Source organism: Caloenas nicobarica, chromosome 1 (assembly GCF_036013445.1).
Source record: "Caloenas nicobarica isolate bCalNic1 chromosome 1, bCalNic1.hap1, whole genome shotgun sequence".
Lineage (NCBI taxonomy): Eukaryota > Metazoa > Chordata > Aves > Columbiformes > Columbidae > Caloenas > Caloenas nicobarica.
The window spans coordinates 85,921,813-86,046,528 of NC_088245.1; the positions used below are offsets into that span (position 1 = coordinate 85,921,813).

The 124,716-nt window shown below is 45.2% G+C and overlaps 4 protein-coding genes and 1 pseudogene across 6 annotated transcripts; 3 read left to right on the forward strand and 2 right to left on the reverse strand.

The window, feature by feature from the left end:
- The first annotated feature begins 4,717 nt into the window (after nucleotides 1-4,717).
- On the forward strand, nucleotides 4,718-28,126 carry NRIP2 (nuclear receptor interacting protein 2). Its single transcript, XM_065626921.1, has 6 exons — nucleotides 4,718-5,361; nucleotides 10,325-10,501; nucleotides 16,319-16,401; nucleotides 16,859-16,986; nucleotides 19,773-19,825; nucleotides 20,639-28,126. Exons 1-6 carry the CDS (start codon nucleotides 5,131-5,133, stop codon nucleotides 20,729-20,731), a joined length of 765 nt encoding a protein of 254 aa, XP_065482993.1. The 5' UTR covers nucleotides 4,718-5,130; the 3' UTR covers nucleotides 20,732-28,126.
- Nucleotides 28,127-29,188: 1,062 nt separating this feature from the next.
- Nucleotides 29,189-44,362, reverse strand: ITFG2 (integrin alpha FG-GAP repeat containing 2). Of its 3 annotated transcripts, none has more exons than XM_065626920.1 (12): nucleotides 44,179-44,362; nucleotides 42,555-42,650; nucleotides 42,074-42,115; nucleotides 41,042-41,219; nucleotides 40,584-40,723; nucleotides 39,985-40,133; nucleotides 38,781-38,875; nucleotides 36,206-36,259; nucleotides 35,166-35,257; nucleotides 34,510-34,627; nucleotides 33,599-33,772; nucleotides 29,189-29,428 (listed from the first exon to the last, which is right to left on the reverse strand). In XM_065626920.1, the coding sequence occupies exons 1-12, from the start codon at nucleotides 44,272-44,274 to the stop codon at nucleotides 29,367-29,369; spliced, it is 1,296 nt and encodes a 431-aa protein (XP_065482992.1). In that variant the 5' UTR covers nucleotides 44,275-44,362; the 3' UTR covers nucleotides 29,189-29,366. The 3 variants fall into 3 exon arrangements, with proteins under 3 accessions (XP_065482992.1, XP_065482990.1, XP_065482991.1); XM_065626918.1 differs by lacking the exon at nucleotides 29,189-29,428 and adding an exon at nucleotides 30,396-33,447; XM_065626919.1 differs by lacking the exons at nucleotides 29,189-29,428; nucleotides 42,074-42,115 and adding an exon at nucleotides 30,396-33,447.
- A 2,771-nt stretch (nucleotides 44,363-47,133) lies between these two features.
- On the reverse strand, nucleotides 47,134-64,677 carry FKBP4 (FKBP prolyl isomerase 4). Its single transcript, XM_065658249.1, has 10 exons — nucleotides 64,429-64,677; nucleotides 60,856-61,000; nucleotides 59,446-59,588; nucleotides 55,027-55,147; nucleotides 54,346-54,502; nucleotides 52,913-53,003; nucleotides 52,493-52,576; nucleotides 51,600-51,785; nucleotides 50,869-51,108; nucleotides 47,134-47,776 (listed from the first exon to the last, which is right to left on the reverse strand). The coding sequence occupies exons 1-10, from the start codon at nucleotides 64,510-64,512 to the stop codon at nucleotides 47,678-47,680; spliced, it is 1,350 nt and encodes a 449-aa protein (XP_065514321.1). The 5' UTR covers nucleotides 64,513-64,677; the 3' UTR covers nucleotides 47,134-47,677.
- Nucleotides 64,678-82,402: 17,725 nt separating this feature from the next.
- TCAF2 (TRPM8 channel associated factor 2) lies at nucleotides 82,403-98,558 on the forward strand. Its single transcript, XM_065636572.1, is given in 13 exon segments — nucleotides 82,403-82,526; nucleotides 82,529-82,951; nucleotides 82,954-83,008; nucleotides 85,271-86,132; nucleotides 86,165-86,273; nucleotides 87,873-87,898; nucleotides 88,308-88,364; nucleotides 88,366-88,390; nucleotides 89,403-89,618; nucleotides 90,426-90,665; nucleotides 92,477-92,805; nucleotides 96,294-96,347; nucleotides 98,544-98,558. Coding segments are annotated over 13 exon segments (2,535 nt in total).
- Nucleotides 98,559-99,491: 933 nt separating this feature from the next.
- Nucleotides 99,492-103,066, forward strand: LOC135986481 (trypsin I-P1-like; annotated as a pseudogene).
- The last annotated feature ends 21,650 nt before the right edge of the window (nucleotides 103,067-124,716 follow it).

The following is a 124,716-nucleotide window of genomic DNA, read 5'->3' on the forward strand; positions in this document are numbered from 1 at the left end:
GCAGGATCTAGAGAGTTCAAAAAATTGTCTGTGCTAGGGATAAGTGCATTCTTAGCCTCCTGCTAAGTGAATAATGGAAATACTGTTCTCCCTATGGATATGAAGTGGAGGAACAGTGAAATGAAAGCAACTATGCAGAGACACACACAGGAAACACCTTTGAGACTTCACATTTCCAAGTACTGTGCCACTCGCTTTAAATACACAACTAGCCTTCACCTCGGACTCTTGCATAGTTCTATTGGTAAGCATATTCCTACCAGAAATTATTCTCTACTTTAAACATCTTCTCATGAGCACAGAGAAGCTCTAGTATGAGTAAGGTAGTTGCCATTGCTACATGCATTAGCACTCTGTAATAAAAGTTGGTATTCTTTTACCTTGTGAAAACAAAGCCAAGTCATCTAGTGTAATTAATGAAGCCATGTAATGGAAGAGGGAATTCTGTGTTGCCTGCTGCATGATAAACAACTGTTTTATGGCAATGCTAACTATTCTAATGAAACAGAAAAGATCCCTTTGTATGCGGCTTAATTCAAGCAGTGAAATTGATACAGAGAGAACACAAATCATTATAAGCAATATTTATACAGCAGAGGGAATTAATATTGGACAATATTGTTCCAAGTTTGCCACAGTGTTTTCATAAGTCTAGCCCCTATGGCAGATGACAACAGAGACTTAACCCTACATTACCTAATTAAGCAAAGTATTCTACTTTCTGACTGACCTTACTGGCAGGACACACTTTGCTGTCCAGCGGCTGTCCATTTTAATGTTATGTACATCTGAGATGACATCTATCTCAAGGAAACTTGCTAGACATATTATTATTAGACAGATATAAATGCTGTAACTTGTTACTTACTATTTGAATAATAGGAATATATGTTATTATCCAAATAGACAAGCTGGAGGCAATTCAAAGCAGAAGCATTGCCTGAGTAAGGTTTGTCCTCTCATCCCTCCTGTACACCATCTGTGCATCCACAGACCATGCACAGGCTGTGAGAATGTAAGAGGATGAGCAGAAAATTGTCTCATAGTGATCCTGCACTGGGCCACCACAAGCAATCTCCTGGTCTTGACAGTGGATACACTGAAGGGCACTTATACAGCACTTGAAGCTTGCTCTACCAAACTGAGACAATGCTTTGGAAACCAGTGCATGTAGAAACAACCTCTGGCCTGGTTACATTACGTGGAGGCTATTGTTGAGCTCTGTAACAGTCCAGCTTGATGCAAAAGAAATGTAAAGTTCTTCATCTACAATCCACCCTTCTACCTCCACTGTGTTGGCTCTTCAAGAGGACAAAATAATAGTTTCCCAGCTGTTGAAAGAGAGAAAAATTCAAAGCTGAAGAGAATGCTCTAACAAGGGAACAGTTATTAGAAATTGCAAAAGTAGGAGGAGAATATTTTAAAGATGAATTATTAGGTTAGGTAAAGCTTCCCAGAAGTGTGATACAAGGAAAATCTGTGGTGAAATAACCTCAGCTTGTGAATTTAAAATCAAATCAGTGAAAGTCTTCAACAGAGGAACTCCTGGAACTGCTGGGATACTCCCCAATGCTCCTGGCAGAGGGAGGTAAAATCTTTACTTTGTCTCATGTTCTTTAATCTGGGAGTTACTTCTTACAGCAAAGGAGTACATCCCTCCCCTTCACTACTTCAGGTACTGTTCGTTAATTTCTTCAACAAAAGAATAGCTGGCTGGAATTTTTACCTTCTGGGCAAACTGATTACTGGGAAATCCTACTTTTCAGTGCCTTTCCTCAGAAATATGGGCACTAATTCTGAATTCTTCAGCATTTCTCAGACATGGAGGAGATCAACACCAGGGACCAACAGCCATGAACACAGGTGCAGTGCTGTGGCTGTGTGGTTAGAAGCTGCAATCTTTTGCCCCAGAACTCTCACTGACCTGTAACTGCTCAAGCTAGAAGGCCAAGCTGCTAGCAGAAGGGAGAAGGGCTTTTATCTTCTATGGAGGTGGAGTGGTTCTTCTGTTGTCTAAATAGCACTGTTACACATCTTGTAAGAATTTCTGTATGAAGGTGGACAATAGTGAGGTATAACAGGTTATGATTACTGTATCAAGGAAGAAAAATAATTTCTTAGTGTATATGGGATTGTGTATGAATGTTTTTAATCTAAATCAGTTGTAGTTTTCTAACACAGTCTGTTGGTGAGTCATACTCTATTTTCCAGGGCCTACAAAAGATGACTGGGAAAGGCGTAGCTACTGGGAATAAACTTAAATTTGCTGCACTGTGGTCTGGTGGCTCTCCATCAGAAAACTTTTCAGAATGTCCATACTGAAAAAAAAAAAAAAAAAAGAAAACTGAGAGGACCTAACGTACTTAGCAAATGGTCTCTGCTTTAGAAGAACAGGATGGAAAAATAATAGCTGAATAGAAAAAAACAGTGACTTAGAACCCAGCATGCCTCTAAAGGGAGAAGATATCTTAGCTGATTTCACCTCCATCAAAACGGTAGAGGTTTTCTGCCAGATTGGGGAACTAACACGTCACAGGATATAAAGACTGATATAACTGACCTGCTCTTTACAGCAGAACGGATGAAGGAGGGGAGAAAGCTTTAAATAAGATTTGAAGAATTCTCCTCTTTGAGGCACTAGGAGAGAAATACTTTGTGAGTTAGGGGCCAGGATTAGCCGGTCAGACCCTAAAGCAGGACTAGTCAAGCAATGGCTTCAGCACAGCTGCCAGGCAAATAAATTTTGATTGACCTTTGCCAAAGTGTGGGGCAAGAACAAACAACAAAGAGTGGCTAGCTGCAAGAAGGAACTGGCACTGGGAACCATGAGTGCTCTCTCCTCTTCATGCCAACATGCACACCCAAGGTGGGAGATGATCTCATCAGAAATTGTGTCACTTTTGCCCGTGGGTTTCAAGACAGGGACTGTAGGGGATCTGGTCCCAAGATGTTCTGTTCTACTTTACAGTTTTAAGGTTTGTTCTGAGGCTTTAAGGAAATTGGCACTGCCATTGCTGCCAGCAGAAGCAGAGCTGCCTTGTCAAGCTGGCCTGATGAAGTATTCACAGTCTGCAGGAGGGGAAACAGGGCCCTGTGTAAGAGTAGAGGTGCATGATTCAGCACTCATTTATGGGGATGGTTAGAGGACTCGATAACAGGACTTAGAGGATGTTCAGTGAGGCCACAAGAGGTCAAAAGTATGTGTAAATCAGGAATCATGCCAACCTAGAGGCAAGAAAACAAGACTGTGGGAACACAGCTTCCCTGGGAATATCCATTATTTAAACTCTCTTCTTAATTGGGCTTGCAGAGAGACAAGGATAGTTGAAAGCAGCTCTGCTGAGCTCTTGATGGGACTCTGTCTGCATTATGATGTTGGAGATTACCCTTGCAGTGCAAAAGCAGTTAGAATATATTTCTAGTCCATTCCTGCCAAATCTGGTTCTACAAGTTGGTGCTGGAAGCATGGTGCCTTGTGTAAAGAAGTTAGCATACTGGGAACAAAAAGGTTAACCTCTTCAAATTTCAGAATGACTCTAAAAATGACCAGCTTCTCTTCTAACATTTGAGGATGAAGAGAAATGCTAACATTGTGATGATTAGCAGGGAGTGAAAGGTAAACAACATGGTTTGCTTTACACTGAGGCCAACATTATTGTAGCTTCTGTGACCACACTGAGGTCCCACAGTGGCTGACTGGACTCATCTTTGTACATGGACCATGGGATTTACTTCCTAACATTGCAAACTCAATGTTATATTTTTATATACAATCTAGAACATAGAAATAATTGGTATCAGTAATGCTGGAATGTTACATACTACTAATCCGGAAAAAAAGGGAGCATCAGAAAGCCTCCTTTTGCTGTAACTTCCATAGTCTGTTGCTGCTATTCCTTCTATGTCATACAAGAAAGCTGTTTCACACTCAGCTGACATTCATGGAAAGATGATGCTGTTCTCAGCTTCATAGCTGAGTAAAACTGACTTTTCTCCTCTGTATATGACATCAGAACTGCTGCTTGCTGGAGCAGTGCATTGACCAGTGAAAAGGGAGCAAACTAAAGCAGGTTCAGTTCAAGTTGAAACTTATAGTTTCAAACAGGACAATGGAGACAGAAAGGTGAAAAAGTGAGCTCTGTCATGTCCTCGCTCTCCTGAGAGATGGGATGTCTGCCCTAGTCTGAACATCCCACACTGCTGCAATGTCAGCATACTCTTACTGTAAACAGTATTGGTATTGACAAGACAGCGATTTTAGGCTCCTGCAACTTCAGCTCTAGATGGAGAGGGGTGAAAATGAGGGTAGAGACAGGCCAAATAAATTTGCCCTGACCGGAAGCCGAAACCAGGCCTGCAACTTCAGGCTACACAGTAAAATCCTTCAGTGCAGCCAATTCCAAATGCGTGCAGAAATGAGACTGGGCACGTCTGGCGGGAGCCTTGAGGCAGATGCTCTCTCCCATTTACTAAGGCACTGCATCGTCTCCTAGACTGAACCATGTTGTTGCCAGTATTTATAGAATCACTGAGATGCGTCAAAGCCCTCCCCACTGAACTGCATAGCCAGCCGCTGACAGATTTACTGTCTCTTCAGCGTATCGGGCCGGGGCCGGGGGGCGGGGGGGAAGGCAGGTTACACACACGCGTGCCTGAGCGTGTGTGCATGCGCACAGCCTGAGGGAGGTAAGTCCAGCCCCCAGCCCCAGGGCCATCCTTCTGCTGCTGGATTTTTCCAGCCGGACCATCTTGCCTGCTTTGCTGCAATTTATGGAAACTGGTTTCTGATGTGGGGCTTTTTCTGTTACCACAGGGACCCACCAACTGGAGGAGGCAAAGCTGCAGTGAGGGCAGGAGAAGTGACAGAGAGGAAGAGGTGAGGAGCAAGGGACACCGAGGGTTTGGAGAGGACAGAAGGAGAAAAAAGCATAGAGACAGTTCAGAGATGGGTAAGTTATAACTAAGAGAGCAGGAAGAGAAGCAGAGAAAGGGAGAGAAGGAGACCTGTGAGGAAAGGAAAAGGAAAGGAGCTCAGAGACTGAGTCAGCCTCAGGAGGGCAAACACCAGGAGGTAAGTGCAGGGAACACCCCAGCATACCGAGAAGGACCTGTTCTGTCTGAATCTTCACCATGAGCACAAGGAAGAGCTTCCCACTGCCACTGGGACAAGGAGACCAGGAAGAAAAGCACAGTGAGGGTACTCCTGACCTGGAGCAACAGGAGTGTGAGGTGGAGCTGAGGAGCAAAGCTAATTTGCATCAGAAGAGGCGCCTTAAACAGGCCACCCAGTTTGTGCACAAGGACTCTGCTGACCTGCTCCCCCTGGATGGCTTGACAAGGCTTGGCACCTCCAAGGATCTGGTGAGTCCAGTGGGACCCCATTTGGGAGGGGCGCTCCTAATAGCCTTCATCCCAGATGGGAACTGCTGCCAGGCTTTGTGAAAGGGTCATGGGTTCAGCAGAAATGAAACTTCCTTTCAGCATCATCTATGAACAGGTGAGGGTGAGGGTAAATAATGAATTGCCCATTTTTTTGCATCCATCTTCCTATGCATCCTCATAGGGATCAAACTCTTCAAAGAGTTAGGCAGACATGGAGTAGAAGCACTCACCAGGATCCAACTTTCCACTCACCCCGACACATAAATATGTTCACCTGACATGTATGTTTCCATGTGGGACATCTCTGAAAGCCCCCATGTAGTCCTGCATGATCCAGGTTAAAAGTAGACTCCTTCCTGGACTAGCAGTGAGGGAAGCACAGTTCATGAAACTCCAAGAGGCTTATGTTTGACCTTGTCACCTTTTTGCATTATTGTCTTTCATCCCACTCTTGGGATTTCTGGAGGAGCAAACACAGGGCAGGACTGCTAGCCAGGCATGCAGGCAGCTGCAGTGGCCAGCACCCTTGGATAACACCTTTGGGGAGGAGGAACAGGAGTCTGTGGGCATCTTCTGGTGGAGACATGGAGCAGGAGGCATCAGGGAGGGCATATTTTCCAGGAGCCTGGGCAGTCTGTCGTCTGGAGGGACTTCCCTAAGGCAGGGAGCAGTTTCCCACGGGACCTCTTGCTGGCTTAACTGCAGACATCTCCCCCTTGCTCTGGTTGATTTGCTGTCTAACTCCTCCTCTCCATTGTGGAGTTTAACTGCTCAAGGATGCAGAGATCTAAACCATTTTCCCAAAAGAAGGCCTGGGTCTGTCCAGTGATGGGAGTACAACCACTTATTTCAGCTGTGCCAGTGGGTGTTATAAAAGGTCTTCCACCTCCATGCATCCTGTGCTTCCCTCTGCATCCTCAGATCATTGCAGCAACACCACAGATGCTCATGCATCTCCTCCATGCATCATGTATCTCCTCCAATCATTTCCTGGCTCCCATGGCAGGCCCCACAGCTGCTGGCAGCCAGGGCTGCTGTGCACAGGGACAGAGATGTGCGGGACAGGCAAGGGCCCAGGCACTGGACCCGAACCCAAGCTATTCCCTTTGCTGAAACATTCGGGTGCAGCGCCGCTGCACAGAAGAGGGGTCAGTGCCATGTTCTTGTGCTTGTGCAGCCTCCTGCTTCCACCTCAGCTGCTGATGAGAGTCCCTGGCTCAGCAGGGTCAAGGGTGGCTCCTCGAAGTCACTCTGAGCTATCGCCTCATGCTTTGCCAGCCCTTTGCAGCTGCACACATGGCTTTCAGCAGGGACAGGTCTTGAGCATCCCACCGGCCCTGAATACAGTTTCTGTCTGAAGTACAAGAGAGAAGTCATGTAAGTGTCATGCTAGCTAGGAATGTGGTCTCTTCTCCCTGCAGGGAAGGAGGTCTGGCCACACCGGTGCCTGGAAGGCATTGTTCAGACTGGCAGGCTAACACTGGTGCTTCATGCCCTGGTAGCATTGCATCTCAGGAGAGGATAGCCAGAGGTACCCCTGGGCTCTTCCTTGTACAGCTTTTGGCAGGGAAAGGGGAGGAGCGACTTTTGAGTCTTTCAGTGCATTTTTGCTGAGCCCAGCTACAAAGGCAGAGAGAAACACATCTATCTACCTGCTTTGCTTTGGAATTTACTAGTGTCACACCATGCCCCAAAATGACAACCAAACAGAGGCCTCTGTGAGAGTCCTGCTCAGTACAGGTGGCAGCCTTTGCCTCCAGAAGCTGACATTTTGAAGCCCCTTGCTCTAATGAGACAGGCCTCATCCAAATTGCTTGCCATAAGTAGCTCTTCTGGTCAAATTAGCCATTCTAGGTAGGAGACTTCCTTGCACGCAGACAGCATTTGGTCACTCAAAACCACAGAAACAGTTCATGTTTGGTCTGTAGCAGAATGACTGAAACATTTTTATCACAGAGCAGTGAATAAAGCATAACATATTTTCTGCCACGGAAATTTTGCACTGGTTTTAGAAGGCACAAAATTAAGTGTGGCACCTATGCAAAGTTCGCACACATAGTGCCATACCTGGGGTCAATGTGGTAGCTGGAGTATCTAATTTCTGGTTTACCTTGGAGCGAGAGAAGAACCAGGCCTTAGATTTCCATGAGCAATTCAGAAGTCCCTGCAACTTGATGGGCCACTGTGAAATTGCTGTAATGTTTTGGGGGCTGCAAATTAGAGTCCAAAATATGCTCTCAGGCACTCCTCCATCCCCATGCAAGACTCCATCTGTTTCCTAAATTGATCTGCCCCTCTCCTGAAGGACAGGAATGCAAGGCTGCAATCAAAGCAGCAGCAGGTAGTGCTGGAACGGTTGATTGTTTGAAAGAGTGCAAGACACCCCAGAGTCCTATAGCACTTATATTGGGAGGAAAGTTTAATTAATTCCTCAAGGCATGTCTCCATTGACAGTGTCAGAGACTCCAGCTGTGGCAGCCCCACATTTCCTAGAATTAGACCAAGGCCTCGTGTAATTAAAAAAACCAAGTTTTCTTATACAGTCAAAGTCAGGCTGTTACTTTTTTGCTACTCTTTTCTGTGTATTGTGGGTGTGCATTCAGCTTATGCAATGTATCCAGCAGTGTCTAGGATTTGATGGGCCCAACACATTTCTAACAATGAGTAATTATACATTTCATTGGAGACCTCACATTTACAGCTCTATAACAACTACAAATATGACACTTTTAAATGTTTTTAATGAAAAAAGAAAAAGTAGCTGCATGAGCTAAAATATTCTGAAAGTACCAAGAAGATCTGAAGATCTGTCTTCTCCTCTCCCAAAAATCAAGATGTCCAGCTCATACCACTTCACTAATCATAGCAAGGCCTTGAGATTTCACACTGAAGGGTCCAAATGTGATGAGTTGCACTGGAAACCTGCTCCGACCCTTCTAAGAGCCCTGAGAAGGCCTCCCTCCCAGCTGCTGGCCAAAACTCCCTTCAGGTCCTCCCTCACCATCCTCTTAATCTCATTGTTTCTTACCAGCCCAACAGAGAAAATGGTGTCCACTTCTCTGTCTCACTGGTGAGACAGAAGAACAGGGAGGGCCCCAGAAGCCTGCTGTTGAATCAGATGCCTCCACAGTCCAAAGCTCAGCTACTCCCCACCAGTGCTTGGCCTCTTCTCAGCCTGAGTGACAAGAAAGGGACAGAGGTGGAAGCTGCAAAGGGCCTGCTCTTTCCATGGGAAAGGTTGCAGGCAGAGGGAAAGGTCCTTTGCATGCCAGATTCTGAGAGGAGACAGGAGAGAGGATGGGAATTTGGAGACCTGCTGTCAGTTCCCTGCCCTTTTCCCATGGCCTAGCTGTTAGCTGGCAGCGAAACAGGCACTGTGCTCAGAGTATTTAGGGAGTGAAATACAGCAGCCAGCTCTGCTGTGAGCCTGCAGAGTAGGCTGGGAAAAGACTTGGAACAGAGGGATATTTTTACCTCACTTTTTCAGCTACTGCAGTGCCTCTCATGCAGCATGTGAATGTTTGACTCTCATCCCTGTGCAACACGGAAATAGAGGCAAAATGGAATTGGTACCAAGAACCAATAGCTGCTCTCCTGCTCCAGCTGTTTGGCAAAACTGACAAGTCAGTGTGCTTTCAGTTGTGATTTAAACACTTCCTCAGCCTCAGCCCTCTGATCAAGCATAAAGCTAGTCTGAAGCACACACCCCCTGTACAGTTAATAACAGCCCAGCTAACTGGCACACCTGGTCTAGTTCAGATGTTTGGCCTGCACATTGATAAGATCCTACATCAAAATGCTGCACTATCTGGAAGCTGATTTTTAATTTTGTTTTGGAAAAGATAAAAGTAACAGTTTATGCTGTAGCACATTAGCCCCTGTAGATTCATTGCCTATCTTCACATAGGCAGTTGCTATTGAAAATGCTATTGGCAGCTCTGAGCACCCGCTCTCCTGGAGAAGGGCCATGGGGCCAAGTACACGGAGAAAGGACAAAGCTACCTCCAGCAGACCTACTTCATTGCTGCTGCCCATTGTTGACTCAGTAGCTGTGCAGGGACTGGAGGTACTGGATGAACATTGGGCAAAAACTAGAGCATCAAGGCGATAACAAAGGGAGCTTTCTTTCCAAAGGAACACTTTCCTGTGTGTGTATGCAATGTCAGGACAAGAAGCTTTCCATAGATTTTCATCCCTTTCGGTGCTCCTCCCCTTCTGCCCAGAAGAAAGGAGATAGCAATGAGATTGGAATACAAAATACATGAGATATGAATGAGATACATGAGACAGGAATAAAGTTCCTTCAGCCATTGGTCTGACTGATGGTGTTCCCTTCTAGCTGTGAACAGCATAGGGCTTCATAGATGCTCCTCCAACTAGGAAGGGAGTCAAAATAGTATCTCTTCTGATGGAGGGAAGCAGAGACAGACTCAAAAGAACATTAGAAGCTAGCTTTAGTTTCCTATGCAGGGGAAGCTTCCTGCTTCACTACAAATAATTGCTTTTACACCTAAAATTTCTGGAGTCCTGCCTTCTTATCCAAATGTACATCACACAAATGCTGCATTCCCTGTCACCTCTCCCATTAGAAGGTGTGAGTGTGCCTGGTTGGATGTCAGCACACACCCATCAGGCAGGTATTGCAGTACCTGAACAGATATGAGACTGCCAATTGCATGTTTAGCTGAAGGAAGCTGTGTGAGGAGGGCATGCATCAGGCATGTTTTTCTCTTCCAACATTTGCATCCCAGAGACCTGTCTGTTATAGCATCTCAACACTTCAACATCACCTTAGTGGCTACAGAAAAAGTCTTGGTATTTAAAGAAAGTTTTTTGGGATAAGCCTGTCTTTCATCAAGATGATCATTTGGGTCAAGCATCTGCTTCCTTGTTCTTAGCTCCATACTTAGTTGGAATTTCTCTTTCTTTGTGATGGAGACAGCAGCCACATAGTGTGGTCCAGCGGCGCCTCTTGGAAGGCAATCTGAACAAGCTGCGGGTTGAGACCAGGGTTCAGTCTGCGTGGGTTCAATCTCCGCTGGCAAAAGACCAGGATGAAGAGATGGAAAAGGGAGAGGATAGGAGAAAAGAGACTTCACCCCTGCTAATACAGTGCCAGGTAAGGCAAACAACACAGTGCTGCTGATTTGATAGTGATAGGAAATGCTCAGTGAGTTCTAGCTGCCCCACTCCCAAGGCCCATGCAAAGACAGCTGCAGACAGAAAGAGCAGATTTCCTGCATGGCCTATCCTAGAGTTTGGATTCAGTTCCTCCAACAGAGGAAAGCCTTTCTGCCATGTGCATTCTAATTGTCCATATTGGAAGATAAATTACCTTAATCATATCTCCTTACTTTGGAGGCCAGCTTTCGTATGACATGAGGTATTTCATAAATGCGTAAAGAAGCAAGGAATCTCTCTGTATCACTTTAAGACAGGTGCCAGTAGTTGATTTACACTTAGTGGATCCAGTCTGGTCTGATTCTCTCAGGTGTCAAAGGACCTCCTAAGAAAGTGGCTAGCTGTGCTCTGAATTAGTGGTTCTTGATGGAAGCAGTATTTTTAGCTGCTTTTTCTTCTTATAGCCTCCTATACAGCAGGACACATTTCTCCCTGGCCACTGTAGGTAAGAAAGCACATCCAAAAGCTGTGCCATGTGAAAGACAGGTTCATGGTTAGAGCATGTAATATGCAGATATGAGGCTCGCCAAGCTATAGACCTGGTATACAATATCAATTTTAAAGCTGTATTTATTTCAGTTACTTGTCCCAAAGAACATCTGACACATTAGTGTAAAGTCTACACTTCTAGGAAAAATACATATACCTTTAAAAATTCAGTTAGTACAATTAATTATCTTATGAACACAGCCTGGTAGCAAGTTTCTGAAATGTTCAGATCAGGTGCCTCAGTACTACACAAAGCCACCGTCTGGCTTGTTCTCCAAGCTTTACTGTTGCAGTTAGGTATTGCTTGCCCTGGGTTTTAGACTGTGATGTAGCTAGATTAACTTAACTATACTTGGGAAAACAGACTAGTAGGATGAATGGCTCTCAGTGTAATTTCTCCAAATAGCTGGAGTCTTTTTTTTTTGAGCAAATGAAGGTGTTTCCTTTTCTTTAATCACCACTCTGTGTTGTTGTGTAAGAGGAAACTCAGTGACCAAGGGTGGTTTTTTGCCAGGTATGTACATCCAACAAGGACAGGTATGCACAGTTATCATATCCCAGGGGCAGTAGCTAACTCAGCCTTTTCCCCGTTTGTGTTTCTAATGGACTGTAGCCCAGCTGTCACACACATTATATTTTCTGTCATGGAGGAAGGTTAATGAACATCACAGTCAAGGAAATAGGTCTAACACTTAACTCTCCCTGAACTCAGTACCTTCTGCGCAGGCATTTTCTTTTTCTGCCTTTAAGAGCCAGTCACTGTTTGCCACACTTAATCTTTTTACACTGAAGGAAGGGAAGCTCTCTCCCCCTTCTTTTTAGTCTTGCTGCTTTTCATGTTCACATTTGTGAAATTCGAAAAGCGTCATCTGTAAGTAACAGATCTATGGCAGGAAATAGCACTCAGGCTGCCAGTTCATTTTAACCAGAGAGGTGAGCTGCTACCTTTTGGAGAACTGCTTGACTATGATATAGTTTTTATTAGAAATGGAACAGGACCCCAGTGAAGTCTCTTCTCTCTGACAGCAGCTCCCAAGAAAAGATCATCCACCAGCATAAAACTTCCATTTATACTCAGGCAAGTATGCTGAAAATTTCGAAGTGATAATAAATGCATCATCTCACTAGTAACTGAACTTAACTAGGAAATAAAGCTGAATCTATGTAGACTTCAGTGATACAGGGCAATTTAGGCCATAAGTTTTTTTCGCTCTGACAGGTTATAGTTTCCCTGTGTTTAAGGCCTTCATAAGTTTCAGAGATCACAGACAGACCCAGTATGTAATAGTTGTACTGCAGAGGCACTCACCCTGCTATTTACTTAAGTGGGTTGCTCACATGGCACTTTAGCAGAATTGCCTGGTTTTGTGGCTGGTTTTGGAAGCTTGTCGTGGCTGGCATCTGCATCATAAAATCAAGCTGTTATTTGGAGGGGGGGGCTTGTCTCTTACTGACTTGGAAACAGATGCTGAAAGATTCCACTGCTGTCCAAAGCTGCTTTTCCTCTGTACCAAAGCAACCTGGGATTAATCGACTTTGGTCAGTTAAAGCAGCTTCTTGACTCTTGAAATGACACTATATCAGAAAATAAAGCTCTTTATAAAAGGTGACCCTTACTGATTACCCTCCCCTCTTTCTCTTTCTTGGAACTCCCCATAATTGACATTTAGATAAATACTAATGGTGACGGGTAGTAACAGACTGAAAATTCTGCGGCAGAGATGAGAGTGGGTAACATGACGAAAAGTCCTCTTGGTCCAAGAAGGCTTGCAAGTGCTCATCAGGTGCCTGTGTACTCCTCACCTAATCTGCATTGTATTTGTGGTATGCTGGACTCTTCTGAGGCTCCTGGTGAGTTCTCTGGACAAATGATTAGTGATATAACTGGAAAGTGGATAGCTTTTGTGAGGCTGCTGGAGCTCATAACTGTGCAGGGCTGTTTAGTACTGAATGAAATTAAATATTTTCTACAGAATAATCACTGTTTCTAACCTGCAACTTTCCCAGACTGCTCTGAAACAAAACTCAATAATCTGCCTAGTGATACAGTTTAGGTTTATGATCAAAACAATGCTAAGGGCTCATGCATCTCAGGTCTGCCTGCTCCCAAAGTGATTCCTTAGCAATTGCTGTATGTAGTCCAGGTCTTCTGTTTCTGAAGAGCTGATATAATGCCTTTTCTATAGCTAGGCAATGAACAGCTGGCTTCTGTGAGCCACAGGGATGGTTAACTCTTTCCCAGTAGAATCCATGTCTGTTAACGAGGAAGAGCTGATTCAGCTGGACATTGTTGTCAGGTTGCAGTCTGGGCAGATGTGGTAGCATACCTGACCTGACACTCGTGACTAATATACCTGCTTAGGTAGTGAGGAGGCACAAGGAAGCCTCTTCTATGAAGCACAGTACAGATGATGAGGAGGTAGATGCTTAGCATGTATCTGCACTATGTGCTTTATCTTGCCTCTGTCTGGCCACAGTCCTTCTAGGCAAGGTTGATTTATCAGTGAGGACCAGACAGCACAGATATTACAGAGCTCTAAAAGCATAAGGGGAGGCATTTTGTCTTAGAATTGTAAAATTATTTGGGTTGGAAGGGACCTTAAAGAAGTATTACCAAAGTCAGGAGCTTCTAAATAGAATGCTTTGTAGCTCTTCCCATTCTGTGAGGCTCTAGCATGCTCCCTCACTTGCTTGAAGTAGATTTGTGCCAAGAGGAAGGAGGCATGCATGAACAAAGGGCAAGAGAATGGGTGTGCATTCTGGGAACAGGCAGCAGCTTAGCTGAGTCTCCTACGAGCTCTACCATGTGTGATCTGCATTACCATGGGACAACAGTTCAACCTGCTCTGCAGTGAAAGGGGACTGTTCATTTGTCAAGGAGGTGGGGGAATATTCTTGTATGAACGTGCAAAGAACAGCAGAGAGAGCTTCTAGGGGCTGGTTTGTCTGTGGTCTCTCATGAATCTTCCATCTGATATCAGGTCAGTTAAATTTTGTGTTCTCCCAACCCTGTAGTTCTGTGGCAATTTCCGTATATGTACCAAAGAGCAGCCTTGGATTGAATGTAGAAGCCAGCACGACTGAGACTGTAAGAAACACATGATATAATGGGGAAGGCACAGTGCTGGCAGCCAAAAGTTTGTGATATCTGTCTTGGCTTTGGCTTTCCTGAAGTATTCAGCAATATATGCCTCACTTGGGTGTTGTAAGTAGTCAGAAGTGTTTGCAGTCACATGGGACTGTTAATTAACTAGACGTAATTCTACATGAATAAGACTTTAAAGAAGAAAAAGTATAATAACCAAATCACGAGCCATTGAAAATAGGCATCTGTGCATATTTTCTGTGTAGATACTGCTTCAGCACCGCTCTTTTTCTCCTGGATGAGGCCACACATGGTGAATGCTTATCCTTCTAAAACCACTGATGTTACTTAAATATACATGATATATGCATATATGAATCTTACATGATTCTTGGTGAACTCTGTAAAACAATATAGCTGGAGATCTCCAGTGGTCTTGCAGTTCTTGAGAAGTAGCCATTCTAGGAACATGGTGTATCTAAATGCTCAGAATGATAAAATTTTCTATACTGATGTACCGCAGATGCAGTTTAGACCACAGGAAGAGCTCCAAGACAAATCAGATTTGAAGTTTCCAGGATGTGCTCTCTGAGGTTGCCTTGAGTGCAATTGGCACTCAAGCTACAACTGGTCTGTTTGCAGCATTCCAGTATTTCTCACAGGAGGTGTTTTCTCCTTTCTCTTTATAATAACTCACGAATAGCGTGTTTTCAAAAACAAAATATTGGAAATACAGGATGTAGCTCTCTGCGATTATAAACACATGTAATAATCATAAACAGATTTTGTTAAGAAATCAGGAAAGTGAGATATTTTCCTTGACCCTACTGGTGCTGTACTGAGTCCCTGATGGTCATGCTTAAGGTGTTCAAAGCATTGAAGCTCATCAGGAATGAGCATAAGGATAGAGAAGCTATGGGAAGTCAGTTGCTTCTTCTGAGTGGCTTGTGGCACTGAGTGCCATAGTGGATGGAAGAGAAGGAATAATAGGAAAAATACAAATGATAGCAGGAGGAAAATGAGCCTCCCAAGCAGGAAGCTCTGTGATTGGGGATTTTTAGGTGTCGGTGCAAGACAGAGCCTTGAAGAACTAGGCCATCAAGAAGGGGTATGGTTAGGCACTACAGGCAGGTGCAAGTCATATTTTCTAGATGACAGTTACTCCATTGTTTCCAGTTCCTTTACCAAGTCCTGCTCCTCATTTTTTTTCTGAATATAACTCATTGATGTCCTTGATGACTCATTTTTTCAGACCTATACCACATATAAGACCTGTCGTTACCTCAGCACCTCTGGCCTGCCATTAACGACATCTCTGCAGAGGGGACAGAAAACAGGTGGTGACCACATCTCCTGTTCCCTTTCAAGTGCAAAGGGGTGAAGAAATGAAATGGTCAAAGCACTGGGGATTATTCAGTAAGATCATGTAGAGGTGACTTCAGTGCATGGCATCTAGTCTCTCCCTTTGCTAGATGACACCACCTGTGAATATTGTAGTGTTCATGTCATCATATTTCCTTAAAGAGTTGTTTAGGAACTTAATGTAAGCTCCATACAAAACAGACACCTCTTGATTAGGTTGTTTTTTGGATTCAGGACACTTGGATGTGTCAGTTATCTTGGGAATTGCCTTAAATTCAAGCTCTTCTCAGGGATGCGTGTCCTGGTGCTCCTGCTTCTCCCACAAACTCCTCCCTCTGGATGCTGCTTAACTGAGAACAGACATCTAGCCCTGGAACATTGTTGCCTGTGACACCAGAAGAAATGGAGAGAGGAAACCTACAAAGGCTGTAGCACATGCTTATATTCCTTTAGAAGCTTTTGTCACATCAATTATTGCTCTGCTAATGAAGTCCATGTGGCTTTTCTGAACAAATTCATTCATTATGCATCTCTTGACTGGAATACTGCTAAGTTAAAGTTGCTAATGACAGATAAGTGTCTAGGTAATCAAATACAAATTAAAGAAGATGAATTCAAAAAGAAGCCTTTGGCAGAGGTCTGCAGAGCACTGGGGAGACCACCATTGTCTTGGATGACTCTCCTGCCTTCTGACTACTGCCTAAAACACCACATCTTTGGCTGTGTGTCTAAGAAAGGTCTAGCAGATTGTCACACTGTTGGAGGAGTGGGTATGCCAATTTTGAGCCCACAGTAATGATCTGTTGTTGTTTTTTCTAGTGCCAAGGTCAGGTGTTGAAAGCGACTGTTAACACTGGGTGTCTACCCAATCTCATCTCCAAGAGCTGCTTAAACCAGCTGGGGTAAGTCTTTGCAGAGCAGAAAAGGAGGGGTGGCTAAAAAGAAAGCCTATAGCAAAAACCTAGGCATTCTTCATTCCCAGCTCCAGTGATAATTACTAGCAGCTTTGCACGTGCACATGGCTATTTAGAAGACGATGCAGAGGGTGGGCTACAGGGCAAGCCATCAGAAGCACTGACAGAGTTGTGTGCAGATCCCAGACTAGGAGGCAGAGCTATGTCATTCTGTCTGTGTGTACTGTGGGGCAAAGCTGCCCAGCTGATGTTTAGCCTCAGCAGTGAGGAACCCAAATTAACAGTACCTTATGGTTTTGCTTGTGGAATCTGCCTCCAGACATGCTGTATGAAATAGATTCCTCCTCTTGTGGGTGTGTTCCCAATGAGACCAAGAAGTGCTGCCATCAGTTAGAAGTCCTGTTTTCCCTCCTCTTGAGGCAATAACACCTCTTGTGTCCCACAGGCTGGAAGAAGTGCCTGCCATGGACAGTGGAGACCTCTCTCTTCCCATCCCCAGCATTGTTGGCCGAGTAGAACATATGGAGTTGCAATTTGGCCAGGAGACAGTGCTGTGTTCAGCACTGGTTGTAGGTGAGAGTGCCAGTCCCTCCTCTCCCCCAGTTTTTCTGTGTCCCTCTTGCCCTGCCAAGGGCATTTAAAAGGACCTCTGGGAAAAGCGTGACATGGTGGGAGGTTGGTGATGTGGTCGCCCACACTGCCGGCCAAGGTCATTATGCTCTGTGAACACCCTCAACCAAAAGCACAGGCTATAGGAAGAGTACAGAGAAGACAGAAGATGTTGAAAGTGGGGAGAAATTAGGTGCTTTTTGGTCTTAACAAAGGATGTGGAAAATTCTCTTTTCCTTCTGAAATGGACCTTTCTTAAAATTATCCAGACTGCTTGATTAGTCCTCTGGTGCCCCATGTTCTCCTATTGAATGGGCACTTATGTCTTGGGCTGGATGAAAGTCATCAGAGAAACCAATGGAGGGTACAGATTATTCTCCAGAGTGTTTCCCTCTGTATTCATCTACCTCTGCTGCAGGGAGAATCCTGGAAGAACCTGGTAGCCCCAGAGTACTGAGTCTCCCTTGGTGTCTTGAGGCAGGACCTTTTGAAAGAAGGAGCCATAAGAGAAAAGGTCAAGTAAAAAGGCGCTGGAGCATACCCAGAAAACAGCAGAAAGGCTGCATGTTCTGCATTTACATCAAGCTGTGCATACGCTGAAAACAATTTCATCATCCTTTTCCCCCCTGTTCTTTCTCCCTAAAGCTAATAGCTTTACCCTCTTGCCTTTATCTGTCTCTTCATCTTCCAAGGCTCCCTCTTTTCATGTCCATTCTTCCCACTTTCTTAGTAATCTAGAAAGAACTTCCTCCTCTTCCACACTCCAGCTCACTCTTCTTCCCTGCTTTCCCCTCCACTTGTTCTTGCCCGTCATGGAGAGTCTGTATTAGTACCAGCAGAGGCGAATTTAGCCCACTAGCACCTACCTGTTTTGCTGGAATGTGGAAATGGCTGTCCAGAAGGAGCAGAATTGCTACATCTGTGCCTTACAGTGCTCTTGCTTATGTGGTCATAAATAAATTATAAAATACAGCCACTGGTTACAGGGCAAGCAGGCATCCAGGAGACATTGGAAGTGTTGATGATGTTACTGGTGGCTGCTGAATCCTGCACGCTCCAGGACGTGGGGATTCCTCCTTCCCTGCCACTGGATTCCAGATGAATGACTCTAAGACCCAGAAGGTCGCTCTTGCTCAGTCCAATGCATGTTCCTAGTGGCAGGCTCAGCCAGTAGCAAGGCTGAACATATATTCCAGAGAGGCACATACAGAGAGGACGCAAACAAGGCCAGCCACACAGATTACCACACACAGAATGTCTTTACCAGCACTCACATAAACACATAGCCCAGTCCTGGTCCTCTTCTCTGGTTGACCAGGACAGAAGCTCATACTTAGTCTAGATTCACAAGCACACTAATATTCACAGTCTTCAAATAACAGCACAGCTTCTAGGTCTGTCTTATATCCATGTCTGGACCCTGGGCCTCTTACCTAGCCACTGGCCCAGACTTTGAATCTTTCCAGATGCAGGTTTCCTCCTACTCCCTGGCTAGACCAGAGTGAAGTTTACTAGCTAATTACGTATACAAACCCACAAGCATACAGGATTAAATTCACTGAGGAAATAAAAATACACTCAAGTTTTTATAATTAGTGGCATTTAGACCTCTCAAACATATGCCCTGTCCTCTTCAGTTGCTGGCTTATAAACCTAAGGCCCCTGTGACCCTGTCAGAGCTAGTACCCAGAGATCTCTTGCATGCTGACCTCTCCAGTTGCTGGCACCTAGACCTACAAGCTCTGTGACCCGTGGTCCATTAACTGGAATTTAGACCTTGCAGCACAGATTGCAGTCCCTCCAGTTGCTGGCAGCCAGGTGTAGAAGCCTGTGGTCCCTTCCCCAGTTACTGGCATCCAGACTTCTCTTGCACACTGGTCTGTCTACTTGCTGGCACCTGTGAGCTACGTCCCCTCCTCCAGTTGCTGACACAGACCTATGAGCCCTGTGGCCATTGGTCCCTTCAGTTACTGGCACCTCTTTTGCATACCAGTCCCTCTGGTTGCTGACATCTAGAGCTATTTGCCATTTAACCTGTGATATCTCCTACACTTGTGGACACTTAAGACTTGCAGCAGTCATATTTAGGATAGAAAGGTTACGCAGTAAAAAAAAACCAAACCAAACCAAACCTTAATAAAATTATTTAATAATATCAGATAGATTGCGGTCATCAGGCACAGGGCTCAATCACAAAAGTCAACAGAACAATAGCCTGATTGCATGTGACTGGCCCCTTATCCCCCCTCCTCTCCATTTTTCCATCCTTGTTGTTCCCTAATCCACCCTGCTGCTTGCCTTCTCCTACCTTTGGCCTTTCCCCTACACAGCCCATAGTAAATTTTATGTGATCCCACAAGCCCGTTCTGATATCTCATGGTAAGTTTCAAAAAATCCTACAAACACCCTCAAATATCTCATTATAATCATGGTGCCTTTCTCTCATCAGCTACAAAGTTCATTTTGACCCTCTTCAGGGCTGTGCCTAAGTAGCTCCTTCAATGACTCATCGGTCAGTAGCAGAAGAGTGCTGGTCTTTGTTATTGTCACTGTTACCATCTGTTTGTTAATGTTTGTGAGTTTAATCCACCACTTCCCTTGTTACTTGTTATTTAATTTATACTGAATAGACCATAATAGACTTTATGAAACAGATGCTCTTGTATTCCACATCCTCTCACAGGAGATATACACTTTAGAGGGGCAGTATATATAGTCTTTAGCCTGATGACTCTCTTCTCTCTTCTCAGATGATGAAATGCTGGAGTTTTGCATTGGTCTCCAGACTCTGTTGTCTCTCAAGGTAAGGAACTGCTTCTTGCTTATTGCAGGCTCCTCTGAACAATTTCTCCAAGATTCGGTTGCTGTAAGCATCAGAAATAGTTACATCCACATCTTCCAGGGTGCCACTTACAATGCTTGTTGCACAGCTGCCTGGCTGGCTGCAGTATGCTCCAAGTCACTGATTCCTTTTCAGTCCTTCTTAAAGGTTTTAAGAAAGGAATCACCCAATAGGATACTATCACATCTCCCATATAAGTTGCAAACAGGAAGAGGAAATAAGAAAAGGCAAGGCACACTGTGTCACACTGTGTCATTTTTTGAAGGCAGATGTGAACAAGCTCTGCCATTGCTTTGAGCCAAATGAAGCTGTATGATCACATTTAGTGTCCAACACTAGCTGGACATGGGTGGAAAGAGTCCTCTCCTTTCACCAGCTCAGTTCAGAGTTAGTGTTCTGTTGAGCCTGGCTCCTAGGTGGCTCAGAATATGGCTGCGGCAAGCTTGCTCCTGCCTGTCAAGTATTTGTAGCCACATGTCAGACTCATAAAGCAGGAAAAGCATTGTGCTGAATGGCTGAGTGGTATGAAGACATCAGCTCAGAGGGAGTCTTAGGAAGAAGGGAAGGGAATGGCCCTGTGAAAGGTTTGGAGAGGAATACATCAAATGGAATAGGAGCAAGGAGGCAGCATGGGGGACAGGGAGGGGAATGGTAATGCCTCTACAAATCCAAAGGGGTGTTGTTTGATAGTTATGCAGATTTTCCTCGATCAGAGACACCATGACATTTGCTGTCTGAAATGTCCAGCAAGTAACTGGCTCTCCCCTTCTTTAGTGTTGCATCGACTTGGAGGAAGGAGTCCTGAGATTTAAAGCACTGAGTCAAGAGCTGCCTTTTCTACATGCCTCTGAAGAGCCTGGTCAGTGACTGACTGCATTCCCCGTGTCTGGAGCTGAGGCGACTTACTGCTATGAGAGAGAGATGAGAGTGAGGCTCACACACCCCTAACCTTGCTGAGTTCTAGGCTGGGGCATTCACTGGGAAGCAACAAAAGGGTGCTGGAAGCTGTTGTTGGTGGGAGTGCCTCACCTTGAGAGGTATCCCTCCTTTCAGTGGACCCTCTTGCTGGTCCCCATGTGCCACATGGGCATTTTGTTCTTGCTTTTCCTATCTGTCCCAAGTCACTCCAATTTCTGCTTCTGTATTAAATTCGCCCAACCCTCATTCTTACAATACCCTCTGTTCATGAGACAAGAGAGTCTCTGTAAACAGTCTCCAGTTGTTCTGTGGATGGGAGGGAATTGCTTTCTCCAAAAGCCTCCAAAGATTTATGTGGATGTTTCCCTTCTCTTTGCCTCTATGTGACTGGACCCCACTCCCTTCTCTTCCTGGGAAGGTCTCTGTGGCCACTCCCCTCACCCGTATTCTGGGAAGCTGGATTTTGTTACTTTTTGCTGTCTCCGAGCAGAACAGAAGTATTTAATTGGAAAAACCTTGCAGCAAGAACACTCCTAGAGTTCTTAATTTTAAGAAACCTTTGCAGAAATGCAGGGTGTAGTTGCCTAGAGTACAGTGGACACACACAGGGGCTTGGGCTTTGTCGCTACATCCTTGGCCACTAAGCTATATTATATGAATGGCAATGCTTATCATGTCTTGGTGTTATACATAGTAGCCAGACTTGCACACCCTGTTCTTCTGACCAGGCCTCCCCTCTCTGCACTCTGGCTTCTAGAGCTCCATTCCTATCACCTCTGCTGCATCATCGGAGATTCTGCCACTCGCTTTAAATATTGTGAAGAATTACAGCACCCAGAGTCTTCTGCTCTGTCAGCTCCTTCCTTTCAACTTGAAATCTAGTCATTGGACACAGATACATCATCAGCCTCAAGTCCTGACATCTCAGAGGCCATTAACTTTGCTAGTCCTGCATGAAACAAGAACTAGACTTCCTTGCAGTATCAGCTCAAGTCAGAGAACTGTGAACTCATCTGGGATGACCAGGGTGTTTATTAAGTCACTAAATTGTTGGGGTTTTTTATTTTTTTATTCCATAGCAGTATGCTAAATAGATACTCTATTCTTTACTAGCTCTAGGAAAGATGCACCAGATCTGGGCTTGTTCCATGCCTCATGACTACTGATTCGCCATCCAAACTCTGCACCAGTGTCCCTTTGTCCACCCTTAGAATGTCATGACATGTCCATTTTGCCTATCTTCCTGGATTAAACACTGCTGACTCTCTTCCTTATCAAACCACTCATTGTTTCTGTTGTGCTTCTCAAATAACTTCCATATCTATTTTTGCTTCTTTCTGTTAGATCTTTCCTAAATCAGATGCTGTATGCTGTAGTTTATCACATGCTAAGGACAGCAGAGTACCAGTGTTAGTGGGTGTGACTGGCATCTGCTCCTCCTACATCAGGCTAGTGATTTTTATTGTTAGTCATCATACCTTGCAGCATCTGATCTGTTCCTTGGCTTCTTTGCCATTCTGTTTGTGCATCTGATTATTTCTGGTTGCATGAACTGCTTTCCATGAATCTCGTGAATGACATCAACAGTTCTCTCATTTATGTCAGGACCCATGTCTACTCAATGAGCCTGTCTTCCAAAGTACCAGTAATTCCTCCTGGATTTTTATCACTTGCATGTCTGCTTGGCTTCTCAAACCCCAGGGTCTTTAATGACAGTTTAGACTCCTACTAAACCATCATGTGTGTCAGCTGGAATCTACATGGTACCCAGGTCAACTCTGCTGAAAAAATTTTGTTTGCAATAGACAAAATACCTGTTCCTATGTGCAGCAACACACCTAGTTTCTAACTCTCATTGTCCTCTAAAAAAGGTATGTGAAACAATGGCAAATAATCTGCTAAAGCTGACTGATACCATGTCCAATACATCTCTTATTAGCCTTTTATGATCTATTAAAAAAAAAAGAGAAACCCTAAACATTAAAGCTAACTCTAGCACTAACTGAAACCCTAAACCCTAACCCTGATCCTAAATCTAACCCCTAAAGGTAACCCTAACCCTAAATCTTAACAGCTAAATCTAACCCAAAACCTAAACCTTAATGCTAACTCTGACCCTGACCCATAATCTTAAATACAAGCCCCTAACTATAAACCCAAACTCTAAACATAACCCCCTAAATCTAACCCCCTAGCCCTCTTACTCTAACCACCTAACCCTAACTCAATTCCAAAACATAAACCTAATCCTAAACATGCTAACTATAAACCCTAACCCGCAAACCTAACCCTAATCCCTAATCCTAACCCTAAACTCTAACCACTAACCCTATCCATAAACTCAACCCTAACACCAACCACTAAAGCTGACCTTAACCCTAAACCTTATCACAAACCCTAACCCCTCACCCTTGTATGTTAACCATAAACCTAACCACCTAAATCTAACCTACTAACCCCAAAACTCTAACCTCATAACCACAACCTTAATCTCAAATCCTAAACTTTGACAATCACTCTAACTCCTAACCCTAAACCACAATGGTAACCCTATCCCTAACCCCCTAACCCTATCACTAACACTAATCTTAACCCTAAACCAAACCTCTAAACCTACCACTTATCTTAACCCTAAATGCTAACACTAACCCTAACTCTAACCCCAAACCCTAAACATAACTCTTAACCCTAACATTAAACCTAATCACCTGACCCTAACCCTAGACCCCTAATCCCAACCCAAACCTTTAAATCTATCCCTAACCTTTAATGTAACCCCTAATGCTACCCTAAACTAAACCTAATCCTAACATAAAACCTAACAAGAACTAACATGAAACTTTAATGCTGACCCAACCCCCTACCCTGACCATAACCACTAATTCTAATCCTTGGCCCATAACCCTAAACACTAAACCCAATTCCCTGAATCTAACTACCTAACTCTATTCCACTTATTCTAACTCCCTAAAACTAATTCCAAAACCCAACCCTAATCCTAAATCTAACACTATCCCTAACCCTAATGCCCTAAATCTAACCCTAATCATAACCTTAACCCCTAAACCTAAACCGCTAAATCTAACCCCCTACCCCTAATATTAAAACTAACTCTAATCCCTAATCTCTAATTCTGACCATATTCCTAACCCACTAGTCCTAACCCCTAATGTTATTCCTAACCCTAATGATATCCCTAACCCCTAACCCTAGCCCTATCTCCAAACCTTATAATTTAACCTAATCCCTAACCCTAAACCCTGATCCCTAACTCTACACCAAAGACTAACCCTAAACCTAAGTGTAAACCCCATCACCTAACCCTAACACTATCTGATGGCTTATGCCAGTGCCCACAAAGGGTCCCGCTTTCCCTCCTGAATGCCTGAAAGCTTTATCCAGGCTTTGCGGAAGCTGGCCTGAGGCCTTCCAGCACATCCCTGCAGTTTTGCCAGGCTTTGCTGATGCGCAGGCAGTCTTTGCTGCCTTCCAGACATCTTTTGCCAGGCTTTGCTGGTACCCACAAGTGGCTGCCAAGGGAAGGTGAGGGCCACCAACAGCTTTCAGTCCTGGCTACTTCTGTGTGGGAGCCCTAGGCGTTGGGTGTGCATTTTGGAGCTGGGCTCTGGTGAGGATGAGGGAGTAGGTGAGGGTTAGGTGGTAGAGCAACCACAGAGCCCCAGTGTTGGTGAGGCTGTGAAGGGTCTGCCAATGGAACGGGATGGCCACCAAGAGCTTTCAGTCCTGGCCACTTCTGTCTGGGAGCCAGGGTGTCCATTCTGGAGCTGTGCTCTGGCTAGGGTGAAGGTGTTGGTGAGTAGGAGTCTTCACAGAATGTTAGGGATTGGAAAGGACCTCGAAAGATCATCTAGTCCAATCCCCCCGCCAGAGCAGGAACACCTACATGAGGTTACACAGGAAGGCGTCCAGGCAGGTTTTGAATGTCTCCAGAGGAGGAGACTCCACAACCTCCTTGGGCAGCCTGTTCCAGTGTTCTGTCACCTTCATTGTGAAGAAGTTTCTTCTCATATTTAAGTGGAACCTCCTGTGTTCCAGTTTGTACCCATTGCCCCTTGTCTTATCATTGGTTGTCACCGAGAAGAGCCTGGCTCCATCCTCATGACACTCACCCTTTACATATTTATAAGCATTAATGAGGTCATCCCTCAGCCTCCTCTTCTCCAAGCTAAAGTGACCCAGCTCCCTTAGCCTTTCCTCATAAGGGAGATGCTCCACTCCCTTAATCATCTTCATGGCTCTGTGCTGGACTCTCTCAAGTAGTTCCCTGTCCTTCTTGAACTGAGGGGCCCAGAACTGGACACAGTATTCCAGATGCAGTCTCACCAGGGCAGAGTAGAGGGGAAGGAGAATCTCTCTCGACCTACTAACCACCCTCCTTCTAATACATCCCAGGATGCCGTTGGCCTTCTTGGCCACAAGGGCCCAGTGCTGGCTCATGGTCATCCTGCTGTCCACCAGGATCCCCAGGTCCCTTTCCCCTATACTGCTCTCCAACAGGTTGTTCTGCAACTTCTACTGGAACCTGGGGTTGTTCTTGCCCACATGCAAGACTCCACACTTGCCCTTGTTATATTTCATTAAATTTTCCCCTGCCCAACTCTCCAGCCTGTTGAGGTCTCGCTGGATGGCAGCACAGCCCTCTGGCGCATCAGCCACTCCTCCCAGTTTTGTATCATCAGCAAACTTGCCGACAGTCACTCTATTCCCTCATCCAAGTTGTTGATGAATATATTGAATAGTACTGGTCCCAGTACTGACCCTTGAGGCACTCCACTAGATACGGGCCTCCAACTAGACTCTGCTCTATTGACCGCAACTGGCTGGCTTCTTTCCTTCAGCCAGTTCACAGTCCACCTCACTACCCGAACATCCAGACCACACTTCCTCAGTTTAGCTGCAAGGATGCTGTGGGAAACTGTGTCAAATGCTTTACTAAAGTCAAGATAGACCACATGCACTGCTTTGCCATTATCTATCCACCTGGTTATTTCTTCATAAAAGGCTATGCGGTTGGTTGAGCATGACTTCCCCATGGTGGAGGCATGTTGACTGCCCCGATGACACTCTTATCCTTGAAATGCCTTGAGATGGCACCAAGGATAAGTTGTTCCATCACCTTTCCAGAGATGGAGATGAGGCTGACCAGTCTATAGTTACCCAGGTCCTCCTTCTTGCCCTTTTTGAAGACTGGAGAGACATTTGCTTTACTCCAGTCCTCAGGCACCTCTCCTGTTTCCCATGACTTAGCAAAGATGGTGGATAGTGGCCTAGCAATGACTTCAGCCAGCTCCCTCAGCACCTGCAGATGCGTCCCATCAGGACCTATGGATTTATGGATGTCCAGATTGCTTAATTGGTCCCTAACCCAGTCCTCATCAACCAAAGCAAACTCCTCCATCGTCCTGCCTTCCTCTGGGGCCTCAGGGGTACGGGGCTCCTCAGGACAGTCTCTGGCAGTGTAGACAGAGACAAAGAAGGCATTCAGTAACTCTGCCTTCTCTGTGTCTTCTGTCACCAGGGCACCCACCCCGTTCATCAGTGGGCCTACGTTGTGCCTCTAGTGTTAGTTTTATCTGCCATGTATTTGAAGAAGCTCTTTCTGTTGTCCTTGACCCCTCTCACAAGGTTGAAACCAACAGGAATCTTTCCAATGATTTAAAGGGTGCTGGATAGGAACCTACAGAAAATTGTCACGACTTTGAGTTGGCAGTTCTATTTTGACTAGTGCCTGTCACTTGCAGCCCTGCAGATGCTTGCACACTAGCTGCTGTTGGAATTCATCAGGTGCTGTTTCTACTTGTCAGTCCTGGGATAACTGCTTTGCTTACTCTCAGAACTTCTTCCAGTCCTTCTGAAGCCTTTCTGTGATTCACACACCTCATTTCTCAAATCACCAATAGTTCAGGTTTCTTTGCAAATTAATGTGCTAGAGTAGGTGAAAATCACCAGCCCTAATCTGTCCGTCTCTGCATGATGAATCCTTCTTTGCATCCTCCGTGCCTTCCCCCAAGTGAAACGTTAATTCTTCCACACTGGTGACAAATTTGCTTCTTTCAAAAGGAATTGTTTCCTTTTTAGGTAACCCTTTTAACACTTTCCTGGTTGCTAATACTCTCTCATGTTGTGCCACTATTTTGCCGGCCTTTCCTCTTTGTTCTTAACGATTGCATGCATAAATGTAGACTGCGCCACTTGTCAGTCACAGAGGATGTTTCCAAGCAAGCACTAAATTAGCACGAGAGCGCTCTTCTTCTCAGCTGTAACATCAGCTCCAGAGCGGAAGACCTTCCTCCTGTCCATGTCAGTTGAACATGCAGGTCCACACAGTAAAGGTCCCTTCCACCTGGACATTGAGGAACCTGTTGCCAACAGTTACCCTGGAACCTCCCCATTGAACTTTTTTGCAGGCAGAGCTTACAAAAAACAATTTATAGACTAAATGAGAACTGCAGGTCATAACACCATGACTGACACCTCACTTCAATTCATTCCCTAAATCACAGTCTAACCAAATACACGGCCCGTGGGCTGAATCTGCCCCTCCACCTTGTTTTATCCGCCCGGCACTTTGTTTCTACCCAGCGGCAGTGCCAAACTTAGTCATGTGTGCAGCATGTGTGACCGTCTGCTGCAGGAAAGCTGTGAGCCTGTGTAAGAAGAGTAGTAGGTGAGACTGATGGTGGACGCTAGCAAATGCTTTGGGGCACTGAAAGACAAAGACAGACAAGAACTACACGGTGGTGGGGTGGCACTTAAAGGGGTACTTTCAACTGGGCAAACATTTAATTTCATTTTTAAATTAGCCAGATACATGAATTTTAGCAATTTCATGTTATTTTTAAAAAGTACCTGTAAAAACATATTGTGTAACCAGCAGCCAGGGTCCCACTCATGAATTCAAAAATGTCCAGTAAGAGAAAGATTGATACAGAAGGAAGGCAATTTAATGATGGGAAAGTGAATACATGTTTGTGTTTCAAGGAGAAAAAACAGTATGTCTTTTGTGTTATGAGACAGTGTTTGTGATTGAGGAGTACAATGCGCATAAGCGAGTGGCAAACACAAGGCCCGTGGGTTGAATCCTAAAATTACATTTGGCCCTTTGTGTCGCGGTTGAGACGGACAAACAACATAGACCAAGTTCTTCTGAGATGTAAATAGATCTACCATTTATTGCTACAAGTGCACTTGATACAGTCTTTACCAGTTCACATGTCTTTTTACTATTGGTTACATCAGTAACATCTCATTGGCTAATTTTGCTATCATCAATGTTACTCTTTAACTCCCTTCTTTCTCACAAATACCTTAATATCTTCAGATACTCCTTTACTCCCATCCTTCTCAGGGGTATATCCCTTCTTTCTCATGGGTACACCTTAATATCTTCAAGGCTGATCTCTGTTCCCATACTCTCTGTCAGGGAATCCACAGATCCGCCATAGTTTCCCATACCTTTGAAGGCAACTGTGAGGCTGATGTGGCCCCAGTGAAAATGAGTTTGACACCCTGGTCTAATCCTACTATGTCAATACCTGGTTTCCTCATTGTCAAACAGAACTCCTAATGGGTTTCCATCTCCCAAAGTTCCTTGGCATTAAATGACATGTTGGTACTGACCTTAACACATCTATTCTGAATTCTTGCCCAAACTGATGTTTTCTCCAAAGACCAGTGTTTTTGTGTTATTACATGGGAATCCCAGCTTCCATTGTGAAAGACAGAAATCTTGGCTTGAAAAGATATTATAAAACAGGACTTACAACATCTCAAAAAAAGCAAACTCAAGCCCTTTACAAACATGGTAATTTTTAAAAGTCTTCCTACATTACGGAGCCCATTAAGTAATTTTTAAGTGGGCTGGCAAGACTGAAGACCGTGTCAATTGTAGTCTCTTTTGGAAAAAACCTGTTATACAGATATACTTCCCTACCTGCAAGTCCAGTCATCTCTATTCCTGTTGAGGGACGAGGAGAAGGAAGGAGCCATCTAAAGGTCTTTTCCACTGGCGATCAAAAAATGCTAATACTTTCATATGGAAAGTAGAAATTTAGCACAAACTGCCACCTCAGAGTAGGACATACGCACATCCTGTATGCATTCAACAGCATCTGCCTCACAGTGAAGCCCATCCCTTCAATATAGACAATGGAATGTTATTATTTAGGGATAATTTCTCTGAACCACCCTGGTGGTCAGCTCCTACTAGGGCTACTTTCCAGTAGAGTGGACACAACACTTGTGAACCAGTCTGTGGGGAAGCATCTGTCACAGCAAGTCTTTGGATCAGAGAAGCATTACAGTCTGCAGGTGATACGTATGGCTGAACATGCCCAGGGATGGAGATTTCGACTTCTGAGGTCTCTTCCAGGGCCTATGCACAAGAGGTACAGTTATCCCAAAAACATGCACTCTGCTGAAGCCATAATCAGGACCATTTCCAGGAGGTTAGGGCCACTTGGTTTTGAATGGAATGGGAGTTCCAGCCATCTATACTCCCAGAGGCCTGCTCCTTCTTTCAGAACTAGTACGTGAGTTACATAAGTGAAGAGCACTGAGCCACCTACATACATTTGCAGTCAGTCCTCCTTTCAAGAGACTCCACTGGCAAATGCCAGGATATACCTGTAGAGTTATAGAAATAACTACATTCAGCAAAGAACAGGGACAGCCAGCAGGTTTATTACATCTCAGGAAAATAAAGGAACCCTGTCCCTTTATTTTTTCACTAGTATAATAAATTGAGCATCACTACCAAAGCCATGAATCTTTTATCTGCAAATGCCCCCAGTGTCTGAGAATGCTGTTGGACGCCTTGCTGTATGGTGGCACTGGGACATACAAATGTCTAGCAAACATAGCCCTGTTGAAAAGCTTCCTGGCATCAGTGGGTATGCTAATCTGCTGCTGAGTAGGATGCAGCAAACATTTTCTGCTGCATGGGAAGGAAAAACTTCTAATTCCAACTCTGAGGCTTATGTTGGCTGGCAAGGTCAAACAGACAATGAGGTACAACAGAAGTACAATATAACTCCATCAGTCCAGGGACAGAGCCTTTTGTGCCTCCTTCATGTACACTTCACAGAAAGTTTTTGCCAGGGGAAATAGCCTGAAGCACTGACTTCAGGAAGAATTGACTGTAGCCAGTCTGTCACTTTGGAGTTCAGGGCATGAAAAAAGGAAAGTAATCTTTTGGCCAACAAACAGTACAGAAGTTCCACTCAATTCTTCTGTAAACAGTTTTCATTTTGCTCTTGTGCATCTGCAAGTTATGTGCTATAAGCAATATAAAACTGTCAGAGGAAACCTTCAAACACTAGTATTTTTCCTCTCAAATGATTTTAGGAGCTGAAGAGTTTGGGGGAATGGCATTCCACAATGCAGCATGCTCGGGCATGCACAGCACACATTATTCTCAGACCAACAAGGGAAGAAAGCAAGGTTGCATAGGTTGCCCTGTCCAACATTTACATTGGTTTTGCCCCATTTTCTTTGAAGATGGTTCTTAGGAAAATGTCATCTCTCTCCTATTAACCCCTTCCTGTTTCTTCTCAACAATTAACAGTCCAACAGCGGATCAAGTTGACCTTCCTTCCTTGGAAATCATTTGACCTGTATGGCAAAGTTTGTTTTGCATAAAAGCTTCAGTCATAAAACTGTTTGCATCCCTCTTGCACGTGTGTGGCTAATAAAAGTTTATATTTGGCATGGACAGACAGCATTGAGTTGTTCTGTTATCAGGGTAAACAATCCTGTTTTCCTGCTAGGCCTCAAGAAGGAATTACAATATAGCAGCACTGCAAGACCCAGCTACCAGATTAGCTCAGTCTGGCCCAACTCTCAGGCAATTGTTGCAGGAACCTCTGGGGTTCCAGCAGTGGGTCAAGAGAGAGTACTTCTGTGGAGAACGCCTGCCCCACCAAAACCAAACAAGGTTGAGTGGGACCATTGCAGGCACAAGTTGTGGTAGAACTCCATCTGTTTTTGTCAAAGCACACACAGCAGAAGAGCCCATCATCTGTGCAGCAGTACACATGCCAGGTTGTGTGAGCCATGACTGAAAACTTAGGCATTACTATTTTCTGTTGCTTGAAACCATCCTGTTTGTGTCACCAGTGGAGGAGACAGAAACCACAGAATTAGGGGGGAGTGAAGAGGGAGCAGGACACAACCTTAATTAGAGGAAGAACAGCAGCCTGTGTTCAGGATGGGAGAACAGCATATGCCAAGACATGAACCTGTTCAGGTACATCATTTCTGTTGTATGCTTCTGGAAACTGCTCTGCAGAGTTCTGCTCTGTCACTGTCCCTACTTTGTGTCAGTTCCACCAATCTTGAAGTTCAATATTAAAATCATGTAGCAACAGGGCTATGTGGAAAGCATCTCAGAATACAGTGAAACTGAACTGTTCACCCCACACGCAAGGACATCTGCTTCTCTCAGCTCAGATGGGCCCCAAGGGGAAGAAATAAGAGCAGAAACTGCTACTGCTTCACCTGAAGGGAGAATCTTTACTTGTTTCAGTAATTGGAAAGAGCAGCTTTTAGGTTTTGGGAAACAGAAACCTGGAAGTAGCAGGAACCAATATACTGTGATCCTACTAACAGCCCCACTTGGATGGGTGGCTGTACATCTCAGCATGATGAAAGATGACAATTTCTTGAGGTTACAGTGCAGAGCTGACAAGCTTCAAGACAATATCTTGCTTTAGCACATCAGTAGATGGTCCCTACACTATCAGTTCTCCATAGCTGACAAACTCAAGCCCTGCTTCTCTGAACAGCACTGTTACTAAACCACTGTTATGACTTGAGAGCTCCTGTGTGAAGGGTTGTTGTACACAAGCACTTAGTAGACATGGGAACATGTAGAAATGCTTCTCAGTGAGGTCATTAAAATGGAGAGAAACTTCCACTGTACTTACAGAGTTGGAAGACAGAGTGGTCCAAGAAGTAAGAAGAGTGCTAATTGGTACAGGGCAGGTCATACCATTTCACTGCTCCATGCTTGAACTTTCACAGCTATCATAGAGGACAGGAGCTGCGCTCTATAAAGCTTATATAAATCTATGGATGGAAAATGCAAAGAAAAGCTAGGGCTTATTATCTAAAGATTTTGCCCTTCTATCACGTAGGGCTACTTCAACAACAGTCCTTTTGATCCAAGTGCAAGACACTCACTTCCTCTATACAAAGTTCCTTCTCGTGGTTAGGGCTGCCCTTGGATGTTTTGCAGAGTATAGTACAGCAGGTTTTCAACAGCCTGGAGGATCTTTAAATGTTAAAATTTGCTGAAGAGAGATCACTGAATTATATTTGCTCTAAGATGCAACCCTCTCAGGCTGCCACAAGGGTGAAGGGACAGTGCCATTAATTATGCATGTCCAATAAAACATCATGCAAGTGAGAGAAGATAATAGATGCAAAACAGCAGATGAGCCTGCTGTTCCTATCCTAATAAGCTGAATTAGGCAAGGGGAAAGCTGAAATGGTGAAAAGCAAAATACCAGCAGTACGTGGAAAGGTTCCTGCCCGGGCTTTTGCATATGAGTAGCTTGGGAGAGCAATGGCCTATTCCAGGCTCCATATACTATCAAGTGGAACATCACCTCCAGTCCCCCTCTTTCAGTTGTGCAGGACTCAAAATAGCATGGCACCCTCCACAATAAGAGGGAAGTGTGGCATTTCCACTGCTTATTATGGAATGGCCAAGCACTCACAGCACCACAGATCCATGGTTTAGACAGGTTTTTCTTATCGTCCATTTCACAGCTGCTTTGCTAAGTCTCAGTCACCTCTAGGATCACCACGCCCAAGAAGACAGAGAAATGCAATGCCTCTCAAGTCTAGATGGAACTGGTACCTCTCAACAACTTATTAGTGCAAGTTGTGGTTCTTCTCATGCATGCTTCCAGCTCCTCAGAACAGGAGGTGGCTTGTGAGGAACTGCTTGGCAGAAGACCAGCAGCAGAGCAAAGGCAAACAATGCCTGGGTCTACTTTAAAAACACACCTGAGTGGCAGAAAAGGCCCCTGTCTGCTCCCTAACTCACTTCCTCCATATGCAGCTCCTGCACTGTGATCCTGCTAAGAACTCCGAAGTTATCACCAGTGCAACTGAAAGAACATGCCAAAACAGAAACAGAGACCGAGCTCAGCTGTTCTCTGCATTTATGTCCTTAGTGCTCCTTCACAGTCACCCATAAAACACTTCAGCTAGCAGAGAACATGGAAACTGGCAATGGAAGGCAGATAAACAGGACTCCGGACTCTTGATGTTCCGGTAGCTTCCTCAGCTAAAAGCAAATCAACCCATCACTTTCACTGAAGTCTACAGTCAAGCACATCCCTCCACAGAACCTGGCCTGTATAGGCTTTGCTGTCTGGAAGCTTTAACAGGGGTGGGAAAAGAACAGTCTCATCTTCATTAGATGCTCCATTCCAGTCAGAGAAGAGTTTGTGCTGGTATTAAAGATGTCAACCTCCACGTGACTTGTTATTAAGGATGCTGGATGACAGTGCAGTGGGCAGAGGAGTCTGTTCCAGCACAGTCCTGACACTGCGAGGGGCTGCTCTGCTGCCTTTTCTCAGGAAAATACAATGTTTTGTGAATCAGATCTTTGACAGCAGAAACATCATCTCTTTCTAGAGAAAAGGGAGAAAGACAGTTGTTGGGGATTCTCAACAGGCAGTATGAAAGCCTCTCTTCCTTAAGAAGTACTTGGAACACTAGTTCCCAGCACATCATCTGCTAGCAGCCCTTTGACTTTTTTTCCTTCACTCTTACTGCACTCACCCACACCCAGCTGCTGCAGGAGGCTTCCAAACTCTGGATCACAATCCAGTATTTTCAACAGGTTGGTGGACTCCATTCTCTCCAGCTGCACATCCCAGTAGATGTAGATCTTCTGACTGAAGCTGACATAAACTAGGCAGGGGCTGTTCCTTTCTCCTTTGCACGCATAGAGGCCTGCAGAAAGCAAGTGTGGAGATCTGACTACTTTTACTGACTACTGATCTGTACAGAGAAAGCAAATTGGCAGCTTCTCATGATAAAGTACCAAAGCTGTTAGCAGAAAGCAGGGAGCACTTGGGGCGAGTGGCACAGACATTGACTTGAGCATATGAAGTCCCTTTGAGACAATCCAAGAAAGTGTCTCTAAACTGTTATTAATGAATGGAGCTTTGGGATTTACAAGCTGCTTCTGGCAGGTCTAAAAGAGGGTACTGAGCAAAGCCAAGGCTCAGGCTGGTTCCATAAGGCTCCTTATCTCCATTTGAGAACAGCTTAGAAGTCTGCAAATTACGAAAGCAGTGAGGAAGACAAGAGGTCACTGCAGCACTCTCAAAAAGGACGAGGCGAAAAAACAGAAACAGACAACCAACCACCAAACAATTAAAAACCAAATCCAACCAAAAACCAACACACAGACACAATACCCGCACCCCTAAACCCAAACAAGAAAAAAGGCAACAAAAACCAGACACAAAATAAAAACCATCACAGACAAACCTCAGCACCACCTCCTCCCACTCCTACTTTTCCCAGATGCCACTAGATGAAAGATTAGCTGGGCCTTCTGCATTATTCATACAGGGAAATTATTCCCCACTGTAGACAGACAAAAGGATTCCAGGTCTCCCTCAGGGCAGTAGCAGCTTTGAGTGAGATGCTGTGAGGGCTGTCTTTGCAGTCAGGCTCCTCACCTGCACAGAATGCACTGACATTCTCATCTGCTTGAAACCTGGCAACGGTCCGACTATGGTCAATGATGTACGTCTGACCATCCCACGCACAGGCAATCACTTCCTCATGCCCATTGCCCTGCAGGAACCATAAGATCACATATTAGCATGGATCAACTATTCCAAGAGGCAGTCAGCATCTTTCCTGCTTGCTCAGAGACAGAACACTAACATCTGAACAAGATGTCACTTTTGGATGTCTTGTCCAGCCATTTTGCACTTGTCCAGACTTTTTGCACCTTGAGACCATCTACCTTTTCTCTATCATAATCCTTATGTATCATAAGAGTTTGTAGCCAACTGGGGTATTAGTAGTGTGCAAAACCATTCAGCTTTGCAAGAAGACAAAACAGGAGCTGGGGAATGAAAAAGTCCATAGCAGGATGCTGGGCTCATTAGGTCAAACACACAGACCCACCTCAACCTCTTGCAGGTGGACAGACTGACATGAGTGCAGAATGCTCTGGCACAGGTCAGGGCACTCTGTGTGTCATCCTGAGATAACCATAGCCTTTTTCAACTGAGTCATACCCCCTCTGCTCTTACTGAATTCATATACAAAAAGTCATCTTGAGTTTCCATCTGCACCCCTCCCAGTCCTATTCACAGACACTCACAGTAACATCCAGCTTTTCCAGAGCAAACAGCTGATGATCCACCTGCACAGACCAGAGCAGCCTGTCTGCTCCCTCCATGAGTTTCAATGTCCCTGAAGGGAAAAAGAAAACAATAAAGAGTGTCTTAAAAATATTTAAAGGGAGCAGGTATTTGCTAACACGGCCCTGCACACTCCTTCAACACTTAGGGTCTGTAGACAGAGTATTTGGCCCATGGTACAGGCTGTGGTTGATACTAGAAGACACAGTCTCAGTTCTGGGAAGGACAGCTCCTCTCTACCAACAATCAGGTTCCAGCATCCATTTCCTTTATTGCTTTTGGAAACAACCCAAGTCCCTTCAAGTACAAAGACACATCTATGCTGTGGTTTAGATGCTCCTGTCTTCATGAATGGCACTGTTGAACTGCCACCTCGAACAGTTGTTTGACCACTGGGCAACTTAGGAGCCAGCAGATGAAAGCTCTAGCTCTCCAGCTCAAGCTTTCAGTGTGCTTTTGGGCCAATGACCTAGCCTCTTCATCTTCCTTGCTGCAGCATGTTTTTAATAATTCTAGTCCCATAGGCCATGGGACCATACAAGTAACTAATTTTGGAAAATACTTTGAAATCCAGAGATTAATAGACTGTACCAGGGAAGAGGGAAAGGCAGATATTAGTAACAGACAGAAAACACAACAGGTTTCCTACAGATAGCAAGCCTGTGCAATGTAATACCCAATTCAGTAAGGAAGAGAAAGACAGGTTCAGCTTTAATGTTTCATCATATCCTCAGATACAGGCATGTTATCACACACCTGGTTTATGGGGGACTTACAGTGACAACTCTTACCTTGGCTCCTGTGTGAGCTTTCATATAAGATATGCCAGCAGAAGGAATCTTTGAGTCAAATTCTCTTGCACGAACCAGAAGGATTTCTGAAACCCAGCTCCCATCTCTTTCAAAACCAAAACCTCTGAGTCCCTGGCTCCCTGTTTTGAATTAGTGATAGACCTTGGCCGTCCCACAGACCTTTCTTCCAGGATAGCAGTAGGACTTACCATCCAGAGTACAGAGAGCAAAGAGACCTGAGCCACTGTTCTCACTGGAGCAGCCTGTAAATGCAGAAGAAAATTACAGGAGTTGATGCTGGTTTATAAGTGTTGTCCCCTCCCTCTCCTGAAAAAATTATCCAAAGCAAGGTGATCCACCCCACCTCCTTTTTTGCCCAGCCTTGACACTTTGTTTAGCAGATATCTGCAGATTCTTGCAACCAATCATACTTCCTGCTGGCTTTTATTTGTAGAGCACTGGCATCTCAAAACCCAAACCCTCCAGTTTGCACTGATATAGGCATGTCTGGCTCTGCTGGCTGCTCCTAGGAGTCTCTTTGTACTACATATGCACTTGCAGGCCCATGGCAGTTCTGATTTTAGTGGACTGCATCGCATCCTCTCCAGGCTCCAGAAATGCACAAGCACAGGAAGGACCATCACAAGGGACAAAGTGAAGAACAGCTGAAGCCAAAGAAGAGTATTACAACTGTACCCTCACTGTTTCTTTCAAGGACAGGAACATGGCCTTTGGCTGTTCCAGGAAGGTGCAGGGGAAAGAAAAAAAAAAGTAACAGAGGTCCCACCAGAAGGACAAACCATCAGCACATTAGCACAAAAACACCTCTATGGCAACTCCTGAATGAGGCTGTAAGAGGTCATGCTACTAATTCTATTGTTTTCGCTACAGAAAAACTGCACAGAAGTTGTGATCTCCCAGCAAACACTTGTCAGATGCTAGAGAGCCCATGCTGTATGAGCAAATTAGACATCTGCCTCCATACTCATCTACACACTCAGCCCTGGCATTTCTAGCCTATGCTTATACAGCTGTGAATTTCCTGCAAGCAGTATCCTCTCCAAACCCTGTATATCACAGTTGTGTGCAGGACAGCACTGACAAATGCGACTAGTTAAATCTGAAGAGGGTAACTCCCCTGACCACTGGGCTGCTTCAGCCTTTCAATATACTCTCTAACTAGCTACCAGTCAGAAAAGACATGCAAGGTCAGTTTTGAAAGTGTCATCACGCCTGGTAGGGGAGGACTGGAGTTGCATTCAACTACAGCTGTATTTAAACCTTGCAGTGATGATGTAGGAGGGACACTTGCTCCCTGAGGTCTGCACGGACCCAAGAATTCTGGCAGTCAGGGACAGATCAGCAGAGCTGAAAGCAAATAGGCAGTTTCCTCAGAATGACATAATACTGAAAGCCTACCTCAGCTGCCTATAGACGGCTCCAAACTACAATACCCTGCACACTCCCAGAACACAGACTATCCAATTTCTGCAGATCAGCTTAAAGTAAACAGTCAGTGAGTGCTCTATTGCCCCTAGCTGACATTCATCCAGACAGGCTCTGACCCAAAAGATCTGCTCTGTCCCCCTTACAAACTGGTTAGCATGGCACTCTTCAGCTATTTCATTACTAATGGCCCAGCATCAGTGGGCTTTTCACCACCTTGTCTTCATCCCTTATTCTGTGTAACTTCATTTTTCACAGACACCTTTCATTAGATGCAAGGCTTTGTTTGCAGTGAAATAATTGATTTCATGCTCTGTTGACCATGTTGCTAAAAGCAGCATCCAAGATGCTGAAAACATGACAAGCTCAGGAACTGGGGAGAAAGGGTATTATGGGGAAAAGGAAAAAGAGGGTTTTCAGTGGATTGCTCTTGCCCCCCAGCTCCAATTACATCGGACAGCCTAAATCATTCTCAGAGACCACTGCAGGGGGCAATACCTAGACAGAGCAAATGCAGCTGGATTCCAGGTAGCTGCAGACAAGACAAAGTGATCTGCATCAGGAATTTTCCACCTTATTGTATTATGCTCACATGCTCCAAGGTGGAGTGAAAGCTGCATATTCTCCATAGGTACCAAAACAGAGTTCAGCAGGTGCACCAGGCGCAAGTCAGAGCACAAAGCAGTTACACAAAGGAAGCAGTGGCAGTGTGTAAGAAAAGTCTGGATGCAACAGCAGTGTGTCAGGGCTGAGAGGAGTCAGCAGCTGTGGAGAGTTTAGATACAACTGCTGAACAGAAGACACTGGAAGGAGACAGAGGACAATGAAATATGGAAGCAGCTCTGGAGGGGCTGTGACTACATAGGTGATTGAAGTGCAGGATATAGCTGCCAGGTATCAGGAATCAAATGCTGAAAAGCACAAAAGCAAGAATAAAGATGAGGCTGTGCAAAGGAAGAGATGTATCTAGGGAATAAGAAGAGGGCATAAGCTGCAGCCATGCAAAAACAAAGATCAAGGATATCTGCAGGAGCAAGGCATGGCAACCATTCAGAATGACTAAATGCAGGCTAGTGGAGGCTGCAGAGAAACTGTTGCTCTAGATGAAGAGTGAGAGTTACCTAGGGAAGGACAAAGCCTATAAAAAGTTCAAACTCGAATATCCAGCTCTCTTCCTTTGGGAGCTGGCTAATAGAAGATGAGTTCCCTCTGTTCTTGCAGCTGTCTCCCGCTGTTATTTTTCAACCATGGGAAATGTGATTTCATGCTGGACTGACATATTGAAAAACTATCAGAGGCAACTGCTGCGCCAGAGACCCCAAGCTCCTAATCTCTCACCTCGGCCAATGCTACCAATTAGATGAGTGGAAACATTCTTGTTGTGAATTCGTCCCGATGTTTGGTGTAGAATAACATCTCGAATAGGGGCCTCGCTAGGGAAAAGAGAGACAAACATCATGGAAAGGTTAGGAAACCATGCCTGTGACTCTGTCAGAACAATCTCAAGAGCAATGTACTCCAAAGCTTTACAAATCCAGAGATTATCTGATGGAGGTTGTGCATAGGTTAGTCCTTTAATGGTAAAGACCAAGGAAAAGGATGCATGCCACCTAGGTATGAAAGGAACTTACAAATGTTTAAAAAACAAAACCAGAATGATTTGCTGCACCAGAAAACAGGAAAGAGCCAAAAAAAGTCAGTAAAACATGTATTCTAATAAAGAAAAAAAAGACAATTTTTATCATTACTGTCATGTAAGCCTTGCTGCTTTTCACTCAGGAGGTGGTTCTACTTGAGGTTGAAGAGGCTCATCAGAGATCATGCCTGGGCTGGGCTTCTGGCTAGGAGGGTACCATTCCACTAAGGTCTCTAAGACACCAAGAAGACTTGCTTAGCTCCCCTCCTGCTGCAGTTTTCTGGGTCTGCCTTAAAGTGTCATAGAACACCACAGAAGCACCTGAGTTCCCCACAAGAGTCCCTCCAGCACCAAGGACAATGACCTCACTGCTCATCCAGATTGCTTTGGTTGTGATTTACAGCACTGGCTGCCAGGGGTCTCATTAGCAAAACCTCCAATTACTTCACCTAGAAGAAATGAGTGAATGAACCCAGAGTGTCATCCTAGACTTCAGACTAACTGGGCTTGGCCCAGCCTTTCAGTTGCTATCCTTCCCACCATTAGACAGGTCACCAGACTGCCCATTACCCTTCCTCTGGAGATCTAGGTCATTCATTTCCCTGCTTTAGCCCCCAGTACTGCCCCCTCAGTGAGCTGGTTTTGCCACTCTCCTTGCCCAACCCAAGAAGAAGAGAGTGAGATACAAGGAAAGCAGCAGTATTCATCTTTTGTGATACGAGACATGAACAGTGTTCATAGAAGCCTGGATGCAGGTGGGCTTAAGTCTGAACTCCCCATAGTACAGCAGGTCACTGAAACAAGGACAGATGACAGCAACGGCCCGCCCTCAGAAAGGTGGTGTCATGATGCTCCCTCATGACAGGCACCTACAGAAGAATCTCCTCATCTACCCCATCTACTCACCTGCTTGAGGCAGAGCTGTCCCTTCCCTCTGTCATGGCCTGCTGCTCGGCATCCCACGTGCACAGCAGAATGGCATAACCACAGCCTGGCTGAGACACCATCATCTCCGGCGAGCCATCAGGGCGTGGGTTCACAGAGAGACTGTCTACCTATACTCACAGAGTAAAAAAAAAAAAAACCACGGGTAGAGTTGAACCAAGAACTTTAAACACCTCAGAAGGTTTCACTGTGCTCCTTGTACCTAAATTTGAATATGGGAAATCTTCTGAAAGAGCTGAGCTGGAGTTGAACAAATTCAGCTAGAAGCAAAATGTCCAAGTTACAGAAAAAGGTTTTGCTTCCCTATCAAAAGCCACTTAAGAACACAGCAGTATTTTCCACTAATGCTCTCTAATTCGGTGAGAGCAACTGACTGTTTCTCAGACCAACCCACCAGCTGCTCTGTATATATAGGACAACCACTGGCCAAATCTCCTTTCAAGCCATCAACATGACAATTGCTTCATTCATAGGACTGAGATTTTGTGCTTCTTCCCTTGGGAGAGCCACCTCTTGAGGACTGTATGACAAATTCTGCTCTGAATATCCTGTTTCCTTACCTGACCTTCTAGCAGCCATTTCTTCAACAGGACCAGCTGCCCAGAGACATGGTCTGAATTCTCCAAAAAGTCCTCCCAGCGGAAGGCACGTACCACTCTGTCAGTGTAACCTACCACCAACTCACACTTCCCATCTCCATCTGCAACAAATACAAAGAGACAGATGGTCTGTCTCAGGCTTTCATAGCCCCAAGACCCCCAACATTCAGAAATCATTGTGCTGGTTTCCATCAGGTAGCATCCCTGAGGACCCCAATCCTGTAACGAGAACTTGCTCTTAAGGAAAATTTCTGTAGTTCTTGCTTCTCTCTCCCATGACTTGGCTGTGGTTTCTTAAAGCACCTGTTTCAGCAAGACAGTTATTTCCTTCTGTGTGTCCCAGACACTTTTCTCTTTCCCCCCAACTCATAACCACAAATGCCCTCACCCTTCACTCCCACACCAGCTTTCCAGCTCACCAATGTCACTGATCAGCATGACCTTGGTGTTGGCAGGTATATGCTGCTTGAACACTGGCTTCTGCTCTTCTGCTGCAGCCAACTCATGGTGGCCTGAAGCATCTGAGTGTTTTGAAGTTGGAGAAGACAGGTCAAAAAGATGAAACCAGCCTTCTGCACTCACCGCCACCACGAGATTCTAAGAAGGAAGAGAAAAATCTTTCCGTTTTTTCTCTTTTAGAAACTGCAGAAGCTGTCCCACAGCAGAGCAAGGGAAGATACAAGGGCAGATCCATCAAGATCAATGACTGCTACAGAGGGAACAGGAAAAGGCTTTTGGCCAGCCTACAAACTACTCAGGTACTGCAGGGTCCAAACTCTTGTCCATCCTTGTCAGACTACGACATCAAGCCAACGTGTGCATGCAATCCCCAAACATTGTATGGCCTTCTCAGTGCTCAGTTCAGCTCTGCTCCCCACTGGAGCACACATAGCTGCAGTATTTTAGGTAGGGTGCCTACACCAGGACTTTTGGACTCAGTGGTCCTGGTTTCACACCCAGAAATGGCAATCCAGCAAAAAAAGTCATATTAGACCCAGTGGAATTTGCTTGGGAGTCTAGACTATTCTGTGGCTCAGTCTTGTTTAGATGACCTTAAATGCACACAGTCAACTGGCAGAAGGGCCATGGCCCACAGTAGGGAACAGCACAGAGCAGAGCAAAAACTACTGAGGAAAAGGAGTAAAAAACCACCAAAGCCTTGTGGTGCTCACACAAGGGGACTTGCAAATCTTGCTTTCTGAAAACAGGATGGATTTCCTTGCTCAATAAAACTAAAACCTGCATCTAGCTCACAGACAGATACAGGTTATATGTAAACAGAAGAACAGTTTTAAAACGATAGTACTAACTCTATGAGCAATGGCAGATCCTGAATAAAAAGCACTTGCAACCTGTCCTCCTCCATACTCAAGATATGATATGACCCTCATCTCCTAAGCACCTCCCACATACCCCACAGACACAGCTGGGAGAAGTTTGGCTGCTCTCACCTTTCCTTTATTGCACACATCTCCCACACCAACACATGTGAGCTGCAAAAGAAAAGGCAGCCATACATGAGAGAAGGCAATCCAAAATAGCAGTTGAGAATAAGCTGCTCCTCTCTCCTAAACAGTATCTTGAAATGTAAACAGCCTTTTCAAGGACAAAGAGAGCAGATGCAGGCACAGAAACACATCTGCCACACAACTGCTCGGAGCCCTGGGGCAAAATCCACAGTGCACAGGAGCAGGGTCAAGATGGGACAGAAGCCCAGTTCCTGTGTTTGTTCAGCACTTTGCTCTTCACTTCTTGCCCATGGGGCTAGCTGTGGGCAAAAGGAGGGTCTTGCATAACTACAAGAAAGGCATCAGAACCAGTTCTGGCTGCCATTCCCCTCTGGTCTACATATTCCTAGGCAGTAGTCGACAGCTGGCTGCACATACACCTAAAAAAGGGCCCAACCATTTAAAAAATTTGTTGAGAACTGACCATTCCTTGGCAAGATCGCACAGCCCAGGGTTTGCTGTCGTCATTCTTGTAAACATAGAGTTTCCCACTGGTGTCTCCCACCACTAGCTCATTCAGCTGTACAAGAGAATCGGGTTAGTAAGAAGAAATTCACAATTACACTAACAGCATTCCCACACAGTAATAACTACAGAATTAATATCTAAAAATCACTCTGTGAGAAGAAGTAAAACAAGACTTAGAGACAGCCTCGAATCAACAGAGACGGTCTCGGAAAAAACAAAAGCCCTAATTTTACTCCCACTGATAAAAGAGCTGGAGAGTGGCTCCTCAGAGCAAAATCCCATTATCCACTGCTTCTCTAGCCATCGTTTCAGACACTGACATCCTGCTTTGCTAACCTCATCGTCATCTCGTTCTCCATCATTCAATCTAGATTGAGTTCATCTTTCTCAAATCACCTGAGGAAGATGATAACAAGGAGAAAAATGTAACCATCCAGAAAGAGACTGCAAGAACACTTGTAAGAGACTTACACTGGATGTTCAATCTCACTGATGAAGGGGTAAAGGTCTTTCAGAATGGTGATTGTATCTTTAAAGACTGCTAAAAATCACCAAGCACCGCAGCTGATGAGCCTACTCCTACTATCCCATCTTCTGCATCATGCCTCTGTGTATTTAAATTGTGTGCACTTCCTAATTCCCTGCACACATTACCCCACATAAAACAACTTCTTATGGGAAAACTTGTTTTATTATCCACTGCATTGTTAGCCATGACGCTTTTTAGGATAGCAATATAGAGCTGTAATAAACAGTGGAGAAGAAGTAACAGTTTACATACACCTGGTTAAACTAATCTCTTTCTAGTTACAGACAAATCAGACCCATCAGAAACAACCATTTGTGGGGCTGAAAGAAACATTCCCGATACACATCCATCCACTATACAGGTCAACACTGAAACTTGGCTCTACCCTGTTTGTGATCCACTGTGACCCAGCAAAGCATTTCCCCACACCTCCACATCCCCATCATTGCAACTGGAGAGTATCTCTCTTTGAAGCTAAAATTTCATCTCCCTGCTAGCTATGCATCACCCAAGTCCCATGCCAAGGGTGCCTAGCTAGTCTAACAGTGATGGAAGCACTGACCAGCTGTAGCTCAGAATCACTAAAACACTCCAGTTTGCAAAGGGCATCTGGGGGCCCTCTGATCCAACTCCTGTATCAACATTGCTCAAGCCCCTATCAAGCTGCGAGTCCCCCCAGGGGTGAAAGCCCCACTACCTCCTCCAGGAACCTGCTCCGGTGTTTTACCATCCACTCGGTGTTTCCCCCCACCCGTTTTAACTTCCTTCGCTACCTGCGACTGCTGCCCCTTGCCCGGCCGCTATTCATCTCTGACAGGGCTAGGGTGGGGGCTGCGGGCAACCCCGGGAGGCTCCTCAGACTGACCACACCGGCCTCCCGCGGAGGCTCGCTACTGGGCACGCTCCAGCTCCACACCCAAACTGGGCCTAGTACTCGGCCTGCGGAAGCACCACCTCCCGCGGCCTGCTGCCACGGGCCCGCCCGAGCCCCGCGGGCCTAGCCACCACCCGCCCGCGCAGGCCCACAGTCAGCCACCCCCCGCTTCCGGACCGCATCGTTGTCGGCATCTCCCAGGCAGATGGCGTGCGGGAAGAGGCTGCCGGCGAAGTCGAGCGCCACGCACTGCACGTAGCTGACGGACCGCATCCCGCCGCCGCCACCCGCAGAGGCGGAACTCCCGACGCTGGCCGCCAGGCTGGGGCGAGGGCGAGGAACGGTGGCTCCGCAGGCACAAACTTTACCTGGGCGCGCAGCCCTGGAGCACGCGCACGGCGGCGAGCGATCACGTGAGGGCACGGTGGGTGGGGAGGAAGGCTCCCGCGGGAGCGGGGCTCGCAGCAGGGCGGGGCCGGCAGGCTGGTTGCCGGCGTCGCGCGCCTGTCAAGCCTCTTCAGCGTGGCCGCTCCTCGGGCGCGAGGCATCCCGCCTCACCCCAGCCCCGGTTGTCAGCAGCAGACGCGGGTGTTCAGCGGCCAGGGCGGGTGGAACGGCCAGCGCAGCCTCACCCTCCGGGTTTGGAAACGTGTCTTTTGCCAGTACGCTCCAGGCAGCCGGGCCTACGGCCCTTTTGCCGAGCGCCCGCCGCGGCACGCTGCCTGACCCTCTGGCGGCTCGACCGCTGCCCCCGTTAGCCGATCTCGGGCGGTGCCGCACCCTCGGCGCCCCAGCCAACCCTCGCTAAGCTGGAACAGCGGCCAGAGCAGGGGCCTACCAGGCCACAGGTTCCGCGACAGCCCCATATGCACAGCCAGCAGCCTGGTTGCTGTTTTACATGATCCAGCCCGTCCGAACAGCAAAACTGCTTCCCCACTGCCTTCTGCAAACGAGCTGTTTAATTCCTGATCAGATCCAAGGGCACAATCGTACACCTGACAGCACTGCACAGTTCCCTTGTGTTTCTGTTGCAGGTTAGGCAAAGAGCAGTTGCTTTCATTTTCATAGGTGACAGTGGAACAGGACACTTCTGTTACTTCAAAGATACTGTATGACTATTACAAGAATAGCTCACAGGATAAAGTATTTATAAATTGAGAGAGACACATGGTTCAGAAAGTCAGTAGTGTAGTTATTTTAAGCATTTTTCTATAAGGACATAACTAATAGATTTGAAGTTTACATGCATGACCTCACTTATAAACACTACTACGCTATCTTCTGCTGGCAACCAGACCCCTTTTTAAAGACAGCACAGGACCTCCTTTCAGCTGCCTGAATAGGGCATGTTTAGTGGCTGTAGTAGACTTAGATTCTTAAAATATCTCCTAGTCAGTCTTGCAGTAACAGTGAAGGCAAAAATCATACTGTAAGATTGCCCACAATTAACCTATACACCCTTAACTCTAGGAATTTTTTTAAATGCTCCACAGAAATCATCTCTTTTTGCTTTCAAAAATGTTGAATAGTCATTCCTGTGGAACACCTTCAAGAAAAACTGTTGTTCAAGAATTAGAAATGGCCTTATGATTCTTTCATAGCAACAACAGTTTCAGCCACAGAGGCTCATATTTCCAGTAGTTATCCCCAAAAAAGTCAAGCTATTTCAGTGCTGGAGAAAAATAACTCTTGCTTGATGCTCCTGCTCCCCTTACCTTTCTTCTGTGTCTGGAAACCCACACTTGTAAAGTCAGTTGACAGACATTTTTCATACCTTGTCATACCATTCCCGTTAGTCATGCTTTGGTACAAGGTGTAAACAGTTTTCACATACACATGGCTGATACTATTGACTCAGAACTCATGAAAAGCACCTGCATTACCTGGCAATGACAAGATTTTACTAAGTAAATCAAAACAGCATTTCCTTAAATGCAATGACCTACCAAGTCTTTTATCCTGCTGCTTCTCTTATTCCCCCCTCCATGCACAGAAACTCAAGGGGCACTGCTATACCATGCGCAGAGCAGTGCAATTCACAGCTTCCTCAGCTAGCTCCAACCCCAAAGCAGGTGGTGAATTTCTTGTCTTGGCTCTGGGGGCAAGACAGCATGTCAAGCAGGCCTTAATGCTTTGATGACAGTTCAGTGATACATCTGCCAGGCCCAAGCTGGTGCTCCTGCAGAGGCATATACAGGCAACCTCCTGGCCCCTACGAAAGCCATGACTAAGTAAGTGCTTATACAGTACTTTTGTACTGTATAAAGAGACCAGGAATTCAAACAAAGATTTCAGACGTCGTTCATACTAAAAACAGGGATACTCTCCACAATACACAAAGAATTCCAGGTCATGCCGTGCCATGGGACAACGTATCTTTCTCCCTGCAAAAAAAAAATCCATTTCTGTATCTGAAAAAGAGGAGATTATCTACCTCCTGCAGTCGGCAAAAAAGTGTCCCTGTTGCTAGAGGGACTCAGAATGAGACAGTGGAGATGCTGAGTTTAACGCTACATAACAGCATAAACAGAGAAGACCACTACACTCCATGCCTGCAGACAAACAAACCCCACCCCAACAAAAAAAACCCACAAAACCCAAAAGCACACCCGCCCCCAAACAAGACACAAACATACTTGATATTCTGCGTCTTTCTGCAGTAATAGTTTTCTTGTGGGATGGGGATAAGCAGACATTAGAATTGCTCAAGTTTGTAGTTCATTAGAAATTAGAAGTATTTGTAATGTGTTAAACTATTATCACTTATTTTCTCTTCAAAGCCAGTCACTTCCAGGTATAAATAAATGTGTCTTTTTTTCCCCCAATCCAGTTTTACAATGTGAGGGGGAAGATGAAGCTAACAATAGGAACAGAAAATAAGCTTTATGTATAGATTACAGACTTGCTTTTTGTACAGTTTTCAGCAACATTTTTTTCTTTTGCAAATAATTGGGTAAATACTGCAACTATTGTTATAATTTGCTATGGCAATGAACAAATAACACAAAAATAATCAGATACTGTGGCTACTGTACACCTATGTGGATGAGAAAAATGCCAAATGATCAAAGGACAGTAAATTCTCTTAGTTCTGTGCAAATTCCAATAAAAACGCACAAAAAGTTCTGTTTTCTTGAGTTGGAACTTTATTACTTAAGCTGTGACTTTCACAGTCTTCACCTTCAGCAATTTGCAAAGAGGACGCATGTGCGATAGGTTACAACACTTAATGGAAAGGGGCTCCTTACTGAACAGGGAGGAAGGGAGCAATGCCAAGGCAGAACAACTGGAAGTGCCAATTTGTTCTCAAGTCTCATGTGAAGACTCCTGGAAAAGGCTGATTACTTGAAAGAAATAAACTGAGGAAGCAGAACCTGGGATGAAAGCGATCTGGAATCAGGAGACAGACACTAATGGCAAAATGCAAATAAACCAAGCAGAGTAAATCCAGACAGAATCCAAACAGTTAACAGAGGCTGAATGAATAAATAAAAGTCCCTAGGATTAAACCAGATTTATGCTGCCACTCAGCTTCTTCAGACGTATTAAGCTGCAAACTGACTGTGGCATGATGGCTTCAGCCTCTGTTCCCCTGAAGCCACTGTCCAACCAGATAGAAAAATAAAGGTATAATTCACTGGAAATTCTTTCGTTTACAAAACTAAAGGGTTTGTCTTCATGCTTCTGTGTCAACTTCCGATTTATCTTCAACTCCGTTCTGCTCATCTTTCATTTCTGCATCTTCAGTGTGGCTGGTTTGAAGAGTAGCAGCTGACTAAATAGAGAAACAAAGATACTCTGTTGTGATACAGAATTGCTAGCAAATGCAAACAATACCACAAAGAGTGTTTAATTCTTATCACTAGGATACCTGGTTCTGCCTGCAAGACTGAATTAAGACATTAGGACCTTCAGCCAAGAGAAACTGAAAATTTCTTTGCATTTTTTCCTGCATCTAAGAAACCAGAAGCAGTTTAGAGGAGGCTGAGAAATTATACTGTTAGATGGTTATGATATGTGACACTTTCTTCAACTGCCCTTCCCTTGGCATTTTCCAGCCCACATAAAAAGGTATGGAAGGCAGAGAGCCATGTGGTAAGGGTCTGAGGTCAGTTTTTTCAATACGACATAACCAGCACATCCTGACCTTGCAAAAATTTTCAAACACTGTAAAGGGAAGTAGAAATGTCTTGTCCTCATCTCAGAAGACAGTGAAGTGAAATTGCTATTCCACCTGTAAAGCAAGCACCCTGAACCATTCGTTTTATTATGAGGTTAGACGAGAATTAGACAGGAACAAGCAAGGACATAAGCATGCACGGTTGGTGGAGGGGAAAAAAGGGGCAGAATCCCTAAACTAAAATGTTACATCAAGTTAGCTGCAACAAGAAACCACAGCCAAAGAACATTCAGGCAAAGGTCAGCCTTTCATCCTCAGAAGCCTCCTGTGAAGCATGCAAGAGTGAAGTCTCCTCTCCACAGAAAGTCTGTTATCAGGCAATCCTGATCCTTTAAAAATTCACACTTTGCAGATGTAAACTAATGGAATTAATGAAAAGAATTACTGATGCAAGAGTGGCTGTCAAACTTCAATAGACTGTAAGATATGCAAATGTCAGGTATTTCAGAATTACAGTCCAAGCTGCTTTCTTAGCAATCAGAAGACATGTGGTAAACAAACCCTCTTCTCTGGAACTCTTGAACATCTTGATGTTGTTTAGTCTGGAGAAAATGAGGCTCAAGGGAGACCTTATTGCTCTCTACAACTACCTGAACAAAGGTTATAGCAAGGTGCCACCAGTCTCTTTTCACAGGTAACAAGTGACAGGACAAAAAGAAACTGCCTTAAGTTGCACCAGGGGAGGTTTAGATTGGATAGTAGGAAAAAAATTGTCACTGAAAGGGTTGTCACACATTAGAACAAGCTGCTCAGGGAAGTGGTTGAGTCACCATCCCTGGAGGTATTTAAAATACCTGTAGAAATGGTGCTTAGGGACATGGGTTGATGGCAGACTTGATGATCTTAAGCATCTTTTCCAATCTAAATGATTCTATGCCTCTAGCCTTTTGTGGCAAGAATACCCATCTACCAACAGTCTTTCTTACAGGCTGAGGTGTAGTGTACATTCTGAAAAGCACGAAGGCAGCCTTTCCATACTTTTAGTGGGTATAGCTTGTTTCAGCAATCCACTTCCTCTCTGAACAGATCTTACTATGTCCCACACCTAGTGGAGGAAGCCAGATTCCCAGCAGCTGTGCTGAAAGAAACCTGCACAAGAAAGCTGGCAATTAAAACCTTCGATTTCAAAAGAGAGGATGCCCAACAGTGAAATAATTCTGGTTTAGTTGCTGTATCTTTACCTTCCTGAGATTTTTCAAAAATTAAGGTACTGCATGGCCATATGCAACAAAGCCTAAAAGAACAAAATGCTTTCTTCCAGGGTCCACTAAGCAAGGACTGTTGACATTAGCCTGCTTTATCCAGATAGATATCTACATGGACAATTACACTTTCTGTGCAGAATTAGTGCAGAATGTCTGCATTGATGTGTGTGTTTACACTCCTCCATGAGATGTAGACCAAATCCACAGAACTGCTGCTGCTCTTTCAAGAGAAAAAAAACCAAATCAAAACACAACCAAAAAGCTACAAACAGAACAGCTTGCCCAACCAGCCATCCAGTTAGGGGTGATTACTATATGACTACTTCAGCAGAGTAAGAGATGAAGAAGGGAATACATCTCCCATTGTCTCTGGGACATAAACTGACTTCAGATATATCTTATTTTGAAGGATTAGGGGAGGGGAAGAAAAAGAGAGGTCTGTGAAGTGTGTCATGTAGGACTGCCAGCTGACAGTCAGAGATGGCCAAATTGTCAGGATATACTCATCTGAGGACAGTGGGCCCCTAGACAGACTGATACAGTTAACCACAGGAAAATGACATACCAATATCTGACAATTTTTTAGAATCTCCATGCATATTCTGAGAAGGTGGACACAAAGATCTGTTAAAATTACCTTGCAATATGCAAGCTGCCAGACTCCCCCAATGTTACGGACAAAATTTGAGTCTGATATAAATCCCATATTTGTCTTGGAAGTTAAAGGTTTACCTAGCCCTTCTGGACCATGACGTTTAAGGAAAACAGACAGAACATCTTCTTAGGATATGTGATTATGTGATTCTCATCAGTAACTTTGAATGTTTCTTCCTAGCTCATACAACCTTGTTATAACCTGTATTCAAATATTGCTGCTGTTAACTGAACTAGTATTTACTAAACTTCTAGTAAAAACTTAGTAGGAAAACCATCCACACAGCAGAATAACAAATCTTCTAACAGTCTGAATCCTGACACTTCATAATCAATTGGTGACTTTTGAGATGGAGAACATCAACCACATGTTCATGTCTCCATGAGAGGCAAGATGGTGCACAGCACCACCTGTATGACAGACATAAGGTCTCAGTAAATGGGCCACTCAGGCTTCAGAACAGACTATTCTTTAGAACAACCAGTTGAAGGAGAACAGGTGCTTTTTTTCAGTTCTTGAACATGATTGTGTTTGCACCTCATCACTTCAATAGCTTTCTGATCAACACTGATATGTTGCAAAATCAGTTGAAACAAGTAAAAGCATTCTGTGCAATGCTTGCTACTGGTTGTTATCTTGTTCAAACAAGACAGCCTAGACATTTCAATTGTTGGCTATTTCCATTTTTTTTCCCCCCAGAGAAAGCTACTCAAATGTTCTCCCACTATATTTATCTGTACTAGGTACTAAGCTGAATATCTAAAACACCATTCCTTGTCTAACACGTGACGCCACCTCCTATATTCTTCTGGAGTAATGTTACTTACCTTTAAGTCTCTGTCTGCAAGCCTTTGGAACATGTTGGCATACATCTTTTTCTCTTTCTCATGCTGCTCCCGTATTTTTTGCTGACAAGTTACCAGCTGCACTTTGGCAGCTTTGTTACTTGGATAAAGTTGTATCACTTTCTGGAAATCTCCCCGGGCCAATTCAAAGTCATTGACAGCCAAGTGTGCTTCTCCACGCCGGAAAAGGCCTTTTTCATTATTGCTATCCAATTCAAGTGCCTGCATTGAAGAACAAAACCACATTCAAGAATACACTTTTAAAAATAATATGCAGTCAGAACACCAGAGACTGCTAGAAACTGTACCTGCTGATACAGATTTTTAAGTCTTGCCAGGACTTACTGAGAGTTGAATACAGTAGAAGTACAAAGAGAACTGAACATAGCAGGCTATTAGAAGAGAATCAGCAAGTTTAAGATTTAAGTCCTAGCTCTATTCTAGCTCTTTGAAGGACCTTTGCCAACATGACTACCTTCACCACATCTCAGTGTTTCCAGTTTTTAAATACTTTAATATTTTCAATGTAGCAGCAAGCTAATAAAATGTATTCAAAGGACAATAATTACAAAAATAACCTATTCGATATTTTTAAATTGTGTATTCAGTACTAAACTGCCAGCTGATAAGAAAAGCCTGGTATCCCTCAAATTGTTACAGCAAGGGGTAAACTGTCAGATTGCTTGTGCAGCTTAAAAATGAACCCTTAGTACCTTGTTGCAGTTCTCCAAAGCCTGGGAGTATTCCTTCAGCTTGAGATGGCACATAGCTAGATTAAGGTGAGCAGCAAGACTCAAGCTTTTGGCTTTTGTATCCTCCTCCTCAGAGAGTCCCGACTCATGCTCCAGCCACGACACTATCTTCTTATACTGTAATGCTGCTCGCTTGTATTTCCCCTCCTGTAAACAAGGCAGTTCAATTGTCACACAGCTCAACGTAACTTTCATCCTTGAACAATAGATATGAAAATAAATAATTCAGAGTAATCAGAAAATAACTCGTATCATCAAAAACATACTACTTCTGAAAGCCATTCCTGCCTAGGATCAGAAAATCTTAAGGAATACATACTAGCTCCCCCACTAAAGCTAGGGCTACAGGCCAGCAGTGATACTTCACTTTTAACTCCCACCTAATATTCAACTTCTGATACAAATCAAGGAAGATGGGGCACTTTCAAAACAACACAACTATTGCTGTGTCATGAAGATAATTGGAAAGTCTGCCTTTATGCTGGTCAAATTGTTTCAAACAGCTTCTCCACACATCTCTATCCAAATGAATGTTTTTCATTCACGGCATATCCCACAGTAGGAACTTAAATAGTATAACCTTGCTACTATTCAATGTATGCTTCAAAGTTATCTGTAGGTACAGCAAACAGCTCCGACAGGGTGAACTAACTCTTTGCAGAGTTAGTTGTTTGGATATTCCAACTCTGAGGTTCTTTTTTTTTTTTTTTTTTTAAAAGACACCTTCCCCTTCAGTCCTCCCTGTAGAACATCACAGAGAATACCATGAACATCATTCTGAAATGACTGTAATCATCATTATCAGCTCATGACATTGACTAAGAAACGCTATTATTGCTTGAGTAATAGTTTACCTTGAAGTACTGAGTGCCTCTCTCCTTCACAATGCAGCTTTGTTCCAGTTTCTCATCTGTGTTCATTTCCCAAGACTCCTTAGCCTACCCAAACAGGAGCAGTTCAAGTCAATGACAGAACTTTGGGGAAACCAGAAGTGTTATCAGCTGCTCCTCACTAACAGAGGCAGGTTTGGCAAAGCAGAGTTTTGCACCACTAATGTAAAATGGGCTAGACCAAGAGAGACACTATCTGCAACAGACAGGGATACAGTAAGAACAAGGACAATTTCAGCCAAGATCTCCCAGTGTGTCATCTCTGACAACAATGGCTTCCCTATTTCAGATCAGCATTCAAGGACTCCATTGTCCTTGTTTAAGCTGCACTCACTTCTTCCCTCATCTCCCAGTCAGTTTTGCAAAGTATTCTCTTGTTCCTACCTTTTCAAAGCTTTTGAGTTTCACTTCATACTGTAGCTCCACATCTGGAGGGATCTGAAACTTCTCCTTCCCAGAACTTCCAAAACCATAGCTGTAAGATTGGGTGGTGGGGTAGAAAAAGAAACAAACAAAAGAGTTCCAAAACTATCCAGCCAGCCACACTTGCTACATAGGAAGCTGGAGGGAAAACCCCCATGCAAATCTGGGATGCCTATACAGCGTTATTACAAGACAGAAAGGCTTGAAGAATTTTGGTTAGTATTCTAAAATTAGCAAGCACAAGGCAGAACAAAGCCAGAGAAACCTGTGATTTATTTCATTAATCTCTAGGTTATCAGTTCCTATTCTTCTCCTCCCCCCCTCTTTTTTTTAAGTTTATATGAAGGAAAAGTTCTCTCTCCATCAAGGAAAAAATAGATTTTCAACTCATACACATCTTGCTTTATATTCCTGGTCTGAAACTGGATGTTTCCTCCAGAGCACCTGTATTTTAGTACTATACTCAGAAAAGCAAAGACAACAATAGAGATTAAGTGAACAGCTGTACACTTAACATGTTGCCAATCAGCTGATTAACAGTAAATGCCTATAGAAAGGTTCTGTTCTGCAACTCCAGTAAGAAGCTGCATAGTGGCAAGAAAACCCTCAAGATCAGATTGCTTTGCTTTTCTTCTCTCATCATGTTCAGTTCCAGTTTAAAAACTAAAAAAAAAAAACAAACAACCCTGAAATTAACTCAAGTTTGATGGAAACAACCAGTGCAAACTCCACTTGTTTCAGATGTGTTCTCACTGTAAAGAGAAAATTCTGCTTATATCCAATACTGTTTAAGGTTACAATATTGGGCAGTCATACATACATCTCAGCTGTTGTTGGTCTCAGAAAGTTCTCATAATGGTCCAAGATGTGGATATAACTCTGCTTTGTATCTCACAGGAATCTTGAAGTTCTTTTTCCAAAAGGCTTTCAGAATACCCGTGAACATTTTCTACTGACAAAAGATTTCTGATACTCTTTTCTAACCACACCACCTAAGGACTAGCTACCTGGTCATATCAGGCTGCTCAGAAGGCTCTTCAGCTATTTCCTATTCTGAGGCTGTTCTTTAGGTACCTTTATATGCCCAGCTGTACAATAAGTTCTGTTTCATTAAGAGGAACCACAAAAATATAAGTTAAAGAGAGCAACTTCTTTTTTTTCATATTCACCAAGATTTACACTATAGAGTCTTAAGTAAATTTCTTTTGGAGTGCTACTACTTCACAACCAAAAGCGATCTTAGCTTCATACTTCTCATACGTCAAACTTTGGGGGCTGATCGAGTTTTTACTACAGCACTGAAAAATGCTGTAAGGCATTAAAATAAAACACCTAATTCTTGCCAGATGCTTAGTATAAGTCCTTCAAGTACCAAAAGATCAAAACCGGCATACTTGGGTTTGAGATAGAACACAGATTCCTCCGATTTCTCCATTTTTTGAATTGCTTTCTCCAGACCATGAGGGAGATCATAGTTGTCACCTTCTCCAATCTCAAACCGCAATTCCCGACTGTCAAAAACACGATCTCCACATCGGCCTTCAAATTGGACTGGTAACAAAAAACAGAACAACCCAGATAAAAATCAGAAGATATCTATGTATGGTAAGGTAGCACAGCTAATACAGGGAGTGCCAAAGCCTTCTCCTAAACAGTCTTTTCTCAACAGCTACCTATGCATGGTGGCTACTGGCCACAAATACAACTTCTAATGCTAAACACAGATGAATTAAAAAAAATATTTACTATGTATTACTTATTTTTCACTCCAACCAGTGCCAGAACTATTTCCCCTCATTTCTCAGCAAATGGAAATACTGTATTAGATTCATCTACCTTGCGATCAGATAAGCACTTTATTGGATTCAGTATCTCTGGAGTACACAGTTGCTGCTGGAAAATGTAAACCTCACTGGAAATAAGAGAATGAAAGCTTACTCTACGTTGTTAAATTACTTGGTAAAGGAAAGAAAAGCCATGTATTCTTCACTCTCAGAGCAAGGAGTTGTAGATTGGGAAAAAGGTTCTGTCCTCCCATATGTTAAACCTGTTTACTATTTGTGTAATATACTTACTCTCTACAACAGCACCCTCATTGGGCTTGGAGTAACCTTCCCCTTTTTTACGGATTCTTCGGATGATGCCACCATCTTCGTCATCAGTGAGGTCCTCCCCCTTGAACTCAAAAAGTTCTATCTGCGGAGGGAAGAAAAGCCTTGCGTTTATTCTCATCAAATCAGTTCAGTAACTCAGAGAAATTGTTCTCCAGAGGTCTTTGAAACTATAGCTGTTCAGGAAGCCACTGCCTTAACTAATGTCCTGTAAGACATTAGATAGCCAAGGCTATGAAAATGCTGCATTCAGTAGATACTGGATGGAAATCTACATAAGAGTTTCAGATTACATTCAGATCTTCACAGTTTTTTCTCCAGCAATCTTGGTCTCTGCATACTACAAATCAGAACCTTTAACTGGAAGGACTGTGAACCTGTCTTCTGAATAAAGCCTACATGAGCCACAATGCTTAGGGACTATTGCAAAAAAAAAAAAAAGATTCTATTGGCTTATTTAACAGTATTTCTGCTAATGTCTGCAGGCAGAAGTATGGATAGTGGTTTTCAGGCTTAAGGTTTTTTTTGTGTTTTTGTTTGGTTGGTTGGGGCGGGGGTTGTTTTTAAATATGGGGGAAAATAACTTTAGGACACATTAAGCCAGGAAGAATTTGCTGTCAGCTGCCACTTCGCAGTGCTACCACTGGGATCAGCAGCTGTCACACCCTCTTACTCTATGGTCAAGTAGAATCACCAGTAGTGTCACTGCGTTCAAGGGCCAGGGAAATTTGTAAGTAATGCAAGGTCAAAAGGAGCAGGAAAATGAAATATAAAGATGCAATCCTTATTCTTAAGTCCTGATTATATCCTCTAATTATATCTATGGTCAAGTTCAGATCTGAAGTGCTTGGAATGGAGCCCAAACTGATTCCAAATGCTTGTCCTGCATTATTAAAACAAAATCAAGAATATCTTTTCAGACTTCAGCTATTGCCCACCTGTTCTTTCATCCTCCCACGCTTGAGCCACAGGACAATATTTTCAAAACTTCTGTGTCATTCTCCCTTGCATGCCCGAAAAGTTAGTATTCTCATTTTACTTGTTATGTTTTCCCCTCTAGGCTTGCCTTATCATTGTGTATTGTGAGATCACTTAAGAAAAAACATTTCCAGAAGAAAGATAAAACACGAAAACCATGATCTGGCCCACCTTTCATCTACACTTGTTGCTGCAACAAATTTTTCAGAATTTTTAAAAGCTGGTGTTAATGTAGGACATAACCACCCAGCCTGAATCTTCACATGCCCTCCCAAGTCTCAAATGCAAATAGTTTGAAGTGGGAGTATCCTGATAAGATGGAAAACACAAAAGAAATTTGTTGTTGCTTCTACAAAATTAAGAAAAACATATTCTGCTATGCTATGTTTGAGTAAAACAATAGTAAAAAAGCACAGAACAGCAAGCCATTATAATCAGCATTGTTTAGACTATGTACCTCATTAAAAAAAAAATTTCAAGGTTTATACTGGGGAAGTTCATTACACTAGACTTAAGATACCTGGAATGCAAAAGGAATTGAATATTCACCAGCACAACAGTACTTCCACTCTGTATTTTGATGGACACCTAATAACAAATAATACTCTGTTTTTTTCTCTTTGGTCTGCCTCAAACAAGCTAAGTCACTCCAGAACATCCCAGTGATGACCATACAGGTTTCCTCATTTTTTTCTTTATCTGAACAACAGTATTCTATTGAACAATCTATTTATATTGCTCAGCAAAAGCAATCATGAGGAAAAAAAAATCCTAAGACAGCCATTAATTTCAGGTCATAAACAAATGCTGATGTGGTGATGACACAGCTACAAAATCTTTTAACATAAGTTTTAGAGGGTTCTTTTTAAAGCAACTGATACAAAATTTTGGTATGGCAATGGCACTCGCAAAGGAACCGGGCTGGCATTGTTTTAAATAATAAAAACATAGGAGCAAGACTAAAGGAAGTGTAAGCTTCAGAGATTTTAAGTGCCTGAGAGTCATGAGAGTCAGAAATCGCTTCAATGTAATAAAATTTAGGAAAACTTTCTGCACCTAACACACCCAGCACTGCTTATTTGTTGTAGCATGTCACCTGCAGGCCATTTTGTTAGGGAATCACAAAACCATCACAGGCAGCTTCAATGCCTTTTTTTTCCTCTCTTCCTTTTCTCCTTTAACGTTACTGCTCAGGCAGGTATACAAAAGGTCATGAATGAGAGACTACTTCTATCTAAACAGTTCCTAGAAGATGGAGAGGCCAGACTGCATCATTAAGAGTGAAGTGAAACATCTAGATGACTGTATCAGATAGGCTCAGTAGTACCCTGATGAAACAAATCCCATCTTGCAGTTAGTGCTTTCATTTACCAAAATGTTAGGTATTATCTCTTGTTGCAGGACAATGAAGTAGCATCATCCTGTGTACTAGCGCTAAGTGCTTAAGAATGCCTTATTATGCTGCCAAAGTAGAAGGCCTTGAACTCTGAGATACTGCGCACGCACACTAAGAAGCAGAAAAGCTGAACACCTTCAATAACTGGTACACTGAAGTTCTTGTTTTTCCTTTCCCTTAACTAAAATGAAGTGAGCAGAACAAGATGGAGGGTAGGGGAAAAAAAAAATTAGAGTCTGCATTTAAATCATGAGGTCAGAACATAATAAATGTGTGTTAATGTTTTTCTCTCGCCCTTCAATCCTGCCCTATTACACCCACTATCACTTGCATTTGTGCAAAGCATAAAGCATTCCAGCACATGTAGTTTGATCCAATATAAATAAGCCCTGAGTATCTTCAGATTATATATTAGAAAATGTTGTTTAAGAGCCGTTTTACAAGATAATATTTTTCACCAGTCAACTGCAAAAATAACGGAATTAATTTTGATGTACTCAAAACAAGTAAATTCTGATCCCTTAGTGGCCTGTGATAGTACGTGCTGGCAGTATTTTTTTAATCCTTCCACACAAAATACATCTTAAATGCTATTACTGACAAGTTCATGGAAAAAAATACAAATACACTATCCAAATATAATACAAATAGAATATCACACTATGTTTAATTTACCCTTAACAGACATTGTTTCCATTAAAATCTAAATAGGCTTTCAGTCCCTACTCCATGAGCTATTTTGACCTTTCTCAGATATTACATAAAACATTCAATCTTAGAGCAATTATCAGAGCTTAAAAGAATCACACTTAAAAATAGTCCATCTGCCTTCTCTGAAGTGCAATTAATTTGAAAGTTTTTGTTAGAAAATTGAACTGTTTCAACAATAAGAAAAATATATCCTCCCAAAACACTCTTTAGACTGTCTGTCAGAGCATGCTCCAGGAACAGCTTTAATATCATCCTGCATGGAAAACTCAAACACAAGTCTCAGCATTCTGAGCAATCACTATGAAAGAGCACGTGTCTCTTGTGTATTATTTCTATCCCCTTTTGGGAAGGCAGGGGGACAGGGGAAAGATGCCTTGAAGACCACTAGAAAATAAATTCTGTCCTGTGCTGGTGAGGTTAAGAAATACCCACGCTAATAGCTTCCATGTTCACCAAGACATGCAGCTCACCTCTGAGGAGACCAACTGCCCATGTGAATTGTAAAACTAGTGTTACCCAGACACCAAACTCAAGAATCCTGAATCTGTCACAGGAGTGTGTACAAATGATTTTCTATGATGGTAGGATTGACCAATATAGCCTAGACCCACAGACAGACTGGTAATCAACAAGCAATGGAATCCAAACTGTTCGTATGGTGCCTTAAGGCTTATTAAAACACTCAGCTCTACAGAAAACAGAGTTCATAGTTGCAGGGCTGTTCAAAAACCATTTTATATCCTAGAGTTTATATGGGATAATTATCTCTTTTCTCCCCCAAATAGCTCATAAGAGATCATGTTAAAGTTGCAAAGAAAACATAGTATGAAAAAATATTACTGAGGACATTAATTGCTCTGTTGTTGAAAACTTCATAATGTTTAACATAACTATCACTAGTTTGAGTCTTATGAAGTGAAAAGAGGATTAAAGATTTCATTTCTTCACTACTTCAGAGCTCACCACTGAGACAGTCCTCCCTCCCCTGCCCAGCCCCCCAACCCAAACTATCCTACAGTGAATCATTCCATAAATGTAAATTTTAAACTGTGACTACTGAAGAACTTCAAAATATTTTTAAAACTCAAAAAACAAGGGAACCTGAGCCACTGCAGATCAGTAGCAGCCAGACTAGAACTCTATGCTTTGCCCACACTACACTATTTGACCACATTTTTCTCTGTAGAAAATCTCACATTCCTGTTCTGAAAGAATATTACATCGCACATTCTCTACAGTGAAATATGACCTCTGTTTGGTTTTCAAGTGTACCATTTTCATGACCTTCTCTCACTTACCTCAAAAATCAGTGTAGAGTTGGGAGGTATCTTTGGGGGGCTCCCAGCTGAGCCATAGGCATATTCTGGTTTGCATGTAATCCGACAGATTTCACCAACCTTCATAGTTGCCACAGCAATATCCCATGCTTTGATCACCTCACCTATTTAAGCCAAATTTCAATCACATGATTGCTATGCATACATGAAAAACATATGACCGGGATGAAACTATCATTGCTTTTAGTATATAACAGCTAAGACAAATACAAAAAGACTTGCATTCACTCTGATTTATGTATATCAGTTTTACCTCTAATTATAAAGTTACCTGAGGACCAAATTTGGCTGTATTCTTCATTCTAGGTGTAGTGATTCTTTTCCTCCCCTTACTTCTTTGCCCACAGCAAATATAAGTCATCTGAACACAGACACAGGCTGAAGTGCTTGGCACAATCTCAAGTGCAAGGAAACAACCACAGACTCTTTGAAGAGGAAGGTCTTAGGGTGAGAGATTGCCTGCTCATATTTTGAAAACAATCCAAAACAACAGCCTTTTCTCTATATACTTTATCAACTGGCAAAGAACAACATGAGTGATAACTAAAAGCTACATGCACTTGTAACAGAAAGAGGGAGCAAAAGAAGTAGTATTCCTTCTACAGCCAAAAGTGAACAGAAGCTGGAACCTCAAGTAACAAAATCCTATCTTAATCTCCCTTAATGGGTTCTCCTACTTGCTGCTCCTTTCAGCTCAATCAAGCAGCCTTTCTCTTAGTCTTGTATTAATAGGTACTTAGTGACTTAAATTCTGCAGTGTACTGAAATCTCAGATGATATTATCGCCCAAATAAAAAAAGCAGCAGGTAAGGAACTACCAGGAGAAAACCCAGATTGAGTAGTAAGATTTGCTGGAACAAGAATGTGTGGTTTTAAAAATGAAGGTTTTTGGTAACGAGGGGATGCACTGCTTCAAGATTCATATTTGGTTTAATTTGGGAACTTAGGGAAAAAGGGAGTTCATTTCACCATACTGCAGCTGACAGCTGCCCTTGTGCACCCTGTGTCCCAGTATCTGGTCACAACTAAGTACAACTGAATTTGAGTCTTCTGTCTAAAAAAACCACAATTAACTAAATGCACATTCTGGCTTTTTAACTACCCTTTATCACTATACTTCAGGGCAAATTTGCTCCCCTGGAGTGCTTTGCCTGAGGCCCATGAATTCTTTAGCAGGCCTCATCAAGGGGCTGCAGTTTTCTCATTGAGAAAAATCTCAAAGCCTTCTGATTGTGCCATTCTAAGACAATAAACCTTAAACTCTGAAAACAAGTTTAAATAGCAACTTTATCCCGCAAAGGAGCCACACATGCAAGGAAATCCCATCTCAATTTTTACCAAAACTGACCAATACCAAACACAAGATATTACCTTTCCCCAAGTCAAATGAGAATTTGTCTCTCCTGTCCAGACTGGAATCAAATTTTGTGCCATCAAGAAGCCATCCTGTGTAATGGACGGTCACTTTATCACCTATCATTGGAGACTCTGTTCCACTGCCTTCTCTCTTGACAACCTGAAAAAAACAGTAAGCAACAATAAGATGCTGAAAACTAAGTCTGCCTAATGTACATTACTTCCATTTACTTAGATGCATATGTTATCAGCTTCTGTAGATGAAGTATTTGGAGGTTTACTTCAGTTATCTGGAAATGAATTGACTATTCTACGTACAGATTAGCGTGGTGTTGCAAATGCAGGAACCTCAAGATGGCTCTGCTGTGACAGAACTTAATTGCCAACAGTGGCACCAGTTTACAGATCTCTGCATCTATAGTTCACAATGTCACTTAGCTTTCCTCAACAACATTTTTAAATATTCTTGAAAGTTAATCAGGTAAAGCATTACACTTTTTTTGCTTTATTCAAATACTTTCCTCACCACCATTCAATCATTACCCCTGAATCTGGTGTTCTAGACAGAGCATTTAAACAAGAATACAAGCTGTTTCTTTCCATGTAAAGTCTATTCTAACATGTAATCTGAGATTCCTTGAGTTAAACCAGACAGTTTAACAAAGGTGAACAGGATCTTGCCCCAATGCAGGTTAGCTCTAGCAGCCAACACAGTAACATTTAGGAATTATTATATTGTATTAGTTTAGTCTCCCTGCAACTCTGACATGGATTGCCACCACGCCAATTTCACAAACAGCTACAAGGTTTTGATTTTCTCAAGAGGTTCCCCAGTTAGCAAGTGCAGTATCAACTAAATCCACACTATACAAAAAGCAAGATCAGCCAGTCTCTCTGGTGTTCATTTGAAATGTATATAGATAATAATACCGACATATCACATAGGGCTTGCCCATAACTCAAATCTGAACTTCAGGAGTGCTATTTTCTCCAATATCGATTGAAACCACCTAGCCAAAGCTCCACATTACTTTAGCTAAGCAAGGGAACCAATAGAGGACCCTATTTGCTTGCATCTATAGAGACCTGGAAAAGATATGGTTCATAGAAGATACACATTTATTCAAGGGCAGTTATACAGAAGTACACACTTGTGTCCCTTCTTTAAAGAAAAGCTGTAAAAACATCATGCTACCTGCTCAGTTTCCTAAGGAGAGAATGCTCAGCATCAAAAGGGATGCCTAACCTCACACAGCATTCCATCCCCTTACTCTGCACCACCTCAGTGCTACAGCAGTTATTAGCATTACAGAACTAATATATTGATTTACCTCCCAAGGAAGGCAAAAATTCAAGCAACCACTCTCACAGAGATAGGCGAACAGAGACATACGAAAATAACGTGAATCTGGTAATCAACCAAAACCCATACAGTGGATCTAAACCAGTAATTTTACAGCAGCCAATCTGAAGTCACTTCAAAATATTAACTGCATTTAATGGAAATTTATGAAGCTTTTCCAAATGCCATGTTCTTGTAATGTCATACTGAGTTATCTAACACAGAAGTAATGAATGTCAGATTTTCAGTATTTATATGATATTATTCTTTTGCATTTACTTCATTTTCAAAAGACTCAAGTTTCACTTTTTCATATACTAATATGGCAACCCTATTTTCCATAAGGTTTACGTTTCCCTTTCAGGTGGAAAAACCTGATTTTTCTGTTCATATTGTGATTGTGAGTATTTCTATTTGTAAACTTTAATACTTATACTAGAAATAGTGCAAACGTTTAGCAGCACCAGGTAAAGGCTTCTGGGTACTATTATGATATAAAGCTAATGAAGAAATAAAAAACCCTCCCCTGGAATCAGTGCAATGATACCAGCACAAAATTCGTGTAGATTAGTTCAGAGTTAGACCCTTGATTTCAATCTCCACATTCTGCACAATTACTAGAAAAATAATACCCATGAGTGCTGGACTTCACCACCTCTACTGCATTTTGTCTTATCAATTCACCATCTCCCTTTTTTTGATGTTTTCACAACATCAGGTTTTTTTAGCAGTATATTTTCCTACCCTCCTTTTAAACATTCGTTTTAAAAACAATCACTTGCTGCTTCTCCATCATCAAAAGGTGGGTACTGCATGGACTAGTCAGACTCATTGCCTTTTACAATGCTCAGGGATCTGAGATACAGGAGACCCACAGGCAGCTTCCTTGCAGCCACACAGATGAGAACTCCAACCTGATATTGTGCTACACACAAAAAATATAAACTCTCCCCAAACGATGTTAGCAGGAAACATGAAAAAGCTGAGTATAGAGGCCAACCACAGATGTTCCATCTGGTTGCTGATACCTCTCCTGAACTGGAGACAGCAACTCTGTGATAAACCCAGAATTTAAAGCCAGAAGGCTCTGAAACTTAAAACCAGGAATTTGTCTTTGCTGTGGTGCCACTTTTCTTCTTCCAAACACTATAACTCTGAAATTCCGCTGCGATTAAAAAAATGTTTCTAGTAATTGTTGATGTTTTTAAGAGAGACTAAAGAATTTTCTAGACATATGGAAATAGGAAATATCTGACAGAGGAAGTTAGTGCAACTCCCCCTCATGGTATAAATTCTGCTACCCTTACCAACTGCCTGCCCAGTACAAAGAACAGAAGCCAGTCGACCAGCATTCTCAATACATCGCACAAACCGCGACCGCAGCCAGCCCTGCTGCCAGCTCTATCAATGACCGCTCCTGCAGATTGATAATAGCTACTTTTCCCACTGAAGCTGAACCACTGGGCAGCCTTTCCGGCTCCTGCCGCCGGAGTGCATTTACATCAGGCCCACGTGTACAATGCACCATCTCAGGTTTGAGAGCATATTCCTACCAAGATGGAGAGCCCCATTTCTAGAGTCTTAAAGACTGGCCAAAGTAGGCAGCGCAGCACTACTTTACACCAGCTATAAAGATACACAAAACGCACGTGCGCTGCGAGGCCCCGTCCTTAATATCCAGTCCCCCGAACACGTGGGGGGGAAGGGCGCGCGCGGACTCGGCCCCCCCAGGCGAGCCGCACCCTGCGAGACGGGCGGAGAGCCCGACCAGCTCCTCCCCCCCTCCCCACCCCACCCCTGGGGAAAAGGTGGAACGCAGAGACAAGCTCCTCTCCCCGCCGCAGTCCCTCGTGACCGCGGGGTTTCCTAGCAGGCAGCCCGGACTCCGGCTCGCCCCGGCCGGGGGAGGAGAGAGTGGACGAACAGCAGGGAGCTGCCGGCAGCCCCGCGCGCTCGCCGCGTGAAAGCCCCCGCAGGCGGGCAGCGCGTGCGCGGCCATGGCAGCCTCCCGCCCTCCCCGCCGCTAATGTTTAACCGCGAGGGCTGCGCGAGTCTGCCGGGCGGCGAGCTGCCCAGTAATGGCCTTGTCCCCATCCCCTCAGGGGACAAACAGGCCTCAGCGGGGGCCGGGCGCCCAGGGAGCACCCGCTCGCACGTGAGGACGGACCGCCCCACTGCCTCCCCTCCCCACAGGCCTCCGAGTCAGTGCCGGGAGATAGGGACGGGGAGCTGCAGCGGCCGGGTACCTTGAGGACGCCCTCATCCTGTTTGGGGGTGATGTCCGTGCCTTCCAAGGGAGCCCCGTCCGCTTTCACCTCCTCCGCCGTCATCCTGCCTGCCGCTGCCACCGCTGCGTAGGGAAGGGCCGCCTTGTGGGGTCAGCACCAACCTCCCACCGAGCTGGAGCTAGCGCCTCGCTGCGCCTCCGCCTCCGAGCTGCGCGGACGGGAGCGAGCACCGGCGCGCCTCCTTCCTTCCTCCGCCGCAGCGCCAGCCCCCTGGTCAGCGGGGAGGAGGAAGGGGAGGGGAGAGGGAGGGACGGAGAAGCTTCTAGAGGCAGCTAGGCTGGTGCAAAGCAGCCAACGGTACTAGGAACCAAGGATGAAAGTGCACTTCAGACTTTATTCAACAAGAAGAGCGAGGGCGCGCATTTACAGCGCGGGGCGGGCGAGGCAAGGTGTGCCCAGCTCTCACAGGTGGTGCAGGGGAGCCCGGCAGCGAGGAGGAGCTGTTGTGCCCTGCCCTCGTTACTTTACTCAAAGCTGCACATGGAGTAAAACCGACCGTCCTCGCATCTCAGTATTAGCAGGCCTTTGCAGATGTGTTGGCGTGTTTTTGCCCACCACGTGCCTGTGGACAATTACAGGAAAGGTTGTAGAAACAGGCACAGAAGCAATGTGCCAGTAGTGAGCATAGCAGGCTCAGGAGCTCAGGTGCTCTGTTAGAAATAATTTGATTTAAAACTGTTACCCTGGACCAGGAAAGGTGGGGACATGTTTAGGGCAGAGAGTGTGAGCTCTGTGGCTTGCCTGTTCCTATCCATCAGGATAAGTAGCATTGTTTTGTGCCTCAACCTGCTGCTGGAGTATTTGGGGATGCATCGATAAAAAGAGATGCCCCCTCTGAATATGAAAAGCATTAGTGCAAATGTAGAGGAATTAACAGACCAGGTTCTAGGCTTAGTCATCATATCTACAAACGTCATGGGCTGTATGCAAATTTTGGCCAAATCATTCGCAACTTCTATTACCTAAAATCAGACTAGGATCTTGTCTATTCTTTTGGGCATAACACTGGCTCCCTGGGCTACCCTGCACAGCTTTGCATGCTCCCCGCCTCAGGCCATGTTTTCCCATGGCACCTTCCCGCCCCTTCTTGAACTTCCTCTTCTCCCATTTTCCCACTGGGCCCTTGGCGGGCACGCGGCTGCACAGCGGCCCGTCCCGCCTGCCTGCCACAATTGCTTCTCTGTGCAGTGAGGTCCAAAAAAGAGCTGGGGCTGCACAATTGTGGACGGATCACACACACCCCCTGAGCAGCTGTCGTTGTGTGTGCCCTCTGACTTTGCATTTTCAGTGTGATGTTTGATCCTTCCGTAACAAAACTGTCAGTTGAAGGTAAAAAGAGAGAAGCACACACACTGGTGTTCAGTGTTCCAGAGTTGCTTTTGAAAACTGCACTGGCGTCTCGGGCCATGGGCTCATGCAGTGCAGACCTCTTAAGTTCAGAAGGGATCCTTGCAAAGGCTTCAGAAGGTTTGGCCAGCAGTATGTGAGATTGCTCTGGGAGTGTGCATGTTGCACACTGTCCTTACTCTGCATGCAACCTGGAGCTGTTCTGTGCTAGTATAAAGCTGCATCTGTGCACAGTGCACAATGACTCTAGCAACCTTAGGTTGGCTCTGCTGATGTCAAAGGAAAGTAGTAGCAAAAGAGCCTAAATAAAGAACTTGTATTTACTTCAGCAGGTGGGTGTAAACTGCAAAATCTAAAGGTTTCTCCTGAAAAAGAGCATGCTTTTCAACCCCAAGCAAACATAAACTTTAGTGCATTTTCAAACAGTAAGTAGAGGGAAGGTGGAGAGGAAGAGAAACAGTCATGGTTTCTGGGTGCGTTTGGTCTAGACCTTCTAGCTGCTGTCAATTTGCAATTTAATAAGGATTAGTTATTTGGTTGCGGATTGAATCTGTAGGAGGTAGAAAGCCGGTTCTGTGCGTAGACCCAAGACCCTGATACACCGGCGAACACAGAGTATCTAAGTTGGTTCTGGTCCAGTATGTAGAAATGCTGCCAAATTAGCTACAACTGCCAAATATGCTAGAACCAAGCTTAGGAAAGTGCAAAACAGCAAATAGGAAAGGAGATCTTTTAGTGGAGATCTCTTACAGGTGTTATATACCTCCTATTTTCAGCCATTCCTCTGTTTTCAGCATAGCAGTGCAAACCCTTAGATAAGTAATTTAAACCCTGTGCAACAGGCTATGTCCCATAGTAACTTTTCAAAGCCTGCTAAGATACTGTTTAAGGGCCTTCCTTAAGGTGCAACAGACAGAAATTGAACTTGGGCTGTATGTGGAGGACTTTATGAAAAAGGGGGCAGAGACAGTATAAAAAAGGCAGTGAGCATTTTAGATGGCGTCAATGCCATAATGCTTTTGCTAGGGTACATATGGGTAGAAGGCAGGTCAGAAGACTCCCTCGTCTTTTAAGCCTCTTTTAAGGAATGTTTGTAGTACCACAGCATTGGAAAGGAGCCTTAATCTAGCCCATTGAGAAGGAAGGACCTTTGGGGTGCTGTCAAAGTGTTGACTTCCTGGGTATGTCATGGTTTGAGTCACTGCACTGTGAAGGTTGACCAAAGCCTGCCATGACAGGCTGTGGCCTGGAGGTTCACTTCCTCAGTTGTGTGGATCAAGCTGGCACCACAGATTCGTGTGAACAAGGATAAGAAGTGAGGAATGCAGGTCTGTGTAAGCTCAAAGATGACAATATAACAGCAAACGGAATAACCAAAAAAGGGAATGACGCTGAATGTTCGTCATTGGAACGCGAACTGAACCCAAGCTAATGAGCACTGGGTTCATGCTTGATTGGCTTGAAAGGGCCAAGCATGGCAGGTCCCAGCCATTGGCAGGGACAACCCTGATACTAGCTGCCAGGGAAGACACAATTTAACCCAGCATGGCTCAGGTGTGGTAAGGACATTCCTGGAGAAACTCACTGGACATGGGCAGGAGCAATAAAACCCATGTTATTTCAAATAAGGCCTTAAAATATTGATTGATTGTAAATATCCATCTAGCTACAGTAACAAAGAACAATTAGGTTGGTGCAAAAGGATTTGCAGTTTTTGCATTGTTAAAATTTGACATTTGATATTGGAATGCATTCTTAAATGTGGTTATGTTGTACATCGTTTTAATGCACTTTCCTTGCTTTGTTTTTTGTTTTCGTCTACTGAGCTATTACTTGCTGTTTCTTTTAGACTATGGAAATGATGTTACACAAAAAGCAAATTTGAGCAATTTTCTTATTCAAGTTCAAAATGGGTCATAAAACAGAGGAGACAACTTGCAACATCAACAACGCATTTGGCCCAGAAACTGCTAACGAAAGTACAGTGCAGTGGTGGTTCAAGAAGTTTCACAAAGGAGACAAGAGCCTTGAAGATGAGGAGCGTAGTGGCTGGCGATCAGAAGTTGACAACAACCAGTTGAGAGCAATCATCAAAGCTGATCCTCTTACAACTACATGAGCAGTTGCTGAAGAACTCAACCTCAAGTTTCGAGACTCAACCTTGGCATTTGAAGCGAAGTGGAAAGGTGAAAGAGCTTGGTAAGCGGGTGCCTCATGAGCAGACCAAAAATAAGAAAAATCGTTGGTTTGAAGTGTCGTTTTCTCTTATTCTACACAACAACGAACCATTTCTCATTTGGATTGTGATGTGTAGCGAAAAGGGGATTTTATATGACATCTGGCAATGACCAGCTCAGTGGTTGGACCGAGAAGAACCTCCAAAGCACTTCCCAAAGCCAAACTTGTACCAAAAAAAGGTCATGGTCACTGTTTGGTGGCCTGCTGCTGGTCTGATCTGCTGTGGCTTTCTGAATCTCAGTGAAACCATTACATCTGAGAAGTATGCTCAGCAAATCGATGAGATACACTGAAAACTGCAACACCTACAGCTGGCATTGGTCAACAGAAAGGGCCCAGTTCTCCACAACACCACCCAACTGCGTGTTGCACTGCCAGCACTTCAAAAGTTGAACGAATTGGGCTACAGAGTTTTGCCTCATCTGTCATATTCACCTGACCTCTTGCCAACTGACTACCACTTCTTCAAGCATCTTGACAACTTTTTGCAGGGCAAAAGCAATTACTTGTGCACCAACCTAACAAGTAAACTTGTTACTTTTTCTTACTTGGCATTCATTTCTTTTGAGTGATTGCTTGTTTTGTCTCAGAATCCTAAAGAAACCCCATATGCTCCTCTGTCGATGTGTCACACTTATATTGCATTGGAAAAGAATATGATTTAAGAGATCAGTGATAGCTTGTAATACTTCTGCTTTTTGCTTTATAAAATATAACGGTGCATGGTAAGGAGGAACCAATGTTCAGTTTATGTGAATTGCACTTCTTTTTGTTGCAATAAGCAATGCTACATTTGAAATCCACAGTAGGGCACAAACCTTCATCATTCTAACCCTACGGGCCACCACCACCTGAGTTACACCCTGCCCATTCATCATGCTCAGCTTCAGTCAGCTGTCCCAGTATCCCTGCTTTCCCTTGCTGCCTGGAAGTATATAACAAAACAAGTCATGTGCTGTCCTTTTAGTTTAGAAGGGATAAGGTTGGTTTTCCTTATCCTTTACAACATCACCACAGACTATAGTAGATTGGCATGGCCCATATACAAAGAGCATTAGACTTCGTTCCCTCTTAAATTAAAACACTCATCCCCTGCTTTAAAAGCCAGCAACATTTAAAGGGAAGTGATCTGAGCTGTTAGATAGTAGGCACACAAATAAGACTCAACCCCTTAAGATTGTATTGGAAAAGTTTCCCTGTCTGCAGTGCCAGGAGATTTCTGTTCTTTAAAATCAATTAAGATTGCTGGACAGATGTATGTTTAGACATTCAGGTTTTCTTTTCTCTGCATCCTATTAGACAATGAGTGTACCTTAATGTCTGCATGTCAACACCATCAGAAAGGATGGGCAATTCTTTTTTTTTCCGTAAAACACAGCAGCATTTTACTAGGCTTCAAAATTGTATTCAAAATCGTAATGTTTTGTAATCTACTGTTGTGAAGTGCCATATGAAAATAACACCAATAACAGTAATTAGAGATGGCAATTTCCTGATTGATTCTGCTGCACTTTTACTTTTTTTTTGTTTTCAATTTGTTTTCCAATAACTCTAAACACTATAATTGTAAAAAATATGTATCTATAAGTACAGTAACTTCCTTTGGTAACCGCTTTCTTGATCCACTTTTAGAGTCATCATTAATTTAACAACCTAATCTACTTCTTCAACTCTCTTTCCCTTTCATGCACCAGCTTTGTTTCTTTGACTTTTGTTATATAACATTAGAAAGGCTTTTCTTGATGTATTTTTTTTTTCTAACTTTGTCTTTCCCATGCAAGATTTCTTGCTTGGCTGCCTCCCACTTCTGCATCCTACTTCTCCAGCTGCATCAGGAGGAGTTCAGATTGGACATTAGGAAAAGGTTCTTCACTGAGAGGGTGGTTGGTCACTGGCTCCCCAGGGAAGTGGTCATGGCACCAAGCCTGACAGACTTAAGGAGCATCTAGATGATGCTCTTGGTCATATGGTTTAGTTTTAGGTAGTCCTGTGAGGAGCAGAAGGTTGGACTTAATGATCCTTATGGGTCCCTTCCAATTTGAGATATTCTGTGATTCTATGATCTCCACTAGGTGCTATCTTTTACCATAGTTTTGAGCAGTTTATTAAGAAAGGTTGCTGTCCAAGTTTAAATGTTGTATTCTCTTTTGTATGCAATCCATTGCACCTAAGTTTATTGCTTCATCTCACCACCCTTCTTGCACATTGCTTGATCTTTACACTTCATGGCTTACTACCTTAGCCTACCCCACTGGTGCCTTCATGGTGCTCATGCTCTCACAGGTGTTGAAAAGGGTGGAGAAGCATGCCTACCATACCCGAGATGTTCAGTCCTGAGAGTTGTCATCTCCAGGTTAATGCAAATTTGAGCCCATTCTCAAGTGGACCAGCCTCACAGTTACCCAGCCTGCTGTATGTATGTGATCACACACTGGCTAAGATCGAGTTCCTGATACTCCAGCAGGGCAGAGCTTGAGCACTTTACTGCCCTAATATCAGCCCAGGCTCTCACTTGTATGCTTAAGCCAGCTCTAGAACCCACTTACTCTTGCAGTGTAGAGTATGCCATAGAACTTTGAAGGACACTTTCATTTTTTATGTATGTTAAATTTGCATTTGTGCTGCACAACACAAGTCGTAGAATCACAGACTCATAGAATGGTTTGGGTTGGGACTTTTAATTATCATCTAGTCCATCCCTCAGCAAATGGTGAATGTCAGCACTCATCTCCTTGCTCAATTTGTTGATAAACATGTTAACAAGCAAGAGCTCACCCATTCTTTGCTGCATATAGACTTTGCGGCATACTTGGTGCTTGGTTACTGTGCAGATGGCTAGGCTGTAAATCCGAAATAGAGGAAAGACTGGAAATCCCAAGGGTCCCCACTATTTAAGAAGAGCAGCCAAATCCCTAGGAATTGTGTCTCTCTCACTCACTTAGGATGCCTGTGTTCTTAAGAAGTGATCCAGGCCAGTGGCCGTCCTATGCTTTTTGTCCTGTTCCTCTCAGATATTGCACAATCCCATACTTTTTACTCATGGAGATCCTCACAGGCTTTACAAGGACCTTAAAGGCTCACCCCAAAGTGACTGAGCACTTGACACACAAAGTCTGTTCCCTTATTTACCCTTGGAGCTCCCTCAGATCATTTGTCTCCCAGAGATATTCTTCCTGAGTGGACCAAGGGGTATTCCTTCTTTTGTACCACATCCCTTTTGCCTGGGTGTGATGGCTTCTGGACAGCAGATGATGGAATCTTAAGTCTTCATTTAATGAAGCCCCATACCTTCCCACCACATTTTTGTTGCTTTTCCAGAGACAGAAGAAAGGCTAGGAGAGAATTAGTCATCTAGAAGGATTTATAAATGTGTGCTCCAATATGTACTCTCAATAATTTCAGCTCAGTGGGGAGTGGGAACTGTCTGGAGATGAGAGGTGGAAGAGGCAGGAGGGAAAACAAGGAATCAAGAGTCTTCAACTTGTTCGAGACACTATCATGGAGAATTTTCACTTCCATGTTGAGAAGGGAGGCATCTTGGAGCCAAGATCTTCCCTCTGCTTGTGCCCACATCTGGTAGTCGTTTCCTCCTAATTGTTGCGACAGACACACATCTCAGTCTTCTGCAGCTTCCCGCAATTCTTGTTCGACATGGGTGTTATCTGTGCCTACTGTGTCTTCTCCCTTCTCCCTCTAGAAAAGAGGAGTGAGCCTGTAGCTGTATTTGCTCTGGGTCCAATGAGTATGCTTCCTTCCTTTTCTCCACACTGAAATGGTTAATACTATGGAAATGCAGAAATTGTGATTACATAGAAATTGGGAATTCTGTTATATGGTGAAGATGGTTAAGAGAGTTAAAATTCTTCCCAATGTGTGGAAATTGGCTTCGCTAGAGGTAAATGAGGAGGGGTAAAAGAGGAGACAGAGGAGTAAAACAAAAAACAAACAAACGAACACAACAAAAAAAGAAACTTTATTCCTATAAACACAGAATCCACAGGAGCCCCTACAGGGTCTCTCAAAACACAGTGGGGGCACAGCCCTCCTATTTATCCTATTTCCCCCTCGGCTGCAAGCGGTCCCTCCTCCTTTCCCCATTGGCTGCGGTACTCAGAGAGTACAATCTTTCCGACACGCCTACTTACACCCAGTGTTAGCTGTTACATATTCACTAGTTTTCCCGGCTAGCTTATACATTAAACATGTTACTATGTCTGCGCTGCTCCTGATTCGTTGTTACTCTACAGCCAATAGCACAGGTTGTCGGTTTCCCGCCGCGATGTATCCTTTTTCCCACCCCTACTGCTTGGTACATGCGGTATGCGCACTGGGCTCCTGCTTCTAGGCGGACAAGATGAGTTCTTGTTAAAATGCACCAGGGTAGGGACTGCAGCAGGGCTAGCGAACAGAGAGAGAGCAAGGCTTCTAACCAAGTTAATGCCATTACCAATTAACAACAAACCAATCAAGCGTGCGAATCATGACATCACATTTTTGCAAAGATGTGATAGCAATTCCTTACACCAAGACAGCCATGCCTGGTTCTGCATAAATGCCAGGGAGCACACATCCTTTTAGGGGTCCAGAGGCTAGGATGTTAGCTTTCAAATCCTGTGATAAGAAGGGTGGGGGCTAAGAAGTAAGGGTTGTTTTTTACTGGATTTACTTCAAACCTAGTGCTGTGGGGTAGTCCGCAGGTAGAATACAAGTTGCTGAAACTATCCACCTGATTTTCCCCTCCCATACCATGGTCAGTGTGTCAGTATATTAGTATCAAATCACAGATGTAATAAACCCATGTTGTAAATTTGTTAATCAAACCGGTACATTATCTTGTGCAAACATTTATGAAACAGTACAACTGGGGACATGTATTAGAGTTGTGTGGGTGAGGTGAGCTGCGCGTGTCTGGAGTGGGGGGTGGGGTCGCCGCCTTCGGTGTGGGGGGAGGGTGTTGCCTCCGTCCTGCAACTGCTGGAGAGCCTGAGGAGACCCCCGCCTGGCAACCAGATGTGCAGCCGCAGAAGACGTCGGGGTAAATTGTATCCACTTGGAAATCTACCTGGAGACAAAAAAACTATAAAAGAGAGACTCTGGTGGGGGTGTGGTGCGTGCCGTTGGTGGAGCTGAGACTCCGCAGCTGCCAAGCCCTGTTTTGCCTGTTTACTGTTTGCTTAATAAATTTTAATTTGGTAATTAAAATTGGCATATGATTCGCGATCCTCGTTTATAACAATTTTGGTGCCGTGACTCAGATAAAGGCTCCTTGGCTTGGATTCCGAGACCCCGGGGGGGCGCTCCATCCTTGGATGGCCCCGGAGTCGAAGATATCCTTTCCGAGACCTTTACTTCCAAACCCTAAATTTGGTAAACAGGCAAAAGAATACTGCAGTACCCCGTAATTTTTGTGCACGAAGAGCCGAACGAAGACTCCAGGGCGGGGGAGTAAGTATTTAAAGCGGTTCCGTTCAGTTGGGGTGGGTTTCCCGAAGTGCGCATGAACGAGACGCTCCCGAGAGGGGCGAAGTGAGTGCGGACCCTCTTGTAGTGCGGTTCTCATTGCCCACGAGGGCGTGAGCCACGAACGAGGGGCGCGCGCGTGTGTGTGTGAGAAGGCACTTCGGAAGATGGGGCAGAAGAAAAGCAAGCCTTCTGACTCCATGGGAGGGGGCCCCAAGAGAGGGTTGCCTGATATCCCGCAGGATTCCCCCTTGGGATTAATGATTGCCCATTGGGATGAGTGGCCGTTTAGGCAAGGTAAAAGTAGGGAAAAGATAGTATACTATTGTATGCAGGTGTGGGGTGGAAAACAGATAAGAAAGGATTGCGTATTTTGGCCTAGTTTTGGGTCATTTGAGGATTGGATAGGTCAAGCTTTAAATATATATGTGAATTCTAAGGAACCCTTCAGTCTAGAAGAAAGCGAATATGCCAGTTTATGGATAAGGGCAGACACCAAAATCCATGTGTTTGCTTTAAGTGAAAGAAAATTCAAGAAAAAGAATAAAACCCCTGAAGAACTTTCTGTTTCCCCCCCTTCCTTATGTTCCTCCTGTACCTATGCCAAACCCGATCCCGTCCTCTTCCTCTTCCCTGACAGCACCGGACCCAGAATTAGACCCTCCTAGTTCCCCTGAGGAGACACAGAGAATCACAAGGAGTCAGGCTAGGAAAAAGTCAGAAAGAGGGCTATATCCTTTAAGGGAAATAGCTATGGGAGGTCCACAGCCTGGCACGGGGTTTGTGTCAGTACCCCTGAACTCAGGGGACGTAAGAGAATTAAAGAAAGAGATGGGGAACCTGTTAGAGGATCCTCTAGGAGTATCTGAAAGGTTGGATCAATTCTTAGGTCCTAATGTATACACCTGGGAAGAATTGCAGGCAATTTTAAACATACTCTTTACAGTGGAGATGATTCGAAGAGCAGGGATGAGAGTTTGGGATCAGCAGCACCAGCAGGGTCCAGGTGCAGACATTAAGTGGCCGCTACAGTGACCCAATTGGGATAACCAAAATGTTGAACACAGATGGCTGACTTGTGGACTATGATTGTTCAGGGTATCAAGGAATCTGTCCCCTGAGGACAGAATATTAATAAAGCATTTAGAGAACACCAAAAGAAAGATGAAACCCCTACTGAGTGGTTAGAAAGGTTACGAAAAAACCTGCAGCTTTACCCGGGGCTAGATCCTGCTTCTCAAGTAGAGCAAGCCTTGTTAAAAATGCAGTTTGTAGCAAAATCATGGGTAGATATAAGAAAGAAATTGGAAAAGTTAGAAGACTGGCAAGAACGAGGGTTAGATGAATTGTTAAGGGAAGCTCAGAAGGTGTACGTGAGGAGGGAAGAAGAAACTCAGAAGAGACAAGCCAGGATTTTGGTGGCAGCTGTCCGGGAGGGGCAGGGGGGTGCACTGCTCCGCACAGGGGCATGTGGTGCCCAGGGGCGAAGGGAAAGAATACAAGAAAGACCCCAGAGGGACCAGGGCGGCAGAAGAGATTTAAGACAAGTCGAGTGCTTTTACTGTCAAAAGAAGGGGCACATGAGGAGAAATTGTAGAGAGTGTATGCAAGATGAGCAAATGTTTAAAGAAGATTAGGGGAGTCAGGGGCTCTACTTGCTGGGGACTACTGAAAAAAAAGAGCCCTTGATAAAATTAAAACTAGGTCCCCAGCGTCAAGAGATACAGTTCCTTGTGGACTCTGGGGCAGAAAGATCCACTGTCCAAAAGGTGCCCCGAGGATGTCAACTGTCCTTGGAGAAATTACAAGTAATAGGAGCAAAAGGAGAACCCTTCCAAGTTCCAATAATAAAGGGGGTAGAAATAGAAACTCCGTCTCGATTTGGAGTAGGATCCTTTTCATTAGTGCCTGAAGCAGAATACAATTTGCTTGGAAGAGATCTAATGATCGAATCAGGAATTAATTTAGAAATAAAGGAAAAAGAAATAGTGGTAAAATTGTGTTTTGACCATGGAAGAGGAAACTAAAATTAATCCTGAGGTTTTGTATGTTCCAGAGTCAGTGGGACGATTAGACATTGCCCCTTTCGAGGTCACTATTAGAAATCCAGAAATTCCAATTAGAGTTAAGCAATATCCTATGTCACAAGAAGGCAGAAACAGATTGCAACCGATAATTGAAAGGTTGTTCCGACAAGGGTTATTAGAACCTTGCATGTCACCCCATAATACCCCTATTCTACCCGTTAAAAAGCCAGACAGATCATACCGATTGGTACAGGACCTAAGAGAAGTAAATAAAAGAACCCTTACCCGATTCCCTGTTGTAGCTAACCCCTATGTATTATTAAGTCAGCTATCTCCCAACTCGAAATGGTATAGCGTGATAGATTTAAAAGATGCATTTTGGGCTTGCCCTTTAAAGGAAGAATGTAGAGATTATTTTGCTTTTGAATGGGAGAATCCTGACACCCATCGTAAGCAGCAACTAAGGTGGACGGTACTCCCACAGGGCTTCACAGAATCACCGAACTTGTTTGGGCAGGCTTTAGAGCAAGTGTTAGAGGCTTTTGAATCAGATCCGGAGGTAACCCTGGTACAGTATGTAGGTGACTTGTTGTTAGCAGGGGAAAGTCAAGAAGCGGTCCGAAATGAGAGTATTAGGTTATTGAACTTTTTGAGTCTCAAGGGATTAAAGGTTTCAAAATCCAAGTTGCAATTTACGGAAGAAGAAGTAAAATATCTAGGACATTGGTTGAGCAAAGGGACAAAAAAAATTGGATCCTGAGCGAGTGAAGGGTATCCTCTCGCTCCAAACACCTAAAAATAAAAGACAAGTAAGACAGTTATTAGGACTCGTAGGTTATTGCAGACACTGGATCGAGGACTATAGTAATAAAGTGAAGTTTTTGTATCAAAAGTTAGTGGGAGAAGGGCTAATGAAATGGAGTCCAGACGATGAGCAAAACTTAGAAAACATAAAAACTGATCTGGTGAATGCCCCAGTATTAAGTCTACCTGATGTCAAAAGACCTTTCTATCTATTTGTAAATACTGAAGGAGGAACAGCATTCGGTATATTAACTCAGGATTGGGCAGGAAGGAAGACACCTATAGGTTATCTGTCGAAACTACTAGACCCAGTTAGCAGGGGATGGCCCACTTGCTTACAAGCTGTAGTAGCCACGGCTCTCTTAGTCAAAGAAGCTAGAAAAATAACTTTGGGAGGAGAATTGAAGGTATATACGCCCCATAATATACGGGGGGGGGTCTTGCAACAAAAAGCAGACAAGTGGATTATGGATGCAAGACTACTGAAATATGAGGGCATCCTTATACATTCCCCCAAGTTAGAACTCGAGACTACAAGTTTGCCAAACCTGGCCCAATTCCTGTATGGGGAACCGAGTGAAAATCTAACCCATAATTGTGTACAATTAATAGAATATCAAACCAAAATTAGAGAAGATTTAGAGGAAGAAGAACTGCAGGATGGGGAAAAACTATTTGTAGATGGGTCATCCCGAGTAGTAGATGAGAAGCGAAAATCAGGATATGCTATAATAGATGGCAAGACCCTAAAAGTAAGGGAATCAGGTCCTCTTAATGTGACCTGGTCTGCTCAGGCTTGTGAACTATATGCTGTATTGCGGGCTTTACAAATACTAAAAGATAAAATAGGAACTGTCTTTACCGATTCCAAATATGCCTATGGAGTAGTTCATACGTTTGGAAAAATCTGGGAGGAACGAGGTTTAGTGAACTACCAAGGGAAAGGACTTATACATGAAGCATTGATCAGGCAGACCCTAGAGGCTCTGAGAGGACCTAAACAAATTGCGGTAATACACATGAGGGGTCACCAAAAGGGGGTGTCGCCTCAAATAAGGGGAAACAACATAGCAGACGAAGAGGCAAAGAAAGCTGCTTTACTAGTACTAAAAGAGGCAGAACAAACGCAAATTAAAGTGAATCATACCATGAGCTTTACCATCCAAGAAAAAGAAAAACTCAAGCAACTAGGGGTCACTGAAAAGGAAGGAAAATGGTTGTTATCCGATGGAAGGGAAGTTCTCCCGAAGAGGGCTGCATGGAGAATAATGAGAGAATTTCACAGGCAAACCCACTGGGGGGTACAGGCATTAGTGGACCAATTTGGGTATAAATATATGTGTATAGGAATATATGATATAGCTAAGAAAATTGTTGGAGAGTGCCTCACATGCCAGAAAGTGAATAAGCAACAACTTAGAGAAAGAGTACATAGAGGGCGTGAGTTAGCAAAAAGACCCTTTGAGAAAATACAGATTGATTTTACTGAGCTTTCAAAAGCTGGGAGATATAAATACCTTCTAGTTCTGGTGGACCACTTGACTCATTTTGTAGAAGCCTTCCCAGTAGCTCGAGCCACAGCAAAAACTGTGGCCAAAACATTATTAGAAAATATTATACCACGATACGGAAACATAGCAGTAATTGACTCTGACAGGGGGCCCCATTTCACTTCGAAAGTTATTAAGGAGATTCTAGGTCCCTTAGGAACTAAGTGGGAATACCATACACCATGGCATCCTCAAAGCTCAGGGAGGGTAGAAAGAACGAATGGCGAAATTAAGAGATAGTTAACCAAATTAATAATCGAAACAAAAATGAGTTGGGTAAAATGTCTACCTTTGGCCCTATTAGATGTGAGAACACAACCCAGAACAGACGCTGGAATTTCCCCGTTTGAGATGTTATATGGAATGCCGTATGACCTAGAAACACCTATTGAACACCCGAAGGTAGAGGAAAAAGTATTGCAGGAATATATCGTGGAACTTATGAAGAGAAGGCAGGAATTAATACAAAAAGGACTGATAGTACAAAGACCGCCTCTAGACATTGCAACACATAAAATTAAATCAGGAGATAAAGTATTAATTAAAACTTGGAAAGAATCTTCTCTAACCCCCCACTGGGAGGGGCCTTTTCTTGTCTTGCTTACCACAGATACTGCAGTCTGGACTGCTGAAAGGGGGTGGACTCACGCTGATCGAATTAAAGGACCAATTCGGAATCCTCACTGGGAAGCGACCAAGAATCCGGACAATCTGAAAATTACCTTTCGGAGGAAAACGGATGAGTGAAACTATCTTTTGTAACAACCTAAGCTGTATTTGTTATCCTTTTATTTGTATAAGTGTAGAAATTGTAAAGGAAAGTGGCGGGTCCATTGTCTCTATGGGAGTCCTCCTAGTGGTATTTGTCGTAAGTGTTACAATAATGGGAGGAAACTAACTAACTGAGCGCTTTGAGTGGGGGGGTAGCAACTAGAAAACTGATAAAGGATTCTGAAGAGTGGTGGGATAATACAGACGAACTTTGTCTGATAAAAGTTCAGACCGTACAGATACTTTGCTGAAAAGCAGTAGCTAGAGTGAGGTGTGGAGCTTGGGAAATTGGGAAGTGAAAGATAAGAAAATAAGGGTGTAAGTCAAGGCCGATTAAAATGAAGGAGGTTCCCCTGAAGAATACGACTGCTGCCAAGAAGATGGTACACCTCGCTGCTCTAGGCAACAGAGTAGGCAAGGAAAAAGGCAGAGGCGTACTACTGTGGGGGCTGGGGTTAATGAACCACCTCCAGGAAGGGCTCATGAGACTCCTTGACTTAAAACTCCCAAAACAAACCATCTCAAAACTTCCCAAGAACCTCCTAGCCCTCTCTAAAAATGAATGTAAAATCCTAAGAGATTGTCAGAACGCCTGGAATGCTAATGGCAATAGAAAAGTCACACCACTCTTCTCAACCCTAAATCTAAGTATTTGGATAATAGGTCTATTACAAAACGAAAGAAAGAGAGGGAAGCAAAGCGGAGCTGATACGAATCCTGGTTCACTCAATCCCCCTGGTTAACTACTTTGTTATCTACTATAGCAGGATCTTTAATAATATTAGTGTTAATTCTGACCTTCGGGCCCTGTATATTGAATAGAGTTATCGAACTGGTGGAAAAAAACCAACCAACCAAACAAACAAACCCAAACCAAACCAAACCAAAAACCTGTTAGAAACCGCTCACTTAATGTTATTGAAAAAAAAAAAAAACAACAGTATGAGCAGATAGAAGAAGACGGAGTTGTTGAACATGAAACTTCCATCCTTTCTGTAGCCCGAGAAACTATTATTCGGTTTGATCAACATAATGATAAAAAGGGGGGATTGTAATAAACCCATGTTGTAAATTTGTTAATCAAACCGGTACATTATCTTGTGCAAACATTTATGAAACAGTACAATTGGGGACATGTATTAGAGTTGTGTGGGTGAGGTGAGCTGCGCGTGTCTGGAGTGGGGGGTGGGGTCGCTGCCTGCGGTGTGGAGGGAGGGTGTTGCCTCCCTCCCGCAACTGCCGGAGAGCCTGAGGAGACCCCCGCCTGGCAACCAGATGTGCAGCCGCAGAAGACGTCGGGGTAAATTGTATCCACTTGGAAATCTACCTGAAGACAAAAAAACTATAAAAGAGGGACTCTGGTGGGGGTGGGTTGCGCGCCGTTGGTGGAGTTGAGACTCCCCAGCTGCCAAGCGCTGTTTTGCCTGTTTACTGCTTGCTTAATAAATTTTAATTTGGTAATTAAAATTGGCATATGATTTGCGATCCTTGTTTATAACAACAGAAGCCACTGGAAAAAAAACTTGAATATTTTTCCAAGCTGTCTTACTACTTTGTTGCATGATTCCCAGTAAAACGACCTAAACCACTTCGACCTCGTATTTGCCTTTAAATGTAGGGTTTATTCAAACCCAGGGAAACAAAGCTGGAATTCAGACTAAGCCAATAAGCAAGCACGAAATTACTGGGCAATGTAGTTTTTATCCTGTGTTAATCAGCAGCTTTGATTCATAAATCATATGTAAAACAGTATGTCTCACAGGAATTTGGGTGAAAAACAGGAGCTTCCAGGCATGTACAGAAGATAAGCAATGAGAAAGATACCGTCATTCTTGATGAGGTTGCTGTTTCTGAGCACCCTTGGGCTTGTGACAAATCCAAATCAAGAATGCTGCTTCTCCAGGATTTATCCATTTTTCTGTGTTTGCATGCCAAATATGAATGCATGTGAGGACCAGAGAATGTGGCTACAGCGTTGGCATGGGATGCTGCAGGGAAAGGGCCAGGCCCACCCTGGAGCAGCTCCTTCCTTTGCCATACGCATAGTGCTCCAAGTTAGTTTTGTGAATCTTGAATGACAGGAACTAGGTGTGACTGGGTGATACTCTCCACCTCAAAACCTTCCTGTTTGCACAGTCGCAGCCTCACCAGCTCAGCAAAAGATAGTTTTGGTGAAGAGCTAAGCCAAACTTTCAAACTGAGGGAGCCTAAATACAGCACGTGTCTTGGCAATCAAGGTCAGTAGCACTCACCTTACTTCATAGGTGGGAAAACAGGTGAAACAAAGCTGCAGAAAAGGGAAATTATTTCATCAAGATCACATGGCAGTTTGGATCAGGGAACTAATGCACGAATCTCCTGTGTCCAGATCTGCTCTTCTAGGTACTGCATGACTTAAATGGACAGTTATTCCAGGAGAGCTGCTTGTCTCCATCATTTCTGCTGACTGTCCTCCCCCTCACAGCACCTCCTGATACTAAGCAAGGGCTTATAGTACCTAAACAGAGATGGAAAAATACAACTTTGGAATACAATCTTGCAGCAACTGTGTGTAGCTCTGTACATATCCAGTTAGTAATTAACATGTGAACTGCATGTCTGAGTTACGCCATGTGTTGTGTTGATATTTTCTGGCTATTTTCATGTGGACCACCTCTACCAGGCTAATTCCTAGTAGATTTCTTGGAGCCTCTGGCACTAACCCTCTCCAAAGAAATTGTTAATGGGAAAGTGAATACCTTTATTTCCCTGTTCTCCTTCAAGATTTACAGCTGGCTGAATATGAGCCAGCAGTGTGCCCAGGTGGCCAAAAAGGCCAACAGCATCCTGGTTTGTATCAGGAATAGTGTGGCCAGCAGGACTAGAGAGGTGATTGTGCCACTGTACTCGGTGCTGGTGAGGCCCCACCTTGAACACTATGTTCAGTTTTGGGCCTTTCATCATAAGAAAGACTTTGAGGTACTAGAGAGAGTGCAGAGGAGGGTGACGAAGCTGGTGAGGGGCCTGGAGCACAAGTCTTATGAGGAGAGGTTGAGGGAGCTGGGGGGCCTATTTAGCCTGGAGAAAAGGAGGCTTAGGGGAGACCTTATCGCTGCCTACAACTACCTGAAAGGAGGTCGTAGCATGGAGGGTGTTGGTCTCTTCTCCCAAGTAGCAAGTGGTAGGACAAGAGGAAATGGCCTCAAGTTGTGCCAGGGGAGGTTTAGGTTGGATATTATGAAAAAATTCTTCATGGAAAGTGTTGTCAGGCATTGGAACAGGCTGCCCAGGGAAGTGGTGGAGTCATCATCCCTGGAAGTGTTTAAGAGGCGTTTAGACAAGGTTCTTAGGGACCTGGTTTAGTGCTAGAGTTAGGTTAGGCTATGGTTGGACTCGATGATCCTGAGAGTCTCTTCCAACTGAAACGATTCTGTGGTTCTATGATTCTATAAGATGCATAGCAGAATTTGTTGAGATAGTCCCTTTCTTTTCCTTCATCATCTTGATAGACTTGTCACTTCTGTTTAAATGGCAAATAGTGTGATAACAAAGCCAAATAAGCAAAGAAAAAAATCCCAAATCCCTGAAAAAGTTAATGTCCACAAAGCTGCTTCCAGTAAATGATTCCCATTTGTTTGGAGTTCCTACTAGACAACACAGAAATTACTCCACAAGGTTGTTACAGCTGTTCTTTATTGCTGAGCCATACTGTAATGAAAGTTGGTCTTCTCTCCACCAGGCCAGAGTGACACAAAGATGAAACCCTCTGTCACCTATGAGCTTTTAGTGGATGGCATTGGGCCATGGGACTTCACTGGCAGTTTTGTTCCTTGTGAGCTTCTCCTTGTTGGAAAGGATACCTGCCCTGTGCTTGTGAGCAGGGTTTGGTCACCCTTACACAGTATGGGAAGGGACGGATGGTGGTTGTTTCCCACGAGGGAATTTTGAAGGACTCCAAGTTTTCCCAGTTCCTCAGAAATGCTGTGGAGTGGCTCAAGCCTTCCCCCAAGGCCCTGGTTGGCACCCATCCTCATCTGGATTCCCTCTCCGAGCTGCTGCTCAGGGCTGGCACTGAAGTACAGGCTGGGGCAGAGCTCAGCCCCTCCCTGGGGCTGTACTGTATGGATGCCTATGATAGCACACAGGCGAAAGACCCAGTTGGCTTTCTAAAGAGGAGTGGAGGGCTGCTTGTTGGAGGCCAGGCCTGACACTGGGCTAGCCAACATGGCAAGGAGAAGGTACGGTTTGAATTTCCAGAGAAACAGCTGACCAGTGTGGCTGGTGTGTACTTCACGGGAAATGCTGTGAGAAAAGCATCTTCAAAGTCACCAAGAAAATTCCCAAGATCCCATTAATTGTCCTGTGAGTATCTGAATTGCTCTCTATTTAAACAACTGATTGGGTTACGCAGGTGAGATGTTTAAAGAAGATTCTTGAGGTGAGAGATGAGGACGATGGTGAATACTGGTTCTTTAGTAGCCAGGATGGGATACAGCTGTTGTATTTCAATTTAAGGGGAACCTTTGTGCTGTTTGCAATTGGAAAGAATGGTGTCTTTGACTGCTTCCAGGGCAGCTGGGCCAGGCCTGGGGAATTCATTAAGGGGGAAGGAAATGAGGGGAACCATCTTTCAGAGCAGCCTGCTTGACCAAGTGTGCTGGAGTGCAACACACAACAACACAGGGACAGGAGGAGGAGCTCCTCCCCCTTTGCCCACATATTCAGGGCAACTTTCCCACAGTTCAAAACCAGGTTGGAGGTGGATCACCAGGCAAGCCCTCTGGGCCAGGCTCTGGCTTGCTGCTGCTAAACCTGTTTAGCCTGTTACTTGCAGAAATTCACCTTCTGCAAGTGAAATCTTGAGGCTGGCACAGAGCTGAGAAGGCAAGGTGGGTGCTTACCACCTTTCTCAGATTCTGACACAGGCTGTGGGATTCCAGCCTGGCCCTTTGCGTCCTGGAACAGCAAGGATAGAACTTGGGGTTGTTGTGATTCGTATCGCACAGCTCACTGAGCAGCAGAGTCCTGGGCATTGCTCTGCTGCCTTCCTCCACCTCTCCTTGCCAGTCTATACCTCTTGCTACTTTTTGCTGACTTACACAAAACACAGCAGTTTCTCCAAGGAGCATGAGTGCTGCTGCGCTTCCTCTGTGTGGCAGCTTCATTTCACTGCAGTGAAAGCTGCAATAATTACAGTAAAATTCCTTGCAAGTTTTTCCTTTACAGGCTTTTCCTTGTGGATATATGATAGTACATTTCTAATATTTTAAAATAAATAATTGGATTTGATACTTTCTGGATGCTCAATTTGTTTCCCAATAAAGGTATTAGAAAGCTCTGCTCTTGAATTCAGCAAAGAGCTTAGGACATAGATAATAAATGAAGTTAACTAAAGTTTGATGTTTGATTCTTGTCTCATCTGCGTTGCATGGGCATGTTCCCACCACCTCATGTACAGTGCGTGGAAGAGGGAGAGGCATGGAGAATTCAGCAGAGAAAAATTACATACGAATTAACAAGACTCTAAATGGTAACTAAGAGTGAATTACACCTTGTTTAGGATGCTTTTGTGGTGGTTTAGATTGCAGCCAGAGCCACAGAGAAATTTCTGTGCAACACAACAGCTCTGTGCATCTGGGCCTTCCTGGTGGCCTTTGTTTAATACACAGAGAATCAGACTGCAGTCTAAGGCAGGTGCTGTGCCATATGCCTGGGCACATACTCTGTATGTCAAAGGGTCTCAGTAAAGTAATAACCAAAGGAGAGCTGCAGATTTAATTCCTGTCCCACGGGCATGCAGAAGGGCAGCAACATTTATTCTTAAAAAGTTGGCTGCAGTGGCCACATAACAACAGACTCTTTCCAGGTGTTCAGGGAAAGCTGTGTTTGGCAGAACCAGGAGAAAATGTAACCAAAGCAAATGAGAGTAATTCAACATGTCTTTCTCCACAGTGGTATAGAAGAGTTATATAGAAATAGCAGAGACAAGGGGGCGTTGAACAGTATAATCTCTTTCCATTGTGGATTCCAACTAGTGGTAATGTGAGAACTATGTGTTAGGGCCCCGATTCAACTTCTGGTCACTCCATTTTTGTCTAGCCATGTGTCTGCCTTTCCATCTAGCCCATCTGGCCAGGCTATCATTTCTTCAGTTCTCAACAGTGGCAGAAGCTGGGAGGAGAGACAGGGAAATCTTTTGGTCTTGCCTAGTTGATAATGACTATGGTGGGGTAAATGGAGAAAGTTTCTGTAATAGGAGATATGCCAATTCCCACAGCATTTGCACTTTAAACCTGCAGTTTAAAAAATATGAAAGTTCTTCTGATTTTTGAGTTTCTGCAATGTATTTTGATATTCAAGCTGCTCTTCAAAGTCAGAGATCTAGAAACTTCCTTTTGACATCTACTTTCTCTCCTTTTTTTTTTAAACGAGTGCTGAGATTCTTACAGATTTGCTTGGCTGCAAAAACTGAGGCATTAAAAGGACAAAAATGAGGTACTGATGGATTTTTTTTTAATGAAAGGACTGACAACATGATGTACTAAGATGAGGGAGGAAGAAGGGGCAGAGATGAACAAAGGATTCTGGGATGTGGGCTAAGTTGGACCTCTCTTGGTCTTTCAGGCACCAGGCCAACCTCAGCCTCGATGCTGAGTTTCTCCTGTGTGATGTGTCAGAGCTGGATTTGGTGGCAGGGGGCATACCCTCCATCTTGCTGGTGCATGGTGTACTAGCCTTCCTGATCTGCCTGGACAGCTTGTGCCTCTGCCTCTTAGCTGCAGCATGCTATGGCCAAGGCTGCGTTGTGGTGGCAACCCGTGAGAGCCAGCTGTTCTCCCCAAAGTTGGTCGAATTCCCACTCAATGCTATCCACTGGCTGGATGCTGAGAGAAAGGGGCTGGTGGGTGTGAATGCTGGCCTGAAGAGATTGTGTAGCCTCCTCTCTCAGAAGGAGGTGAAGTCGCAGGTGTTGGAGCTGTCAGGCAGCTTCAGCGTGTACTGCTGCTTTTCTTGCAGCAACTGGGAGGTGGAGAGGATTCACGCTTTTGTGGCAGAGGGAGGTGGCCTGCTGATTGGAGGCCAGGCCTAGTACTGGGCTTCCCAGAACCATGTTGAAGTCGCTGTGACAAATTATCCTGGCAGTGAAATCCTGGACCACTTTGGGCTGAGCATCCTGGGGCAGAGTGTCCAGGCAGCTAAGCACCCAGCCATGGGGTCTGGGGAACACTATCACTTCTGCAAAGTGCTCACTCTTTTCAACAGGCATGTAGAAAAGCATGAGGAGCTCAAGACTCCCTTGGAGAACTGGCTGCAAAGGCTAGCACAAGACTGCACTACCTTTCTGCACATCCCAGTCCACAAGTGTCCTGCATATGCCTCACTTCACCGCATTCTGACCAAAGTGCATCAGAGAAGTGGGATCCCACATGTCAGCAGGCACTGCCCTGTCAAGAGCAACTCCAAAGAGGCAGTCCTCCTCTGCATGGCGACTGAGCTGTTGCTCACCATGACGAACAGTGCACTGAGCTGTCACTCACCATGACAGACAGTGCAGCCCTACTACAGCAATCTGCTGCTGAGGTCTGTGCCATCCTTATCACTGTGGAAACTAATGGCACAAACCCAGGTGAGGAGTGTATCTCCCTTCCTCTTGACCCATCCTGTTGGTGGGATCAGTGGGATGCCTGTCCTCAGTGTGCATGCATCTGTGTGTGTCTGAACATGGGCACATGTGCAATTTCACTGTGGGTTTGTGAGGAGGCTGACCTCTGTGTAGTGGTTCCTTTTGTGGTCAGCCCTGATTTTAGCACTCTGAAACACTTTGTGAAAGTCCTGCTTCTTCACTGTTGGTGCACAGGCACTTGTGGAGAAGAACCACCTAGCAGAGATGCCTCAGGGTACTTGTGCAGCGCAATGGCTTTGGCAAGAAAGCTTCCTTGAGAAGCCCTGGGCTCTACACTGCAGATAGTTGTTGCCATAGTTCTGTTCTGATACAGCTGTCTATGGGGCCATCCTATGAAGAAGTAGGAGTTAGGAACAAAAAGTTTATTTTTTATCTAGATAATTTCACCCTGAGTTGTAGCACAGTCTCACAACTTGTTTTGTCAGCACAGTTGATGGAGAGAAGGTCTTGTTTTGAGGGGAAAACAGGAGACTGGAAACATTGTGGGAACTTCTTGGACTGACACTGCCACTGAAGCCAAGGTATTTGGTAATTACACCCTGAATGATTTGTCTAAGATTAGGCCTTGTAGCTATACAACCTTGCTGAGATTCCTGCTTGTAGGTGATATGTTTAAACTCTAGGTTAAATTCCGTTACTAAAGTATTATCCCCTGGACAGATTAATTTTGAGGTTTTTTGTATTAGAATATGATTGAGAGGAGCTGTTTCCAAATTGTTCTAATGAGATAAGGGAGATTGTTCTGGAGTGGCAATGTCTGAGTGCAGAGGATACGCAGAGAGAAAACTTGTGGAATAACTGCTCACTGGTTTTAACACTAATAAGTCAGGATAAAAGGGGAAAATTGTTAGGATTGGCTGGACTGCATTGGATCGAACACAGTATTTTGTTTGACCAGAAATATTCAGAATTTGTGTCATTTCACATAAACAAGGAAGAAAGAAATACTAGCAAACGCTGAACACCATTTCAAAACTGCCTTTGGTACAAATTCAGCAAAACTTGAGATGAATTGGTGAAACATTGTGATATGGTCTAGTTTTCATTTTTCCTTGGATTAGGTTTTGCTTGACAAAACTGGTTCTGTGTTCTTGGAGGACAGGAAGGGTTGTGAGCTGGGTGCTTTATGACAGTTCAGCTCTTTTTAGGACGTTTGCTGTTTATTTTGAAATATGCTCGAGTAAACTCTATGTCAGGGAGTGGATTTTGCCTGATCAGTACAATGGAGATGGATCAATTTTGCATTGTGTATTATGTTTACAGAGATCTAGGCACAGGAGACTTGCATTTCCATGGCAAGAATGTCTAGAAACATGCTGAATTGTAGTGGTGTGGTGGGGTACCTGTCTTATGGTTATATCTTGCATAGGATAGCCCTTTTAGAGCTTCTTATAACTTCAGTGAGCTAGAAATAGAAATTTCTGTGTGCCCTGGCTTTTACTGGACCAGTCAGTAAGGAAAACAGCGATGTCACTGTCAGTCTGTTATTTAGGAAATGTTTTATGACCTTTACAACTTCAACTGTGTGTAATATCACCACAGTGTGCACCTCTTATGAGGGCTTTAGGGTAAGAGGATCTGAGTGGAGGAGGTATTGAGGTTTTGGTGGTGTGGTTTTTGTTTTGTTTGTTTGGGGTTTTTTGGGGGGTTTTTGGGGTTTTTTTATGTGTGTGGTTTTTTTTTCTTCTTATTTTTAAAAGATACTAGGAAACACATTTAAGGTTGGCATTTCAAGAACTTCAAATGTGGGTGGGCTTGCTTGCTAATGGTGTGATGATCTGTTCACACTGCTACCCTATTGCTTTAAAACTGCACTTCTGGCAAGTTGCATAAAACATGAGATGGTTCTATGAGTGTAGAGCAAGGGAAAGGAAAATGATTGAAGATTCTTCTGGTGCAACTTGAATTCTCCAGAGCCCATAACATCAGGCCAAAGAAGTGCTTGACTGTTTAGGATTGTGTTCTCTTACCTTTTAGCTAAGACAGACAAGACTCTACCTCCCTGAAGGGCACACAGCAGTTATAACATTCCCTTTGCCTGGTGGTCGTTGCTGGTCTGAAGATAAGCTGGCTGTAGTCTGGCTTCTGCTTATATTGATGTATTATTTGTCAGGTGAGCACTCAGAAATAGCACGCGATGGGTTTTCTTTATTGCGTTCCTGTCTTTTCAGTCAGTCCTTTCCTACTGCTGCCACCCTGTGGCAGTTTCAATGCATTGTCATAATTTATCATCTTGTTTCCCACTCTCTTCTGTTGCATTCTTCTTATTTCTGTGTGCTGGCAGGGTAACTGAATGTGGCTGCTGCGTGAAGGCAGCTCTATGTGTTTTGTTATTGTGCAAAGAGAACTGATCAAGGTGATTTTCAGGCCCAAGGTAAGTACTTGGGCTCTTCTCTGCACCAAACTTAGTTCTGTCTCTCCAGATCTCTCATAAGGTACTTTCACAGTGCTGTCACTATTGCTTATGTAAATGTATCCAGATCAGGTATAAACTAGTTGCTTGAGATCCTGTTCTCTGCAAAGTACAAAGCAGATAAATGCTTGCCTGTGTGGATATTTTTTGCAGTGAGATCTCTGCAGCTGAAATGCAAAGCTAACTCAGGTGTTTTTGTCTGATCCTGCAGCCACATGCTGTTTTTACTTTACCAAGGAAGAGGCACAATAAAAGAAGCCAGCAGTGGTCACATCTCTCCAACTCATATGTTACAAGATGTGACTTTGATGCTGTTGAAGGGTGAAAGAATGATCAATGCAATTACAGTGCAGTGAAAGAAGTCACTGCAGCATCCTGAACTGCTGATGAAGGACATAGTCAAGCCATTAATAATGGGAGCATAGCTGTAAAACTATCTGAGACAGGAATAACACTGAACATTACCAGCTTTTTTCACTGTATTTGTTGCTTCTGGTCACCATAGGCTGGAAACTTGAACTAGGCTGGAGTCAGAATGCTGCTTCTGCATGTGTGCCTTGCAAGGACAGTACTGCAGTGGACATCTCATGGTGTTGCGGTTGGTCTGCCAGGTCACACTTGGAGCCCTTTGACCAGCTGTTCTTAACCTTTTGTTTGCTAGGTGCAGACTGGGTGTCACATGGATGACCTCTCTCACGCCAAGGAGCTGAAATGGGCCCCAGTGGTAATACACACTTGTGATATTGCCTGCCAGAAACAGTCTAGTTCCTGCCTCTGGGGTGGTCTCATTTACATCATAGTACCAGCAAGAAGCATCCTGGGGAAAGTGCTCATCATGGCAGAAGAGGCAGACAGAACTCCTTTCTTCAAGCTTGGTAGCTTTGTTTACCTCAGTGCCTTTCTCCTTAGTGCCTTTCTCCTTAGTGCCGCTCACAGATGCTGCTATCCATGTGACTGAAAGAAAAGATGGTCCCATGCTTAAGAATATTTTAGAAATGTCTGTGTCTAGGAATATCCAGATGTAGTGTCCTTGCTTTGCTGTATTCTGGGGTTCTGAGTAAGTCACGTAGTCTCTGTGCCTGCTATGTGGCAGAAGGTAGGTAAAGGAGCTGTCACAAAATTGGCAAGGTTTGTCCAAACCAATATTTCTTGGAGGTTGGAGTTGCCATTTTGGATAGAAATTGTTGTGTTGGATAGCAACAGACTGACCTCTGCCACAACAAAGCTTGCCTTGCACTCTGCCTGTTTTACTGTGCCCCCATAGGGTCATCTCTAGTCCCTACAGTAAATCTCTGTTGAATTTCCTGTGTTTCTGTCAGTGTCTTTCCTATTCCTGTATGCAGTTTCTTTTTGTTCCTCTGTCAAACTAAACAAAACCAGGGTTGTCATACGAAACAGCAGATCTCTGCTAGAGAAGAAGAAATGAGATCAAGAGATGCTGGAGAAACCTGACGCTGCTTGTTCTCAGATGGAAAATGGGGATCTGTTCTTGCTATGCTACTACTCTGCTGTATGCCAGTCCTTTTCTGTCTGTTTTCCATCCATTCAAGAGCCCTGAGGAGATTTCCCAAGCATAGGATGATTAAGTAGTTAACAGCCACTATCCCCAGTCAGCTTGACTTCTAGGAGCGTGCTCAAAAGTCAGACCTGTGCTTAACTGATTTTCTGTGGTGTTGATATAGAGGAGACCTGTGAAAGCCAGTGGAAGGGCTGTATCCACCACTACTCTGCTCCCTGGGCAGAACTGGCTGTTGAGAACCTCATCCTGACAGTGCCATCTGACAGCATCCTCCACATGGAGAACCCACAGCCGCTGCTGACCCTGTGGAAAGAGATAATGATGGCAATAATCAAATTGACAGCCATACCAACAAAATTCCTGAGGCCAGAGAGGATTTTAAGAAATGTCCAGATCTCATGTGGTACATACATTGCCATATGGCCTTCTTAAGGGCTAAGAGACAGGTGGCCTCTAGTAGCAATGTCTTTTCCATTAAGGTTACTTTGCTAAACCCATACTGGGAACATATGTAAACTGTTAAACAACTGTGACCCTTGTATAGTTGTGAGCTACTCCATCAGGATGGAAACACAGTAAGGCAAGGCTTAAAAAAATATATTGACCATTTCAGATGCAGCATCTCAAAACTGGTATATCACTCAGCTATTCTTCTGCCTGCAGCAGAGCTGCTGACTGCAGTGGCTTTGACTTATATGTAGTTACTCATTCTCCCTTCTGAATGTGCTGCAAAGTCAGTACAGTTGGGATACAGCAACCTGATTTCTACTTTTTTCCTGCCTCAGCCACAGGACTGCTTCATGCATTCAGTGGCAAATGTTAAACCCTGTGTGTGTCTACCTGATGGAGATGGGCTCCTCAAAGGTTATTGTGGGCAAAGCTTAGCCTGAAAAGATGTGTGCCTGAGGTGATGGCAATGGAGAAGTATAACCAGGATCACTGTCAAAGCTCATGAGTGTGTAGTTTTGCGGCTGATGCTCCCCGACCTCAGCTTTTCCAGTTGTGAACTGAGTGCATTTGATCTAGAGTCAAATTATATGGTAAATATGGAACTTTGCAATAAAATTTTGTTCAGTCGTTTCTCAAAATACACTGGTTAAATTTGTCATCCCACAATGAGACAAGGGCTTGGCATGAACCCTGATGTTCTAACCCTTTTGTAAGGCACATGGAAACTGTTGCACATCTTCAGAGTGTTAGGTTCTGCTATCCTGACCAAATGCCAGTTAAAAAGATCATAGTCTGCAGACATAAAATTCCCCTCTGTTTTGGGTGGACTAAATGGTTTCACTCACATTTCTGGACCTGAACATTTTGGTACCAGTGGCTGCTAAATGCAGGCATCTGTATTATTAAAAAAGAGGGAGTTCAAGATCTTAAATAGTTCTTGCCGGAAGGGGGTTGCCATTCATGTTCTCCAACTTAGGTAGTCTACAAGCTTACTGTTCAGCCAAAGCAAGCTGTGTAGGCTCGCTATGTAACGAGTGTAAAGGGCTGCTTATCCACTGCTACAATAGGCGACTTTTTATGAAGTTTTGAGAATCTTCAAGAAGGACAAATTAGGGATGAAGACACACAGGAGACATAATTTAAATCTTTTGCAGTGCAAGGTTTATGCCTAGCATGATGCTGGGAAGTTGTTTATAGAATAGTTATCCTGTGATGTTAAGAACAGGCTTAAGCATGACAAGCTTTACCACCCTTAAGCATGACAAACTGTGACTTCTGTGTCTCATCCACATTGCTGACTACTGGAGTGCAGACCTGCAGTATCCACACTCTACGTAGGAAGACTCAAGCTCTGCCAGGGTGCTGAATCATATTATTGCATGGTTGGGTTGGCATCAACTGTGCTCAGTTTGTGAGTGTTCAGGTGTATTCTGGGCAATGGTCAGACTTTTCCCCTCATCCTGAAATCTCAAGCTCAGTCCAACCATTAGTATACGCTTATGCATAAAAAGAGAAAGCAAGCAAAACTGCTTAACTGATAGTTCAGTACTACCTTTACACTGCTTATTTGATTATTTGTTAGGGTGAAACTTGTAGTATATCCTTATCTCACAAAGAGAAAAAAATGTCATTCATGGTAATACAGTATGGTTTGTGAAATGGAGGGAAGACACTAGAGAAAAGAAAAAAAACAACAGTCATTTATGTCTAAGATGCACTGTGGTGAGCACTTACAATGTATGTTGGTACCTGTCTTTCCTGCAGGCTGGATGCGCACTGGCTACCACATCATGGACCATCTAGATTTGGTGAAGGAGATGTTAGACATGAAGCACATGCAAACTACTGGTCTTTGGGGTCCTATCCATGAGCTGGGACACAATCAACAGCAGCAGGCACGGGAGTTTCCCCCTCATACCACCTGCAACCTCTGGTCTGTCTATGTCCATGAGAAGGTGCTGGGGATTCCCAGGCATCAGGCCCATTGAGCACTTAGGTCACAGTGTCGAGAGGAAAGGATAAGACCGTATCTGAAGAGAGGCACTAAACTAAAGGACTGGAAGGTTTGGACAGCTCTGGAGACATACCTGCAGGTAACTGAGAAAAGCGGGTGTATTCTTAGTGTAGTCAGTGAAGCCTGTGTCAGAAGGATATCTGCAGCCTGGTGACTGTAACATGCCTTGTGTTTGTTTATAGTCTGGGTTCATCTTGGGTCAAGAAAGCACCTGAGAGGTGTTTTAATGCTGATGTCTCCTGAAAGCCTGCCTTTGCCAGACTTGGGTTAGCCACTCAGGGAGAGAGCTTGGTGCAGTATACTAATCTTTCTCCTTAGGAGAGAAACAGCAAATGCTTCTTGTTATACAGCATGGGAAAATGATGATCAAACCTGGGCACAGCTTGTTAACCTGTTGCAGATTTCCTGCAGGACATTGAGCAGTTTGTCAAAAAAACCCTGGGCGTTGTAAAGTGTCTAGAAGAACCAGGCTTCTAGCAGTATCATGGTGAGTTACATGGCTAGGCTTCTCTTTGCAAAACATAGCAAAGAGTGGGGTGTTCTGTCTATACTGTCCCTATTACAGCCATAATGTTGGTTTTGTTTTTTTTTTTTTTTTTCCTTTGGAATGGTCTCCACGTTCCTTTAAGCCCCACATTTGGCTTCCATTTAGAAGCTTTTCACATTCCTACAATCGGTGAAGTCTTTGTGTTCTTCAGGCCTATTTAGGTTCAACTTCTGTCTGGTTCTTCTGCTTGCATGGCAACACGGTGTCCTGTGGTCTTGCTATTGTCTGATGGAGCATACCATCTCTCAGAGTTCAGCCTGGATACCCATTTGCCTCTCCAGAGTGGACACTAAAGCCTGTACACAGTTCTTGCAAAAAAGAGTATCAGACAATTAGGAAATCAGTTAATTGGCTCAAGAGATTTACAGATTTAAATGGAACAACAAAACTCCTGTCCGTACTCTTCTGTCTCTACCTCCTCACTGCTTGCTTTGGAGTAAAGTCAGAGACCTTGAAGTTTCTGTGTAAACTAGGAAAAAGAAGCACTTGCAGCATGTTCCAGGATGTGCCACAGTTCACCCCCACAAGTACCTCTGTTTTCTTCCCATAGACAACTGGTGGTGCAAAAGGGTTTTCACTGTGGACATGTTGTGACAAGGAGTTGGGAGGTGTCTGGGATGGGTACTTGAAATCAGGGTCCAGGAGATGGTCCTGCATTCTGCAGATCAAACATTGTGTTGAGCCTCTTCCAGTATAAGTTGGCTTACTGCTTTTGACCTGGAACAAGACCAGATCCCTTTGTCTCCCACCTTCCACTTAGCCTCCTCATGCCTCTACAACCTTCTCACAAAAATATACTGCCTAGTCCATAGCTAGTCTGCACCAGGAGTTTCCATATCAATAGGGCATTATCAAAGGTAGATAGCCTGCCTCTTTGTTCTGTTTAATGTAGAAGTGCTGTCTCCTACTTAGCTGTTCCAATATGATGGAGGATTTGTGGAATGCAATTTAGTGTCAATCTGTTTAGTATCAGAAAGTGAGGTGTAGGTCATGGCTTGATAAAGAACTGTGGACACTGAGTAGACATACTGCATCCTGTCATGCTGTTGTTCCAAATCAGCTCTTCATATTAACCTCATCTTGAGCAACAACATAGGGTTCCCATTCCTCTTTAAACTCATTACCCATTCAACAGCAGTTTTTCTATCTGAATCCCTTTTGTTCTTATTCCTAGCCAAAGCATGCCCTGCTCACAAGATCTCCTTCCTGTTTTCTGATTACTCCTTGTTCTCCTGTGCTCCTTCTTTCTAGATTTTCTGTGTGTCCTCTTTGATGCATTTTCACTGCGCAAGAAGTTTTCCTCCTCCCAAAGTGGCTGCTTGTATAGTAGGTTGCTGACATTTCTGACTGCTCCCAATGCATCTTTCACTTCTGTTTTGGGAGGACAGTGTAAGGGGAAGGTGTATTTTTCTGTACTCTAGTGCTGTAAGTTATACTCTGAAACCTGAAAGTTGGATGCCTTCATCTAACTTTACATTAATTCTAAAAGACACTGCAGAAACCTATGGAATTTTCTGTTTCTTTTAGCACAAGGATAATGCCAGTGAAATTAGAACTTCATTGTTTTTACACCATGTTCTTATCCACGAAGGGCTTCGTTGGGACCCTGTTTTGGTTTAACCCAAGCTAGCAATAAAACCACGATAGCTGCTCACTCACCCCCTCCCCCCACCCCCCAACAGGGGAGAGAGTCAAAAGGGAAAGGAGAAACTTGGATTGAGATAAACACGGCCTTTTGTAACAGGGCTTGACAGGGTTCCTGCTCCTGTGAGAGTAAATACCTTTCCTGTAACACTTTCGTAGTTTTGCACATTTCTAAGTGGTGGTGCAAGTATCAATGTCAAGGATACCTACAGACTTGACTCTGTGATTGTGGACACACTGTGCCTAAATGTTGCGGGGTGTGTAAGCGCCTGCGGTATCTATCCGTCTCTCCACACACATGTGAGTACATGTCTTTCTCTCAATGACCATGTGTGTTAATATCGCTACATATGTACATCTGCACTGATGTGTGAGCGCAATTGTGCGTGTCTGTTGAAACTGTGTGTGTCTGTCTGTAACACAGCTACAATGATTGCTTAATGTGAACAGATACAAGGGAAATCATCTAGGTAGAGGCAACAAAGCAAAAACAAGGCAGAAATTAAATTTGTTCCATATAATCTGTTTCACTTCGCTGACTTTTCACAGTTACACCAAGAAAAAAGCTTCACGGTAGATCTACCAGAGAAATCACAGAATCACAGAATGTTAGGGATTGGAAAGGACCTCGAAAGATCATCCAGTCCAATCCCCCTGCCAGAGCAGGAACACCTAGATGAGGTTACACAGGAAGGCGTCCTGCGGGTTTTGAATTTCTCCAGAGAAGGAGGCTCCACAACCTCCCTGGGCAGCCTGTTTCAGTGCTCCATCACCCTCACGGTGAAGAAGTTTCTTCTCAAATTGAAATGAAACCTCCTGTGTTCCAGTTTGTACCCATTGCCCCTTGTCTTATCATTGGTTGCCACCGAGAAGAGCCTGGCTCCATCCTCGTGACACTCACCCTTTATATATTCATAAACATTAATGAGGTCGCGCCTCAGTCTCCTCTTCAGGCTAAAGAGACCCAACTCCCCCAGGCTTTCCTCATAAGGGAAATGCTCCACTCTCAATGTTTCCAAACAGGTCATTTAGCAAAAGAAAGCTGAGTCTGTGTTAAAAATCTTGTGGTTATATGGCTGCATGTATACACGTTCATGTGTCTGGTTTAACCTCAGCTGGCAATTAAGGCCCACGCAACTGCTTGGTCACTGCGCCCTGCCCGCCCCCCAAGGTGGGATGCCGGAGAGAATCAGAGAAGTGAAAGTGAGAACACTTGTGGGATGACATAAAGATAGTTTAACAAGTAAAACCACACACACAAGCAAAGCAAAACAAGGCAGAGGTGTCTGTCTCTTATAAATGTGTAAGTAGTAGAGTTTGGATTTCCAGGAAGATTTGTCTGAGGACTCAGTGTGACTGAGCCTAACTTCTTTCAGAATGCTGGTAACATCAACAACAGCAAAGGCGTTGACAGCTTCAGTGGCAATGGGGTGAGTAGTCGTGGGCTCTGTGGGACATGACCTCCAACACCCCTGACCCCAGGGACCATGAAGTCCCCGGAAAAAAGGGGAGGCAACGGTTTCAGGAAGAGGAGGGTATAGAGCTATGATGGGACCTCTGGATGGGACTTAGATGAAGGCACATGTCCCAGCTCCACAGCAATGAGGAACTGAGCAGAAAATGTGCCAAAAGAGATCAAAAACTATTTTAAGAGACTCTGGTGCAGAGGTTTATGGAGAGATTGGAGCTCCATGGGGAAAGGTCAAGATTGTCCATGACCTAGGAAAGCACTGACCATGGGGTAGGTCCATCCAGCGCATTGGCATTCCAGGGAGCAGACGATTTCAGATCTCCTACATCCAATTATGCGTTTTCTGGAGATTTTATTTCCCTTCCTCCAACCCAATACCCAGTAGCTTTGATGGCAACATTGGAGGATCTGGCAGTATCTACAGCAGTCACATAAGCTGAAACAGAGTTTCTGCTTGAGCCCAGGGATGCCCAGGCAGTGGGGAAGAATGCAGGTTAGCTGGGTCAAGTCAGCTTCAAAACGCCAAGCTGCTTGATGCAAAGCTTCAGTGGGAATGCTCCAGAAAATGATTGGAGAATATGGCTGACTTCTCCACTCGTCTTGTGTCTCTGAACACAAGAAGAGACAGCTGGACAGAGATTGTCTGAAAAGTCTTTTGTTGCCTAGGAAAACTAGGTAATTTACTCCCCAAGCAAGCCCCTCACAGAACTAGGAACTAATTCACATGGTGTGAACTGTGGGGTTGTCATATGCAGCCACAGGAGCTGGACTTGATGATCCTTGTGGGTCCTTTCCAACTCAGGACATTCTATTATTCTACTAGGGCAAGTGTTCTCATTATTTAGGCCCCATCCCCGCTTTCCATCTCAGCCCGAACAAGAACAACACAGCAGCATTGTCAGACAAACCCACCTTCTAACACATATCTTTGTCAAGTCAGCCCTGACCTGACCCCTCCCATCCTGCTCCAGAAAGGCTGATCTGCTCCCAGGACCACCTCTATTCTCCAGCAGATAAAGGGATGAGTTTGGATAACACTCCAAACTTTCTTGCACATATTTGGCAGTCCTGACTATCCTTCTTTGGGTCATGGGAGACACCCAGGCAGATGAGTGAGAGTCCAGAGAGCTTCATGCTTCTCTTTGGTCTCTTACTACTATACAGTAGCAGGGGACTGTCCAACACCAGGCAGCTCCTGGGCAGAAGGGAGGTCAGGTGGAGTGTCTTTCAGCCTCATAGGATCCTCAATGGACTTCCACAAGTGTGTCCCCTCATTTTTTGAGGCCGTGTATACATTTTGCATGCACAAAAAAACTGCGGAAAGGGGTTCACAGCTTTCCTAAAAGAGGAGGAATTGTCCTTTACTTCCTTTGAACCTGCCAAATCCCCTAGCTTTGCTTGCTATCCCCTAATTCTGGCACAGGAAAAGAGAAAGCAATCCATCCTCTCCCATTCTCCCCAGGCCATTCATAATTTTACACACCTTGTCATGACCTACCTCCTCAGTCACTCTAGGAGACTGAGAGCCCAAGTCTCTGACAAGGGTTGAAAGCTGTTGGGGAAAGAGAAAAACAGGCAGAGAGGACAAGGCAAAAGGCTGTGACAGAAGGTTTGCTCAGGTGTTGGAGAGCTACCTGGAGGATCAGAAGCTTTGGAGAGTGTAACACCTGTTCCCAGGCAGGAGAGACTTGGGAAGAGAGAATCAATGGTCCCTCCACCTCCAGACACTGTGAGATGTACAAGGACTGCTGTGAGAAATTAATCTGCTTTATGCTCCTGGGAAGCTTGCTTTGTCAGCCCATGGTCTCGCCAGGTTCCCCTTTCCCAGGATCTTGCATCAGCCTGAACAAATGTATTTACTTTATCTCAGTCCAGCAATGATAGGCATGGAACATGTGCACTGATACCAGTTTAAGCCCAAGATAAGTCATGCAGCTCCTTGGAGGAGTCCCTGGCCTTGGACTTGTCCTTTAACATGAAGGAAAATTTTCATCTGGACAGTGCTACTTTGTGTACCAGTCCTCCAGGGCTCACAAAAAATTGGTCAAGAAATGGAACAGAAAGGTTATTTCTATTTGGTTTCTCATGCTATTTCAGCATCTCAAAGTATGTGCCTTCTGTTTACAGTCACTTGACGTTATCCCATGTCTTCCAGGAGCTAATACAATGAAGTTGGCAGAGCTTGGAAGATGATTAATCATCAAATTCATTAAGCTTTAGCAAACTCAGCATCATGACAGAAATTACCACGCTTTCAGAGAAGGATTTCAGAAGATCTCATTATCTGTGTTTACAGTATTTTTGTTTGTATGCATTACATTCATAAACATCAATGTTACACTGAAATTCTTCTGCAGCAAAATTGAGTATCTATAGAACATTCCAAAGCTAAATAAATAATGTGGGTTTGTACTTAGACCGATATTTTCATATAGATTAGGTGAGAGAAACAAAGGAAGAGAGATCTTTCCAAGAGATATGGTGAGCATTCCCATATTTGAACAATTTAACTTGGGAGGTTAAAATTGTGTTTGGGAAAACAGTGTTCTATATGATAAACACACATACACATTACTCAAAAAAAGAAATTTGCTAAAATAGACTTAACCAGCTTAACACAGACTTTTGGGGGTGTTTTTTATTTGTTTTTTCCCCCCCTCAAAAAAAAAATGCATACTGTCTTACTGTCTGTTACCTATAATATTCAGCTTCTGGTAAAAAGATGCATTTTTAAGACTCATGCCATCAGCACAGAGAAATTTGAAAGGGGTTTGAGGGTTGCTATCAAGAGGTGCTGTGTATAAGAACAAGACGGGCAAAGGACCGCACATCTTCCAAAGGCCAAATGTATTTTTAATTTGAAGGCTACCCTCTGAAATAATTTTAAATTGCTTTCTGTTGTAGAAAAGGTTTATGATTAACTGATATGTTATTTGCATTTCTACCAATGCCTGTTAATGCCCACATCTGAATCATTAAATTTTCTACTGTGTACTTCTTGTCTGTAGAAAACCTTGGGCTAGAGATAAGGCCATTTCGAAAATGTATTTCTAGCAGCTCACGCTTCCAGTCCACCAGTCTGGGCCTGAGGCTAATCAATATCATGAAGTATGTACTGTTTGTCGCCTTTGTTGGTGCGGCTCGTGAGTACATTTTTTACTTCTGTTTTTGTAATTTATAAGGAAACTCATCTTCCGAGCACATTTGCAAGGTAGTCTGTTGTGAGAAAGTGAAGACCAGTTTCACTTTGCAAATGTTTTAAGGCAGAGCACTGCAATTTCTTTTGCCTGCTGTCCATACTTGCTTCTGTCACAAAATGTGGAACAAATGCCTCCATAGGGTTCTTGACCCAGGAATACTGAAATGTGCCCACAGCTTCAGAAAAATAACCTCTCTCTCTTAAGGACTGTGAAGTACAAAGATAACACCTCTGGCTCAGGAAGTCCTAAAGCTGCTGTAAATTTTTGGACAATGGGCGAGTGGTTCAAGGAAATATCACTGCAGAATTGTTTTGTACTTACACTTGGGCCGCTATTGACCACTTCTGCAGACCAGATGGTGGGATAGACAGACCTTTGGTCTGATCTAAGGAGAACATTTCTATGTTCTTATGTTCACTCTGGGGCTAGCAGCCAGTGCTTTAGATGCAGATATGTGAGGTGCCAATCTAAGCCTGATCACCCTATTTTAGGGAGCAGCAAATGAATGTCCATTAGACTTGCCTGCCACTGCTACCATGAGTATTTACGAAACTGGAGCCTGTAAGAGAGACGCTTCAGTCAAGTCACAGGTGCACAAGATTCCTCATGCTAGATGTTGACATATGCCACTTCTTATCTCCCAGTTGCCTTTCCCATCAACACTGACGATGGTGATGGCAAGATCGTGGGAGGCTACACCTGTCCAGCAAACTCTGTCCCCTATCCGTTGTGCCTGAATTCTGGCTATCACTTCTGTGGAGGTTCCCTCATCAGCAGCCAGTGGGTCCTGTCAGCTGCTCACTGCTGCAAGACGTGAGTGGAAAAAGATATATTCTTCCATAATTTACTTCTTTCTTCCAGTACACTTCTTGCAGGAATTCTGATCTGTGAGAGCCAAATACGTGACGCCCTTCTGACAGGAGACAACCGAGGCATGGGTGTCTCATTCAGGAAGCTGGGTCGAGGCAGGATGAGGGGTTTTCCACTGCTGCAAATGTTTCTGTGAATGCAGACCACTTTCTGAAAAGAGAACATGATAATCTAGCAATGGGTTATGGGCTGTGATTTCTTATAACTGCATCAATCTTGCTAAAATTTAGTCACTGGAGAAGAGGAAGAGGAATGAGGTGAGTGTGATAGCAGTTTGCCTTTTTTCAGAATGTTTAAGGCACTGTTATATATTTAACTTGTCCCAGCTCAACAAAATAAACCTGCAGAAATTCACCACCTGTACTGGAAGTGGGTGGGATCTCAGTGTCGACCCCCAGGACTTATTGCAGGATGAGAAAGATAACCTGATTGAAGACAGCTGCACCAATAGTGGTGTTGAAGCGAGGACATAGGGTGATGGGGAGGTTCCTTGTTGCCTGTCAGGAGCAGTAAAGTGTATGCTATTCCTCATCTTTTCCAGTCACATCCAAGTGCAGCTCGGGAAACAGAACCTGGCACTCACAGAATTGACATGGCAGTTGATTAATGCAGCTAAAATCATCTGCCACCCAGGCTACAACTCCCAAACAATGGACAATGACATTATTCTCATCAAGCTCGCTGAACCAGCCCAGCTCAACTGAGCTCTCCAAACAGTTCCTCTGCCAACCAGCTGTGTGGCTGCAAGCATCACATGCCTGATCTCTGGCTGGGGCAACCTGCTCAGCTATGGCAGTGAGTACTCTGTGGGAATGTACAGCATCATGAGAACCCAGGAGATACTCTAAGACCTCACCATTAAGTCTGAACAGTAGAGAGTAAAGCACAGAGAAGTGCTGTGAGACAGGCGTTTTTGAGTGATCAGTGTCTATAGGATGGTAACCATTTAACTGCTTTAAAGGCAAGCCTTTGTAAGGTCCTTCCTCTTGCTCTGTGTTACAAACATGGAATCACTTCAGTCATCCACCAGCATGTTCACACTGCCATCAATTTTGTGGCCTGGTGCCATCAGCTGTGCAGTGCCAAGCACTAGCAATTTAACTAATGTCCATGGAGTTGTCAGTTCTCTGAGAACAAGATCAAACAACTGTGATTGTGGATCTCAAATGCCTACACGAGAGCTCCCTTCTCCTACACCAAAGGTCAGAGGTGTGAATGGTGACTTGTGTCTCATCCACTGATGACAACTAAACCTGCACCAGAGGAGAGGATGGTTTTCCTAAGGCCCAGGTTTCCTCCAGCATATATGCTAGAAGAGCAGCTTTTAGCTCCACACTTGCCAACTGATGACTTTCTAGGTATCAGAAAAATTAACATGGCTGCAGTGTAGAATGGTGGACCCATGGATAGAACCTGTTCCATCTAAACAAAAGAAATCCATGCTGCAATTACTGTTCAGATGAAAAATGATGAGTGCTAAACCAGGATGTTCAGTGATTACTTTTCTGCTAAGAAAGACCTTCTGTGGGCTCAGATGGTTGATGACATCTCTGAATCCATGTCAATCTCCATTTTCTTGTAGGTCTGTATCAGGATAACTTGCAGTGCTTGGATGCTCCTGTACTCTCCTCAAGCCAGTGCGCCAAGGCCTACCCGGGGGAAATTACCAACAACATGATGTGTGTAGGATTCATGGAGGGAGGAAAAGACTCCTGCCAGGTGAAATATCTGCTGTTCTGTTCCCATATGTTTCTCTCCTGCCTTTTGCTGGTAGAAGAGGACATCATATTAGAGAATCTGCTATCCTCACTGCACTGGCATGTCTGAATGTTGGGATTTTTGAACAACAGCAGAGACTTAGGGTGAGAGTTGCTTATTGAGTGAGGCTAGATTTTTTCCCACTCAGTCATTCTCCCCTTTTTGAGACAGCGAATAACTCTGCCTTGAATCTCCGCAAGCAGACTATGCCATCTCCTGCACCTCAGGCTGTTGAACATGGGGGAGTGCTGCACCTGAGAGGCAATAGTTATCACGGTGACTTTAGAGCTTAGGTTGCAAGTGTTAGTTTTGGACTCACTAAAAAAGAAATAGCCAGTATACCAAGATCCAGGCAGTCTGGAAAATGAACACACTTGAGAATTGCTCTGCATTTACATGTGCCTAGCTCCAAGAAAATATTTGGCAGAATGATGTTTAAGGCATACATATACTAAGCGTCTGCCAAGGACTGCATCTGTCAACAACAGGCAGCTTACTCATCTTTAGCTGTGTTGCCCACGGAGCTAAAGTAAGGCACAGTGGCATCAGATGTAGAGTCACAATCAGGAATGACCTTTCTAGAACTTCTGTGTGGAAAAAGCCCAGTGGAGTTTGTTGAATGCCTGTGATTTCTGGGATCGCTGGCTCATCACTCACGCTGATACCATTTGCTGAGTAGCCCTATCTTTTATCTCTGCAGGGGGATTCCGGAGGTCGAGTAGTCTGCAACGGGCAGCTCCAGGGCATTGTTTCATGGGGTCTTGAATGTGCACAGAGAGGCTATTCTGGGGTTTACACTAAGGTTTGCAATTATGTCTCCTGGATCAGAGCAACTATGTCTGCCAACTGAGACACTCTTGTTCTATGCGACCAACTTTTTCTCCTCATAATTGTCTTCTGCTTTGGAACTGGACATACAAAAATTATTAAAAAAAAAAAAGAAAAGATTTTCAGGCACACTTTCTTTGTGTAACGTTTCTCTGGGTACTTCCATAGGCTATATATGGGGGAGAGAGGCACGGAATGTCACACTGGGTAAAATATTTACTATTTATAGTGCCTCTAAACTAGCAATATGTTGGAACATTTTCAGGACCCATCTTGAGGAGTCTTTCAGACAATTACAGGCAGATGTTTCTGGAGCAGAACATCTTTTCTGTTTATCAGCACGTACTCAGGTGCTACAAAGCTGCCTAAAACAGCTGAGAGAGCTCACTGAATCACAAAGGCAGCATACTCCTACTGTTGAAAACAGCAGGCAGCAACACGAACACACCCCATCGCCCCCACTCCCAACCACATGACTGAACATTTCCTAGGTGAAGCTCCCTGAAAGCTCTACTTGGGGAATGAAACAACCTCTTGCTAAAGCTTGTTCTCTTCATGTATCAGTGCCACTGTAACTTTTTACTTGGTCAACTGGTCCCGCCAAGCTTGCTTAGTTTTCTTGGAAGAGTCAAAAGGACAGAGGTGTTCCTGGGTTCTGACTTCAACTCCTCCTAATCCCAGTTGGCATGGGAATTGAAAGTCCATGAAAAAGTGAAAAGAGGAGAAAAAACTGCCAAAAAAATAACAGGGCACTTTGTCCTGTATTTTGAGATTAGTGTTAAATTTCTCCTCATTTCACTTTTTCTGTTGACCTTCAGGCCCCAATCAAGACTCACAGCTCTGTAATACTTTCACTCCCGCTGTCCAGAACCATGGGCTTTGTTGTGCCCTTTCGGGTTCTGTTGGCTTTGTCGGTCTCTCTTGGGCCATGTCAATCTCTATTTGACATTGCCAGGCTCTTTCGGGTCCTATCAGACTCTGACGGGCTTTGTAGGGCTCTGTTGGGCTTTGTCAGGCTCTGTCATGTACTGTCAAGCTCTGGCAGACTCTGTTGAGCTCTTTCAAACTTTGTTGAGCTCTTTCAGGCTCTGTCGGACTTTGTCAGGCTCTGTCAGGCCCTATCAGGCTCTATTGTTCGCTGTCAGGTGCTGTCAGGATTTGTTGGGCCATGTTGAGCTCTGTCGAGCTCTGGCAGGCCCTGTTGTGCTCTGTCAGGCACTGTCTGGCTCTGTCAAACTTGTCAAACCCTGTCAGGCTCTTTCAATTCCTGTGGGCCCTGTCAGGCCCTGTTGGGCTCTGTCGAGCTTTGTCAGGCTCTGTCAAGCTTTGTAAGGCTCTGCCAAACTCTGTCCTACTCTGTAAGGCCCTGTCAGGCTCTCTCAGGCTCTGTCATGCGCTGGCGGGCTCTGTCAAGCCCTGGCGGGCTCTCTCAGTTTCTGGTGGGCTTTGTCAGGCTCTGTCATGCTCTGTCATGCCCTATCGGGCTCTTATCAAGCCCTGGTATGCTCTTTCGGGCTCTGTCGGGCTCTCTTGGGCCCTGGCAGTCTCTATCAGACCCTGTCAGGCTCTGACAGGCTCTGTCGGGCTTTTAAGAGCTCTGTTGGACTTTGTCAAACTCTGTCGGGGCCTGCTGGGCCCTGTCAGGCTCTGTCGCACTCTGTCCACCTCTGTTGGGTTTTGTCAGGCTCTGTCAGGCTGTGTTGTGTATTGTCAAGCTCTGTCAATACCTCTCGGGCTCTGTTGGGCTTTGTCAGGCTCAGTTGGGCTCTGTTGGGATTTGTCAGGCTCATTCTGTCCCTGTCCGGCTCTGCGGGCTTCGTCGAGTCTTCTCAGACAGTGTTGCACTCCGTTGGGCTGTGGCAGGCCCTGTTGTGCTCTGTCAAGCCCTGTTGGGTTCTTTCAATCTTTGTCAAGGTCTTTTAGTCTCTGTCGGGATTTCTTGGGCTCTGTCAGGACCTGGCTGGCTCTGTCAGGTCCTGGTGGGCTCTTTTGGGCTTTGTCGGGCTCTTTCGGGCTTTGTCAGGCTCTTTCAATCCCTGTCGGACTCTGTCAGGCTTTGTTGGGCTTTTTCAGGCTCTGTTGGGCTTTCTTGCCCTTATTCAGGCTTTGTCGGGCTTTCTTGGGGTCTATTGGGCTCTGTCAGGCCATGTCAGGATTTGTAGGGCTCTGTTGGGTTTTGTCGGGCTCTGTCAGCTTCTGTCAGGATCTGTAAGGCTCTGTCAAGCTGTGTCAGGCCCTGTCATGCTCTGTAATGCTTTATTGAGCTCTTTCAGGCTCTGTTGCACTTTGTCGACCTCTGTCAGACCCTGTTGGACTCTATTGTTCACTGTCAGGCACTGTTGGGATTTGTCGGGCCCTGTCAAGTTGTGTCGGTCTCTGTCAGGCCCTGTCAGGCCCTGTTGTGCTCTGTCAGGCCCTGTTGAGCTCTGTTGGGATTTGTCAGGCTTTGTCAGGCCCTGTGAGACTCTATCAGGCTCTGTCAGGTTCTGTTGGACTCTGTCAAGATTTGATGAGGTCTGTCGGGCTCTGTTGGGCTTCGTCTGCCTCTGTCATGCCCTGGCGGACACTGTCATGCCCTGGCAGGCTCTCTCAGTTTCTGGCAGGCTCTGTGGGGCTCTGTCGTGCTTTATCTGGCTCTGTTGGGCCTTGTTGAGCTTTGTTGGGCACTGTTGGGCTTAGTTGGGCTCTGTCAATTCCTGTCAGTCTCTGTCGGGCTTAGTTGGACTCTGTTCAGGCTTTGTCAGGCTTAGATGGACTCTGTCAGGCTTTGTGAGGCTCTATCGGGTATTGTCTGGCTCTGTATGGCTGTGTGGAGATCTGTTGGTCTCTGTTGGGCTGTCAGGATTTGTCTGGCTCTGTCAGGCCCTGTCAAGCTTTGTCGGGCACTGTCGGGCTTTGTTGGGCTCTGTCCAGCTCTGTTAGTCCTTGTCAGGTCCTATCAAATACTGTCGGGCTTTGTCAGGCCATGTTGGTCTCTGTCTACCTGTGTCAGGCTCTGTAGGGCTTTGCCAGGCTTTGTCGGGCTCTGTTGGGGTTTGTCGGTCTCTGTCAGGCTCTTTTGGGCTCTGTCAGGCTTTTTCAGGCCTTGTCATGTGTTGTCCGGCCCTGTTGGGCTCCATCTATGTGTGTCGGTGTCTGTCAGGCTTTGTGAGGTTTGTCAGGCCCTGTTGGGCTTTGTCAGTCTCCATCAGGCTCTATAAGGGTTTGTCAGTCTCTGTTGGGCTCCATCAGGCTCTGTCGGGCTTTGTCAGGCTCTTTCCGACTCTGTACAGCTCTGTGATGCCCTGTCGGGCTCTGTCGGGTACTGATGGTCTCTATTGGGCTTTGTCGGTATCTGTTGGGCTCTGTCAGGACCTCTTGTGATTTGTGAGGCTCTGTCATGTTTTGTCAGGACCTGTTAGGCTTTCTCGGGCTCTGCTGGGCTTTGTCAGGGTCTGTAGAGCTGTGTCAGGCTCTGTTGGGATTTTTTGGGGGCATGTAGGGCTGTGTCAATCTGTGTCATGCCCTGTCGGGCTCTGTCAGGCCATGTCGGGCTCTGTAGGGCTTTGCTGGGCTTTGACGATGCCTGTCAAGCTTTGTTCGGCTCTGTTAGGCTTTGTCGGCTTCTGTCAGGCCATGTGGGTCCCTGTTGGGATCTGTAAGGTACTGCCAGGCTCTATTGGTCTCTGTTGAGCTCTGACAGGCTCTCTCGGGCTTTGTCAGGCTCCGTCAGGCTCAGTCAGGCTTTGTCAGTCTTTGTTGGGCTGTGTCAGCATCTCTTGGGCTTTGTCGGGCTCTGTCAAGCCCTCTACCATTCTGTAAGGTTCTGTCAGGCCCTGTTGGTCTCTGTCGGGCTTTGCTGGTCTCTGTTGGCCTTTGTCAGGCCCTGTTGGGCTCTGTCAGTCTCTGTTGAGGAATGTGAGGCTGTGTTGGACTTTGTGGGGATCTGTCATGCTATGTTGGTCCCTGTCACGCTCTGTTGGGCTTTGTCGGGCTCTGTTCGGCTTTGCTGAGATCTGTTGGTCTACAGCCCTCTCTGTCAGGCTATGTCAAACTGTGGCAAGCCCTGCTGGGCTCTTTCAGGCCCTGACGGTATTCGTCAGGCTCTGCACATCACTATCTTGCTCTGTCAGGCTCTGTCGGCCTCTTTTGGGCTCTGTCAGGCTCTGTGGGGCTCTTTCCAGCTCTGTTGGGGAATGTGGGGCTGTGTCGGGCTTTGTTCTGCCCTGTTTTTCTCTGTCGGGCCCTGTAAAGTTTTGTTGGGCTTTGTCAGGCTCAATCGGGCTCTGTCAGGCCCTGTCAGTCTCTGTTTGGCTATGTTGTGCTCTGTCGGGCTCTGTCAACCTCTGTCCCGCTTTGTCAGGCCCTTTGAGGCTTTGTTGGGCTCTGTAGGGCTGTGTCGGGCTTTGTCGGGCTTTGTTGGCTTCTGTCAGACCCTATAGGGTCCTGTTGAGCTTTGTTGGTTTCTGTCAATCTGTCGGGCTCTTTTGGGCTCTGTCTGGCTTTGTCAGGCCCTGTCATGTTTTGTCCAGCCTTGTCAGGCTCTGTCTACCTGTGTCAGGCTCTGTAGGGCTTTTTCAGTCTTTGTCAGTATCTGTCAAGCTTTGTCGGGTTCTGTCAGGCACTGTCAAGTGTTGTCAGGCATTGTCAGGCTTTGTTGATCCCTGCTGGGCTTTGTCGGGCTCTGTTCAGCTTTGTTGGCTTTTGTCGGGCCCTGTGGAACAAACAGAGCCTGACACGACCTGACACAGCTGGACAGAGCTTGACAAGACCTGACAGAGTGTGACATAGATTGACAGGGCCCTACATGCCCCAAAAAAGCCCGACAGAGTTTGAGAGAGCCTGACACGGCCCGACAGAGTTGGACAGAGCCTGACAAAGTGTGACAAAGGCCAACAGAGCCCGACAAAGCCTGACAAGTCCTGACAAAACATGACAGAGCCTGACAAAGCCTGATAGAGCCTGAAAGAACCCCACATTCCCCGACAGAGACTGGAAGAACCTGACAGAGACCGGAAGAACCTGACAGAGACCAACAAAGCCTGACAGAGACCGACAGGGCCTGACATAGCCTGACAAAACCCAAAAGGACCTGACAGAACCCGACAGAGTTGGACAAAACCTGACAGAGCCTGACAGGGTTACAGAGACCAACAGGGCCCCACAGGGCCTGAGAGAAGCTGACAAAGACTACAGGGATCAACAAAGCCTGACAAAGCCTGACAGAGCCCGACAGGGCCCCAAAGGATCTGACAGAAGCCGACCAAGCCCGACAGAGCCCGACAAAGCCCGAAATAGCCCGAAAAAGCCCTACATATCCTGACACAGATAGATAGACCCTAACAGGGCCCTACAAAGCTGGACAGAGCTTGACAAGGCCCGAGAGAGCTTGACAGGGCCCGACAGAGCATGACACAGATTGACAGGGACCTACATGGCCCGAATAACCCCGACAGAGCCTGACGCGGCCTGACAGAGCCCGATAGGGCCCGACAAAGCCCAAAAGAGCTTGACAGAGCCCGACAGAAACTGACAAGGCCTGAAAGAGATCTGCAAAGACCAACAAAGCCCGGAAAAACCCTACAGAGCCTGACACAGATAGACAGAGACCAACACGGCCCAGCAATACCTAAGCGGGCCTGAATGAGTGGACAAAGCATGACAGAGCCCACCAAAGCCTTACAAAGGCCGACAGAACCCAACAGGGCCTGATAGAGCACGGCAGAGCTTTACAGAGCCTGACAAAGCCCAAAAAGGCCCGAAAGAGCACAACAGAGCTTGACATAGCCAGACACAGACTGACATTTCTCGACAAAGCCTGACAGAGCCCAACAAACCCCAACAGGGCCTTACAGAGTCCAAGAGAGCTGCACAGGGCCTGACAGAAGCTGACAAAGCTGGACAGAGGCTGACAAAACCCAACAGGGATCAACAAAGCCTGACAAAGCCTGACAGCTCCTGACAGTGCCTGACAAATCATGACAGAGCCCAACAAAGCCCAACAGAGCGTGACAGAGACCAACATAGCACGACTGACAAGGCCTGACACAGCCTCACATGTCATTGACAGAGCCTGGCAGAGCCCAAAAGGGCCGGACAGACCCTGACAGAGAGCAACAAAGCCCAACAGAGATGAACGGGGCCCGACAGAGCCTTACAGAATGGTAGAGGGCTTGACAGAGCCCAACAAAGCCCAAGAGATGCTGACACAGCCCAACAAAGACTGACAAAGCCTGACTGAGCCTGACGGAGCCTGACAAAGCCCGAGAGAGCCTGTCAGAGCTCAACGGAGACCAATAGAGCCTGACAGTACCTTACAGATCCCAACAGGGACCCACATGGCCTGACAGAAGCTGACAAAGCCTGACAGAGCCGAACAAAGCCTGAAAGAGCTTGACAAAGCCTGAAAGGGCCTGAACAAACTCACAAAGCACAACAGAGCTCAACAAAGCCTGAGAAAGACCGACAGAGCCTGACACAGATAGACAGAGCCTGACAGGGCCCGAGAAAGCCTGACAGATCCCAACAGAGCCTGACAGAGCCTGAGAGAGACCAAGAGATCTCGACAAAGACACACAGAGACCGACAAAGCCCGACAGACACTGACAGGGCCTGAAAGAGCCTGACAAAACCTGACAGGGATTGACAGAGCCCTACAGAGCCTGACAGATCACAACAGAGCCTGAAAAGGTCTTACAGAGCCCAAGAGGGCCCCACAGGTCCTGACAGAAGCCGTCAAAGCCCCACGGAGATCGACAAAGCCTGACAGGGACCAAAAAAGCCCAACAAAGCCCAACAACGCTTGACAGGGCCTGACAGAGCCCAACAAAACCCAACAGAGCCCAAGCAGGCCCCACAGAGTCAGACAGAAGCCAAGAAAGCCTGATAGAGCCCATCACAGCCCGAAAATGCCCTAGGGAGCCCGACATAGATAGACAGAGCCTGTCACGGCCTAAAAGACCTGGACAGAATTTGACAAGGCCTGACAGAGCCCAACAGGGCCCATGTAGGACAGTGCCCTACATGCCCAGAAAAAGCCTGACAAAGCCTGATATGGCCCAACAGATCATGACAGAGCCTGCCAGGGACTGACAGAGCCCATAAGAGCATGACAGAGCCTGACAAAACCCAACAGAGCGCAACAGAGCTCGACAGGGTTCAAGAAATCCTGACAGTGCCTGACAGCGAAGAATAGAGCCCGGCAGGACCTGTCAGAGGCTGACGAAGTACGACAGAGCCTGAAAGAGCTCAACAAAGCATTACAGAGCCTGAGAGGGCCTGACAGAGCTTGACAGAGCCTTACAGATATTGACAGAGCCTGAGAGGGCCTGACACAGCTTGACAGAGTCTTATATATCTCAACAGAGCCTGACAGAGCACGACAGGGCCAGACAGAGCTTGAAAGAGCCTGGCAGAACCTGGCAGGAATTGACAGAGCCCAACCAAACCCGACAGTACCCAACAAAGCTCGATAAGGCCCAACAGAGACAGATAAAGCACGACAGAGCCCGACAGAGCCTGAAAGAGCATGACAAGGCCTGAAAGAGCCTACCAGAAACTGAGAGAGCCTGCCAGGGTGTGACAGAGCCTGCCAGGACATGACAGAGCCTGACAAACAGTGCCCGACAGACCCCGACAAAGCTTGGCAAAGCCAAACAGAACCTGAGAAAGCCTGACAGAGCCCGACACAGTCTCACAAGGCCCGACAAAGCCCAACAGAGCCCAACAGAACCTGAGAAAGCCTGACAGATCTCAACAGGGTCCGACAAATCCCTACAGCGCCTGATAGTGAACGAAACAGTCCAGCAGGGCCTGACAGAGGCCAACAAAGTGCAACAGAGCCTGAAAGAGCTCAACAAAACATTACAGAGCACGACAGGGCCTGACACAGCTTGACAGGGCCTTACAGATCCCGACAGAAGCTGACAGAGCCAGACAGGGCCCAACAAAACTTGAAAGAGCCAACAGTGTCCAATAGAGCCTGACAGAGCTTGACGATACCCAACAGAGCTTGACGATACCCAACAGAGCCCGACAAAACCCAACAGAGCCCTGCAAATCCTGACATGGCCTGACAGAGCCCGATAGACCCTGAAAAAGCCTGACAGAGCCCCACAAAGCCCGACAAAGCCTAACAGAGCCTGACGGGGCTTGAAAGAGACCGACAAAGCCCAAAAGAGCTCAACGGGACCTGACAGAGCCAGCCAGGTCCTGACGGAGCACGAGAAATCCTGACTGAGCCCAACAGACACCGACAAAGCCTGAGAAAGCCCAACAGATCCCAACAGATCCTGACAGAGCACGACAGGACCCAATAAAGCCTGACAGAGCCCAACAGGGTCTGACAGATCCCGACAGAACTCAACAGAGCCCGCCAGGGACTGACAGAGCCCACAAGAACTTGACAGAGCCCGACAAAACCCGACAGAGCCCAACAGAGCTCAACAAAGCTTGACAGACCGCACCTGGGCCTGACAGAGCACGAGAGGGCCTGCCACAGCCCGACGGAGTGCAACACTGTCTGAGAAGGCTCAACAAAGCCCACAGAGCCGGACTGGGACAGAATGAGCCTGACAAAGCCCGACAGAGCCCGAATAAGCCTGACGAAGCCCACCAGAGCCCGACAGGTATTGACAGAGACCAACTAAGCCTGACAGTGCCCAGCAGCACCCGACAGAGCTTGACAATACACAACAGTGACCAACAGAGCCCGACAAAAACCGACAGAGCTAGACAGAGCATGACAGGGCCTGACAGGCCCTGACAGAGTTTGGCAAAGTCCAACAGAGCTTGTAAAAGCCCGACAGAGCCTGACGGGGTCTGACAGAGCCTGGCAGAGCCTGAAAGAGCATGACAGGGCCTGATAGAGCCTGATAGGGCATGACAGAGCCTGCCAGAAACTGAGAGAGTCTGCCAGGGCTTCACAGAGCGAACCAGGGCATGACAGAGCCCAACAAGGCCTGACAGAGCTCGATAGGGCTCGACAAAGCTTGACAGAGCCCAGCAGTGCCTGATAGAGCTTGAGAGGGCCTGACAAGCCTGGCAGGGATCGACAGAGGCTGATAGGGGCCAAGAAAGCCCGATGGAGCCTGACAGGGCTTAGACAGTGCCCTAGAGAACCTGACAAAGCCTGACAGAATCCAACAGAGTCTCACAGGGGCTTACAAAGCCCGACAAAGTCTGACAGGGCTCGACAAAGCCAACAGGCACCAACAGGGGCAGTTAGAGCCCAACAGGGCCCGAACAGGCCTTACAGAGCACAACAGGGCCTGAGAGAGCCTGCCAGAGCCCAACAGAGCCTGACAGGACCTGACAAATCCTGACAGAGCCCAACAGGGTCTGACAGAGACCTACAAATCCTAACAGAGCATGACAGAACCCTAATGAGCCTGACAGTGCTCCACAAAGCTGGACAGGGCCCAACAGAGCCCAACCAAGCGCAACAGAGGCTGACAGAGACTGCCAGGTACTGAAAGATTCAGATAAAGTGTGACAGAGCCCAACAGAGCCCATCAGAGCCCCACGAATCCTGATAGGCTATGACAGATCTCATCAGAGCCCAACAAAGCTTGACAGAGCCCAGCAGGGCTTGACAGAACACGACAGGGCCTGACAGGCCCGACAGGGATCGACAGAGCCTGACAGATCTCAACAAAAATTGACAGAGCCCAACAATGTGTGACAGAACACAATAGGGCCTGGCAGACTGTGACAGCATCTGACAAGGCTCCACAAAACCCGCAGAGCCTGGCAGGGATGGAATGAACCTGACAAAGTCCGACAGAAACTGAATAAGCCCGACAAAGCCCAACAGAGCCTGACAGAGCTTGGCAATACACGACAGAGCCTGACAGCGAACGAAAGAGTCCGGCAGGGCCTAACGGAGGCTGACAAAGCGCAACAGAGCCTGAAAGAGCTCAACAAAGCATTACAGAGCACGACAGACCCTGACACAGCTTGACAGAACCTTACAGATCCCGACAGAATCTGACGGATCCCGACAGGGCCCAACAAAACTTGAAAGAGCCCAACGGAGCCTGACAGAGCCTGACAAAACCCGACAGAGCCCTGCAAATCCTGACAGGGCCTGACAGAGCCCCATAGACCCCGAGAAAGCCCGACAGATCCCAACAGAGCCTGACAGAGCCCGAAAGAGACAAACACATCTGGACAAAGCCACACAGAGACCGACAAAGCCCGACAGACACTGACAGGGCCTGACAGAGCCTGACAAAACCTGACAGGGATTGACAGAGCCCTACAGAGCCTGAAAGACACTGACAAATCCCAACAGAGCCTGACAGATCGCGACAGAGACACACAGAGCCCAAAAGGGGCTTTCAGAGCCCAACAGGGCCCCATAGGTCCTGACAGAAGCCGTCAAAGCCCCACGGAGATCGACAAAGCCCGACAAGGATCAAAAAAGCCCAGCAAAGCACAACAACGCTTGACAGGGCCTGACAGAGCCCAGCAAACCCCCACAGAGCTCAAGAAGGACCCACAGAGCCAGACAGAAGACACCAAAGCCTGTAAAAGCCCTACAGAGCCTGACACAGAATGACAGGTCCCCACATGGCCCACCAGATCTGGACATAGCTTGACAAGGCCCAGCAGAGCCTGACAGGGCATGACACAGGCTGATAGGGCACTACATGCCCCAAAAAAGCCCGACAAAGACTGATATGGCCTAAACAGATCACAACAGAGCCGGACAAACCTGAGAAAGACCAACAGATCCCGACCGATCCAGACAGAGCCCGCCAGGAACTGAAAGAGCCCAACAGGGACCAACAAAGCCTGAGAGAGCCCATCAGGGCCTGACAGATCCAGACAGAACCCGACAGAAAATGCCAGGGACTGACAGAGCCCATCAAAACTCGACAGAGCTCAACAGAGCTCGACGAAGCTTGACAGAGCCAACCTGGGCCTGACAGAGCATGACAGGGCCTGCGAGAGCTCAGCAGAACTCAAGAGTTTGACAAATCCTGACAGCACCTGACAGCAAACGATAGAGCCTGGCACGGCCTGACAGAGGTCGACAAAGTGCAACAGAGCCTGAAAGAGCTCAACAAAGCATTACAGAGCCTGAGAGGGCCTCACACACCTTGACAGAGCCTTACAGATCTCAAAAGCCTGACAGAGCCAGACAGAGCTTGAAAGAGCCCAAGAGAACTTAACAGGAATTGACAGAGCCCAACTAAGCCTAACAGTGCCCGACAAAGCTCGATAAGGCCCAACAGAGCCAGATTAAGCACGACAGAGCCCGAAAGAGCCCAAAAGAGCATGACAGGGCCTGAAAGAGCCTACCAGAAACTGAGAGAGTCTGCCAGGGAATGACAGAGCCTGACAAAGCCCAACAGACCTCGACAAAGCTTGACAGAGCCCAACAGAACCTGAGAAAGCCTGGCAGAGCCCGACAGTCTCACAGGGCCCGACAAAGCCCAAGAGAGCCTGACAGCGAACGAAAGAGTCCGGCAGGGCCTAACGGAGGCTGACAAAGCGCAACAGAGCCTGAAAGAGCTCAACAAAGCATTACAGAGCACGACAGGCCCTGACACAGCCTAACAGAGCCTGAGAGGGCCTGACACAGCTTGACAGAGCCTTACAGATCTCGAAAGCCTGACAGAGCCCGACAAGGCCGGGCAGAGCTTGAAAGAGCCCAAGAGAACCTAACAGGAATTGACAGAGCCCAACTAAGCCTAACAGTGCCTGACAGTCTCACAGGGCCTGACAAAGCCCAAGAGGGCCTGACAGAGACCGACACAACTTGACAGGGCCCGACAAATCCCGACAGTGCCTGAAAGCGAACGAAAGTGTCCGGCAGGGTCTAACGGAGGCCGACAAAGTGCAACAGAGCCTAAAGGGCCTGACACCGCTTGACAGAGCCTTACAGATCTCGACAGAAGCCGACAGAGCCCAACAAAACTTGAAAGAGCCCAACAGGGCCCATCTGAGACTGACAGAGCCCGGCAAAACCCAACAGAGCCCTACAAATCCTGACAGGGCCTGACAGAGCCCCATAGACCCCGAGAAAGCTGAAACCCCAACAGATCCCAACAGAGCCTGACAGAGCCTGAACAAAGCCCGACAGAGCCCTAGGAATCCTAAATTACCTGCCAGAGCCCGACAAATCCTGCCAGAGCCAGAGAAAGTCTGAATATGGGCAGGAAAGTACAACTGTTGGGCTCTGTCTATCATTGTCTGGCTCTGTTGGGCTTTGTTAGGCTCTGTCAAGCCCTGTCGGTCTCTGTTGGGCTTTGTCGCGTTCTGTCAGGCCCTATCAGGTAATGTGGGGCTCATTCAGCTGCTCTGTTGTGCCCTGTCGGGCTCTCTCTGGTTCTGTCAGGCAGTGTGGGACTAAGGGCTGTGATCCAGGCACTTGGTTTTGCTTGGAGGGAAGTGGGTTTGGAGAATTAGAGAAGAGCATGCTGTGGAAGAGGAGAGGGTTTACAGGCAGATGAAGGAAAAACCTCCCGCATTCACTTTTGGTGAAAGGGTTAGGGGGGCTGGTTTTGATTAACCAATAGTATTTAGGTGGCAGGTGAGCAAACATCCCCTCTTTGCTGAGAAAGCTTATGTTGGGCAAGGGGGAACAGAGGGTTTCACAACCTCGGAGATCAGTGTATATAACCAGGCACAACTGCTGGGGGAGTTGCTGGGAGGGACGGGGGGCACTGCGTCTAGGACTCAGCTTTTGGAGCATCTCAGTGGGTTCCTGAATGTCCATGAGGTGGAGGATGCCTACTGAGCCAGGGCTGGAAGCCCCTCTGCACGCCGTGGAGGAGCTGGGTGCAGATCGGCAATGTGAGAGCATTAGTGACACAGACAGAGCAGCAGTCCTGCGCTTTCTGCAAGTTCCATTTAGCAGTTGAAGGTGCCACCTCGTGGTCAAAATCTTAACTGCACCGGTCCAACTGCACGATAAGAGAACGTGGGGCTGATTTTTGCGGGGCACGTAAACCTCCCGGCACGTTATATGGGGAAGTTGCCTGCACTCCACCTCAAATAGAGTGCATTGCTTCTCCATCGGGAAAGAAGTACTTCGGCTGGGCATAAAAGGAAGAGCAGCTGCAACCTCTGCATTCCTTCTGGCTCTGGGCATGAAAGAGATAACCACAGCAACACACAGAAAGGAAAGCAGATGCTGAGAAGCCAGATGACTGAGTCTTGTCTTCAGCTTTTGTGTGGAGAGTTTTCGTTCCTGGATGTTAAGTACTAGTCCTTGGCAAGACAATATCAAGGCTATGTCCAGAACAGGGGACTCTACCCCAGTGAAGAGAAGCTGCTAAATTACATAGACTGTTATTTAGTTACAAAGGGCGTTTCCGTCATTAACCAATGATACGATAAATTCTTTCTAACCACCTCCAAAACGAGGGGATATTTTTAAACTTTGAATCTTCCTGCACGACAAGCTGGAGACAGAGCCTTAAGTTCTCTAGGAGCAGGGTGCTTAGCTTATATTTGACTCGAAATTAATAGTTTAATCGTAAGCAAGAAACTAATAAATTACATATGTAAGTGTGTACTAGTAGTTCGCAGTTCTCGAAGAGCTGCCAACGTGGAGAGGTCGATCAGCGGACGCATAAAAAGACCCTCAGAAGCCCCGCCGAAACAGACTTGCATGCTTTGTAAGAAGACCCTAGATGGCAGCAAAGTCCGTGAAAGAACGAACTTCAGTCCTAGCCTAGGTTTACGCAATTATTTCTTAGTATAGATGTATTGCATGTTAAAAAATTGCAGTGAATATGTAATAATCAGCAGGTTCTTCTCCACCCTGACCCTAGTAAGGCATTGACAATGATTGCCTCTTCCTATCCTTCTGTAGTCATTACCACTTAGGAAATTAATCCTAAACCTCTGAGAATCTTGTCAGCAACTGACCAGTTTTAGGTCAGTCTGCTCTTTTCACCTTAGACGTCCGGAAGCCTGAGCGATGAGTAGTTTTACGTATGACCAAACATATTCAGATGGTGTCCCTTAGATGATCTTTGCAAAAAGCACACCCACAGGACTGTAGAGGTCAAGCCAATATGAGACATGTGACATGAGACCTCTCCCCAGTGATGATGCATAGTACTACAATTATTGTGTAACCAATAAGCAAATGTTTGACCAATTGGCTCTTTAGGACTGCCCTGAGGTTGTCGATGTTCCAATAAGATTTGGTATATAAGGACTGTTACTTTTGTTGCTGGCATGCTTGCTTTCTAGCATCTAGACTTGTGCAACTCTGAAATGGAGAGCATCTGTTTCTAAGATTGGTTCACTGCACACGGGGAACGGACTCCCACTTCAGCAAGAACATCTCCACGACCCATTTCCCTGAAAACTCCAGGATTCCTGGTCTCCAGATAGACGAATTTCCATTCTAGGCTCTGAACCTTTTGCAAAACGCTCTCCGCAGCAGACCTGCGAAAGGAAGAGAGTAGCTGGGATACCATGCTTGGGGATGTGGGGAAAAAGATGGATGGACATGAAAACTCGTGCGTGGATGTCTATGTACTCACATCACTGCACATGCACGCTGTTGGTTACACATCATGGCACACGCAAACATACATACTCCTGTATACTCACAAGGTTTCATACACACTCATTCCGTATTTACACTCGCAGATCAGACTGAAAACACACACCACTATACGCATCCTATTTCCTACACATCTATAAACACATCCACAAAATCCCGTGGTCTCACAAACCTGCATAGTGTGCACATGCACACACGCTGACAGTAAACCTATCCAAAGCAACTCCTATCCTGAGATCAAGAAGCACAGGAAATAATGCAGACTAAGATCCCTTTCTATGGCTCTGTTCCTTAGCCATTTTTACTCCAAGTAGAGACTGCACGGACAAGAGATTGTGCACGCAGAGGCAAATTGGTCCTTTTTTGTCGGTGTGCAGACGCGTTGACATGGTTGCTTATAAACAGAGATACCTGTGTACGTGCAAATCTATATGTGGAAATGCATCTCCATATGTTTGGGTAAACAATGGATTATTAGTGTTCAGACAGAAGCATATATTCACACCTGCCTACTGGCACACTTTCAAAAGCCCTGCACCCAAGCATGTACAACCACTTGCACCAGTGTGCGCAGTCACAAATTTAGACGGAGGTGTTTAGTCTGACAGAAGCACCAACGTGTTTGCGTTAAACCATATATCACAAACAAGGTTGTGAACAGATGATCTGCTGTTCTTTCTCCGCGCGGCATACTTTGTTGCATTTCTCTTTCCGATCGCAAGCTTAGCGGTTTTCTTTGTACGGCTAGGTATACCGAGAGAAAGAAAATCTTGCCGTGTGCCTTTTACAGTGTTGGATACTAGTTGCTACCCCTTCTGTTTGTCCACGTGCACACATAGGAATCCTCACCAAAAACGCACAGAAACCTTTCCAGAAGCTCTCAGGTATGTGTACGCACCACAAAGTGCATGCATATGCAGCCAGAGAAAAGCACGTACCTGTTCATACACTGATATATAAGCAAAGGCGTGGCAACAAACATGTGCACTTGCGCAATCACGCCCTGTCACATCTCTCTACAGAAAGACGTACGTGAAAAGCACTTCCATTCTTGGGGGTAAACACGTCCGTTTATGTTTGGGATACTGCACACACGTATACGTGGCTGCACGAGAATACACATTTGGAGATTACCTGCAGATACGTGCCTGTTCTTGGACGACAGTGTGCCTGAAAGCATTTGTGCTTATAAATGCTTGTCTGTCCACGTGTGTGCCTTGATGTGGGCTCCATTCACCTTTAGGCGTGAGTGTACAGCTGTGCTGTTCGATGGAAAGGTTCTGCGTATATGTAGATGCACAGTCCTGCATTTCTCGTGTGGATGGATGCAAGGGATCTCTGCTAGTAAAGGAACAAAGACAGACGTAGGCAGAACTGAATGCTGTGCCATGGTACTTTTCTCCCATGGCAAACCCTTCGCAGTCATCTGAGGAAAGACGCTTAGCAATCAATCGATCCACAGGAGAAAGGAAACAGAACATGTCATAATGAGAAAGAAGAGCAGAGCATCTCTTCACTAGCTCATGTATAGCTGAGGGCAATCATTGTGTGCTTGTGCGAGAGCAAGTGTAACTCTTTGTTTGGTAGCTTAGCACAGTTACATGTGGTGGCACGACTGTCATCGTCTAGGATACCTGCAGGCTTGACCCAGTGTGCGTGGAGACAGTGTGCCTGAACGTCTGTAAGCCTAAGCGCCTGCTGTATCTAGCCATCTCTCCACAAGCATGTGAGTCTTTCTCTCAACAAGCATGTGTGTTAATTTCGTCGCACATGTGCATCTCCGCAGCAACATTCAAGAGGAATGAGCTCAACTGAGTGTCTCTATTGGCCCTGTGTGTGTTGATTGTGCCTCTGTGTATCGGAACAATCATGATCGCTCAAGTGAACCGAGAAAAGGGAAATCATCTAGGTAAAAGCAACAAAGCAGAAACGAGGCTGGATTGTGTCTGTTATAGTGTTTGAAGTATAGAAGAGTGTTTGGTATAGACGGTTTCCCTAGGCTGACTTTTCACAGTTACACGAGGAAAACACTCAGCGGTAGATCTACCAGAGAATCTTTTCCAAAGGTCATTTAGCGAATGAGCTGGAGAACCTCTTATTGGGCCTATGCCTCAATGTCTATGAAGGATTTTTGGTGGTCTCCTTGACTGGCAGTCAAAATGTACCTGAGCATTAGCTTTCCCTGGGAACTTGCACTCTTTCTTGCTGAATAGCAAAATAGCAGCACTGGAGCTAAAGAAGGGTAGGCAAGCCAGGGCAAGAAACAGCAGGGGATGCAGTGGCATGGGCCAGATACTAGTAAACAACCCAAATACAGGCAAGGCGGAGAGGTGGGTCATGCATTTGGCTTCAGGTAATTTCTGGGTTGCCTTCTCCTGGAAGCTTGTGACATTGATAAGACTGTCTGCAATACCTGGGGTTGTGGTTTGCAAGCTTGTGACTCCCACAGATTCCTAATGTATTAAAATATTCTATAAGCACACTTGTTAGCTGTTATACTTGGCATACATTGCTTTAGAGTGATTGCTTGATTTGACTCAGACTCCTAAGGAAACCCCCTATGTTCCTCTGTTGGTGTGTCACACTTACAGTGCGTTGGAAAAACGTACGATTTAAAGATCAGTGATAGCTTGTAGTACTTCTGCTGTTGCATTGTAAAATATAATGGTTAATGCGAAGGAGGAAGCAACGTTCAGGTTATGTGAATTGTACTTTTTTGGTGTTGCAATAAGCAATGCTACCTACAGGAGGACACAGACCTTCCAATCGTACGCTGTTAAGGCCATTAAGGATGTAAGCCACTGCCCACCACCTGAGTTACACCCTGCCCGTTCGTCATTCTCAGATTGAGTCAGCTGCTTTTCCTTGCTCCCTGGCAGTACGCAGTAAAACAAGTCAGGTGCTGTCCTTTTAGTTTAGAAGAGATAAAGTTGATTTTCCTTACTACATCACTGCAGACTATAGTCAATTCGTGTGGCCCTCATGCAAAGAGATTAGACTGCTTCTTTGTTCCATTTCAAATTAAAACAACGGTGTTACACTTATTCCCTGCCTTAAAACCCAGCAATATTCAAAGGGAAGAAAACTGAGCTGTTCCAGGGTAGGCATGCAAATCAGACAATGCGTCCAGCCACAGACTGGAAAACAAAAGGATTGCGTGAATATAAGCAATGCAAAAGCGTCCAGTCTTTGGAGCACTTGTGGAAGATAACAACCAGTGCTGTTAAATGAAAGAATGTCTGCTTAAAAGTCTGCTGAAAACTTTGCTGTTAAGTTCATACTTTTGTTTCACCACAGTATATCTTTGGATATAAGCAAAACACCCTCCGCACCTGTAAGATGGGCGCAATTATCACAAAAGCAAAAATTTAATTCCTCACACATAGGGACTTAATACTGATCACCGGCGTGGCTCTGGGCCCCATTCCCTCAATTCTAATTTCAGTAAGTCCTGGAATCTCCCTACAGATGGGAAGAGCATTAAGGTACTCAGTTCCCTCCAAATGCGGAGTGGCATAGACAGTGATGGAAATGAGAAACCCTAATCCCTCGGCCATGCAGATTCTTCCCAACCAGACCCTTTTAAACCATGGACAATGATTCTCTCCTCCTATCCTTCTGTAGTCAATACCACTTAAAAAATGAATCCTCAACATAGATGAATCCCATCAGCATCACATACAGACACATTCCCTATTTATATTCAGAAATCAAGGTGAATATATATGCCCACTTGTGATCACACACCATTATGCACTTACTATTTCCGACACATATAGGCAAAGCCACAGTACGGCATAATCGCACTAAGCTGCCTAGTTCATACGTGAACACACACAGAGAATAAACCAATCCTTCTCGACAGCAACACCTCTCGTGAAATTAAGAAACGCCGGAAATAAAGCAGGCTAAGATCCCTTTCTTTGGCTCTGTTCTCTAGCTCTCTTACTCCAAGCAGACAGACAAGAGATACTCAGCATCCTGATCCTTTCCCCACTCCAGCTATGCTGGTCACACATATGCGTGACTACTAGAATTACTTTACGCTGGTGCGATATTCTCTGTGATGGGAGGCATAAGAGGACTCTGTGTGTTGGCGCATACGTACTCTGTGTGTGCAGAGCTCCTTCTAACTCAATTCCAAAAGTGCTGATGAGAGTTGTTGGAAGAGAGGGGAGCCCAGGCACAGTCCAGGCAATTTTATGGGAAAGTCCCTGCCCTTCTTAGCTAAAGGAAATATTTGGCAACATTATCTGTCAGTGTGTCAACATGTATTTGCTTTTTATGCATACGTGTTTGCATGCAGGTTATAGTTTTAACACATATCTGTAGTTTTGTGGAAACGCTTCTGCCTGTGTTTCGGTGAGGAAACCTATATGTGCATTTGGACTCGGATGGGAAGAGCAGTAGGCTCCAACACTGAAGAAGGCAGTCTGCGACTTTTCCTACGCAATCTGTTTCTCTCGGCACACCTAGTCCTGCAAAGAAATCTTCTAAACGTTCGATCTGCCAGAGAAATACAACTAAACATGCCGTGCAGAGGAAGAACAGCACAGTGTATGTTCACAAGCTTACCCATGATGTAGGGCGGAACGCAAGCACGTTCCTATTTCTGCGAGAGTAAGCCCGTTCCTGATGGCCTACACTGGCGCAAGTGCTTTTACATATATATGCAATCCTTGGCGTTCAGAAGTGTGCCTGTAGGCAGTTGTGAGTATAAGCCACAGTCTGTGAACAGGAATGTTCGTTTTTTTACCCACACATGCAGAAGAGTTTTCACACTCAAACGAGTGGCACACAGGTACCTCTGCAGTTAAGCAACTCCTTAAGCGCTTCTAGGCACATACCGGCAGAAACAGAGTACTTTGCCTCTTCGTGAACACAGATATTTTACACACCGTCATCTGTACACACACAGACACAAGAAAGTGTTTACGTGCAGGCACAAGCTTTGTAATCTTTCTCTGGCTATCTTCCCTAGCCCTCTTTACTCCAAACAGAGACTGCACGGACAAGAGATTCACAACCTTCTGAACCTTTCCCCACACCAGTCAGGCTGACCACACATATGTGTGAATATTGGACCTGCTCTACGCTGGCGCAGTATTCTCTGTGATGCGAGGCATCTGAGGAGTCTGCGTGTGGAGTGCCAAAACGGACTGCTTGTGTGCAGAGCTCCTTCTAACCCTATTCCAGAAGTTCTGATGAGAAGGATTGGAAGGGAGGGGAAGCACAGGCACACTCCATCGCAATGGCAAGTGAAAGAAGAACGAAGAGAGTGCCGTCTAAATGAGAGGTAAAGACAAAGAAGAGTTGCTGAGGATTGAAGTACCTTCTCTGCTGCACGTAGTAGCTAAAGGTCCTTCAGATATGATTTTTGCTTGATAGCATGCTCTGCGTTCTTTTCGCTGAGTGACCTGTTTGGAAACATTTCTCAGGTAGATCTACCGCTAAGCTTTTTTTCTTGGTGTAACTGTGAAAAGTCAGCGAAGAAAAACAGACTGTATGGAACAAATTTCATTTCTTCCTTGATTTTGCTTTGTTGCCTCTACCTAGATCATTTCCCTTGTATCTGTTCAGGTTGAGCAGTGATGGCAGGCACTCCAAACGCACAGTGTTTCAACAGACGCGCAGTTGCGCTCACGCACCACACCAGAAGTACACATTTGGATACAATAACACACGTGCTTGCTGAGAGAAAGATCTGTGCTCGCACGCATGTGGAGAAGCGGAGAGATACGGCAGACACACCACCACGAAATATTTGGGCACAATGTGTCCACGTTCACAGGGTCAAATCTGTAGATATCCTAGATCATGCTAGTCGTGCCACTCCCAAAATGTTACAGGAAAAGTATTTACTTTCACAGGCACATGACGTCCTTGTGTTCAACCATATACCACGGACAAGCTTGTGAGCAGATGCTCTGCTCAGTTTTTTTCTCTTACGATGTCTTCTGTTACATTTCTCTTGTTGATCTATTGCTAAGAATCTCCTGTCTTGTGACTGTGAAGACCCTGCCAAGGGAAAGAGGTAGCATGGCACCCCTATCGGTTCTGCCTGCTTCTCTTTTTTTTCCTTTACTAGTAGAGTTCCCTCCAATCTGTCCACATGAAAAACGTAAGACTGTGCAACCAAGCATACGCAGTAGCTTTTCAACCAACAGCACAGTTGTGCCCTCACACCAGCCTAAGGAGGAATAGGGGCAAACACTTGCTTTCATGCACAGGGTCGTCAAGCACAGGCAACCTTCCCACTCTTTATTCTCGAGCAGCCATGTACATGTGTGTGCAGAATACTAAACATAAACAGACGTTTCTAGATTGAGGCATGAACGCAAGTTTCACATGAGTATTTCTGTAAATAAATGTGTTTGTGGACAGGCATTTGCTTATCTGTCGTTGTGTGAAGAATTATGTGATTTTTCAGTAGCTGCGTATGCATGGAGGTGGTACTTTTGTGCACATATCTGGATGCTTCTGGCAACACGTCTGCGTTTGTTTCCGTGAGGAATCCTGTTTGTTCTTTTAGACACATACAAGGGAGAGCAGGTTGGCTCCAACACAGAAGGCGGCAGACTGTTAGTATTGTTACCCAACGCCTTTCTCTAGGTGTACCTAGTCCTACAAAGAAAAGATCTAAGCCTTCGATTTGCAGGAGAAATTCAACAAAATAGGCGGTAAAGAGGAAGAAAAGCAGAGGGTCTGTTGTCAAGATTGTCCGTGTTGTATCTGCAGAAAAAGGATTTCCAAACATGTCATTTAAGGAAAGAACAGCAGAGTCTGATATGAGTCAAAACAACATATTTGGAGGAACTTTGTCTGCTCACGCCACCAAGTGAAGGGAAAGGCCATAGTGATAGGGTCGGAAGGGGCCCTGAACACACACGGTGGGCCCCACACAAACGGGGTCCTCATATGCATCCCAGCACAGAGTATACTGAACCGGCGTAGAGCAGTTCCAGTACAAACACGAGTGGGTGACCAGCGTGGCTGGAGTGGGGAAAGATGCTTGTCCGTGCAGTGTCTACTTCTAGTAAAGAGGGCTAAGGAACAGAGCCATAGAAAGGGATCTTAGTCTGCGTTATTTCCTGTGCTTCTTGATCTCATGATAGGAGTTGCTTCGGACAGGTTTATCGTCAGCGAGTGTGCATGTGCAC

Coding starts and splice junctions, on each gene's coding strand:
- NRIP2 (XM_065626921.1), top strand. CDS start 5,131: ATGAGCACAAGGAAGAGCTTCCCACTGCCACTGGGACAAGGAGACCAG. Junction 10,502..16,318: donor CCCTGCTAATACAGTGCCAG/GTAAGGCAAACA, acceptor TGTTTTTTCTAG/TGCCAAGGTCAGGTGTTGAA. Junction 19,826..20,638: donor AGACTCTGTTGTCTCTCAAG/GTAAGGAACTGC, acceptor CCCCTTCTTTAG/TGTTGCATCGACTTGGAGGA.
- FKBP4 (XM_065658249.1), bottom strand. CDS start 64,512: ATGACGGCGGAGGAGGTGAAAGCGGACGGGGCTCCCTTGGAAGGCACG. Junction 61,001..64,428: donor AGGATGAGGGCGTCCTCAAG/GTACCCGGCCGC, acceptor TGTTTTTTTCAG/GTTGTCAAGAGAGAAGGCAG. Junction 52,577..52,912: donor AACTCAAAAGCTTTGAAAAG/GTAGGAACAAGA, acceptor CTGTTTGGGTAG/GCTAAGGAGTCTTGGGAAAT.
- ITFG2 (XM_065626918.1), bottom strand. CDS start 44,274: ATGCGGTCCGTCAGCTACGTGCAGTGCGTGGCGCTCGACTTCGCCGGC. Junction 38,876..39,984: donor GACAGCTCTGCCTCAAGCAG/GTGAGTAGATGG, acceptor TCTTTTCCCTAG/CGAGGCCCCTATTCGAGATG. Junction 34,628..35,165: donor TGGAAAAGCTGGATGTTACT/GTGAGTGTCTGT, acceptor TGGTTCCTGCAG/GGCAATGGGCATGAGGAAGT.